The sequence below is a fragment of the Numida meleagris genome, chromosome 1 (genome assembly GCF_002078875.1).
Source record: "Numida meleagris isolate 19003 breed g44 Domestic line chromosome 1, NumMel1.0, whole genome shotgun sequence".
NCBI classification, from domain to species: Eukaryota; Metazoa; Chordata; class Aves; order Galliformes; family Numididae; genus Numida; species Numida meleagris.
Genome location: NC_034409.1, coordinates 103,173,114 through 103,315,449, shown reverse-complemented (window position 1 = coordinate 103,315,449; position 142,336 = coordinate 103,173,114). Strand labels below are relative to the sequence as shown.

Sequence of the window (142,336 nt, the reverse complement as noted above, 5' to 3'; positions counted from 1 at the left end):
GTGGTATCCAGAAGGAAGCTCGGCGAGCCAATGACGCCGCGTAGGCAAAAGCAGTGGGATCACATCTGTGAGCAATTCGGAGAAGATATCAGGAAATTAAACAAAAGAATCGACAGCTTCAATTTAGTTGTTCCTATTCTGAGCAGGCAGATGGTGCACTTCAGTGCAGACAAGGAAATCGTCCGAGCACAGAAGGCTTACGAAGCTTCAGTGGAAAACACAGAGGCTTCTGGTTCAGACGCAAAGGAAAATGAAAGGGAAGATGTGAGAAGGTTTGGGTGGAAGTCTTCTCTACTGAAGTGGTTAAATCCTACATTGAAATAGGATCGTATTAGCTCACCACCTGCCTTGTCAAGTTTTTGAATGCACTTTGTAACTCAGCCTGTAGCGTTAGAGAAATTTCAGATTCACTGAAAATGTAAAATCCACCCGGCTGTTAGACCAGGTGAGAGGAACTGGGGTGGCTGATGTTCACTTGAGGGTAATTAATTGACTTCTTTGTGAATGCTGCTAAGGAACAAGTGAATTCAGTCACCCTATTTCAGCTCATTTTCCTTCTGCTTAAATCAAGATTCACGCTTAACTTCTCGGTGTATAATTTAATTGTTTCTACAGCGCTGTTATCTCTTTGTAACATGAAACTGATGCGTAAGTAAAACACTGTAAGGACAAAGTGGAAGTAAAAGTCTGGCTGCGCCCTTTAGTTTGACCTTTATCCCTCCTTGTTTAAATGTCCTTTGGCACAGTAGCCTGAAAAAGATCAGATTTTAATTCTCACTACGTTGCACAGGAATTGGATCTGAATTGCTGTTCAAACGAATCCAGTGACCGATGCAAAAAGCATTAATTGTAAGTTGGATTTGTTGCACGAGCGTAAATAGAAGCCAGATTCCAATAAGTCCGGCTCGGATGGAATCCATTTTGGCTCACCATGAAGAGGAGTGTCAGCAGTTTAAATACTGAAGTTGCCGTAATGGATGAGTCAGCATACGGAATGACTTTTGTGTTCCTTTTAAAGCGACTTGGTTTTAAATGGAGTAGAAGAGACCTGATTCTCGGCACTTAAAGTCAGCCTTGTGCTGGGAGCATGTAAAGCTGCCAGGTGGAAAAGCCACTCTTTCCACAATTATTACAATGATGATTAAAAAAAAACCCAACAGTGGTAATTAAAATTTTTATTTGCACTAGATGTGGGATGGAGCAATTCAGTTGCAATGAACACAGCAACTGCTGTGTTTTGCCTTCATCTCTCTAAAAGCCGGCTGTCCACCCTGTTGTGCCAGGCAGATTTTAGGAGAAGTTTGTTCTGAGGGTTGCTTTTAAGTTTGTGCCTAGGGTGCCGGTGCCGCCTCTTTCAGCAGAGAAGTCAGTACGGGAAGTAAGCGACGCGAAGAGCGCCGAGCCCTGCGCACAGGGGAGCAGAGCCGGAGAGGGCGGGGCCGCCCCCGCCCGGGGATACAGAGGGGGCGGGGCTTCGCTCGTGTGGGCAGCGGCCTCGTCCAATCGCGGCGCTCCTTCCTCGCCCGGCCTTTGGTGACGTGCGGTGCCGGCTTCCCATTGGCGGAGGACCGCGTCGCTCGCCGATCTGCCCGGGCTTCTGCCCTCCCCCCCGGCAGGCGGAAGAGTCTCGCGCAGGACGGGGGTACGTGCGGTCGCCGTTTCCCGCTCGCGCCGCGGTAGGGGGTGATGGGCTGTGGGGCGGGAGGGCCGCGTGGGGCGGGGGCGGCTCGTGCGTTACGTTGCGGCGCTCCGCTCAGCGGCTCCCGTTCGGCGGCTCCCGCTTCCCGCCGCGTCTCCTCACCGTCCCCTCTCGCTGCCGGGGTGAGCTCGGGCCGGCGCCGTTCGTCCCGGCCGGGGCAGCGCGCAGCGGCTCCGTGCTTCTCGTGCTCCGGAGCCCGGCCGTTCTGCCCGCCCCGGGGCCGTGACCTTTTGGCGGAGTCACGGGCCTGGCTCGGGGCGGGGAGGTGGAGGTCCGTAGGCCGCCCTCGGCGCAGCGGCCGCTGTCAGGGCTTGGGTCGCCGCTGTGGGGGGCTTGAGCCCGGTGGGGAAACAGAACGGTCACGGCGCCTTGGAGCCGGGTGTCGTGCTGAGCGGCGTGGGAGGCCGCTGCCCGTCCCATGTCTTGGCCGCACAGCCGTAGGCTTGGTAATCCAAAAGTTCCTGTCCTTTCTGCCGTACCTGAAAGGCAGACAATACAGGACTGCGTGTGGGAAACTGAAAGTGAAACTGCACGTGGTGACAAAAATGGGAGAGTGGTCCAGCACGGACCACTGGCACAGAGCGGGGTGGAAGTGTTGCTGTAAGTTCCTTGCAGTGACTGCCGAATATCTTCTAATAGCTTTTGTGTATTGCAAGTATGTGGTTTAAAGCATATTCTAACCGACCGCTTGTTGAAAGTGCTTTCTTCTTCCTTGAAGAAAGAAGGAATACAGTTTTCTTCATGGCTTTCAATGGCTCTTCCTCTAGCCTGTCCTTTGCTTTCTGCTTTGGAAACAGGAGGCCCTGTTCTTTGAAACCTGGTGGCATTGCAGCCTGAGACAGTTCTCCCTCTGCAACATTTTGTGCTTTCTTGTCACTGCTTTTACATGTTATTCATGTGGAACCAGTCCCTTTGGGACAGAGAATCTAACTTGATGAAGAAACATTTATGCTCCAGCCCTAGTGTGGTATGTTGTCATTTTGCCTCATTTGCCTCAGTGATATCCTAGATATTTTAACCCCGATGCTGGCACCTACTGAGTGTTATTTCTGCAGCAGGTATAACTGTCCCTTCTATTTTTCAGTCCCAGTTTGTTCTTGCTTGGTCGGGGACAGTGTTGTCCTCTCACGGACAGGAATGTTTGTGCGGTAGGCATGGAGCGAAGTAACGCTCCATCATGCAGGAAGGGATAGCACATAACCACCTTTGGTTGTGTGGCTGTGAAGTCTCTACACATGCAGACCTATAGAAATATGAAGAGAAATGTTTGTTTATTTTTACTCTCAAGTGTGGCTCTTCTGAGGTAATTGTATGAAAGACTCCTTTACAGAATTCCACATGGCATCAGTTAATGTGTACATTGTACTAGGAAAAAGGGCAGCGGCATTAGCTCCTTTATCCCCATTAATGCCAGCAGCCTGCTCTAGCACTAGATTTTCTTTGTGAAATCAAAGCTGGTTTCTAGCATTAGACACACGTAGAAATAATTCCAAACTTTTTGCCTGTGTTGTGTTGCAAATGCATTGCTCCGTGTTTCCCCACATCTGCCATTCCAGTAAAACAGGAAAACTGTTCGGTCAATTACGAGTCTTTGCTGTTGAAAGACTGCCAGCAGATAGTGCTTATCTCATCTCTTCGCATCATCGAGGTGCCTCTCTTCTCAGCACAAAGATGAGGTTAAAGCAAAGTGTAAACTGGTGAGCCAGTATTTCTGGTAAAATTTGCAGAAGGCTGCTCTGTGTCTTAGAATGTATATTAAAAAAATATTTTAAAAAAAAACAATGTAGCACTAGTTTCCCTTCCTTCACTCATTTGCCATTAATGCAGTTGTGAAGATTCCAGTTGATATTCAAGACAACAGAGGTTTTGTCACAGATTTTTCAAGTGAGCAAAATGCCTCTGTTTTGTTTTTAAACTTAGTGCTTAAAGGTGCTTGGTAATTAGGAGAGGTTTGTACCACCTGTTATCTGTAAAATTTATCGTGACTGACTTGGTAGAGTTGAAGGGAAGGGATCTTACTATGTCATGTATGTACAGTGTACATACATATATTAGTACTATGTACTAAATGCCAGCTGTTCTTTGATTTGGAAGTTGGTTTAATTAAATTGGCTGGTAAAACAAACCATTTATCACCTTTAAATACATCAGTACTTTTTAATAGTATGTTTCTTTTGGATTTTTTTGCTGTAAATACAGATTTGAAAAAATAGGTCTTCAAAAAATACAGAATCATCGAATCATTAAGGCTGGAAAAGACCTCTAAGATCACCCAGTCCAACTGTCAGCCCACCTCACCATGCCCACTGACCATGTCCCTCAGTGCCACATCCACACGGCTCTTGAACACCTCCAGGGACGGTGACTCCACCACCTCCCTGGGCAGCCTGTGCCACTGCCTCACTGCTCTTTTCGAGAAGAAATTGGTCCTAATACTCAACCTGAACCTCCCCTGGCACAACTTGAGGCCGTTCCTTCTTGTCCTATCAGTGTTACCTGGGAGAAGAGGCCGATCCCCACCTCACCACAGCCTCCTCTCAGGTGGTTGCAGAGAGTGATGAGGTCTTCCCTGAACCTCCTCTTCTCCAGACTGAACAACCCCAGCTCCCTCAGCCACTCCTTCTGTGAGAGTATTAGCAGGCAAGATAATAAATTTGGTGGGTTTGACATAAGCTCCATTGTGTTCGGTAGAGGAACATAAAAACATGGTGTATTGCTTGCTCCTGCTTGTGGCCAGCTGTACTGCAGGGCACGATCTGTATAGTCCACAGTGAAGACGGTGACAGGAACCATGAGTTGTATTCTGTTGTGGGTGACCAAGGGGGTATGAGGGAAAGATTCTGGCAGGAAGAGTAGCCATCACTGTGTGAGGAAGATAACAGTTTCAGGGACTGAAGAGGAACAAATGAAGTACATTTGGAACCATTTTGAGAGTGCAAAACAAGGAAGGGCCACGGGAACACTGATGAACTTTGCTTTTGTCTTCCTCTGTATAAAGATCTGTGACTGATCATCCGTCTGCAAAGCAGGACGTCCCTTACCCTTGGTATTAGTTGTTCCACTGAGGTGATCTCTTTCCTACTGTGATAGAAAGACGCTATATTCTCTTTTTTGTGTGTAGACTGGAGATTGGGATCTGTTATCCAAGATTCCTTAGTCAGGCTCAAAGGCCGGGTTCTGCTCTGCGTGTGAAGTCCTGTTGTATGCATCTTACTCTTTTTATTGACTTCTGATGACAGGATTATGGCTCAATGGTGAAACTTAGGTTGAAATATTTTTTTGCTTTTTTGGCTCCTGCTTTTGTGTTTGTACACGTTACAAATAAATAGGCAATATACTTACGTTTCAGATATGATGTGTTGAGTGCAGTGCTTGTGTGCTGATTTTCTATTGTAATTCTGTTTGTGAGGTAGGCTGCTCTATTTAATGTAGCTCAATAGAGCAGCTATAGAGTGAGTGGAGTGCTTCTGCAAAAATACACATTTTAAAGACTGCTCGTGACAGTTTGTCAGACATCTTGAGGTTTCTACTGTTTTGTGCTAAATACATTTTTGGCTGTGTTTCAGGTACTTAGAACACTGCTGTTAATGGAAGAATTCATGTGTAAGTACAAAACAAGAAAGGCAATCTAATCTGTGAGGAAATGGCAGGATTCTTGGACAACTTCCGGTGGCCGGAATGTGAGTGTATTGACTGGAGTGAAAGAAGAAATGCCATTGCTTCGATAGTTGCAGGTGTATTGGTAAGTTATGAATACGTGAGTGTTTGCCCCTCTTTGAGAGGAGCTGAGTCATAACTGTGTTGACCAATTTGGAAATACAACAAACAGTTATTTTTTAAAATTTTGGGGAGTTTTGCTGTTAACTGCACCTTGATCCAGTACATTTCTTGATTTTTTTTCCAAGTATAACTGGTAGCCATCTTTCTTTATGGATCACATAAATTTGCATTTTATCTAATAATAACGTACTGGTCCTGCTATCTCTTAATTAAAAAAAGATTGGAATTCCTAGCAGAGTTTTGGATCTCGGATCCTTGTTCTTAAAGCAGCACAGAGAACTCGCCCATAGTCTGAGATATAATTTTGAATAGAAACAGAACCAATTCTCCAGGGCTTCTATGAAAACATCCACATTAAGGTGTACGCAGAACTCGCTTATCAAACGTTTAGTCTGACTTGAAGCTCGTAACTTTCTGTCTATATTTGATAAAGGAAAATTAAATGATGTACGTGAACATTCGGTATGTTTTGTCTGTCTGCTTCTGTGCCCTTCCTGCCTCATAGTACTGGTGTTATTTATTTCTAGTTTTTCACAGGTTGGTGGATAATGATAGATGCTGCGGTAGTTTACCCTAAGCCAGAACAAATGAACCACGCGTTCCATACCTGTGGAGTGTTTTCAACGCTAGCTTTTTTCATGTAAGTGTATATAGAAGGGAGCTCTTTATTTATATAGTAAATATGAGCTGTTAAACACCGTTTTTACCAGGCCATATACATATGGTAGAATTTGGAATCACTTTGTTATAAATTACTTATCAGTAATCTTGTATCTGTGGTGAAGATGTAAACGTGACAGGCTTGAGAGAGAAGTAATAGGCTTTATTGAAAAGCAAATCGTTTTTTATTGGAGAGAAAAAAGGATACTTTTGGACATTCAAAACTTTCTTCTTATTTGGTATTTTGAAGTTTGTTTTTCTTCCTCAGCAGCGTAATTTGTTTTAAGAAAATAAATTGCCCCTCCTTACAGGACATGTCCCGCTTGAATATTTGTGCTATTCATTGCAAAGGAGAGGCATCAGAACGCACCTTATAATCATGAGACCACGGCGTTACTGGCTGCTATTGTTCCTGAAAAGTGACTTTAGATTTACTAAAAACTTAAACAGATGGCCAAAAAATGACCAGGAATGTTTCAATCAATTTAAAAAAAAAAGGCGATTCTGATCTTTCAGCTTACAGGTCTGCTAATGTAAACATTTAAGTAAAACTTCAGCAGGAATATAGGGTTTGCTTGAACTCCAGTTGGAGTCCTTCCATTAAGGGAGATGTAGTAATGTGTGACTGTACAGAATGTCAGTAATTTTTCCAGAATTTTTTACACCTTAAAAAAACAAAACCAAAAAACTTTAGGATTTTTAATTGATTCTCTGTTAATCTGAAACGTACACACTTTTTTGTTACTAGGATAAATGCTGTATCAAATGCACAGGTGAGAGGAGACAGCTACAGTGACGGATGCTTAGGAAGAACAGGTAAATTAAAATTACGCTGGGTTGAAAGACTGACATTTTAAGGATCCTTTTTGTTTGTTTTTATGCAGTGGTTAACTAATAATCAGAAGCTAAGAAGTAGGACAAAGGTTCTGTTAATTTCTTTACAAAATTAACACTTGGAGGTAAGTACTGTCATTGTTAAAAGGCAAACTTGGGAAAACTTGATTTCTTTATAGTTTGAACACCTAAAGTTTTCTCTGCTTGTCCTGTATAGCTGTTCAGAGAAATACATTTCTGCCTCGTAGTAAGCGATGGAGCTGAGTTCCTTATGAATCTGTTACTTCAGAGTGCATTGTAAACATTGTTTCCTCTGTATGTCACCCACTGTGCAGTGTCTGTAGGCCTCCTGTCCTCTCTCTTCTTTCATTCACAATTCCCTTGCTATTTCCCATGTGGCTCCCAGCATCGGTTTTCATGTGATTTGCCTCATGGGAAATCTGGTAGGATTTACTCATTTTTGAACGAGACTATGTTGCTTTCCTGTGTTTCATTCTCAAGTCTGCTGGAGTAAATTTTTGGACGTAAAGATTTTTCCTTTATCATGAGTGAGCAGGTTGGTTGCTTACGATGGCATCAGCCTCCTTTTTGAGCAGGCAGTGTCTCACAGTGCAGGATCTCCAGCATTTCAATTAATTATCTACCCTGACCTTTACTTGAGGAGGATGGCATGTAAGAGAAAGAGACCTCTTGGGTCACTGAGTAAATCAGGAGATTTCACCTATCTGAACATATCTTTCTGAAGTAAACACAGGAAGGGTTTGTTTTATGTACCTTATTGGAATGCCACTCTTACCTCAGAAAAACCAGAGCTTTGGCAGTGTACCTCTTAAGTAGTGCACTCCATGTAATGTTAAACGACGTTACAGGCATTCCCTTCAGGTGAGGAGAAATTTCTGCTAACTGTTTGCAATTATCCAGCTCCTATCTGCTTTATTAAAGAAGACAATTTTTGGATGATCTTACCATTTATACAGGGTTTAACCCTTTCCATTTGAACCTTCCATGATAGAAGTGTCTGATCATATGTCACTATGAATAGTACACGATGTGGTTCTCAGAGGTTTTAATATTTCCTGCAGGTGCTCGTGTCTGGCTCTTCATAGGCTTTATGCTGATGTTTGGTTCACTAATTGCTTCAATGTGGATTCTTTTTGGAGCATATGTTACACAGAGTAAGTTTCTTTCTTGATTAGTTTTAGAACTGGGCTTTGCTGCTTTCTGGAAGTATCAAGTCTGATGTGAAGCATTCTGCTTCAGCTTGGTATATATCTTGTGATATGATGGTTTGCTTATGAGCGTTTTTCTCCTAAAAATTGTGAATGTGAAAATCTGATCTGTTGAACCCTTCACAATCCCTTACTGTATGGATTTGAGCACTGCTTGATGAACTTGAAGTTAGGAACAACCACATTTTAAACAGTCCAGATAAACAAGTATTCAATATAAAATACAGATACTGGTAGCTGTGACTGTAGTTCAGGAACTGCTAACAAGTACTGTTTTAAGAACAAATAAAGCAAAACCGAAAAGCAATCAAACAAAACACCCAAACTCTCAATTAAAATCTAAAATTGTTTTAAAAATTATAGGTTGTCTTCTGGCATTGAAGTTTATTTTCAGGTACAGGAAATACTTTTGCTGAAAAGCAGAAAGTCCAGAAGAGTGGAAGTGTGCTTTGTCCTTGCTAGAGCAATGCCACCTAGTTTTGTTGTTGGTGATGAGTGTTTTAGATACACTTTTCTGTACAAAAAATCTTAGTATTTCCTTTTTTACTTACTTTGCAGACATTAATGTTTACCCTGGATTAGCAGTGTTTTTCCAGAATGCATTGATATTTTTCAGGTAAGACACCTGGGTTAATTTCCTTCCTTTTAAAGGAGTATCGCACGCACCTGCTTCCATCCACATAGATACCTCTGGAAAGTTAATTCTAACCAAAGCTGACACCAGAGTTGATTTTCCACATTGTGGAGCTCTGCTCACAGCTCAGAACCCCCATATTTCAATTCATTACCCACCCTGGCCTTTGCTTGAGGAGTGGTGCATGTAAGACAGAGATCCCTTGGGTCACAGTGTAAACGGCCACTCTACAGAGAACTGATATCAATCATTTTATAAACAGATTGAATTATTATTTTTCTTACTTTGCTACTGCTTACTGCCTTGTTTGTTCCAGTGCTTAGGAGCAGTGCTTTTGACGTACTTCTTCTCAGAGATAGAGTGCTGTTCAGAGAGGCTCTTCATTGCCTTCATATTCTTGTTCATAAAGTCATAGAATGGCTTAGGTTAGAGAAGACTCAAGGATCATCTGATTCCAACCCCCCTGCCATGGGCAGGGCTGCCCCCCATCAGCTCAGGCTGCCCAGCATCCCGTCCAGCCTGGCCTCAAGCACCTCCAGGGATGAGGCACCACAGCTTCTCTGGCCAACTTGTTCCAGTGCCTCAGCACCCTCTAAGTAAAAAGAATTTCTTCCTAACATCTAATCGAAATCTCCCATCTTTTAACTTAAAGCCATTCCCCTTTGTCCTATCACTATCAGACCATGTAAAAAGTCAGTCTCCCCTCCAGCTCGTAAGCTCCCTTCAAGTCTCCCTGGAACCTTCTCATTTCCAAGCTAAACAAGCCCAACTCCCTCAACCTTTCTTTACAGGAGAGGTGCTCCAGCCCTCTGATCATCTTCATGGTCCTCCTCTAGACCCTCTCCTACAGCTCTGCTTATTCCTGTACTGGGGACTCCAGGCTTGGACGTGGTACTCCAGACGGGACCTCACAAGCACAGGGTAGAGGGGGACCATCACCTCCCTCTCCTTGCTGGCCACTTCTCTTTTGCTGCCATCCAACCAGTTCTTCATCCACCTAACAGTCCAGCCTTGTTAGTCCAGTTGTTTCTAGTCTCACTGAGTTTACCACTTTAGAATATGGATGCCTAAGTGATGACAGTATTCTGGGTGAAACATTCAGTGTCTATGACGTAATGGATAATGGCAATATCACCTCTGTACAACAAATACTTTGGCATCTGTCCTACTAGCAATAGGTGAGACATCCTATTGCCTTTTTCTCAACTATTTCATAACAATGGCTAGCTTATCTGATACCTGATACGCCTAGGTTTGTTTCTGCTGGGTGAACTTTCAGTTATGAAGAGTGATAACTAATTTTTCTAAGAGGATAGTGGTGCATTCTGTAATATTAGATCTATTTGTTTTACTTCTCTTAAGTTGCATATAAGGCACATAATGACATTTGAAATGATGTGAATCTATACTAATTCTTTTTATATGCATTCTGCAAACTATGAATTTTATTAGATTAATGCATGACAACGAGAGCATTAGATAGTCTAAGCTCCAAGATCGGTCACTGAAAAGTTCCCAGAACGTTCTCTGACTTTATGAACTTCCTCTTTTGGAAGTTCTTATCCACCTAAGTAAATGTGCTGTTTTGCTTCTAGTACCATGTTAAATGCTTGGCAGTGATCCTGATTGACTGACCCTTCTGTGGCTTTGTTTGGGAAACCAGTTATGTTCTTGTGGAAAAATAGCAGTTCCTAAATCTGTTCTGTAGTCTTGCGTGACTAAAGTGGGATACTGATGGAGGTAGGCTTCTGAGAGTAGTTTCATCTCACTTGAAGTCTTCAGTCTAATTTCAGTAGTTTGATCAACTTATTTCTGAATTTTTGTTGTTGTTGTTTCTGAAAGCATTTTTCCCTAGTTCGTATTGCATTCTGTGTGTAACGCATTTCAGGTTTATTTCTTCTCTTTAGTCTTTGAAAAATTGTTTTCTGGGTATAAATTGTGAGACAAATTAATTCATGGTTTTTATTTTCTTCTGGAGTCTGGTTTTTATGGCGCTAATTAGTTTAAACAGTAACACATGAGATTCTTGTCACTGTAGATTGTCTTCCTTGGACCAGAACTGAGTCAATCACCAATGCTCTTCTCAATGTCCATATCCCAAACTTCTGTTTTGATTGAAACTCTCTTCCATCGGTGCTGTCTCCTAATACCCATATTCCTTAAACTCTCTCTTTCCTTCAAGACTTGTGCTTCATCTCTGATTGTTACTTCCAGTAGTTTTTAACTTAGTATTACTAGTTCTCTTCTCTAGTTAATTGTCCATCTGTCAGGTTTGTTTTACCTATCGTTGCTTCTCATTGTTGTAACATTTCCCATTTCCCTCACTAGTTATTTTCTTATGATTTAGTATGACCGTGCCCTTCTTTGTAAGAAAAAAAAATTAAAGGTACAAGGAACAGGAAGGAAATAATGTTTGGTTTTGTTCCTTTTTGTTCCTTTTTTTTATTCATGACATTGTGTCCAACCTTATAAAAGGAATTTTACTGCGAGCCTGACTATTATTTTGCTGAGCAGTTGCTTCAGCTGGATCTCATGGTTTTAGTAATGTATATTAACTGAAATAGAACCAGAAAAATAGATGCTAACTTGAGTAAGAGTTAAGATTGCTGGAAGGACATTGGTTTTTGTGGTGTAAACAGTGTAAGATTGTATGTTCGCTCTTAAAATGCCCTTTTCCACTTTGTATGTGGCCTGATTTTTTTTTTTTTTCCTTTTTCCTTTCAGCACTCTGATCTACAAGTTTGGAAGAACGGAGGAGTTATGGGGATGAGAGATCACATACAGCATTGTCTATTCCATAGTTGCTATGTTGTACTCTGTATGTAGATATTTACATTTATTTGTTCTCGTTTTGCTTTCTAAATTGTATGAACTGAGACAAACTACAATTTCTGTAATAAGCTCCCTCTTTTCATAGGACAGATTTGTGAATATGTACATATGACTGTATATATCTTAAAAAGGGAAAGTCAGGCTTTCTGAAATCTTCAGGCATATTTCTTCAAATACATGAGTTTCCGTTGAATGTTACGATTCGATCTTCCAAACCTTCACACGTGTGAGAGACTTCAGCTGAACTACAAGTGAATAAGCAGGATGGATGGGGCTGGTATCTTTATGCATGGGTGAGCTATTGCTGATTATTAAGAGCTGGCAGCAAGGGCTGCTTGGATACCTGGAGGGGGGTGGTAGCTCATGGAAGTGACCCTTTATTTCCTGAGGGTAAATGCTACTGTACGCTGAGTTAAGGGTTGAGTTTTGTATTGTTCTGAACAGTTATATCCAATTAAGTAGCGATTTCTTTTGTAAAAGGTTATGAGTTTTTAAACAAGGCCCTATTTGAAGTAGGTTCCGCACAACCAATCCAACTGTACTTGATTGCCGTTGCACAAATGAAATTTGGTAGCAGCATAGAATTTATTTCTTGCTGTTCAGTGTAATAGATGCCAATCAACATTTATTGTATCTTCTGGTATTAGAATTTCAAAACCCCTGAAACTGATGTGAATTGTAGTTAGGGAATATAAAGAATAAGTGAGAATCAGACTGACAGCTTTAAGCCAGAAGAGATTTTTTTGCGGGGGGGTGGGGGGGGAAGCTTAGTGTTGAGAAATGAGCGGTTGTGCTGCCACCTATTTATTGCCTTAGGTATTAGAACAGGTGAGCATTTCAAATGGGAATGCAGCAGATTTCATGATTGCTAAGGGTCTTAGTTGAAATAATTGCTGGTTTTAGGACTGTCGCTTGCCCCATTTAAAATGTATTTATATCCCAAATTTCACAGGTATTTTATAGGGTGTTTTATAGGAATGCGTTCATTATCGAAATCCATTTTCTTCTAGCTGGTGTATACAGAAAGGGAGAACAGCGATGTTTTATGGCTTTGGACTGATATTGTATATCCATCTTGCTGTTGGTGACTTCCTTGTAAGTTCTATGTGTTTTTAAAGCATTTGAATCTACCTTGTGTCTGAAAGCTTTTATAACTCTCCATGTATCAAGATTGCTGACCAAACGGCATTAAACTCCAGAATGTAACTTACGTGCATGGTTACTGCATCCCGTTAGTCATCTAATTGCTCCCTTGTGGGAATCTTTCCAGTGGACAGAATATGAAGCAAATACTGCAGCTGAAATTGTGCTACTGGCTAGACTAACTTCCATCCTGATTTTGTCATCCTGCAGTGAGTTACCATATATTCCCCGGTGTTAATCACAGCTTTGTACATATGTTGTCTGGTTGGTTGTAATTCCAGAAAACTGCAATAAAATTTATCTTAGATTCTCCAAATAACAAACGTCAGAAGATGATTGTATCATAGTAGTCTGCTAAACAGCTGAAGTGGGACGGACTTGTAAGCAAGTGTTGCAATACCTAATAATTAAAACCAAGGCTTTTGTTTTCAGGTCTCCCAGTTTCTCATACAGGGGCTCGGGAATGGTTGTTGGCTTTCTGTGAGAAACAAAGGTAGCCTCCAACTAATCCCAGGCGCTGTCTGACATCTGACGCTTGAAAAGCACAAGCTCAGGTAAATGCTTTACTCTGGAAGAACTCTTCCAGTGTGCCTTACTGTAAGTTTCCAGTTGAGAAACTTTTCTTAAGAGTACCCAGCTGGCAAAGAGCTTCTTTCTGAGGTTACCTCTGTTTTCTGCTGTCTGTGTAGCTGCTGATAAAGGAGACAGCGTGGAAGCTGCATCTCTTCCAGCATCCCAAGCTCAGAATGCGTTTGGTGCAAAAACCGTGCAGACATTATTCAGAGTAACCCTAGGTCTTTTACACCACAGAATGTTCCAGCAGAGTCCCAAGAGGAACAGGAGGAGTTACATGTTCTAGGTTATGCCTTAGCCTGCTACGGTTGGCAATAATGGAGCTAATGAGTTCCCCCAACAGTTTTTGTTTCACTGGCCTATTTGTACAGCTAAGAAATACTAAATAACCCTCTCTAGCAGAAGTCTAGTACACAGTCTCTACAGTAAAGCTTACTTAGCAAGTCATATGCTGTACTGCCAGATACTCACCTGAGACGCTTAAACAGCTTTTTATTTATGTCCTGTGTTACACGCGTAGGCTGTTCCTGTGGGGAGCCTGTGGTTATTTGTTTACAGTACCACATGTAAAAATACAGATGAAGGGAAGGAGCAGATACTCCGTAGCTTGTGGCTGATTTGCAAGATCTTAATCAGGCTTGAAGCTGACTAAAGTCTTCAGGTAACTCCACTGTCTTGGCATGGTGCGTGATCTAAGGGATTAGATTACTTCTACTAGGACACAGACTGAAGAAGCTTTTGGAAAATATTGTCACTAGTCTTGTGTATTCCCAGAAGGGAGGGAAGGGCAGGAGCTGAGATAACTTAAGAGCTGTGGCAGTGACTGATAACCTGCATCTGTGGCAGCGGCAGACTCCATTAACAGGTCTAAGTATCTGAGCAAGCCACTTGCAAATAACCAAGCATATTTATTTTTTAAAACTTGTATGAAACATGAGAAAAAGTCACCGTTGTTGTGATAAAACCTATCTATCTTTTTACTATAGAAGCGGTTACTTTTATGTTATTAGACACCTTCCAGCTCCCACAGGATTATTATGTAAAGCTTAATTTGTGATCTGCTGCTTCTGCTTCGAGGTACTGAAACCACAGCCTGCAGTCAGCCTGGCACTTGCAGAACTGGGGTGCTAGTGAACAAGAGAATGTTAGTGTCTGATCACTATCAAGACATCTTATTTTGCTCAGAAGTTATATAAATTTTATTGCTGTGAAGAATGACTGTCTCACTGCAGGCATGGATTAATGCTTTTTATGACGGTATGAAGACGCACAGATCCAAGGAGGATAGAATTAACTGCCCCTTGCCTTTCTTGGAGTAGTTCTTTGTATGTATTCATGAGGAGGAGGAGGAAGTACAATGGTGTGTCTTCCTAGACCGCCATTTTTGTCTGAAGCAGCAGTCATGGAAGACAAATTTAAAACTAGTTGGGAAAGCATACCGGATTGGCTATAATACACTTTAAGTAAGTAAGTAAGTAGTAACACAGATTTCACAAATAAAGTAACAAAAGGAAAGCCGCTATAAAATTATTTTAAAAATTCCTCGTTATACTTGATCCTACAATAAAGTGCCGTTATTTCTCAAAGCTGGGCTTCGGGGGGAGGAGTAGGGAATATGATGATGATACAGTCATTTGTACCCAGCTGTCTGTCTTAAGGCAATTTAGTGTTCATTTCGCCTTCAAATTCCACCTTTCAAGTCTGTGGCAGAAAGAATATTGTTGCTGCTGTAGCATAGCAGAAACTCCTTTACAAAAGGCTCAGGTTCCACATCACTGTCAGGAAGCAAAGTCTTGCTCAGGATTTCTTAGTGGCTGCTTTTTGTCCAGAGCTCGTTGTCTGTCCTGGTGGGAGCTGAGCAGCACTGCTTGCAGGCAGGAGCTTCTGCAAAAAACTGGATACAGGTGTTCTCACAAAGGCGCCCCTTAAGTCACATCACGTCCACTGGAGCTGCTGCGTGAACAAGTGTTGCCATCCAACATGTCCCCATATGCGCTGCTTCCTTCTCCGATAGACACAATGATTATAGAATCTCGGGGATCTTCTTCGTGGGTCTCCAGCATCTCTAAATGAGGCATGCTCGGGTCTCTCAAATACTGGAAGACGGCAGAAACAACAGTTTAGATACCGATCCACAGAACAGGCATCTTAGAAGTTACAGAGACAGAGCAAGCACTACTGGCTATAGGCAAGTTGTTTCAGAACAATTCAAAAGCTGCTAAATGTATATTTATTTTAGTCTGGATTTCCTTGAAAGAAATAAGGAGGATTGAATAAGGAAAAGGTTAAAAATGCATCACTTCTCTTTCCATAGAAATAAGGTAGACGGCCACTTAAGCGAGTTAAAAGCATCCCACCGTTACATATTGTTGATAAGCTTATCTTTGGACAACGCTCATGTCAGTTCAAAGCCCTACAAAAGAATAAACCACAGAAGACTTCTTTTTTCCTATTACACTGCTGGGGCCATGCCCTATACCTGCAGGAATCTGGCAACTAATGGTTTGTCAGAACGCCAGCAGGGCAAGGGAAAGAGAAGGTTCTGCCTTGTTCAGTGCGAGATAAATCAGCACCACACCTCTGACTGTCACCAGAAAACTCTACAGTGTCGTTCTTCTCTTATAGTTACTGTTTGCCTTGACATTCCCTTTGCCTCCTTTCCTCCAAAATTATCAGTGTTTTACACTGAATCTGTGAAACTTTTAATCGCAGAAAGGAAGATTAGAAAAAAATAAAAAAAGAAGCCAGATGAAAGGTTTTGTTCCTCCTATGAACTCTCCTTACTAAACGGAGCCCATGTTTCAGGGGAACTAGAACCACCTACCACATCAAATTGAGGCAGAATTCTGCCACTGAACAGTTTTTGCCTGGTTAAAAAATATTTAAAACAACCTTCACATTGTTAAAAGATCGATGCGTGATTTAGTTTTACTCAAAAGCTTGTTCCTTATTGTAGGAGGTTCTGTAATCTGGCTGAGATGGAACTGCAGCTCAGATCAGCTCTGTAATAGGACAAAATTAACCCTAGTTTCAATGAGGGCACCATTTTCTCTGTAACCATAGCAAGGGTGATGAACAAGAGGACCGTCAAATGTTTTGCATGGGAACCTCCAAAACAAACCTTTCAGCAAATTCAAGATAGAAACCTCAGTTTGGCTTTGCCGTGTACAATAGTTTTTGCAGCACAACTGCTCCCTGCAGCTCAGATTCTGAAAACTCAGATGATACTGCTGTAAAAGCTGCGTGCATGTGATTTTTCTGAGAAGACGACGTATGAAACTGCCTTTCCAGAAATTAGGGTTTTGTACCAAAGGAAGAAATTCACCTCAGAGGATGGCGAGCAAATACAAACATTTAGGAATACAGAATACATGCTGAATGAGAATTTTTAAATCAAGAACTGTGCTTAAAGACTGCTTCCTGTTTAAAAAGAGGAAGATCAACAGGACCGAGACAACACTGCTTAGTACAGATATGTGTCACCTGGAAGGAGAAAAAGTCCCAGGATTCACTCCAAGATCACCACGGTCTTTTGCAAAAGGAGGTGTGGGAGGGGGAAGAGAAATAAGATGTCTACACGTACCTCTTCAAAGTGTGATGGGATTCTTAAAGGTGGCCGGGACAAATATTTAATTGCTTTCTGGTGTCTCCATAGACAAAAGAAACCAACTATTATGAAAATTAAAAGCAGATCGACGGATATAAATATGAGTACAATATATCCAGCTTTGGCTGCCTCTGAAAAAGAACACACGGTAGATTCATATTTGTATAGCTCATGTAAAGCAACATACAACAAGCTGACATTTGCTGTCTGTGGTGATCAACCTTCTGAGGTTACGCTCACAACCCTACCACAGATGCACTCTAAACACCTGTTCTGAAAAGTAGCTTGGTTGTGATTCCACACGGAAATCACCAGCTCTGTCCCCCCGCCCACACTGCCTAATGCAAGCTTCAACCCGACATGCTAGCAGGACAAATGGAGCTGGAGGAGTCACTGCTGGCGGGCAGAAGGCAGGCAGGGATTGCAATCTGCCCTTCTTCCACCTTCAGTTTATCAGCAAAATGCCATTAATGCCAGGGGCATTGGAACATGTGATTCGCTTCAGTAAAAGAAGCACCACTGACTCCGGCATCACATCTTGGGGGCTCGTGACCATGCATTTCAACTAGGTCAGAACTAGCAGGGAGGTCAGCTCCTGGGGGCAGCAGAAACTGCAGTGACTAAGGACAAGGTAACACAGGCCACAAACGACTGCCTCAAACATTACTTACTAATTCATAATTGTCATTAGTGGCAAATTAATATCTGTGGTACCTTCTTAATACTCCTGACAAATAGGGGCACGTAACCAGTTACACCACCTAATGTCCTACCCCCATCCCATCATGTAAGAAAAAGAACAAAAACAGATCTGTACCGCTGATCGTTGTTCTGTAACACACCGGGGCTCTTTGCAGTCCAAGCAAACCGGAATCTGAATATGTTATCAATTCTACTTGAATTGTAAAACAGTAAAGTGTCCATTGCTTTAGATTTTTAATTTTGAATAGTGTATTGCTCGTCTTTATCTCCTGTTCAAAAGGAAAAGAAAAAAGAACATAAGCGTTACTGCAAGAATCAGAGCCTGTCTTCAGTGCAGTTCTCCTCCCCGTATTTAAGTTGCTCATTCAAAAAAGGACAGCTTTCTTAACTCAGCTTTCCCTAACGTGTCAAGAGAAACTGTGAAACGTGGTAAAGTAAGAATGCTGAAATGTATTTGAAATCTCTTTGTTTTTAAATGAAATAAGCCCAAAGTCACCTACAAGGGTATGGGCAGCAAGGTCTCGCTTTAACCACAACAGCTGCCAGACACTTTCACACGGCTGCCGTAACTCTGGCGGTTAATGCAAGGCAAGAAGGGGGAAGGAAAAGCGAGCCATGAGAAACATCTCCACCATCAGAGGAGGCTGACAGAGGCACACCGAAGTGCAGTGCTTCCGCTATTTTTCTGCCGAGGGGAAAAACAGCTGATGGGCAGCACAAAACCTCCGTGCTCCTACCAAGACCGATCTTTAGTGAATTTTTAAACATGCCAGGGCTTCAGGGAAGCCTAAATAAGCCTCCAAGAGCGGCATCTTATTTCACTCTCAAATGTTCAATCCGCATCAAAAACACATGTTTGCTTAAGGGAGGAAGGAAGTGGAGGCGTTTCAGATTTAGCAAGGCCTCTGAAACAGAAGGCTTGAAATGATTTTTTTTCTGCTTCTGTCTTTAAGCAATCGGCTTGAAAATGACGTTCTTTTGATTCTTCCTCCTTTTTCATTTTTACATTTCTGAAAGGCAGCAGCACAGGCCCACCACTGAGTCTCACTGAGAACAGGGACGGCTCTTCCTGGCTGCATCCAACGTGTTTCAAAGAACTCCAGCCTTTCTCTGCCCTGGAAACACAGGCATCAGCGGGCCACAGCAGCCTGTCTCTGAAGCTGCCAGCACAAACATTCCCCAAAAGGAGGAAGCACATCCCAGAATTTCCTAATTGCAAAAACAAACTTTGGAATCTGAATCTCATTTTAAAGCCACCTTTGACACTCCGCGGATTCTCTCCTTTGAGCTGCAGCGTGATTTAACCTTGACTTCATTCAAGAGGAAAGAAACCCGTGTTTCTGAAAGTTTTGCAATACATGCAGTACTCGTGCCAGCACCAGACTTTTTTTTCAAGCCACCAAACGATGACCTCTGCTGTCAAAAAGGCATTCATTTTCTTCCTCCATAACTGCTGTTTTGCCAAGAAATGCTCACTCATCTCTTAGTCGCAGAGGCATTAGGAACAAAACAAATCAGACGGAATTCTTACTTTTTTAGTAGTAATCGTTGAGTTCTCCCAGTAGGACACATGATACTGGAAAGGGTAATCTCCAGGTTCAGGTTGAAAAGGGGGTGTGACATTAACGAGAAGGGAGTCAGAGCTTACAATCACACTCACTTCAGGAGGCCCTATGGTAGCTGAAAAGAAACAAAGAGCAGTGAACCTCTGGGATGCTGAACAGCTCATCGTATTACACCCAGCTCTATTTAGATACTCTTACGGTACTCGGCAAACACTGAACGTCAACATTTCTTTTCTTCAAGAAAGGGAACACAACATTTTCTCATCTGCTTAATGCTTTCCTAACCCCACAAAGGATCCCGCTCTCCCCCTGCACAAACAATCTTGCATCACAAGCTACGGATACATCAGCTGTAATCTTCAGTTCAGGACTCAGGCAATTCCTTACCCCTGCACTCTTTACTACCAGGGAAAATACACTCTTCCCAATATGGAGCACCATTACTCATCATAAAGTACAGGAGAAAGTGAACTAAAGACTTTGTAAACCCATTCTTCTGCTTCTCTTCTATTTTGGAGGCTTTTCTAAAACTCAACATTTATCTTTTCCAAATCCTGAGACCAATCACAGCAAGGAAGAAGGCAGATCTCACAAAGAACATCAATACGCTTGTCCACACGTCTAAGAAGATTTAAAGACTGCCCTTCACCCTTCTGCTCCATAGCTAGGGCAGGACAGCTCAAGTTTGTTAGAAAAGAGCTGTGTTCAACAGAAACAGGTAGTTCATACTGAAACTGCTGCAAACCACGCGGGTGCATGTGACATAGGCTGTAGTTCTTACAAGGCTTGACCATCCAAGGAAATTCATCAGTAACATGTTTCTATTTCAATACCTGTTGAAGGAATGGGCTGCTAACGCTGCTGCAGAGGAATTGGTGTGTATCAAATTCCTAGTGATACATGGCAACCTTGCAGTCTTTGCTAACCAAGCATGTGCAGATCTCTCACTTAGCTCTTTCACAGAACAGAGTAAAAAAATCCTAGAACACTTAATACATTTTTTCAAAGAAGCCTCCTTTGAGAGACATACTGACATCACAAATAACACTTACTGTTTTTCTCTGCCACAAACTTGTCCGTTTCCACCCAGGATGAAGTCCTGTGCCCCATTTCAGCCCTCACACGCAGAACAACGGTCCAGCGACGTGTCTTTGCCAACGGGAGGAAACTGCACTCAGTCTGGGCGATACGGGTGCAGTTTATCTCACTCCACTCGTTGGAGGCACCTCTGCAACACAAACCAAAGGCTAAATAAAGCATCAGCGGAACAGTCAACTATCAAAGCTCTGAAATACAATCCCTCCTACCTGGAGGGTTTTTTTTTTTTTTAAGAAAAGGGTATGCAACAAAACCACCGCTTTCACAAGCATTTACTCCACAGCCCTTTCAGTGCCTGCATCTCTTCAGCACTGAAAAAAAAAAAAAAAAAGAGCGAGGGAGAATTCAGCAAGATGAGAATTACACGGGAAACTGTGCAACATTTCTGGGTGCTCTTTGGGTCTTCAACCTTTAGTCAATGCAGGGGAAATATGAGAAGCTCAGAGAATCTCTGTCTTCAGAAGATGCTTTTGGATATACATAAAAATATCTGTAATAAGCAGCTCATTCTTTCATTTCCATGCTTTTTCATTTTTAGTATTTTTTAAAACCAACTTCATTACTGGATTAAAGCAAAATCAGTTTGGTTGCTTCTCAAACTACTTGCTTACGTTTTAAGCTGGACTGTGTAGGACACAGAGCCTCCGTCCACTTCAACAGGAGACCACCTCAGGGAATTACAAAAGTTAAAGGAATAAACTGTTACATTCTTCGGTGCTGGTAGATGTAGAGAAGATTCTAAAATAAGAAGAGAAGTAAAAACAATTACTAAAACATTCAAGCACACTGCTACCTTTCAGAAGAGGCATAAGGGCAGGATCTTAACGTCCCTCATGCACAGGAAGGAAACCGCAGAAAAAAACCCCTTGCATTAAGCCCTAAGTCCCAAATACAAAACAACTAGTTAAGTTCCTCAAGTTTTAATTAGGTATTCCACTAGTCTCTTAGCCTCAGCTTCTGTGTAGCGCTCTTAAATAAACACACATCGCATTACACCGCAGAGGGACCATTCCGCTTTGTAAACAGAGAGTCTTCACAGTTACAAATGCTAGGTAAGCTATTAATCTCTGTTGTCTTCTAAAGGTTACTTAGAAACTTTCATTTGAGAAAAAGTTTTCACTTTCTAGTCACTTCTGGCAACCTCCCCACTGGTCTGGCGTGTGGCAGGGTATCTCACACCATCAGCAATCAGTGCAGTCTGACACCCCATACAAACTAATTGTACAAAACTCATGGCTGCCATGACAAAACACCAGAAGCAGCTGCGGCATTCTTTAATCCCTTAAAAAAAAAAAAAAAGTGATGAAGGATGAGGGAAGCTGGTTCATATTCAGGACCACATGCTCATTATTTTGCCTTACATCAGCATGTGGACACAGATGATTTCCCCTACCAGCTTCTAAAACCATTGAAAAAAAGTCTCAGACCTATGGCTCCGTAGCTGAACATCAAGCTGCCACGTGCCACAACACACTTACTGCTGCGCTGAGAAGAGGCTCTGCAGCACAGTGTGCATTTGAATTAGCTACCAGGAATGTTGCTTACGTTCCAGAAAGCACAAATTGAAGTTCATAACGGCCACCAGTTTATAATAATGAGGATAACAAAACGCGCAGTTCAGCACAGAGGACTGACCTAGCATAGATGCTAGACACACATCACAGGGCTCCCAACATCACACTATCTCACCCAGGGGAAGGCATTGTTGTCCCTGTCCTTCTACCCGGCTCAGATGCAGTCTTGCTGAACTGCTCACCACCCTCAGGCTCTTCCCTCCTGATGCGGACACTTGCTGGCTCATCAGGCCGCAAGTCATTGCTTTGAGGTCGCAAAGTGTGAAGCCACAAGCTACAGTGAGGAACACCAAGCCTGGCTGGCCTAGCCACGGGTTTCAGTGCCACGCTTGCTGGGACACACGCTGAAGACTCACCCTCACCCCTGAGCACAGGCTCTACCTGGACGGCAAAAGCTCACCATGCTAGCTAAGCCAAGCAGGGCTACCGGCGCACAACCCTCCCGTGCTGCACAGCCGGTCGGCCTTTCAGCTTAAAATAAACGGCAAAGCATTCCCGCTCTAAATCCGACCCAACACCAAGGCGGAGCGGCAGATCGGGTGTCACACCACGAGCGCAAGGAAGGCGGCGAGGGAAGACAGCGGCCCGCACCAGCCCCGCCGCGCTGAGGCAGCCCCGGGGGGACCCCGCCGCGCTCGCACCGCCCCTCCCGGCCTGAGCCCTCGGCCCCGCGCCGCCCGGGCCGCCCCGCCGCACGCACCTGCGCCCGAGGCCCGGCCCGGGTCGAGGAGGAAGATGCCGAGGAGGAGGAAGAGGAGCACCGCCCGCCACGACATGGCCCGGCCGGCAGCGCCCCGCCGCCCGGCCCCGCCCGCCTGCCGAGGCCGCGGGGCGACTGCCGGTGCCCGAGGAGCGGGGCCGGCGGCGGGCGGGCGGGCCTGGGGGGCCCGGCTCACACCCGCAATCCGCCTGCGGCCGCCGGAGGGAAGCCGGACGTGACCGGAGGCCCGCGCAGGGGCGGCAGCTGCGGCCCAGTCCGCCCCCGCCCAGCCCGCGCTCCTCCTCCCCTGCGAGGCAGAGCCCGCCCCTCGGCACCGCCTGCGGCCGCACAGCAGCGGGCTCTACGGGGCGTGGTACCGCAGCTCGACCGCAGGTCGTGCGTGCGCGTTGTGCAGGCGCGGCCCTGCGCCGCTCTCGGCCGCGTGCGGTTGACGTGAGAAAATCTCTCACGGAGCGGTCGGAGCCCTCTGTTCGCTTTCTCCGTCTGTGCGCAGCGCTGACACGAGGGTAGGCCTAACCGCAGCCCGTAGCTGGTGCTGGTGGCTGCGCAGACTGAGTCGAAGTTCTCTTCTTTAAAGAGAGGGGAGGAACGCAGAACTAGTGCCAGCAGGAGGCCAACAAAGGAAGTCTCGCAGAGTGGGGATAGTGAACACTTCCTGCCTCTACAAAGTGGCATTTGGCCACCTGAAGGCTCCTTCAGCAAGGGCTGAGGATCCACAGCCATCTGATCTCCAGCAAAAGGCCCTGGAGCAAGTCCAGAGAAGGGCACCAGAGCTGTGAGGGGTCTGGAGCACAAGTCTGATGGGGAGCTGCTGAGGGAGCTGGGTTGTTCAGTCTGGAGAAGAGGAGGCTCAGGGGAGACCTCACTGCTCTCTACAGCCACCTGAGAGGAGGCTATAGCAAGGTGGGGTTGGCCTCTTCTCCCAGGTAACAGTCATCAGACGAAAGGGAGTGGCCTCAAGTTGCGCCAGGGGAGGTTCGGGTTGGGTATTAGGAACCATTTATTCTCAGAAAGAGCAGTGATGCAGTGGCACAGGCTGCCCAGGGAGGTGGTGGAGTCACCGTCCCTGGAGGTGTTCAAGAGCCCTGTGGATGTGGCACTGAGGGACATGGTCAGTGGTTACGGTGGGGGTGGGCTGAAGGTTGGACTGGGTGATTCTGTTGATCTTTTCAAAACATAACGATTCTATGAAAAGAAAACCAGCCAAGAACAGCACAAGCATCTTGTATCTGTAGCACTAGATAAGGCTGGGCAGCTCTTGGTTTACAGCTAACATTGGATGAAGCACTTCATTCCGCTTTAGTTCAGTTCTTCTTCAGTCGAAAGGGAGATTCCTTCCTTTATCTTATCCATGCATGGCCTGCTGATATCCACAGTGGGTTTTCCAGGCAAAGGTCTTTGTCTCTAAGGGTAATAAAATAGGTTGGGATCTCAGCTGATGGCTTTCAGCACTGACAGGTGTGCTGATAGCTGGAAACAATTATAAACAAAGGGAAAAATCAGAGCGAAGGCTGAAAGCAGACTGGCTGATTGATTGGTTGTGAAAATAGAACAAGTTAGATAGGGATGGCAGAAATTAAAGTCATTCAGTTGCAGGTTCAGACATTTTTTTTCTGCAGTGAACTCACCTGACCTGTTTTTCAACCGTTCTGGGAAGAGTGACTCATCTCTCAGTTGACTGCTGCGGTTCTACTAAAACTCTCTGCTCCACAAGCTTCACCATAGGATTTCCCCAGTGACAGGCCCATGCTGAGACACAGATCCTTGATTAATGGTTCTGAAGGATTTTTGGTCACACAGCATTAGCATGACTCACGGTTTTTTCCCGGTGACCCGGTGCCAAGTGGGTAGCTGAGAAGGCCACGAGCAGTTTATTACTCTGAAACACACATAGCAAAATGGGCAAAGCATATCCAGAAGACACACTGATTTTGGTGACGTCTCTAATTCATGCATTAAAAAGATTCAGAGAGGCACTCAAGTATGTTGAAGAGCAATTCAATACACCAATTCTGAAGCTGGGTTTCATCTACTCTTGCATGGAAACATGTATTTACTGTAAGTGTTGGAGGAATCTCATAACCAGTAATGACATCTGTTTTCTCTTTGCCAAGCCAGACAGGAAACTTTGAAGGCTTTTGGTTTTGTTCCATCTTTCTCCTGCCTTGAACTTCCTTGTAAGTGAAAGCCCAAGGAAATTACTCTCCTGCAGTCTAAATGGCTGGTTGGAAAGGAATCACAAGGACTGGTTGTGTGTGACAAGGTTCACCAAACAGGTGGCTTTCACCGCTGTTGTGCTGAGGGTGGCTTCATAATGCTGGTAGCTTAAGAAGAGCTGAGCACGGAGAGGAGTGAATTGAGAACAAAGATGGAGAAAAGAGAGAACTAATCAACACGATGTCTGATCCTTTCAATGAGCTCCAAAAGAAAAAAAATACAAGTAAAGCCAAGAAAACTGTAGAACTTACAAGAGTTCAGAGATAATTATGCATATTGCTTTCTTTTCTTTGACTTTAGGGAGCAAAAAACAAAGTGTCAAATCAGAAAGCAAGGCATAAATTCATTTTTCTTGCTGGTCTTTTTTCAACAAAGCGTGAGAAAGCGAAGGTAGCAAGCGAACGTAGAAGGAAATACATTTTAGAGGAGAAATGGCTCCATCCATCACTCCAAATTAAAGGCTCTGAAAGGAACAATCACTGAAAATACTTCTATGTAGAAAAAAAATCACTGTGGCACATAACAGCAATAATAAGTGTGTATTTCATTTATCGTATATCATAGTAAGTGTGTATTTCACCTTTGTGAGCAGTTTTCTGCTCTAAAATCCCAATCTTGCTGGTTTGTTATGTGTGGGTCACCAATAAAGATAGCAAAGCAACATCAAGGCAATTACTTTGCTGCACACAAATTACCAGCACAGAATCTTGAAAAAATAAGATCCACGAAAGATAAGACATTTCCCCCAAATTTCACTTTTACATTTGAGATACAGAGGTGAAACACTTCAGTTCAAATATCCAAGTACACCAAGATCCGAGGAAAAGTAATTGAGTTGTTTGATATCGTCCTAACATTAAAACAAACCACAGAATTGCAGACTCTCCCCAGTTGGAAGGGACCCATAAGGATCACTGAGTCTGACTCCTGGCTCCACACAGGACCACCCAAAAATCAGACCATTGCCAACTTTAAAAGTGAAGAACAGTTGAGAAAAATGCTTATATTTTGATATTGGAGATAAAGGTTGTGTTGCATCTTCACGTGGTGTTCATATTCAGACATCCCATACGCATCACCCCACCCTCTAAGTGTCCAAAATGCACGGGGAGAGGTGATTAGGGCTGGTGCTATGGAGCTGATGAACATCACTCCCTCTCATGACTTAACGCAACTGGCTAAGTTCTAAGTACAAGTCTTCACCCCGCAAGGAGACACAAACACCCACCAGCTACAAGCAGTGCCCGGACTCTGCTCAGACCTCAGGACAACTTAGAAATCCCTGAGTCTGCATGCGACTGTGCAAGTGTGGTATTCCGGTGATGTTAGCAGTGGGGTGCCAATGTGGACCATGATGAGATATGCACATGAGTGCAGGTTTCCAAAGGCAGTGACTCTCTTCTGAACCTGATGTTCTTTACCACCTCTTAGAAATCAGCCATTCTGTCAGCAGGGCAGATGCACGCTGGTTTGAGAATCCACCCACCACTGAGAAAGGCTCTGCCTTTGACTGGAAGGAATTCCCATGGTGATATGCAAGAACACCTGAGTCATGCAAAATGAGGTTTTAAAGACCATTAAGGAACGTTGGCTTAGTGTGTTCAATACATTTCTCCAAGCTGCTTTGAAATAAGTTTAAAGTAAAAAATAGGTCTGCAGCAATTATATCACACCAGGAAAGAGATTTGTTTCTTATCTTAGCTAGTTTTTGAATTTTAATTGTAGACTTGGCTCTGGCATACTTTGCATTTTGATTTTATAGCACACGAATGTCTTGTTTTTAATTAGCAAGTACTACACAGGCATAAGGGAAAAAGAAGTGGAGGAGATCAGGAGGAAAGAGAGAAACACCTCTTGCCCTTGATCTGGTTTATATATTCTGAATTAGAGCACTGTTTAGTACATTTACTGGAATTGAGCAACTAGAACAGACTTCCCTACAAGGTAATATATTTGAGCCCATTTAAGGTATGTGTGTATTTCAGCTCAGTGTAGTGCTTAAATTAGGAAAAAAAAAAAAAAAAGGCCTTAGTGATTCATTTACAGTAATTTTCTGATGAAATGTAACCTCCTAGAAACAGAGAGGAAGTATAATCAGTCCTGGCATGCTTACTTAAAGCTGCTTTCGTAACCAGCAAAAACAGGAGTGGTTGTATAGATAGATAAAAAACCTATGTGTGCTATGGATAATTTGTCTACCGGACTATTATTTTTAAGACAGGGCATGTCTTTGTATCTGGGAAGTGACCATTAAGGTAAGAAGATGCTTAATGTCTCATTGATGCTAACTAGTTACATTTGCAAAAAGATCACAGGGGCAGAGAAACAAAAACCAACTTCCTCAAATATTGACATTCAGATACAGCATTGCTTGGACGACAGAGTTTCTGGTGGGGGAATTTCCAAGGGTCAGGAGTAGGAAGTTAAAACAGATGAATTCCGTAAGCCGTTCTTTTTTGAAGAGGGGACCCAGAAGCACATTATTAAGCATTATTTCTGCTGGTGGAAGGCACGCACTGCTGGGAGATGACCTTAAAAGCATTTCTAGAAAACATGGGCATCCCACAACAGTTGTATGTAAATAGCTCCTTTTTTTACTTGGAGCCCTCCCCCCTTACTGTGGGCACTTAGAGGCCGTGACCACATTAAAAGAACTGGGTGAGAATCTCTGGCTTCCCCCCTGACCAGAGGTGGTGCTGCCCTGGCTCGCTGCACAGCTGCAACCCGCTGATCCAACTGACCTGGCACAACACTATTCAAGGTTAACTGAACCAATTCACCCTCATGGCGATTAATTACTAGATCCAGCACAAGGGATTGGGGAAGGAGTCGGATGCTGAAGGCTTGATGGTGGTGTTGAAGAGAAGCAACGCTCATCAGTCCAAACAGCTGTAAAATCAGCTCTTCTATAAAGCCAGATCACAGGACCCTCTTACCCTCAGCAACCTCATCCATTCTTTGATGCCTACTGTAGGTGTCACGCTTACTGAAAAGCACGAGTGGAGCTTTAGGACACAGCCTTGACTCTCACCTACCTCGAAGGGGTGTTTCCTGCACCACTCAGGCTCTCGATGAACAAAATCCTAATTAGACTCTGTCTTGGCTCCTCAAAAGCATTTCTTTTAAGCAGCTTTCCACTGAGACTCCCTTCTCTGGGCACACATGAGGATGGCTAAATCACCTTGTCTTGTTGCTGTGATAAAGCATGCCAGAAGTTAGAGAAGGATCAAAAGCAGAGCTTTCATGCTGGCAAGCATTCAGAAGAAAACACACAGATCCACTCAAACTGGATGGCTACAGCCCAGCACCACTTCAGGATCCATTTGAAATTTGATCTCAGATAATTAGTTGTTTAAAAAAAAAAAAAAAAAAGGAAGAAAATTAAAATAAAAGACTAACAGGACCTGGATATCTCCCACCCAATTAGCAGAATTAACTACTGCTATGAAGGTGGGCATCATAAATAAATAAAAGTGGAAACCAACTGCTCAAAGCATTTCCTCTTGCAGGATGATTAATGCCCTATGGCGTCTGGCTGCAATTACATTGTTTTTCCTCCCTTACGATTTTGAGCTTCTTAGGCCTTGTATTAAGCAACAGGAAGCTATTTGCTTTTGTCAAGTGTTTTTCCTGTCAGTTTGCTGAGCCGTAAGGGCTCTGATGAAGCACACTGGCACAGGAGAAAGGGGGAAACCTCCTTCCAGGGAACAGGCAGCAAGTGGATTGCCTTCTAGTGCCATAAAACCACCAGCCGTCTTTAATTCTACTGAGAAAGCGTGTCCTTCGCTGCGAGAGTCTCGATAGCTCAGTCTGTGAGCGTCGACTGTTTTGCTTTGTAGGTTTTTCTGAGGAAGGACAATTGAATGATTGCATGTGTCTAAGCCTTCCTGCATTCAAGTTTTGAGGTACAAGATAAGGTGCTTTTCTTCCTGGAGAGGAGAAGGCTCCAGGAAGACCTGAGAGCAGTCTTTCAGTATCTGAAAGGGGATAATAAGAAAGAAGGGGACTGACACTTTAGCAAGATCTGTTGGGATAGGACAAGGGGAAATGGTTCTCCCCTCAAAGGGGGGAGATTTAGACTGGATATAAGGAAGAAATTTTTTTTTTTACCATAAGGGTGGTGAGGCACTGGCACAGGTTTCCCAGAGAGAGTCAGTGGATGCCCCATCCCTGGAGACACTCAAGGTCAGGCTGGACGGGGCTCTGAGCACCTAATGGAGCTGTGGGTGTGCCTGCTCACTGCAGGGGGTTGGACCAGATGGCCTTTAAGGGTCTCTTCCTATTCGAAGGATTCTATGCAAGCAAATAATTTTGCCTAGCAAACTGACAAAGGATTTGGATGCAAAGGCAGAGACACAGTTTTTCATCTGGACAGCCTTATGAGATCTCAGTACCAAAATGGTGGGTCCTTACGGGGGCCAGCAGAGCCCACTCATGCCCTACTTTCACCTTACCAGATGACGAAAGACTTGGAGAGAGTTCATATCTTGGCTTTTCTGAATCAGAATGACTGAACTCAGGAAGAGACCAGTTCTGAAGAAAAACATTTCAGTTTTGACTTCTGAGGCAAAGATCTTGATCCTCAGTTGCGTATAGCTGTGAAATATGCTTTAAAATAAACATTTTCTGAATGCACAGTTTTACAGGTAAAAAATTCCCGACGAAGTCCATCAATGGAAGATGAAACTCAGTCTCTGAGTGCTAAACAGACCAAAAGTTTGACTTCTGCTACACTGTTGCGCACGGTTAAGTGATCAAACTCCACCTAGCTGTGTAATACAGTGATACTATGTACTGTTCCCTGAATACTATGTCCTGTGATACAAAGAAGAAAGCTCTAACTGCAGGCACACTACTAGGAATGGAACAGCCTTGCGCACAGAGTTCAAGCCTCAGTCTTGCAGGGCGTATTCCCAGAGAGACAAAGAAGCTGCATGGCTGGCACACTGAGGAGTGGCAGGGGACTGCAGCAGAGTCCAGGACTTTCAGGATAACACTGAGTTTATCATACTCTGAGATGTGAAATCTTTACGATCCAGTCAACCCATTCATCTGTTTCCCTTTTGCCTGAAATGAGCACTGTGACTCCAGTCCCAAAGACTTTGTGCGAGTGGAAGCGAGTCTGAGTTAGGGATGGTTTGGGACCACTGTAAAGCAAAGATACTTCTGACACAAGACCTAGAGATGATGTCAAAATATACATCTTTTAAAGAAATAGCCAGGAAATAGCGACTGTTGCCTCTCTTCCTCTGAATCTGAATCAGTCACCCTCAGACTTTCGTATTTTGAAAATCTCCTCCATCAGGACATTCAGCAAGGTCCCTCAAAAAGAAATAGGCAGGATGTGTTTAGAATTGGTAATGCTTTAAGTTAGTTTTAAAACTAAAGGCCATCTATTTGTTCAACGTTTTAGTCTGCCAAGTGCAATTAGGTATTTACTGCAACATCCTTTGGGGATGGCAACTTTGGGGGCCCTGGGGGGAAACAGGTAAATAGAGTTGGGAACCTTTATTGATTTGTGTTTTTCAGGTTACTCTTGGAAGTTCTTTAGAGTCAAGGGCTGCCGTGCCAATATGGTAGAACTTTGATGCGTTAACAAAAACTCGTTAAATCTCAGAGGCCTCTGCCTGAGGAAGATCTTGCAAATGACAAGATGCACAGTATGGGCAGAAATGGGCATCGTTTTCCTCCTAGGGGCAGGATGTGTTCCAGGAAAACTTTGGTTGAACAAAGTGCTTCATTCCAAGTGCTAGATACTTCTTTTTTATGCAAACAGGAAGTCCTCTGCACTTAAAAATTTATGGCAGAGAACATTCCTGAAGTGCAACTGTTACGGCAGCTGATCTAGAAGGCAAGCAGAAGGCACCAGGGGAAAACAGCTTTCTTCTGAGGATGCATCCAGACCTCTAGTATCTGATTTAGACTTTGCACAGTTTCTCTGCAATGTGAGCAGACTGATCCTACACTTAAAGAAAGGGCACTGCTGTATGCATGGGCAATGGCATCCCCTTGTGGCCTTTGCCATGCAGGCACAAGGAGAGTTACTGTAGCCAGGAGGAGATGGGAAGTCACTGCTCTGAATCAACACAAACCAGGTATCTGATAACCATCTCCTGAAGTCACTGCAGGCAGAGAGAAAACAGGGTCAAGGTGAGGGAGAATCAGAGATCTCATGCTGCCACTACCAGCAACGCGTCTACAGGCAGCCAAATTTTCTGATCAGTGTAGCACAGAAGAATCAGTATGAAGAGTGAGTGGGGGACGAGGGAAAATTGGTCATACCAGAGAAGTGAATAAGTGCTTAGGAGCTTAAATGAAGGAAGAAAAGGACGGACGGATGGAAGGACGGACCAACAGCGCAGTTTGATAGGAAGGCAAGGGTGGAAATTTGCTATGACTCAGCCAAAAAAAAAAAAAAAAAATCAGCAGAACTGAGAGGGAAAGGCTTGCTGCTCCCTTCATAAACACATCAGTGTGGACAGTAAAGGCAGAAACAGCCAGGGTTAAAAGTAGTCTAGCCAGTATAGCATGCTACACCAATACATATATGCATGTACCGGGAGAAGCTGATGTAGAGAAATCTTTTTGAGCCTCTCATGGAAATATGTAAGTATATATATAAAAAACAAGGTGTCATCAGTCCCACAGGGCAAAAGACATAAAATTCTGCTAACATCTTTTATGTTTTTCTGCTTCCCAGCAATGATCTTTCTTGTATGTGTGTTTTACTTCAGTGCAGAGATAGAACAAACTGTATATGTTCAGTCTGATCTTTGTCATATGTAGGAAGGAAAAGATGCAATGCTATAGCTTTGTAGCTGTAGAGCTACAAAATCACCCCTATTCATTTTTTCCTCCTTCAGGCCTTTACTATACTTACAAAGTTGTGTGAGTGCACAGAGCTGAGGACACAAAGATTTCATAGCATCACAGAATCATTTGAGTTGGAAGGGACCCTTAAAGGCCATCTGGTCCAATCCCCCTGCAGTGAGCAGGGACACCTACAGCTCCATCAGGTGCTCAGAGCCCCGTGCAGCCTGACCTTAAGGGTCTCCAGGGACAGGGCATCCACCACCTCTCTGAGCAACCTGTTCCACTGCCTCACCACCCTTACGATAAAAAACTTCTTCCCTATATCCAATCGAAATGTCCCCTCTTTTAGTTTGAAACCATTTCCCCTGTCCTATCACAACAGGCCCTCCTAAAGGACAGCAGGGATGGCTGGAGGGTATCACCTTAAATTCCACTGGGATGCAAACAAGAATAGTTCACCTACCATCAAATTTTCTGGCCAGTTTTTGCATACATTTTACATCCAGTATAAAAGACATTCTGGCTTAAAAGTGCCCACAGGCACCTCTCTTGGGATTTAAGGCAGAATCCCATGGCTAGATCTTCTCCAATATGCATATATCACAATCCCACTCAAACGTCTATAGTCTTAGTATATGTCCATTTTGTATATTATGAAATAATAATCACAGAACAGCTTGGGTTGGAAGGAAGCTCAAAGCCCACGCAGCCCCAACCCCTGCTGTGGGCAGGGCTGCCCCCCAGCAGCTCAGGCTGCCCAGGGCTCCATCCAACCTGGCCTTGAGCACCTCCAGGGATGGGGCACCACAGCTTCTCTGTAAGTCCCTTCCAGCCCCTACGATTCTGTGATTCTGCACTGTGAGATAAACGTCTGCATCTCCCTGCTCTGGCTGTGCTCAGCTTTGCTATGGGGTGGAGCTGCAAACAGGAAAGTGGCAGCCACATTCCTAAAACAGGGCACACATAGGGCTGGGTTGGGACCCGGGTGGGCAGAGGAGTGCCCCCTCTTGTGCCCCCTCAGCTCTTGGGAGAAGAGTTTTAATTCGCTGCCGTAAGACCAGCAGAGGGAGCACAAATGATTAGGTGCCAACACTGCTCGCAGAGAAATGCTAGAAAAAAATATCACTTCCTCGTAGTTGGGTGATAAAACCTGGCAGGTTTAGTAATTAAATAACACTCAACGAAAGGGAATACAATTACTAGAACTTAAGCAGAGATGACAGTGACATCATTTTCTTTCTGAGCATGCTTTGCCTTTGCTGTCTTAGGAAAAAGCAGGAAGGATGAGCAAGGCAGCAATTACATCTGGAACTAATTATGAGATTCTTTTCAGGATGCCAGAAACTGCACAACAAACAAAATTAGTTAAAAGCATTGGATTTTCCTTTCTTTCTTTTTTTTTTTTTTTGGTGTCTCCATGGAAAAACATTGATACATGGTCAAGCGTGAGTTGATTTTATATCATTTCCTGTAGGATTAACTAGCTCAAATGTGTTGCTTGTATGGTGGTAGCTTCCACCAGTACAGTTTCACAGATACTGACAGATGCTTTGATGGCCACGTTAGCACTGTCAATTCAACATCACAAAATAGTCACAGTCTGTACATACCTAGATGAAAAATAATTTTCTAGTATTAGCTGACTCCTCTGCAAAGAAAAAAAGACAACAGTTGTTGTTTGGCAATACCATCAAACTTTGGATTCTCTTGTGAAATCGAGATCCTTTGACAATACAAGTTAGCTAGGTATACAGTTTGTTAAACTAATTCCCAAGAAGTTAAATAAAATTGTTTGTTCTGACAGCACACAATGCCATATTTGTTTTCTTAAACTGGATATTGGTTAAACTGATTTCTAATATTTTTTCCCAGCCGTAATAGGAAAGAAGATACTTGTCAAATATTCATCGTGTTGATGAAGGAGAGCCTTCTGAGCTTCCTCTTCCCTAGGCTGAACAGTCCCAGCTCTCTGCACAGCCTTCCCTTATAGGAGAGATGCTCCAGTGCCAGCAGCACTGCACAGGTAATTGTCATTCAGTGAAGCATCTCTGCAAAGATGACCCAGTATCCCCAGATGATCATAGAATCACAGAATATCCAGAGTGGAAGGGACCCATAAGGATCACTGAGTCCAACTCCAGGCTCCACACAGCACCATCTGAAATTCAAACCCTATGTCTGAGAGCGGTGTCCAAATGCTCCTTGAACTCCAGCACTCGGGGCCATGCCCGCTGCCCTGGGCAGCCTGTTCCATGCCCACCGCCCTCTGGTGCAGACCCTTTCCCTAACCCCCAGCTGCCCCTCCCCTGACACAGTTCCATGCCGTTCCCTCGGGCCCTGTCGCTGTTACAGAGAGCAGAGCTCAGCGCTGCCCCTGTGCTCCCTGTGAGGAGCTGCAGCTGCCATGAGGCCTCCCCTCAGCTCCTCTGCTCTGGGCTGGACACACCGAGGGGCCTGAGCCGCTCATCATACACCTTGCCTTCTAAACCCTAAGATACCACTAAAGGAATTGTCTACTGACTATATTTTTAGCTTACAACATCAAGCATTTGATTCTGAAATCAGATTTAAGAAAACCTTAACAAACAACAAAATCCATTCCAGAAGCAGAAACCATGGGAAAGTCACAGTATACATGACCCAGCATGCAAAAATGGTTTTGCATCAGACTCATTTCCTTCCAACTAAAAATCCCATGAGAGAAAGCTTCTGCTGCATTGTCCATCCTCACTCCAGATTATACTCCAAGTAAAGCAGACTATATTCCAAGTATTCCCCAGGGTCAGCATTGGCTAAATCCTTCCTGCTGAACCTGCTCACTTGAACATGCTTTACCATCAGTACTGACAAATCCTTCTCTACACAGTCTAGATAAAGTATTTGGCTATTTACAGGGCTGTATCCGATCCCACTGAATAATTCCAGTGGAAGTGGTCAAATTAGTTCCTCTTCAGATTTCTTTCAGACTAAATCGCTAATACTAGTTTTCTCTTGTTGGAAACATTTTGAACAAGACGACAAAACACTGAAAGTGCCTTATTCTTTAGAAAGACTTTGGAAACTGGAAAAAACAAACAACCCATTTGAACACAGTTCCTCTATGCATTTGTGATCAACTCATCTTAGAACTGCAGAAGTTCCACCAACCTATTTTCCCAATATTTCTGGATACACCTGAAACAACAAGAATGGGAATGTGCCAAATATGTAAGAACTTAATTTTTCCTGCTTATTAGATATTGTATAAACAGAACAAGCATTTCCATAATAAGGTTTTGTTTTTACTGCTTCTGGAAACATTAAAAAGAACCGATGCATCTTAGAAGTAAGCTTTCCTTATAAATATGTGTACATATGCACGTATCTACATATACATACATATTCATTATAGTTCATTTTCTTCCATATTTTCACAAAAAAAAAGTGTGGATTACTTCAGATAGGAATTCTGCCTATTTTGATTAACATTCGCTGTAAACTTCTTTACCATTGGTTGAGGTCTGACAGCAATATTCCTTCCTATGAAATTGCTGTTTTCCAAAGCACCAAAACGTGGGGAGGCAAACGTCTTCACTGGAAGTAGCTGTAGTAGTTGTATCAAAACAATGTTCTGCAGTCAGCTGCTGAAATACCAGAGGAAGCCTTTTCCCTAGATAGACAGGAAAAGAACAAAAACAACAACAAGAAACCACCAGAAAACAAATACACCCCAGCCTTACTTCAGAAAAATGTTTAGAATAGCTTTGCTTTTGAAAAATCCCCAAAATGAAAATACATCCCCAAGCCGTACTGTAGAAGTAGGTCACAATTAAGAATAACAGTCTGAACTTCAAGTTGTTCAGAGGAGAAAAAAAAAAATCCAAGAAGCCCCACTGGAACATAAAGCACTAGGAGGAAGAGTTGCACAAACAAGTTGCGTTCTCACAGTGGAACAGCAACTTTTCTTTGAAGCAAAATTACTTTGAATAGACTGCACAAAGAGCCAACTTGATACTGTCTTTCATCTGCTATCTCACAGCCATTCACAGAGCGAAGCTTCTTACCAAAGGCCGCTACGGGTGGGATGCTGACATTCCCATTTGTCAGTTTGAGCTCTGATTGCCTAAATGATGTGACGTTCCCACGTAAGCTCTAATTAAGTTTATGTGTTCTTCAGGCAGTGTTTTCCAGGAAGGACAATAACAGAGAATCATGGGAATTTCCAAGTATGTGCTACAGCTTCAATGCCACGATTTTGGAAACAGATCAAACCGAGAAAGGGTTAAAGAAGTAAATGTGCAAAATTTATTAAGTTCTTCAATGAACACTGGAACACAAAATGTATAAAATTAGATCACATTTTTGAAATAAAAAAAACAGAAATACTTAAACACCAGCAGTTGCTTGCTGTAATACACAATGGCCCACATGTAACTCAAACCTAGTTTATTCTAAGTCAATTCTGTCATTAAAAATAATCTATTAAAAAATACTTTGAAAGAAGAGAGTGGTATGCAAACAAATACAACTGCAGCATCTTTACAATTGTACAAAGAGCTGGCTGTTGGCAAGACGAGGCTGAGCTGGAAAAGCTTTGAAGGACAGTGTCCTTGCTGTGCTGTTAAAAGGCATTTTCTAAATACAACTTGGATACTTCTAAACACAGAATGAAATTTCACATTTGCAAATCCCATTCAATTACAAGAGCTCTAAACTTCCAGTTGCGTAGTCATGAGAGAGGGAAAAAAAGAACAGGATATTCCTCTTAATACACTGTATCATCAAAGTAATTTTTAAAGTATTTTTCAAAGTATTATTCCATTATTTTATGTATTCATTGGCTGCCATTCTAAATGCAGCACAATACAATTTCACCATACCTCTATTTACAAAGCACTTCCACTGTGAAACTTTTGTCCACAGTGGAGTAAGCCTCCTTCCTGCCTTCTTCCCGCCTGGTATGTGCCAACATTACTTCGTGCTGTGGGAGAAGAGCACCCCAACACACAGCTTGACACACATGGAAGTGGGCATCGGGAGCACCTGGCAGCCACGGCCGTAAGGAATTTTACGAGGATGCTGGGAGGAGTTGCCTCATTGAGGCTGCTGTCTTCATTGCATACTTTGCTCTGATCTGCTGACTCAAAAAACACTATCCCTGAGGGCACTGGAAGATGCCAGAGAAGTACTTGAAATGGTACCTGGCATCAATTTTCTTCTGCCTGTGTAAACATAATCTAAGGACTCTGTCAGAGTACACACTGGCACTCAAAATAAGCCTGTAAGAAAGAAACCCTTCTTGGACAACACAGTAGGCTTTCACCAAGGTTATCGGATTCAAGTATATGAAGCATACAGATCTCTTCTCCGTATTCAGATAGTACTCCTTTTATCATCAGATGACTATTCAGACAAAATGGTGTAAGCTACCACAGCTCCAGTGTGCTTTAACTTCAGTCAGCTTGCAGCAGAGCAGGTATGTAATTTTCCACTAACAAAGTGCAGATCTGGAAACTTCGGAACGAGGATTCCAAAGTCATACAGTCTTCATTAGCCCGAGACTTATGTCATAATAAAAAAAAGTTCAAGTGTTTATTATACTACAAGTCCCATTTTTAACTTTTATTTTCATAAAAGTTATAGCAGGTCCTCTTCTAGTATTTCTTCTGACCCTTTGCTCTCAGAGATATTATCGGAAGAATAATTTCCCGAATCTCGACTGCTCTCTTTAGAATGTCTGTCATCTTTAAGATCAATTTGATTTACTTCTGTGATGCTATTCTCAATTATGTAACAAATTTCTACTGGTTCTTCTGCAGCAGGTACATATGGACTGCTAAAGAGCTGTCCTCCAAAGCCCTGCAAAAACAGAAGCACAAAGAAAGATGAACATTCATATATAACACCTAAATAATAACTCCACTCAACACGACAGCCATACAACTCCAGTTCATTGTATTCAATGGTATCATGAATTTTTCTACCTATAACATGCAACCTACTCTCTTAAGCTCAGGAATGAAAAGTTGTGAAGTTTAGCTGCGTTCATACGTTACTCTAGCAATTTAACCTCAACTCTTCTTCTATGTTTGCAGCTGTCAATCACCTATATAATCACAATACTTCATTGATTATAGCCTAGAGACCACTCAAGAAATAAAAGGAATGAATGAAGCAAGCTGCTACAGCATGACACCAAGTCTTATATAGCTCTCAAGAGTGCTGCTTGCTGTTCTACATGCTTCAAATCTATTCTCTGAAGTGGCTGTTTACATCAAACCCATGAGGTAAATAAATTCTCAGTTAAATATACACAGTATCAATTATGTTATCAATATTCTACTGAACAAAAGAGCTAAAATGCTGCCTTACAAATTAAGTTCAGATTAGCCCTTGTAAACTATGAGATTTGTGTTAAATTACAGCTGTATTCAGAAAGCTCTGTACACTACATATCATAAGAGTCTCATCGAGAAGGAGATAGGTTAGGAAGGCCACACACACCACTAAAGTCAATGATCTGAGAAACACTGAAGAAAGCTGCGTGAGGACTAGTTCTGGATATGCTTCAAAACATAAAATCACGATTCTATGATATACCCACATTCCAAAATGTACCCACATTTATGTGAGGCTCTGGTTATTCTAGAATGAGATCACTACTAAGTACTATGCCAAGGAAACTGCACAGTCACCCTTTTTGAGACGTGAACCATAAGGTCATTATGTCAAGAGATGACAGACATTTGCTACATCAAAATTTCCTCCAAAGATTGGACTTGCAATTTTATCTCCTTTGAGTTTTAAAGGACAGCCAATAATGGCAGTTCTTTGATCACACAGCCTCTCAGATGATACAAACACACGGAAGATGCCTCAGAAATGTAATATGACTTTCACAGAATACACAAAGCTGGAAGAACACTCCCAGCGTCCAACTCTTGCCAGCTTCCTGAGACAGATACGGTTTCTGTTTATTTTAGTAATGTTTCATGCAGTTCTTTTCCATGAACATGTCCTTGATCCAAATAACCTCTCTTGTATCCATAAAGTCTTACGGCCAAGAGATCTGTAGGTCCCCCTGCTTGAAGACGCTTTTGTTTTGAACCTGGCTGTTAATAAAACCATTCAATTCGCTCTAATTCTAATAATGATAGAGCCAGAAAATGGTCTATCAACTCCTATTCATAGAATCACAAAATAGTTTTGGTTGGATTTTTGAAGATTATCTAGTTCCACCCCCTCTGCAGGCAAGGACTGTAAGAAGTTGCTCGAAGTCCCAGCCAACCTGATTTTGAATGCTTCCATGGAGGCATCCACAACTTCCCTGGGCACACTGTTCCAGTGCATCACCACGCTCATCACAAAAATTTCTCCTCATATCCAATGCGAATTTATCCCCTTTCAGTTTAAAAGAACTGTCCCCATTCTACCACTACAGGCCCCAGTGTAAAAAAAAATAATAATAATAACAGAAAATAAAAAGCATAAAGTGAGCTTATACAATAGGTCACAAATTCAGAGCCTTCTCTATGCTAAACAACCCCAGCTCTCAGCATTTCTTCATAGGAGAGGTGCTCCAGCCCTCTGACCATCTTTGTGGCCCTCCTCTAGAGGTGCTCCAACAGATCCATGGCCCTCTTGCATTGGGAGCCCCACGCTTGAATGCAGTACTGCAGGTAGCGCCTCCTTTTCTACTCACGAGGCTATCACCTCCCTCGACCTGCCAAGTAGGCCTCTTTTGAGGCAGTCCAGGATAAGACAGGCTTTCTGGGCAGCAAACGCATACCACGAGCTTATATCCACCACCATTATCCCCAAGTCCTTCGTTGCAGAGGTGCTCTCAGTCAATTCCCCTCTCCAAGATACTCACGATTTCCTTCCAAAGAAACCTTTGGAGAAACTAGTGAGGTGTAATGCAACAAGGGAGAAACAAACTAGAAGCAATAACAATCAAATTCTATGCAGCAAAAAAATAATGCCAAGCTGGTAAATGAAAGGAAGTGAGTAAGATACAGTACCCATTCTGTGTTATGTGGAATTCTAAAAATGGATACTACCCAATTTTTCCCTTGGACATTCCTGCATTTTGTTAAAAAGCGTACAATTAATCATTAAGACTACAAGATAACAGAATCACTCTTTTTTTTTCCATAATATTTGCTTCTCATTTTTCTAAAAGTACTTCTGCTTAATGAAAAAGAAAAATAAATTTCATCTTACCTCTATGTTCAGAGGAGTCTGGCATGATGGAAAGAACATGTATTTGATTTTATTATAGGCTTGATACATGAAAAAAATAACCAGTGATGCCACAATCAAGACAACAATCAGGGCAGCTACAAATGTTGCTAAAACGATCAGAGGTAAGCTTTTATCTAAAGAGGCAAAAAAAAAAAACAACAGCCAAATATTTAGTCAAGGTATTTATGAACTACCAAGATTAAAACAGGCATTCTTCAAATCTGCCACAGTGCTTATCATAAAATTTCACATTCCTACACCGCTATAGCCAGGCACGATGATCATTATGAAAATGATGTCATTCTAATACTTCAAGTAATTTTATTAAAATCACATCACGTGAGATTTATCAAATAAGAGAACACAGGCATCTGCATACAGGATCAGAACCAAGATCCAATGATTCCCTCACTACTTGACAGCAGGACAGAAAGGCTGCACACAGTTATCACGAAGCACGTGATGTATGTAAATCTGTTCCTCTGCTGGCTCTAGCCCCAAGCAATATCATATGAAACTAATGGAAATACAGGAGTAAAAATTTCCACATTACAGAAATTTTGGGTTACGGAAGGAGAACGGGCAGTTAAAACAGTGAAGTTGGCTGATGGTTTTTTGCCAGGAAATGATTAGACTGGCCAGATTTGAAGGACCTCTGGGAGCACAAATGAGTTTCTTTGACAGGAAAAGAACTCCAATTCTAAGCTTCAGATGACCACAGCCCAGTCAATAGGGAGAAAACAGATCTTCTAGCAAGTAACTTATCTATTCTTTTTAGATGAGTATCTAGGAATAAATCAATCCCAAGGATGTTCCAACTATTTCCTACACTGGTAATCTAGACACCAGCTCAACTTTTTACACTGTCAGTGTAGAAACCTCTTCAAGTATAGAAAGATGAGATGAATTTCACTTCAGTGCTCAAAGACGATCCTGTATTCCTGTTTCAACTCAAGAACCATAGAAAGGCTTCTAACAGGCAAGGCTCAGTTCTAAGACTTAAATCAAAAGCTGAACCCAGCTTTTGACAGCAAAATATTGTCATCAAAGAAACCCTTCAACTGAATAGTCATAAGGTGTTCAATGATCAAGAGTTTTTCAAGCTTCCTTTTTACCTCCTCTATTCTACTTTGCAACATACTCTCTGGCTCTATCAAACAAACCAACCGAAGGGAGATTGAACACACTAAAATAACAGGAGATGCTTTACAAATAACCTAGAAGAGACAATCAGGCCTTTTTAATCTCTATTTCCAGTTAGTACAGATGATCAAAGAACAAAAGCATTCCACACTGCGATATAAAATGTTTGGGAAGTACAGGGCGCCATCTGTGTGACTTTCTATCTCAATATGGAGGCTGGCATGTACTGCTTGGTCTTGAATAGGTTAAGTATAACAGGGTGATATGGGGAAACCTAATCTTTAACCAGGAAAATAGTTAAAGAATTTCTCTTATGAAACTAAAAAAAGGTAACATAACTATTTCTAGGCTTTATAAAGACAAGAAGTGAGGGCTACATATATCAATAAGTCACAGAAGCTTATTATGTGAGGAAGTAATAGTACGATTATTAAATTTTCTTAGCCTTAAGTCAGTTTGGGTAATTTTTTAACTTTTTCTAGCATTAAAAGCTCTTGCTCTAAGATAACCAGCCAAATTAAATTCAACAGGTTAACACGCCCTGACACTGATTATAATCCATCCTCAAACCAATTCTCATTTTGCACAGAAAGCGCAAATGTGTCCGTAATGAGTCCAAGTGTCTTCATCTATAATTTCTCCCCTAAGGTGTCCCCTCACACTTTAGAAATAGGAGGTTTTTTAAAATTTAGTTAATTCACAATATAATTAAGGGAACTTAAGAATAAAATATTCTTGAAAACGTAGTACCTAGCGATTCCCTGCACCCTCCTAACTATATTTAGGAAGTAATGGAAATTGAAGTGTGCTACCAACAAGTTGGAACTAAGTTTAATTCATAATCATTACAGTGACTATTCTGAGACAATTTCTAAACTCTGGTGTATTGTGGAATAACCACAATGCAGTTCTATTCAGGTCAGAACAGAAGCTGTATCAGTACAGCAACATGACAGAACACAGCAGCAGTGACAGACTGCTGATATGACCTCTGCCCACATGGGTACTGACTTGGTAAGGCTGTTATGTCATGCTGTAAATACTTCCTAACTAGTGAGGACTGCAAAGGCCTATGAAGTGTTAACAGTTTCGATTCCACAGGTGTAACAAGTCCCAGGTTCATCCTACCTCCAGGTGTTCCGATGCATTCCTCTTTGCTGAAATCACTGCTTTTATTGTAAGCTTTTGAGAGTGCTTGTACTTTCACGCAGTACAAAGTCGAGGGAGTTAGATCAGAGATTGTCGCTATTGTCTGTTTTGTTTCTTTCATTTTCACTTCCTGCTGAAAAAGAAAAGTAAGGTGCACATAAACATTACAAGTATCACTCAACCAACCAAGAGTTTCAGCCTCTGCTGAAGAAGTAATTCTGTAAGTAACTGGACACCATTCTGCACTTGGATTGAATAAAACAGAAGAACCACATAACTCTAAAGCAAGCACATGCAGAAAACATTCATTGTCAAGAACATACCATCTTCACCATACCAAAGTTTTATAATTCAAAACTGATGTACTCCATGCAAAATGAAACTCCTTCCAGTAGCCATTTTCCTTCTTCCACAAGTTTACATATACACATTTGCTGATTATGATAAAAGTATTTTGCTCTAGGAAGCATTTAAAGACTATGGAGAGATGTTATTAAAACATGAACTGGAAACATTAAAGACTTCATTATTTTTACAGTACATGTAGGTATAAAACTGCAAATACAGAAATAAGTATTTGAGGGGCAGGAATCTCCATTAGGAAAACAGTCTTACAGAGAGACTGTAAGAAAGAAACCTCTATTCAAAAGCAAGCCATTTGGCAGCTTTACGAAACTCAGAGTGCAGTTCTACAAAATCATTACAGGGCTATCTGAATGAAAAAAGATCAATACGTCCTCAAGTTGTGATGCTAGACTTTTTAAAATAATATTTCAAAAAAACAGGCAAACAAACTGGCAGCATGACTGACGCACCATGTATGTGGCTCTTCTGAAAATAAGTTTCTTCAGGAGAACTTCAATGTAGTATTTATGTCATAGCAAATTTCATATACTGTTTTAAGTACTTGATTACTTCATACCTCATTATCTGATGAATTCTTCCAATACAGAATCTGGTAAGATAAATCGTAAAAGTCCCTCATGTTTTCACTCTCAGCTCCTCCTGGAGAAGAAATCTGGATATGGAGCAAAACATCACTGATGTCCACCTTTACATCAGGAGGGCCAATTTCATCTTCAAACATTAAAAAAAAAAATAGAATGATTAAAAATAAGACAGAGTAGGAATAACAATACTGAATAAAATACTGCCATTTAAATCTATGAAAATTTTTAAAAATGCTTATTTAAAATCCTGAGTTGACTAGTAGCTTTACCTGTATGTATCTGCATGTATCTGTATATACAAGTGCAGCTCCGAAAGTAATGCTTCCTATTTTATTATGTTGGCCCAAGACATCAGAGGCGGATGTTGGTGGTTTGACAGTAGAGGCCGAACCTTCCCACCCATATCCCATTACATTTTGTTGCTGTGTGACAGACGGCAGCAGAGGGGCAGCCTGACACAATGGTGTCTGACACGGAAGGGCGTATGAAGCAAAGGTGTGTCACCAAATTCCTCCATGTGGAAAAAAAAGGCACCCACTGACATTCACTGACATTTGCTAAATGCTTTTGGAAACCAAAGAGTGGATGTGAGCACAGTGAGGCGGTTGGTGGTGCGTTTCAGCAGCGGCAACATAAAGACAAGCCACGTTCTGGATGGCCATACACAGCTGTCACACTACAAAGTGAAGCGTGTCTCAATCAGCTCATCCATCATCACTATCTATAGGGGAGCTACAGGAAAGAAGGGGACAGACTCTTTAGCAGGGCCTGTGGTGATGGGACAAGGGAAAATGGCTTCAAGCTCAAAGAGAGTAGATTTAGGTTGGATATAAGGAAAAGATCTTTTACAGTGAGGGAGGTGAGGCACTGGAACAGGTTGCCCAGAGATGTGGTCGATGCCCAATCCCTGGAGACTTTCAAGGTGAGGCTGGATAAAGCCCTGGGCAACTTTATCTCTTCAGGCCACTGAAGGATGGACCGCATGGGCAACATTTTCCTAGCAACGATACCATCATAGCAGCTGTGAAACAGTGGGTCACATTAGCCACCTCCACTGCTGCAGATGTTTACAAACACAGCATGCAGGCTCTTGTTCATCACTAATAGAAACATATAGCTAACAGTGGTGACTATGTTGAAAAATATTGTTTTGTAGCTGAGAATTTGCTCTATCAGATAGCGTTACTCTTGTCTTTTTAATCTGTGGTAGTTTCCATGGAATTAAATAGGAGGCATTACATTCAGAGCAACCCACAAAGCATTAAACAAAAAAAAAAAAGTTGGCTGAGAAATGAAAAAAAATTTAAGAAAGAATATCTCCTTACTTGTTACCAGAGGATCTACTTTTACGTCTTTAGAGAAACATGATTTATTGTATTCATTCATGGCCTGCACACGGAAATAATGAAATGCTGAAGTAGGGTTGATGACAGATGACAAATTGCATTTCATGTTAGTGATGCCTTCACATCCACGTACATTTTGCCACTTTGAGGAGTAATCATCATACAGGCTCTTTAGGAACCCACTGCAAGAGATATTTTAATGTTTTTTATGATGTTGGGCTGACAAATTTTAACAAACAAACAAAAACATTCACATGTGCTATGTAGTATTCTAAATAAGAAAATTTTAAGACTTTATCTTAAAAAAAAATCAAGAAAACTATTTTTCTATTTATAACTGGAACAATGAAGTCAATTAAATCTGGAAGTACAAACGAGTGCCTTACTCAATCCTCACTAGAAAAATTACATATCTGCTCTTAATGTTTTTACAATTCAAATTCAGATTTTTCAAAAATAACTTCATAGAACTCGTTATGTCACTTCAAAGGAATTCCAAAATAATGCTGCTCTTTATGAGCTCTCTCCCACCATTTTGATGCCGGTTACGGTATTTGTTCTACATACGACTAGACATTAAAATGCAAGCATATAGACGTGACATCTTTTTTTCAAATGTTGGAGATCTGACCAGAAGTAATCAAATATGTTGACAATTGAAACCTTGAATAACAGCATTTTGCTCATGACTTCTAGTCATCTAGTTCCTTCATATTTAAAAAGATACAAGGGAATGCAAACTTCGTATCTTGTAAAAAATGCTACTTAGAATATATAGAGAAGTCAATTTCATCAAGTATTCAGCACTCCTAAGACAAGTCTAGCATTCAGAAGTTCTACAATATGTTACATGCAATCTTTTTAAAAGCCACTGAATGTACCCAATGTTTCACAGAATATGTTAAACTATGTTTACGAAGTATTTAACTTCTAGCAAGCATTTGTAAAAGACAGTGTATGACATTTAGAACTACTCTACAGGTTTATACAGAGATAAGGAAATTGCTTAACTCACATGAGATACTGTACGGTATAGTTCACATGTTCTTTATAGTGATTATTCCAAAGCAGATAAAACTTCATGTTCAAAGCAAAAACTCTCACATTTGTTGGGCAAAGAAGGTCATTTACTGCTCAAAATAAAAAGCAGAAGTTACTGGGTAGTAATAAGATTTATGTTACACACAACAATTTCTCACACAAATGGTCATGGCACACATTCAGGAACTTTACAGAATAGCGAAAAAAAATCAAAATTGTGTTTTAATTATAAAGAGGGCAAATTGATATGCTGTATATACAACAGAATGCAAGCCTTCAGCAATAAAAGCTTTAGTTAAATTCACTACAGTTAAAATTAAGGACAGATGCATGGAAAATCATAGAAGTAAACTGGTCCAGCAATGACTTGGCTAGAAAACTATGTAAAATATACACAAATAAACACAACGTAGTTTTGAGGTACCATCCACTCAATCTAGTGTTTAACCTTCTACATTCCCACACTGTAATTTTTCCTGAAATAATCATTTAGGAATACTTAAAGACACTTGAACAGCACACAAAAAAAATGTAAAAGTAGACTTGCAAAACAAGCTGCACAAAGCACTTCTCCAGGATCTGCAAGAATAAAGTCCAAAAGGCTCGCATAAAAGACATTTTTGTAAGCCTGGCTCGACTTTATATGCTTTAATTTACTGCCAAACAGACAAAAGTATTTTATTTTGTCAACACACACTTCCCTTTCCTCTTGATTCAAAGTCACAAATCCAAAAAATACCTAGTTTTCCAATACAGAGAAAGTAGTTTTTACAATCCAAATAACGGACAGAATTTGCCTCCAAGTGAAAACCTCTGTGTACTATAAAAACCTCTAATACCAACAGGCAACATTTTGTATTGATTTAAAATAGAAAATTCTAAATAACCGTGATGATTGCTGCTCAACCAAAGTAAGTAGGAACTAGTTCTAAAAGCAACAGAAATGCATGGAAGTACTAATCTACTTTCCAGCAGTTTAAATTTGAGTAATTAAAGTAAGATGATTTAATGCTTTACCTTTACGGGTGGTTTTTATGCAATGAATTGGACTGAATAGGCCTTCTTGGTAGTCCAGAGGAACAGTTGCTTGAACTTTCAAACAATAGGTGGTCTCTGGCGCAAGACCATCTATTACATCAATAGGTAAAATATTTTGATTTCTGACCTGTAAGAGAGAATTGTGAAGAGCATGTGAAGATAACTGCTCTTCCAGATGAGCTGTTTTGTTGTTGTTGTTGTCTTTTTAAGTATCTTTTTTCCCCCTGTTTACATAATATCACAGAATCATAGAATGGTTTGAGTTGGAAGGGATGTTTAAGATCACCTAGTTCCAACCCCCTGCTGTAGGCAGGGATACCTCCCTCTAGACCAGGTTGCTCAAAGCCCCATCCAGCCTGGCCTTGAATGCTTCCAGGGAGGGGGCATCCACAACCTCTCCGGGCAGCCTGTTCCAGTGTCTCACCACCCTCACAGTAAAGAATTTCTTCCTCATATCTAGTCTAAATCTACCCTCTTCCAGTTTATTCCAGTTTAAAACCATTTCCCATTGTCCTTTCGCTACCTGCCCTTACAAAAAGCCCCTCCCCAGCTTTCCCTAGCAGTGCTAAAGCAGGGAACAAAGGAGAATGAGCGTAGCTGAATCACCGCCGATAGGAAGTTTCTAACTTTGCTCCTTTAAACATGAAACTACATTTCATTTTGAAACTTCAGCTTTAGGATCACAGCACAGCTCTGTGTGGAAACATAACTTACTGCACAGTCAGACATATTCTGAATATAAACAGTGCACCTGAATTCCTCAATTCATTGAACAAACATTTCCTCCTCTCCCTACTTGGCCGACCCGACTTGTCAGACACACAGCTAGTACTGCAGTTATAAGGTCTCTGGAAGATCAGTTTAGCCTCTTATCTCGCCCTTTCCCCTCCCTTGTCTGTATCCTGCAGTAAATATGTCTTCCCATTGCCTTGAACTTTCTTCCCTTTCCCTGTTCCTGCTGGATGACAGTGGCTCCTGCTCCAGCTCATGTGAGATGGTTTCACTTCACTTCTCATGCACTAAAAACTGGCTCTGGGATTTAAGAGAAATACACCACTTCTCATAAGATATCTAACACAGTCCTCTAGAAAAACAAACAAACAGCAAATTAAAAAAACAACTTTTCAGCCACATAGCAACAGTTATACACTTGCATAAACAAACAAGCTACATAATTAAACAATTCAAATTTAGAGCATTAAGCAACTACAGTAAAGCTCCAGCAGTTAAGGTCAAAAAAAAAAAATCAGAATGTAATCATACCTCCCCTACATTTGATGAATTTTCCCAGATAACTACATTATATTTAAAACGCAGAGGATTTAGCCACATTTTTCGGTCCTGATTTGCTTCTGGAGGAGAAACCTTAATTTTAATGGCTCCATTTATGGACTGCAGCGCTATTTCAGGAGGACCAATCTCAGCTGCAAATATGAAAAAGTCGAGCGTGATGAACGTTTAAAGGAAAACAAGCCAAAATTTAAGTTACATTAATAATATGCAGCTACTGTGATTTAGTATCTTACTTTCAACTCTTTCGAGGCTGTAACAAAACTACAAGAATTGCCCAGAGGATCTTAGTTTTAATTCTCAGGCAGTAACTCACAGAAATCTAATCTAAAAAAAATACGACAATGTTGCCTGGTTCTGAAAACAATGAAATTCAAATGCAGTATTACTAATGAACGTTTTCCAGAAAGGAATGAAAAAGCAGGACAGTATTTTAAAATAAGCAAGGCAAGCAACAGCTCAAACAAATCAATCCAGTAGTATTGCACAGAAGCCTTCCCTCACTATTCTATAAAGAAAAGTCAAAAGGTCAGCAGAAGACCTCCAGGAAAGTCCATTTCAGGGAGGCTTTATGGAATCTAGAAAGACAGAGTGACAGCAAGATCGGTCAGAAGAACAGCATCACCATCAGTATTTTTCCCTTTCCAGAAATCTTTAAGGCTGAGAAAGTCACTAGTTCATGCTGTTGTAAGCAATAGAAACCACATAAAAGCCACAATAAAGTGCAGAAGGACATCTAACTAGAAATGTTGCAGCATGTAAGGAGCTCATACCTATTTCATATGGAATCATTTCAAAAACATCAGACCACGGAGACTTGTCTTCCCTTCTTTCAGCCCTTACGCGCAACTGATGCATATCATAGTATGCAGTCAGTGCTGAAGAAAAGTCACATTCCGTGTGACTGACATTTTGACAACCAGATAATTCCCTCCATTCTGGTTTATTTGTCTGAAGATCATCAAAGCTGCGAAAAGAGAATAACCAGAAAATAAAAACCAAAGCAATCTAAATCCTTAGTTTTCTTCACTTTCTTCTAAATGCTAGGAAGTGTTAGTTTGCCTAGCATTTAACATCAACTACACTGGTGCTAGTGATACCTACTTCCTCAGCCTCGAGTTGATATCACCATTTAATTCATTACTTTAATCTATCACTTCATTAATTTAACCTTTTTACCCAAGGGTATCAGTCTTTGTAGACTGGTAGTTAAACACTTGGTTTATTCAATGTGTGAACACAGTGTCTGAGAACAGCAACAAAGAACTGTCACACTCCAGAATTATATCCTCTCACAAATTTAGTTTGTGTGTGTTGACACAGCCTAGCTCAAAAAAGCAAACAAGCCCAGAAAACAAAGAAGAATCAATAAATTTAAAAACTCCATTTCCAAGTGTACCACTTTATTGCCCAGTATCGAGAATTACTACTAAGTGTGCTCTGTATTTATAACACATCCCTATCAGTAACAATCTAACTTTACACATAAACCAGAAATATGAAAGACAACTCCAGGATTCTACATCAAGAAATATCTTCCTAGAAGCTTTACGTGGCAGCACCGAGAAGAATAAATCAATCAGCAAACCAATTTGCTCTTCTACACAAATAAGGGTCTGATATCTCTGGCTCAGAATGAAGCTACTACTTACCACCGGTATTGAGCTGAAAATGTCACATTGGTACCATCCCCAGTGTAGTTCCACCTCAGAGTGAAATTTGTATTTACAGCATAAACCTGAATATCCTGAGGACTCTTCAGATTAGTCTCTCCTATAGAAAAAGTAATATCAAGCTATATAAGGATTGGGATAACTAATTTTGACATAATTGAAGGAGAAACTACTTGTGTTAATAAGAGCGATTGTGAAATAAATATCCCCCTACCTCCCCTTTAAAAGCGCATACTGTTGTAACATTCAGCACCCGTAGTTAACTGCCATGGGCGATTATAAGCAATCTGAATGCATTTATGCCACATTTTATTGGTTGGATCCAACATCTGGATCTCAGCTGCAAACTGCTCGGGATTGACCTAATGCTCTCATTTCACAGCTGTGGAACAGACAGCGTGTCAGACTTTGTGCCACACACTACTGCCACAAAGTCAATGCATCGCCTTGAACGTAAATCCCATTCAGTGAGGTTTCCTCACACAGCAGGGCTTCTACCTCACTTAAAGTCATCCTATGTTTTCTTTTGCCCAAGGAACAGCACAGAAAATGACATATGGAGGGCAAGAGTTAAGTCTGAGGACAGCTATAAGCATGATCAAAACGTGAAGGGAAAGAGCAGTCCACGAGAGGAGAACTAACTTCTGACAGGGAGACTGCCAACAGGAGGCAATTTAGATATAAATTAAAGTGCTCAAATTAAAATCAGGAAGCTTTGTGAAATATAGATTTCAGTTCAATCATTAAAATGAATGTTTCAGAAGGGTTTTCTAGGGGTTTTTAGGGAACACAGTAGAGGAAAGAAGAGAACATTTGCTGTCAACTTGCTTTTTCAATAGGGGTCACGCCTGCACATTGCTTTCATATAAATCTAAGCAGTATAGAATCACAGAATTGTTTGAGCTGGAAGGAGCCTTTTAAAGGCCATCTGGTCCAACCACCTGCAACGAACAGGGACACCTACAGCTCCATCAGGTGCTCAGAGCCCCATCCAGCCTGACCTTGAGGGTCTCCAGGGACGGGGCATTCAGCACCTCTCTGGGCAGCCTGTTCCAGTGCCTCACCACCCTAAAGGTAAAAAACTTCTTCTTTATATTTGATCTAGATCTCCCCTCTTTTAGTCTGAAACCATTTTCCCCTTGTTTAGCAGGCCCTGCTAAAGTGTCAGTCTCCTACTCTCTTGTAGCCCCTATACCACAGGAAATGCTTTTACCCTATCTAAAAGCAGAATATAAGAGCACCAAATATGTTCAATAGTTTTGCAGAAGCTCACCATCTTCTTCCACTGTCAGTTGGACAAAATAAGTATCAAAATAATCTCCTCCAAAAGCAGCAGGATGGGTGAGGAAGCTCACTGGGATGAGGACATTAGCTTACCTACACAGCTTCCTCCCTCCTTGCCCCCATTTGTTTTATTGTAAGAGAAAGAGTTCAAAAGCTTTTCCAACCATAACACAGGCAGTGAAGGCTGGTATGATGTGGCATGGGGATAGCATGTAGTGTTTTGGCAAATGGACTGAAGACTATCACAAAAAGTGCCAAGCAATACTTCCTCACAGGAATTGTTGTGTTTTGAGGCCTATCTGAACAAGTAAGTTCACAGCCAATGGCAGGAGCCATTCTGGTGTAAGTTCTCCAAATCCAGAAGAGAAGCAAATCACTCCAAACTCTGTCACAAGCCTTTCTGATTGTTGGATAGTGAATTTGGAACGAAGAGCTTTAGTAACAGGCCTGAAGGCAGATTGTCATGAGCCTCAGGTTTGATTGCCTCTTTTCTCTGTGAAGTTCCTCATGCAAGCTGGAACAATGTTGACCCCAGCTTGACACTGTTTCTTTTGTAATTAATCCTCAAAAATTGTTGCAACCAAGCACTAAGAGCTGCTTTCAGTGGCCAAGAAGCATCAAAACAAGCAGCTCTGCACAAACAAACAAATGAAACTGCTGCTTCATCGAGCACTTTGTCTGTGGGACTTCCTCCCTTAGGACCGCACATGCTCAACTCATGCCTGATTTGTGAAATGAGTCAAATACACAACCTCAGTGCTACAAGCTGCTGTCCCACTAAGCTGCAGGTATCACTATGTATTTGCTGCTCTTTTCTTTCCTGTTCCACTGCCAGCCGCTGCTGTAGACCAACATTGAACCAGATGGCCTTCTGGCTTCAACTGATGCAAAACATAAATAGAGAAACAAAACACCTAGAACCCCATAGCACTCACTGTAGACATACCCTGAATGTGATTAGGCACCTTTCTCCGTGCCCTGGTTCGAAAAACCATTATTGCTTTATAAAGCTCTCCTGATCCTCAGAGACAACCCTGGCAACTCAGTCTAACACCTTCATGAGGAAATCAAATTTCTTACACAAGCTTAAATAACTATTTATTGAAGGTTCCAAGTCTCAATTATCCCGTTTTCAACTGCTCACTCCATCTCCTGTTTTCATTTTCCCTCGTAAGTCAAACTTGCTAGTTTTCTGAATAATGGTCATTCTTCTCTTCTGCATTCTCTCCAAACAAACTCTCTTGGAAGAATGTAATTCACCAATCACAGTGCTGTAGCTGAGATCTAAAAATGAAGTCCAGCCTTACAGAAAACATGACCCAACCTTCTCATTCTAATTAGCACTGAAATAGCCCAGCACTTTTTGGGTTTTCTCCAGTATTTCAAGTCAACTTAACATTGTTCTCAATAACACAGATGTGCACAGGTGATCCACGCCCATCCTTTCACACAATAATCCCTACTTCCAGAGTTTTGTGTTTGTTTCCTTAAATCAATCTCCTAAATCCCAATAAACAACAACCATGGAGTCAAGAAGTAAACCCAGCAATACTTAATTCTCAGAGAAGCTTCATAATTTAGCTAGAAACCCCACATGCAAAGTAATATTTATTCCAAAGGCTCTGCTTCCTTTGGTTGATTCAATGCCAAAGACAAAAAGAATGCATCTCTCCCCATACCTCCAGCTCCTTCACTATCATAGAATCATAGAATTAGCTAGGTTGGAAAAGACCTACAAGATCACCTAGTCCAACCATCCACCTACCACCACCACCACCACTAAACCATGTCTCCCAACGCTATATCTAAACGTTTCTTGAACATCTCCAGGGACGGTGACTCCACCACCTCCCTGGGCAGCCCGTTCCAGCGTCTGACCACTCTTTCAGAAAAGTAGTATTTCCTAACATCCAGCCTAAATCTCCCCTGGCGCAACTTGAAGCCATTCCCCCTCATCCTGTCACTAGTTACAAGAGAGAAGAGGCTGACCCCCAGCTTGGTACAAATCAGTTTAACTTAAATTCCTATCTCAAGGAGAACAAATCAACCAAAAAACACCCTTTAAAAGTCATCACAGAATCACAGAATTGTTTGCATTGGAAGGGACCCTTACAAGCCATCTGGCTCAACCCCATGCAGTGAGCAGGGACACCTACAGCTCCATCAGGGGCTCAGAGCCCCTTCCAGCCTGACCTTGAGTGTCTCCAGGGATGGGGCATCCACCACCTCTCTGGGCAACCTGCTCCACTGCCTCACCACTCTTACTGTAAAAAATGTCTTCCTTATATCCGATCTAAGTCTCCCTTCTTTTAGTTTGAAATCATTTCCCCTTGTCCTATCACAACAGACCCCGCTAAAGAGTCTGTCCCTTTCTTTCTTACAGACTCCCTTTAGACGCTGAAAATCCACTCATCAGTTTTCCACATATTTCAGTTCCCCAGTGTTTGCTACAAATCGTCTGTCTGAATATAAGAAATAATACCTTCTAGCTGGCGGTGACACAGATGAAGAAACAGAGTTTGTTGAAGATGATAAGACTCACAACGCACTGCTGCGACTTACAGATATGCCCATGGAGGGATTCATCACATCAACTATGTATATATATATACATAGTATATATATATATGTATATATATATGTGTATGTATAATTTAATATAATATGTATGTATAATTTAGGTTTTGCTGCCTTAGAAAAAGCATCTATCTTATAAACTTGCTGTGAACCTTTAAACATTGTTCTTAAACAAATGGTCAGACCAAAAGTTGAGATAATACATAATTCCTCTCAAAACGGAAACACTCTAACGCAAATTATTTCTTTTTTTTGTCTCCTATCTGAATTACAAAGGGAAGTACAGCGCAAAAGTATACAATTACATGTCTGACTCCATGACTGCTGCAATGCTGCCTGCTAGCAGCCATAAGGAGCCCAGCAACAGCTTACTGCTTATCATGTGTGGGTTACCAGCATAGAAACTCTATTTCAGACTTTCAGCACCAGGTCTGTTACATGTGGATACGGAACACAGAAAGAAAGCCACAACCACACACAGCAAAGACAGCCCACCTGCAGCTGACTCCACGTGGAGAAAGGTGCTCTAAGGCAGCAGGGTTACTGCCAGGGCTTCTGGATGGGCACAGAAGAGGAACTGCTGGTTTTGACAGGGCAGAAGGTGACAGGCCACTGCAACTGAGCAACCACTTCTACACACAGAAGCAGCGCACGGCATGTCAATTATTTTCTGCAATCTGTGCGAGTTAACTGAAGCAGCTGCAGGTAGCACAGGGCTGACAGCTCTGGGTTGGAACTCGGAATGCATGCACAAATCAAAAGGGTGGAAAGGGAAAGAGAAAAGGTCCCAGAGCTGCTTTTCTGCCCCAGCTCTACCACACAGGCACAGCGCAGACCCCAGAAAGCAGCCTGCGGTCTTCTGCCACCTTACAGCCCATGAGATCACACCCTGAAATCCAGCAGCGTTGTTCCCCTCGGTTCCCTACTCGCACTTCAAGCTCCGAAGTGCTTTCGCAACAAGTTAACGGGACACCATAAGCCCGTTTCCCACACCCAACCGCAGCCACACGACCTACTCGCAGCACGCAGACATGACGCGGGCAGACAACCTCTCTCCCAGACGCCCCCCGAAAAGCCCGGCGACGGCAACCGGACAGTCCCGGAGCGAGGGGCTCCACGGCCGCGCCGCCCCCGCCTCGCCCCGGGCACGGCTCCAGCCCCCCGCCGCCGCGCTGCACCGTACTCACCTGCACAGCGCGGGGACACCGCGACCAGGAGGCAGAGCAGCACGGCCACCAGCCGCAGCACGGCACCCGCTGTCCCAGCCATCGCCCCGCGCCTCGCTCACCCCTACCGGAAGCATCTAGCGACTGCGCATGCGGCGTGCCGCGGCTGTAAAAATGGCGGCGGGTGTGGGTGGGGCTGTGGGGCTACGCACGTCGCTGAGGGCCGTTCTCGTAGCTCACGCGAAAAGGGGCTCTTGAGACAGGGTGTCTGCTACTGCTTTATGAAATTCAGGGAACCTCAAGATTCATTGTGTCACAGAGAGGGAAACCAATCCCTTGTTCAGCAGGGCTGTTGTTTCACATAATCATTAATGTTGGAAAAGACCATTAGGATCACCTAGTCCAGCTGTCAGCCCACCCCCACCATGCCCACTGACCACGTCCATCAGTGCCACATCCACACGGCTCTTGAACATCTCCAGGGACAGTGACTCCACCACCTCCCTGGGCAGCCTGTGCCACTGCCTCACCGCTCATTCAGAGAAGAAATGGTTCCTAACATCCAACCTGAACCTCCCCTGGCACAACTTGAGGCCATTCCCCCTCGTCCTATCACTAGTTACATGAGAGAAGAGGCTGATCCCCAGCTCACTACAACCTCCCTTCAGGTAGTTAAAGAGAGCAATAAGGTCTCCCCTGAGCCTCCTCTTCTCCAGACCGAAAAATCCCAGCTCCCTCAGCCACTCCCCATCAGACCTGTGCTCCAGACCCCACACAGCTTCACTGCCCTTCTCTGGACACACTCCAGGGCCTCAATGTCTTTCTTGCAGTGAGGGGCCCAAAAATGAACACAGCACTCGAGGTGCAGCCTCACCAGAGCCGAGTGCAGAGGGACAATAACATCTCTGGTCGTGCTGGCTGCACCGTTTCTGATACAAGCCAGGATGTCAAGCCTGTCCCAGTCCTTGGGCACTTGGATGTGACAGTGAGTCTCATGTAAGAGGAGCTTGGACCCAGCTCACTCCTGTTGCAGGCAAAAGTTCAAGTTCCATGACTAAAGAGCTCATCTTCTCTTTCTCCATTTTATGTTTTACATAAGATCACCCCACTGCAGTGCATGGGAGGGTAGAAGTGGGATTTTACTTGCACTTGCCCTCACAGCCACAGATGCTGTGGTCTGTGTCACAATCACAGGCAGTCACATCATTGTATTTAATGATGAGGATTTGAAACTCCGGTAAGAAAAGTTCTATGTCCTCTCCATCTTAGGTGCTTTAAGCATTAAATTATTTGTTGCTTAAGCAGATGACAGTGCTTCCAGCCAGACCTGTGGATAAAAGTGTTCCTAGTTGCTCTTGATGCATCTTCTGCTATGGGATGCTACATATACTCAGAGCATACCTAATAAGCCTAAGCTTCCAATGCCATGGAAGAAACCATCCTACAGTCATGAAGTGGCTTGAGTTGGAAGGGAGCTCAAAGCCCACTCAGCCCCAACCCCTGCCATGGGCAGGGCTGCCCCCCAGCAGCTCAGGCTGCCCAGGGCCCCATCCAACCTGGCCTTGAGCACCTCCAGGGATGAGGCACCACAGCTTCTCTGGGCAGCTTGTGCCATCTGTGCATAAATGTAGCTTTGTTCTGTTTGGCCTGTGGCTTTTAAGAAATGCTTATTGTTAAATGATTGTCAAATGATTGTTAAAGGGGAAGATACAAAAATCAACAAAATTTACTTGAACTAGATGATCTTTAAGGTCCCTTCCTACCCAAGCCATCCCATTCTACTTCTTGTGGGGGTATAAGTGCAGGGAACCTTCTCAGGTCCTGGAGGCAATTGAATCACTAGTACCATCTGAGATAGAAATATTTGATTCAGATTATCATATTCTTTTATGTAATAAACTTTCCATAATTTGCTTTTCCAAACTGGTGAGCAACAAGTAACCACAATGCCAGTTTTGCTCGTTCATCTGCCACTACTGATGTTATTTAACTGACATTAAGAATTCTTCTTTTTTAAAATTACAGTACAAGTGCTCTTAAATGCAGATGTGAACAATAGGGACCAAGAAACATTAGTAGGCACCCTTCTGATCGTTTACTGAAGACATAAACCAGTGACACAACTCCAGAAGATGTATGTGCCAGTGTAGTGCCACCTGGAAGACAGTCATTAAACATACTGCAGAGAGATGCCTGTATCTCAGTCATTTTCTAAGTGTTGCCAAAAAGATGAATGAAGGTGAGATACTGTGAAATCAGTATTGTCAGAAATATCAAAACTAGATTAATAATGAAAAGCCAGTACCATTTTTGTCTAACTGTGCTTATGAAATCCAGATGGTATTGATCCCTGTAAATCATAGAATCATAGAATGGCTTGAGTTGGAAGGGCCCTTAAAGATCATCCAGTTCCAACTGCCTGCCATGGGCAAGGTTGCCATCCACTAGCTCACTGAAGAAATGTACAGCATTAGCCAGCTTGAGCATGTAAAAGCTGCAAACCTGAACTATCAAAAAGATTGATAATTAAGAGGAGGTTGATACAATTACAGTGAGGATTTATGAGATGTTGTGAATAACCATGTTGTTTGAAACACACAGTGTCTAATGTCATCTGGTGTGCTACATTTGCCTGTACCTAGCTCAATTTCTTGAAAGAGCGGTGGAGTTGTTAAAAAATCAATGTATGCTTAATTTCAGCTTTCCTCTATTAATTTATTTTGATTGATAAATATGCAATGCAACAAGCATATAAAGCAGAAGTGTATTTATTGGGTAGCAGAACTGGGTGAATAACAGAATTGTTAGGCTGTTAAGTACCACTCAGTGGAAGCCATCACAGTCATCATATAGTGGACAGGTAATCAGTGAGGAGAAGCAGTGTTGTAATGAAACTAACAGGGTAGGACATGATCTATCAAATATCATTGGCTTCACCACAACTTCCTGTGTAATTTTGTGTAAACAGGTGTTCTTTCAGACAAGGGCTATTTATCCTTTTCATGTAGCTGTAGAAGAAGAAATCAGTGGAAGACAGCTACCATCTGATGGTGTCAAACTAAGCCTGTACCAGACAGCTCCTCCCTGTCATGAGGTGGGTGTTACTGCATATCAACAACAGACTTGACCACAAGGGTTGCTCAACTCTTTCCCAAGAGTGCTGATGTTGGTGTATGTGAACAGATCATTTGTAAAACATGGGCACACGAGGCTCAATGTTTAGTGAAAGTGCCATCTTTTCTGACACACATGCACTTATGGAAAGAGTTATACAGACACCTCTGTTTTTCTTTTGTGCCTACCGCCTGTTGCTGCTCAGATCTGAGCAGCACCTGCAGGCGGCTGCTGTCAGAATGGTTCATGCAGCCTCTTGCAGCTTCCTGCACACCCAAACACTCTTGAAACCAATGTAGGCGGCGGGCTATGGGCTCTGGTGGCTGATGTGAGAGAGGCTTTGGACAAAGGAACATTTTGGTGACTGAGAGAATGTGACTGCCAGCTCTTCACTAGTGCAGTCACAAAGTGCTAATGCTAGCAGAAATACTTGGTACTTTTTTTTTGTCTCAGTCTTGGAGGAAATTTGTGTCTTTAAAGTTATGAGTTGTCTGCAAGAATTATGCGAGGCATGTTCTTGCAGGATGTAGAGCATTCCAATACTAAAATGATGAGGCTGGTTAAAAACATAAAGCAGAACTATTTAAGTCTGCTCAGCTGTGGAAGCCCTACCAGAAAAAAAAATCTGCTTCTGCAATCAACAGTGGGCAGCTACTGAGATAAGTGACAGGTTATGTTCTAGCCTGTAGGAGATAAGTGCATGGATATCACATGTTTCTTAGGATAATATATTGTTTGCAGATCATTTCTGACCTTGACCCAAATTTATCCTTTTGACAATTTATCTTGTGTGAAGACAGCTTATAGGAAAATGTTTTTATGTCACCTTACTTATGTAAGTCACATTTCACAGTAACCATCTTGCAGTCAAAGATCATGAAATGAATTACAGCAAGCTCACTAGTTTCTTACTGTCTGAAATATTCAGTAATCTAATATAAAAGCCACAACGTTTACAGTTTATGTTCTGATGAGTTTGAATGCAACTTTCTCACAGGTGTCATAGAAGAAGGAAACATAAACTGATGTTGATAAAATCTTTTCTATGAGAAGCTCTATCTCCAGTACACAGGCAGCCAAACAGAAGGGAAGACAATGTGTGCTCCTGTGGTCATGAATGTCAGTCCTAAAACACGTGTGCTATGGAGGAAACCGAGCCAGGCAGGCTCCACTCAATTTATTTCTGTTGGCTGACAGACAAAGGAGAAATCATTCCCTTGTCTCTTCTCATGTCAGCTCTGGAACAGGATAAAAGAATCCAATACAGCATTTCATCTTGCTTGAAAAGTGTAGAAACATGAGATCAGGAAGGAAAGACCCTAGGAAGCTAGCTGCATGTTGTACAACCTCAGGGCAGGCTCAATTGTATCTATCCCCTTCTCAATGCACTTTCGCTTTTAGGGCGAGGTTTTCTGCCACTTCACAGGCAGTATCTCCCATACCTTTTCTGTTCTCATCGTTAGAAATCTTTTCCTCTTTTCTGTCTTGTTTTGGTCTTGTAACTGCTTTCATGTCTTTCATGGACATAGGGAAGAGATTACTCATTTCCTGTTTTCAAAAGTCTCTCACATATTTGAAGACTGTCATCAGTCTTCTTTTTGTAAGACCACATTGTGCTGGCTGTTTTCACCCTCCTTCACAGAGCATTTTTTTTTTGTCTTCCTGAATTCTCCCAGCTCTGAATATAGCTCTCCAGCTCTTACTGGTGCTAGATAGTGGGGAAGATTGTCTCACACATTACGTGTACTATTCTGTGGTCTGTACATTCTTTGTGGCATTTACCTCTTTCACAACAGTGAAATGTTGACTCATTTATAGCCTGACCGAATATAAACTCTGCTTTTGTCTCCTTTCACCTAAACTAATTTTCCTTGTCTGTGACAGCATCTTGTAAGACATGGAAAATCTTACTGAAGTCAGAATATAACCTTCCACTTCTGCCTTTGCAAAAGTTTGCTGATGTTCACTGAAAGGGATTAAATCATTTTCTTTTTGTTAGTGCACTGATATTCTGCAGCTGAATGCTAGTTTCTCTACATCATTTTGGAAACTAAAAACATTATGAGTGAAGTACACACTCAAAAAGCCTGCCTGCTCTCTTCCCAGCGCAGCGCTTGCACATTTGGGCCCTATTTCTACATTTCTTGAAGAAAGTGTGGTTGGAGTGCTGTGCTTGCATTAAACCCTTGATTATGCCCCATAAAAGTAGACTTATTACCCCCTTGCAAACAGTGGTATGAATTATAGCAAGGCTATAGTTAAGAAATTTTTCACAAGTAAACTTTTCACAAGTTTTATCTATGTGATGCAAGTTCTTCCGTCACATGTTACCAGCAACTTGCTTTTAGACTTTGCTGTCATTGAGACCAGTGTATTTCACATCAGGAAAAGCTATATATAAAGCAGTTCAAACTTACCAAAATATTTCCATGTCCCTTCACACTCACGAAGTTGCAGAAAAACTCTTAGGTTCAGCTCTTGTCCTTCTCTTCTGACCCTCCTCACACACTGAGATCTACAAGGAGAAAGTTGGTTTTGGGGCAGGTGTAATTTTGTGTATCAAAAGTGCTGAATATTTTAAGCACATGAGAAAGCTCAGGTAAATAAAACAAGGGTATCTGATCAGAAGAGTGCATTAGGCTTTGAAGGGCAGAGGGGTCATAATTTACAACAACCAGCCTCCAGAATGTGAGAAGTCTGCTGTCAACCTGTTTTTTTACAGTATTTGAGGACCTACCACATGTCTTCACAACACCTAGCAATAATATATCTACAACTTCCTTCTTTATAGATAACATTTCATAATGATAGGTGTGTGATTAGGGTGAGATTCAGAGCCTCATTATATCAACTGTTTCATCAGCATGTGTGAAAATCTAACCTATGTGCAGAGCTCCAGCTCTGAGTTACATGGTGTTTGTAGCTATGTTACCCAAACAGATCTATAAAAAAGTCCCTGTTCGGAGAATTGGCAGTCTAGTTTTACAAAGTGCAATGTAAACAACAGGAGCTGGAAGAAGGGAGTAGAAATGAGAGATGATGTGACACAATGTCTGTCAATGGGAAGATGGAAGGGCTGACCTATTAAACATTCTTTGTTCTGGTGCTTTCACCACGGCGCAGTCCTAGAACCAGTGAATGCACATCAATGCTGCTGGAGACAGGACTTCCTCTGTAAGGCTTCCCCAGCGTTATCTCATTTTTCTTTCTGATATCCTTATCTTTCTGTACCTTCAGCCTTTTACAGTAATTACTTGAAAGCATCGATATTAACTTAAGGGAATACTAGGGAAAAATAGGAAAAGGTTCTTGTATTAGGAGTACAACTGAATAACTTCCAGTATGCTGCATGCAGACAGGCCTGTTGATCTTTCAGAGTGCTTGCTGTACAACAGAAATAGTTATTTTCATTTTTTGCTCATGATAGTGCAATATCAAGGGAAGGAGCCTTGGTTTGCACAGTTATTCCATACTACTTACTCAATTGCATGATTAACGGAAAGCTAAATATGCTTAGTAACATTATTTCCCATACTGCCTCAGAAAAAATATTAACTTTGTACCACAAATTCTTATACTTGATTTCTTGTTAAGAGGCTATTTAAAAGCTTTTCCCGGTGGATGTAGAGTTAAAGCTTTTGAAAACTCTTCCAGCAATACTGTTCAGCAGGAGTCTCTCTGGTCAGGCAGCACATGTGAATTTGCACTCCCCAGCCAGCCTGCCTTTGCTGGTGCCTGAGGAACCTGCGTGGCGGGAAGGTGCTGAGGCTACCAACACAGAGAGGGAAAATGAGCAATGGCTTATCTCATCACTCGTCCCTTGGATGGTATGGGTTGGGCTCTGCTGTTCCCTTTTTCCTTGTTGCTCTTTTCTGTGTTCAGTCTTGTTCACCACAAGCTCACCCTCTGTTTTCCCCACTTCTTTGTTCTTTAGTCATCCCGCTCTTCCTATTTTTTTAATTATTTCCATTTCTCCAAAGTAGTCTGCTGTACTCAGATTACTTTGTCAAAATCGTGGCAGACTTAACAGCAAGCCCCTTACCTTGCAGTTTAAATAAAAAACACCTAAATTAGAAATTCTGCTATTTTATTGATTCACTTTCATCATACTTTCCACGCTAAGCTCACTTAAATTGTTGGTCTCTGAAGAGGCACTGAGTACTCTTCCAGAGAAGGATCCTGTACTATTGCCTTTCAAAGAAGCTACTGATGTGGGGGAACTTGAACGTTGGCCTTATGAGACAAGGACCAGAGTTTCCAAATACATCATACCTTGTCACTTTGTCCTTTAGTCTAACTGTGACTGATTTATTGGGCCTTAGCTGCAACAGCCTGCCACCCCCCGGAAAAGCTGCTTAGGAAAGTATGAGTGAAAGCTAAAGGCGTGAATAGCTTAGCTTGGCTTTAGCCGGGATAATTACAAATGAGGTGAACAAACATGTCGGAGGTGAGAAGTCAGAAGTAAAAAATGAGCCAGGCTTTCCCTTTTTGTAGTGCTGTGGATTCTTCACATCCTGGTTGCACAGCTCTGTATTTGTCCTTTATATTGTATGGCTGAAATTTAACAAAAATGTTCTTCGATGTACACAGGAAGAATGTGGTTTGTCCCCGGCAGATTCCTTGACCTATTATCTGTGATATCTGCTGGAGCTGCACTTGTGGACATCCTACCTTTACCGCAGGTGAGTTCTCAATGAGCACTGTGTGTGGGAGCTCATTTTGGAAGTACCAATTATCACAGCCTTTTTAGCCATAAACCCCGGTACGGTGTTAGAAGAGTCAAACTTAGCAAAGGAACTAGAAGTCATCCAAGGACTTTCTGGAAACCTCTGTGACCCACGGAGATGTAGAGATGAGGAATTCATTCCTATTGAATGCTAGCCAGAGTGCAGCTGGACTATGAACATCCTTTTCACTTTGGAGTTAATCACATAAAGGATTTTGATGGTGAAACAGACAGCGAGTGAAAGACAGCCCCACGGGAACTTAAAGGAGCTGTTTCTTTGAGGACAGGGCACTCCATATCAAAGAAAAGTTAACCAAGGTTATCAAGACAAATGCTTCCTTTCTCCACTCTGAATTTGTTGAAAGAGGAACAATCCCTCTCCTCTCATGTGATAGTTGTTATAGATAGTAGAACAACTGGTGTCAGCAGAGACATGAGGGGAAGCAATTCCTCTTTTTAAATGGGAAAGCCAAACTCTCAAGATTTCAGAGACAATGTTCTTGAACAGACTCTTCCTGCCTTAATCTAAGAAGACTGTATCTCTGAACAGCCATGGTTTTTATTTTTAAATTGGGCTTGCCAATGAATCTGTGATAAAGCAGCAGAGCACAGCAGACTGTACCTTATCTGTGCCCTCATCATAACCGGTTGCTTTCAGCCACCTCTGATAGACAGGAACTTTGTGTTCTTCCATGAAAATCAGTAGTCAGAGAGAGAAAGGGCGTTCCTTAACAGCCCGAGCAAAGGGCAGGGAAATTTCATCCTTCCTCTGACATCAGCTGGCCAACCCACTACTGGCATGAGCTTCGGTCACTATCCTATGTCATTTTTGCTTTTGAGAAAGCCAAAAAAAAAAAAAACAAAAAAAACAAACAAACAACCCAGCAACGTACAGAAGTTGAAGAAGTTGTTAATATGGAAGGAGGAATAATGCATTTTTATGGTGGAGAGGTGCACCAGGTATGCCATACAAAATGTCTGAAAAAACACAGTGAAAATGCTTTCTCATATTTCCATATCCCAAATGGTTCATTAAAACCAAAGATGATGAAAATTAGGAAGTACAGAAAAAACTAGTCCAAACTACATGTAACTGCTCCGTACAAGAAATCAGCGCCTGTTCTCGTGGTTCCTCCTGCAACAATTCCGGCAATGCATGCTAACAAACCGCAAAACTATAGCCCCAAATGTTGTAATTCCCACCTGAAGTTACACAATTTCATTTGTAGCAAGTCACTTCTGCTGACTGCATTTTCCATTGTCATTTTAATGCAAAAAATACATACGCCAAAACATTGCATCACTCGAAGGGTTAAAGCACAGTGCAAAGGTCATACTTGACAATGCCGCGATGGCGGTGTGGACATAACCTTCATACAAATGAACAGGTCAGTAAATGCGAGATAGCATGTCACAACCAACCGGTTATAATTTTTTTTTTTTTTAATTGAGCTTATGTATCAGAAGATAAATAAAATAAACTTTTAAATCTCACTTTAACTGTAAAGTTTTCCATAGAGTACAGTTGACTCTGGATGAGGTAGGCAAACTTCAGTAGGCCATGGAAACTGCAGGGGACTGAGCAACACCTGAACACAGAGAACTGCCTGGCAGTGCTGACATTATCCTTAGCAAGGATGTATGACTAAGACCTTGCAATGCAAATCACACTGAATATTCACGCTTGGTTTATTATGATGGTACATAACTCGCTGTGAATAACTCCACAGTTTTGCACCAGGTTAAAAAAAGAACAAAAACAGTAAAAAGATTACTTTGCTGTTGATATCTTAAATATACACAATTTCTCATTAGAAAAATAAGTCTGGTTGGCTCTTTCTTTGCAAAATGTAATCTTCCCGTAAAAATCTTATACAGCATGCCATTATGACACTTTTTGCAATAAATAGTTCATCCAAGTTAAATTAGCTAGTATCACATTTCTGATATTTGCTTTCTAAATTAATGGCATAATATAGCCTGAATATAGCTACAACTTGAGAGCGAGCCACTAAAAACAGTGGCAAAAAATTACATATAATTTAGTTCCAGAGCCATTATCAAATGTCTCGGACTTTAAAAAACAACATCAGAAGTCTGTGCTCAGAGTTTCAAGTATGAATTTCCCTAAGAATGCAGCAATAAGAGAAACTTAACAGCCTTTGCTTTTCTTTCAACCTGACTGAAGTCTGAGGAGTGTTTAGTCCCTTTCCAAAGGTGGTGGTATTTCTGAATCAGAAACTTGTTGTTCAGAGTCCTGATGGCGTTCTGTTGTTTCTCTGGCTTCTTCCACAGTCTCATCACTTTGACTTTTAGGTTCTTCTGAAATGACAGTGAGCCAGTCATGAAAATGATGCTCTTCTTGTGGAACTGGCGAAAAAAACTGCGAACCACTAGGAGGCTTGCTCAAAAACTGTGAAGGAAAGAGGAAACAGGTAAGCTGCACCAGCCATCCCATCCTGCTTGCTTAGAAATATGTTTTATATTGTTTTCCATACATGAGCTGGCTTTCTCAGTCCTTAGAAGTCCTTTAGAGTGCTGACAACAGAGTAACCTCTTTCCCCCTTGCAAACCAAAATTGCCTTTATTTGTAAGAATGCACCCGAGGGCAAACAACTTCTATGGAACATAAACTTACTTTCTCTAAAAAAAAAAAAAAAACAACAACCCCCTAAGTTTTGTTTGGGAAGATAAACAACAATGACTTGGTTGTAGATGAAGGAGTCCACAGAGAGATTTGTAGAATAGCTTCGAGAGATGGGAATCATCCAAACCACCTCAGAGAGATGTTAGCTTGATACATTGAATAGTGCTGTTTTAAATGTCAACATAAAACATAACTATTGTGTAAAGGATAGGGAGAGACATCTACAGAGCTATGCCTTCACAGCAGTTGAGCTCCAGGTTCAGCAACTGCTGAGTGCTGAGCATATGCTTAACTTAAAGTACAAGGTGATTGCTAAGCCAGCTGCAAAGCTTCAGAGTGCTAAATCCTGAAGGAGGCAAAATGGAAGGCTGAAACCACAGGAAATTTAGAGCAGTGTAAGTCAGCAACTTTAGCACATATAACATTTTGCATAACCTTGTTCCTTAGAAGAGATTCTGATATAGAGTAATTGATTTAAAGTTGCTGCATGGGTAACAAGGTCAGTGCAATTCCCCAGAAGCAATGACTTACTTTATCCCGAGTCTTCAGATTTCACTAAGTTATTTGCTTAAGTTGAGTTTTAGTATATTTGTGTAAGAGCCACTTCAGAACAGGTGTACAATCTGAAGTATGAGATAGTGGAGACAGATCTCAGCTGCTTGCCATATTAAAAGAGGAACCATGGGTTAACACCTGCTATTCTCTGATGTCAAAATGGAAGACAACATCCTGTTTCTAAGCCATAGGAAGCTTCATATTACAAATTATGTAAACGCTTTAGGAATTAAATTCTATACCGAATTTTTAAATTGTCCAACTTTCAAGTATTTTGGACTATTCAAGTATTTTGGACTATTTCAAGTATTTTGAACTGTTGCAAAACAGTTCAAAATTATGGTATTTTAAAGTTGACTGTACACCAGTATTCTTCAAAAGGAAGTCTGACTTCAACACTGTGCTTATAGCTATGCAGAACTCAATGAAGAAAATGAGGTAAAATTTCTGAAAAATTTATAACCTTACAATGTCTGAAACTAAACATTAAATGAACCAATTTCCACCTCCGTGCTCCCACTGAAAAGTACCTTCTTTTGTCAGCTTTTTCCACCAAAGTTCACAACTTCATCACTTACACTTAGTTGAATAAATTGTCTTTAGATCATGTATAGCAGAAGAGCAAGCGCTACCAAACACAATAGATAGTTAGTAGCAGATAATAGAATGGGTTCTTCAGAGCACCTACCAATAACCAGCACTGCCCTTTATCACCTACAAGCCCCCGAGATGGCTAACAACCAGGAGCAAAGGCAGAATGCAAAACCAAATGAAAAGGTTTGGCTGCAGAGACGCTTTGAGAAGCAGACAGTTCTACCGAAAAGGCTGATTTTAATTGTGTTAGGGAGGGAACAAACCTCTTTCAAGTGTTGTGGGAAAATATATGAAGGGCAGAAAACATGCTTGGTGAATCGGTATAGATACCAAAAGGAAAAGAAACAAACAGGAACAGATATTATAACAGCCAGCATCGATCCTAGAAGAACAGTCACAACTATCCACACAGGAGTTACACCTGTAAAGAGACAAAGAAAAATATAATAAAACTCAGATTATGAATTCTATACATACTCTTCAAATTGTCACTTTCCCAACGAAATTATAAAAAAAAGCAAGCTGTCAGGATTACAGAACCGTAACTGCAAGCACGAGTCTTTATTCCAGACGTAAAATACACCTTAGCTCTTACATTTTCAGTCTTAATAGGCTGAGAAGGTTCTCAATAAAGTGAATATAAAAACGATTAGATTTAGAAATTTACAGTTACATTGCTACATGATTTAGGAGGAAGTTTTTCACTCAGAGGGTGGTGACACAGTGGAACAGGTTGCCCAAGGAGGTTGTGGATGCCCCATCCCTGGAGGCATTCAAGGCCAGGCTGCATGTGGCTCTGGGCATCCTGCTCTAGTGGTTGGCGACCCTGCACTCAGCAGGGGCATTGAAACTCAATGATCTTTGAGGTCCTTTTCAACCCAGGCCATTCTATGATTCTATGATTCTACATGCAACACTAACCAAAAGAGGAATGCACTCACCAACAAGACGATATCCAAAAAGAAAGCTCTTGTATACATTTTTTGCTGTTTCTGGAGTGTACGAGTTGATACATGACACTGCCAGAGTATATGGTTTCATTTTTCTCTTAAGGATACATATAACAATGGCAGCAAAGTAAAGAAAAGGGACAAAAGTCTCTCAGCTTCCAAAATACTGAGACTTTGAGAAAATGTGTGTCCATTTGTGGATTTCACAACAGGTGATGGGAACAATGATGTAGCCATGCAACACTGAAAATATTTTACATCATGATTGCTAAGCTCTGTTCTAGCCACAGATTAACAAGCAATACCACCACCTAAACCCATCTGCAATTCAACTGCATTGCATGCAGATAACATACAGACAGGAAAAATATTTAGGAAATTCTTAAGAGGAAAGCCATGAGGAACAGGTTAGCTTCCAAAGATGGATTCCTCTCCTCATTTACTTGTGTCTCTCTCCCTCTGATTTTCTGTAAGTTATCTGAGGGTGTAAGTTACCTGAAGTACACATTATGCCTACGAAAAAGACATTGTGTAGTGCTCCATCCTCTCTTTTAACTGATCATTTATCCTAAAGCTCCCTGCTGAGATGACAGGGTCCAACAATGTGGACTCCATGGGCAGCAGCTAAGGAGGCACAGCTGGAAATGAAAGTGGTTTTGTTGCCTAACTGCCTTAAAAATGAAAAACAAACTGTTTTTATCATCAACCAATAACTGCCATGTTTTACACAGAAAAAAAGCAGTGCGGCCTCATGGAAGACACTGGCAACAGCATCACAAATGCAGCAGACTCCAGTGTGGAGTCCAATTCCTTTCTCCGTTATACGGAACAGAAGCTTTTGTACAACAGTTAATATAGCTAACAGTAACAGGAATTCAGAAACACTGAATTCAGTGGTGATCAGTGAAGAGCCTGTGCTTCATTTAACTCTTCTTTCCAAAGTCTGAGCAATGCAAAGGCCTCTGCAGTGAAGTGATTGTGATCAGAGGCATACTGGTGGCTGCTTTCATTTAGTTTCTAACCCCTCAGTTCCACAGGTGCACGTGTCACCAAACAATACTAAAATAATCATTAAAACATTAATTTTTGGAAGGTTTACACGTTGCATTGATTTTCGCTTTGGATGCCTTTTGATATTTCCTAATTGAATGCCACGTTTATAGCATTCTGATGCTCCAGATCTTACCATTGTGGGTGGTCTGCTCACAAAGCTCTTCACTCAGTTCTCCTGTTTTGTTCCACTCAGGAATAACTGCTTGCACTTGAATACAATATATCGTCCACGGCTCCAACTGAGATAATATTTCCGAGTTATGCTTAGTATCTATGTGAATTACCTAACAAAAGAGAAGGATACAAAATAAACCCAAAGCATGAGTCCAGTGAATGGACAAAGTAATTAAAACGGCAGTAGGACAAATCCCAGCAGTTACAGGTGCAAGGTGAATCAGGCTTTCAAAGGCAGAATGAAACGCCTTACCAGTGTCAAATAACTGGTAACTCTCGCTGATTTCGTCTCTGGTTGGAGCGTGAGATCACTCATACCACTGCCTCTGTCTGCTTCTAGCTGCATTAGCGAAGCTGTGGCCTAAAGAGCCCTATAGAGACGTGACTAATGGGATGCTTGCAGAAAGAAAGAATTGCCTTGCCAGATGAGATCACCTGAGAATGCTGTTACAGACAAACATCACTTAGTTCCAGACAGAGCCAGTAGGGTGGAAGATCTAGACAAAATTTAAAAGAGAGAGAAATAAAAAGGATTGTTGAAGCTACTAGATGATGGACAACGATGCAATTTGCTCTTTACAGGCATGGTTGGCTACATTTCTTTAGTCACCTATATGGTCCCTGAAAAATACAGCAACTCTTACGACTTGGCTCATTGTGTAATAAACACAGACTCTTAGGGCTGAGAAGACTTTCTGGCAAGTTTTCAAGATTTCGAGCAAGCCTCCTCGTTGGAAAAACAGTCCGTGAAATTACACAGTCTACCCTTTTGCCTCTTTGATCCTTGTGGGAAATTTCTCAGACTGAACATTGAAGTGTTACAAGCACAGGTTCTAAGTGCAGTTCCCACCTTCTCTAGTAAATGGCCTTAGTTTGCAGCCCATACGCAAAACCACCTTTGCTTCTTGTAATTGGAGAACTGAAAAGCAGTATATTCTTTGGGAACTAATGATCCTTCATTTTCTGGAATTGAATGCCAAGGAGTTTTGCAGAGTAACAAACACAGATTAGAATTATATGTAATGGAGTCCTATTAGATGAAAACAGCAGCAATGTACAAAGCCCTTCCAGTAAAGCACTTCCTTCCTTTCCAGTAATGGAATTTATGGCCCTAAATAATGAATACATCATTTATGATCTTTCCCCAGGCATTCTCTAAGGAGAGGCCTTTTGAGCTGAGTGACACATCTGCCTGTGAAAAGGCTGTCCATCAAAGAAAGCAGGCAAATAGAAAGCAATGAGGTAAAAAGGTGATCACAGGAATAGAAGGCCCCAGCCGTGGTGTTATTGAAAGCTCAGCATTCCACAAAAAGCACAAACGCTAGAACGACACAAGATTTGAATCTAAGTCAGCTTATCGCCGCATTCATAGATACCACCGATGTCACAGCTTCTAAGTTAACCCTTGCCCATGTGTGTGAAATACACATACTGGGTGGGAAGACCGCACCACAAATCAATGCATCATTTCCTGAGGGAATAAAGTCTCATAATGTAGCAGTTATTCCTAATTAAAAAAGGAGCAAATTGTCTCCACACTTCTGTTAAGCGATACAGCCATCTGCCATTTTGCTCTGAATACCAGCTATACTCACTAGGCTTTATTCACTAATTAGTAGTGATATATTTTTATTCCAGTACTGTTATTTTGTTGAAACTTCTTATCAACGCAGCATTTTACCATGAAAACCCTATACCAAAGTCATGGAGCCACAACATCCTGGAGGCAGAAATTACCTTTTTATTGCTGCCTTTCTTCCAGTACAGTATTCGGTAATTCCATGAGCCGTAATATTGCTTTAGAGACCACTTGTCATGCTCATGGTCAGCAACTGGGCCCGTGAAGTCCACGTGCAGAGTCCCCGACTCAGACTTCACGTTCACATTGGGTGGCCCAATGATCGCTTACACAGGAGAGACAAAAGAGCAGAATTCAGTTTTATGTTGTTTTCATTTTGAATTTTTACATAACCTGTGACAATTCAAGCTTTAAATCATTTTCCGTATTAGAAGGAAGTAATGTCCTGTTCTGGGTCAGGCATAAATAAACCCTTTCTTAATAGGAAGGCTCTTCAAAGGGATTTGTTTTTGCAGATCCTATACTCAATTCACTCAGTTCTCTTTTTCCAGCTGTGGGTACCGCTTGGGGAGGAAGGACTATTTCCATGGGTTATTACTCCTCCTCCTGAGCCGCACTGTTGCAACATCTGCGTTTTCTGCAGAGACCTTCCAGTGAAGCATTTCAAATTTCTTTCACTGTGATGGTTTTGACAAACTGAAATATTTTTCTTACTTCTGTGCGTCTTGATGATTGAGCTCCTTAGGTTAAATATTGTACTTCTGTGTTTTGAAAATGGCTTCTCTTTATCACGTTTTTGAGCCACCATCTAATGTAGCTTACTTGTCAACTGCACTGTGTGCTGTGAGCTCTCCATTAAAGCCTCCTCTAATTCCAGCAGCACAGTCCTGCCTTAGCTGCCTGTAATAAAGTTTGACTTGCCTACAGTCACACTATAAAGTGTCTAGGAAAGGAAAAGCTCAATATACAGATAATTTTGCATTGAGAGATACGTTTTTAATCAAAACAAAACACTTTCTTATCTGAACCACAGATTCATGTAACACTCATTAATTTGCTTTTGAACTTGTGAAAAAATAACACGAGGAAAGTCTCAGTAACTCTTGTTTTCTTAAGCTGTTCCTACAGTGAAGCGTGGAATTTCTTTAAGAACAAAATAAAATATACACCACCAGAAAAGGTAACACAGAGAGGCATATCTGGTATTTTTATCACCATGCCTTGCTCTGACCAGCTCTGACCTCTTTAAAAATCTCCATGTGTTCTGCAGAGATGTGCCCAATTGGCCTGTACTCTAGGTAGTACTCCCAGCTCCTACTTTCCAGGTGGTTTGATACCCAGATTTTCTCAGTTCAGGAATAAGCTGCCCTTCTAAAGCCAAGCCTGCTCTGAAGACTACGTTCTCTTTCAAACATACGTCGAACTACAACTTTGTTAATGCTTTACAGGTTTGCTCTCTGCTCTGATAACCCATTTATACTTTTTATGTTACATTTTCTTTTGGCTGTAATTATACATGCCCAACCTGCTAGTTTTATGGTTTTGTTGCCCTCTTACTTTTATGTTTATATATAAGTTTATAAAAAGAAGTTGTTACTTATATACATTATCTGTATGATATATTTTATATGCGGCCCAAGACAATTCCTCTTCACTCAGCGCAGCCCTGGCAAGCTAAAAGGTTGGACACCCACATTAATTTGCAATGCTGTATTTTGTTTATTGTGCTATGTTCCAGCACTTCTGCTCTAGGCAGATTAAATTACACCAACATTACGCTTTTGGGGAGATAACTAATACAAATGTTTAGAAAAACAAGGCTGTAAGATTACTCTGAAATCCAAGGAAGAGAATGCTGAAATTCAAGGAAGTGAAGAGTAAGAAAGAACGGATTTTAAGAAGTATTTCTGAAAGATGAGATTTGGTATTAGCAGCTGTGAGGTAAAAATGTCTTGGGTAACATTAATTACATGGCCTAAAATAAGTTGATTTTGCTTATGAGCGGAGAAAGAACATAAAAAAATAAAGGATTCTCACTGGTAAAAAATCACTCCCCCATTCCATTGCTCAGATGAGAGTGTCATAATTACAGCTGGACTAGATGACCTTAGAGGTCTCCTCCAACCTTAATGATTCTATGATGAAAACCTCTGCTGTACACTGTCACATAAGTCAATACCTCTTACTAAGGGCAGTAAAGCTTCACTAACACAATGACAGTATTGTACAATTTAGATTATTTCTTGACGAAAAATTAAACTTCTGCTGTGAACGTCCCCTTTTAAAAATAAAATGGAATAAGATAAAACCTCCCCAAAAGAGGTTTTGAGTCCCAGTATTAACATTTAGGTAAAATAGTGAATCTTCAACCTTTTCTGAGAGCAAATTCTCTCTTCAAAAAACGAAAGCGTTACAACTAACATTTTACAGTTCAACATAATTACATTTAAAATGAATTTCTATACTGTAGCTTTTCTTCTAGGGCCGAATTGTATAGGTGCGTCAACAGCAGACAATGTTTTCATGGCAGGTTAGAGGAAGGCTTACTGTCAGCCATTGGCTTGAATCTGACGACTGCCCAGTTCGAGCGCTCATCTTCCCACTCTGCCCTGACCCTTAGCACATAGGTTCCGTAAACAGACAGAGAAGAGACGTCGCACTCTGTGACACTCAAGTTGGTTGTCACATCGTTGAAGTTCTGTTTAGGGAAAATGCTATATGGAAGAAGGAGAAAAAAAAAAAAAGTAAATTAAGAGTAAATTATAAAATGGACAAAATATCTTTCCTCTCAGTGACCTGGGACAGTAGCACACCTGCTTCTTAATAGACCCAGTTATGACTCATGGACAAGGAAAGGGAGATCAAGTTAGACTATTTCTAGTGTGTACACACACATTATGCACTTTATATGTACATATACATTCATGATAGACTTGGAGATTAAAATTATGAGTCAGAAAACAGATGCCCTTTTCTTGGCAGTGGTTACAAAAATGCGATTCAACAGACACTAGGTATTAGACCAGACTGCAAATATTGGACAATACCTCTGTGTGTGTCTTTGCTGTCTAACTGACTTTGCAAGATCCCTCAGACATGCGTCTAAGGGAGAGCTGGGGAAACAGAGCCCGAGAGCTGACTGGGGACCGTTTAATAAAAGATTGTGCTGCTGGGGGTGAGAGCAGAGAACGTCCTAATGCTCAGCAGGTTTACAGCTGTCGAACAACAGGTGATGGCTACGCAGGCAGTGAAGAACATACTCGTGACTCATAACAGCCAACATTAAAATGTGTTTCCAGTTCCGAAAAAGTACATGCGAAACTGATTTGGGTGTGAAATGCATAGAAAAAACCTCAGCCTCGTTATTCAGCTCAGAAGACAAGCCTCTCACAAGCTAAAAGAAAAGGAGAGCTACCAATTTCCCTATAAAAATGGAAAGAAATCAAACATGCACAGCTGTAAAATGTGGGTTTCTGAGACAGCTACCAATAAGTACTTAAAAAAACAACAACAAAAAAACACCACCAAAAAAAAAACAAAACCCCACAACTCTGCCAGACTTACCTTCTGGACTGGACAGTGTAAGTTATATTGCCTTTGTGAACCCCAGGTGGGTCCCACAGTAAAATGCTTCGAAAATTTACTGAATTTATCCTTGCGTTTTGGGGCTTGGGCACTATTCCAGACACTGTGGGAGCAATCAACAACAAACATTTTAGTGTGTGTTCCTCCACTGACTTTCCAGTCATCCATAACATAAACACAGCCCTCCCTTCCAATCTCAGCCTTTAGCATGTTTTTTTTTTTTCAAACAGCCTTTAGCATGTTTTTTTCAAACAGCCTTGAGCATGCGCTAGCCACATTCCAACAACTAATCAACCCCTGATACCTATCATTCGTCTCAAGATTGCACAACAAAGACAAATCAGCTGGCATCAGTGACTTCCAGTAAGTACTGCTTTCACAATAACGTCACTTCTGAGCAATGACTGCTCCTGCTTATGACTTGTTGCCTATGAAGCTGCCCACACAACCTTTCACTGAGATTGCCAACACAACGTGTTTCTCAGCAACGCTCCTGTAGTACTACGGCAAAACATGGATGTGCAGATGAATTTTCTTTTTGCTGAAGGGGACCACAAATCACAGATTCAGAAGGGTTTGGGTTGGAAGGGATCTGAAAGCCCACCCAGCCCCAACCTGCTGCCATGGGCAGGGCTGCCCCCACCAGCTCAGGCTGCCCAGGGCCCCATCCAACCTGGCCTTGAACGAAGAATCTCTCTGCACAGAACTGGGCACAGGACTAAATGAATGAAACAGAAACCCTACAGATGTCATCACTGCGTGAATTAGTTCTGACATTTAAAATGCTTTGTTCATCCTTTTTAATGGTCGCTCTCCGGAGAAAGGGAGATAAATGAGAAGTAGCTTCGAAGACAAGAGATCTGTGAAGTATGCCATACTGATAAACGTTATTAATCGGCATTCTTCCTAAGTGATGAGAGCAAGACTGAAATTAAGTCAAGGAAGTCCTCAAACAGCACCGGCCATAGTCCATTACTACTATGATTTAATCATTTTAAAACAACCGCTGATACTGAAACGAAATTGAAAAGACCTTGCCCCACGCAGCAGCACACCTGAGCCGCGTAAACAGGCCCCACCCGGCCGCTGCTCTGTGCACCGCAGGAGCGGAGCCCAATACCACCCTGCCCCCTCGGGTTTCGCGCATCCCGTTCCCGCACCGCAGCGGCCCGGCCCGACCCGGCCCGGGGAGCGCCACCTCCGAGAGCCCCGCTGAGACTCTTCCCCGCCCGCCGCACTCACCGCACAGCAGCAGGCAGCCCCAGAGGGCGCCCCGCAGGGCCGCTGCCATGGCGGCTCCCTTCTTCCGTCAGCCGCCGCCTCACGGAGCCGGGCGCTGCCCCAGCAGCGGGGCTGTCCCCCAGCCCTTCCGCACTGCCGCGGCCTGGCGAAGCGGGGCGGGGCGGCGCGGCGCGGCCCGGGGAAGGCGGAACTGCTCTCCCGAGGGAAATTCCCTCACAGGGAGGCCCAGATACTCGGGGAGAAACCCAAGCAGCCCCTGACGTCTCCTTGTTGTTGCTGTTTGGGGGGGGCAAGTTGGATGTGTAAATCTCCAAATAATTAACTTGTTCAGATCCAAGCTGACAAGTAATTGTACCTGCTTAGCTCTGATTTGAAGAAGTAAATGCACAATATAGTTTAGTAGCTGTTGAATTGTTGTATTATGTGATTAGTTCTTGATTGCAAAACTGCAATAGCTAGTCTTTTTCTAGTCTATGGACTAGAAATCACGATGTAAGGCTATTGTGTTTTAACAAAAGACCTTCAGCAAAAGAAACACAATAATGAAAAGAGGTGAGAAAGCTATCAAACATCAAGAGGAGCCAGAGCCTCTCCACACAAGGCCAAATTGTCTCACTCTGAGAGTAGATTGGAATGCAACAGGCAGATGTCAAGATACTCCCCTCTATCCTCCTCATTTTCCCACACCGCAGTATATGTATCATTAAGGTTGCCAAACTTATCTCTATCCAAAGACGAGCAGATGTTCAGAAATAACGGCTGAATGTTATGAATTTGGTACCTATAAATTACTTATAATAGGCGTTCTCCTACTGAGCATGCGTCAATGAAGAAAGTTCATCTGGAAGGCGAGCGAGGAAGACCACTGGATGAAGTAAAAGGCTGTCGGTTGGACTGTCATGCTGCTAAAAGGACACTAGACGGTAGAAGAGACCATGGAATAGAAGACTGGAAATGTCACCAATCACTACTTGAGATAAGCGTGTGTATGTTAATTATCTCGTGGGTAATTGATGAATATGTACTATCTGTGGAAATATAACGAACTCCAAATCATGTCATCTTTGCAGCACTTACGGTAGCAATATCCTCACTGCTTCCCAGCGCCGCTAATACAGAATTCCTGACTTAACAGTAACAAAACTTGCCTGTTAAGTTTCTATGCATCAATTTCTTAGTAGTACAGCAGCACAATGTGGTACAGCACCGTAGAAATTACTCTCAGCTACCCCAGTCCAAAGAATGACTGCCAGACACACCACCAGCCAGAAACCGCTGAGAAGTGCTGAGCGGATCAGCAGAAAGCGAGAAGAGCTGCTTATGTGGCAAAGTGACACCTAAGAACCTTCCCCCACAAGGAGTCAACCTGTAGCAGGCTAACCAGTGTAAATTATCAAATACACGAAGGAACCACAGTAAAAACCCACAGACGGAAGCATGAAAAAATTTCTTTTTATCAAGTGTTGGAAGTACAACTTCACACTCCAGTAATTTTTAAATGTCATATAAACGTTAAAAAGTAGTATGTAAATACACAAAATTGTATCAAAAAGGTATAGATTTAATGTCTCCATTCACAGTAAGAACTCTCGAGTATTTTTACCCTCTCTTTTTACCTCTCCTCCCCGCACCTCCACAATTTCATTTGATCAGCTTTCTCTGCACAAGTTTAGAAATCAGTTCACTGACTCGAGCGCAGCATTACCCTTATGGCTGTGATCCATCCAGCAAAACAGGTTTCAGAGTAACCCATCAACAGAGCTAAAGAAGAGTAGCAGAGCCCTTTCAAACTAAGGTCAGGTTAACAGGCTGACCACTCACATCTCCCTGTTCTATAAACTAACTCCTCACTTGAGTTTATAGAAAATATTTACTATGTTCCAGCTGAAATGTAGTTCCAGTATTTAACTGTAAAACAAAATGACGACTCCCTTTTTCCGCTACATCCTAAGAGTCCTTTTCATTCTTCAGCAGGTAACATAACCTGAATCATACCCGGAAAGGTCACAGAAATATTTGTACTTAGGAATATGCTTTCAGAATGTTACAAAAAATAAAAAAGAAAAAAAGATCAGACCTGTATGTTCAGTCCAGAAACAGCTAAGATAGACAATATCTATTTGCATGCTACAAATTAATAGTGGTTCTCAGTTATTTATCTTCTTATGTATCCACTTTGTGGATCCATATCTGAATCTGATGAGTCACTTTCACTGGAAGAACTAGACGAATTTTGCCACGCGTCAGAGGTGTTAAGATGATGTGGTTTCTGTGCGCTTTCTGTGTCGCCAAGGAGTTTTGATTCAACAGCATGTGCACATTGCCAGTCAACAGCATCTTCTTGGGAAGAGAGAAGAGCTGCAGAACTATCTGTGGTCTCTTCAGAGATTCCCAGAAGCACAGATTTTAAGTTTATGGTAAAGCAAACATTGCTCCTTGACCTAAGAGAATAGGGACAATTTACCTCAGACAAAGGATTGAGTAACTCACTGTCCGCATCTTTCTCTTCTTCAACATCCATCTCGTTTTCTTCAAAGACTTCTGGGTCATCATCTGGATTTTGACTCACTTGGCCACTACTGTCATCACGTGTACTACTTGTAGAGAGCTGCACAAATACGTGTGACGTGTCAGAGGACTGAGGTGCTCTATGTACGATATCACGCCTTGCGTAGTCATGATTACTTGTGGCATCGCTTTCACTCTCATCGCTGTCATCGCCGTCACTGACAGCCCCAATGGATCCTTCTGTTTTTTTTTTAACCTCTTTATAAATGATCTCCACAGAAGATATTTCTTCAGATTCAAATGTAGAAGGTAAATAGGTAAACCTCTTCATGAATACCTAAAAGAACAAAGTGAACCAAAAAACAACAGACTATAAGCCAAACTGGTACACTCGCACAGAAAAGCCTGAAAAAATGCCCCAGCCATGAGGCTGTCAAACAAGTGATTATCTTTGGGCCACACTGTCAGCTTTTCTTCAGAGGTCGAGGTATCTAGGACTTTTCTCTCTTCTCCATTCCTGTAAATTGACAGCCCTCACTGCAAGTCAAGGCACACAGCATTGGACAGTACCCTGCCTTAAGTACGGTTTTATGCAAAACCCTATAACTGACTGAGCTGACTGAGAACAGCTCGGCATTTGGAGGTGATGCAGGTACTGCTTACTTTGTGTCTGCCCAAACCTCCTCCTTGAGTAAGCTTTCTTCCAGATCTAGACAGCTCCCCTTTTTTTTTTATTTGGTGTAACTGTCCTGGCTCAGTTATACTGCAAGAAATTTGCATGCTCCAGGAAGGATTTACATACACTAGATAATTTTCAAAGGGCAGAAAATTTTCCTATGGGGGGTGCTCTGCTGTGGAATCTAGCCTGCTTCTGTGCACCATGAAGAGTTTGTTTAAGTGTGCGTGTGATTTTGTAGCCCATAGGCTATCTTTGATACAAACAAACTGCAAATTTAAATGCTATGTGGACATACATTACTTGTACCTAATACACATACTTAGAAATTTGACATGGCAAGCTTCCTGCTCCCAACTAGGAATGTTAAATATGAAAACTACATACCAAGGTATCTGGAAGTGATTTCTTTTGAAGAATATAACCTCCTACATGCATACATTTCAGGATGACAGCTAAAATAATTGAAAAACATACAGCACCTGCAATTGCAATGGCATGATAATCTGCAAGTGAAAAAAAAAACCACGCATGAATGAAGTTTTCAATTATCACATTTCATATTTCACATTCAGAACAGCTACTCAGAATCTCAGAATAATTTTGCATAGAAGGGACACCTTCTATATAATTTTGCATAGAAGGTCAAGATAAGAGCAAATTTCAAGTTAGAATCAAAAATTAAAGAAAGAAATTACACCATCTTTGATAACTTTAGCAATAGATTTGTAGCCCCCAAATGGATGAGTTTTTATATTTCACTTATGAATCCCCACGTTTATCACTTTGCAGTTACTTTCTCTCTCAGTATTTTTAAAATCAACTTGTAAATCTTCTTAAGTACAAAGAAAACACTGGTACCTAATCAAATCAGAGAATAATATCTGCATCACAGCATAGTTACCTTTTTTAGCTACAGAGTCTGTAGTTATGCATTTCCAGGCTGATGGGATGGAATTTTTATTTAGAGATGCAGTGACCATAACAGACACACAGTAATTTCTATTCGGATACAATTCTTCAATGACAGTACTAAAAGGCTCTTCAGTGATTGTCCTGTGTGACCTCTGCCATGAAAGAGTGTTTTAAAGTTAACTATTCACCCAAAAAGAGAGAACATGGCCTTTCAGAGAAATACCGCTGTGGCACGTGAAACTGGAAAAACTGATACAGTAACTCAGTGATTTACCTAGGCAATTGCTTCATCTCTTGTTCAAGTTGTCAAGATGCTTGCTTTACACCTAACAAATTTCCAGTGCAGGCATCAGCTCTCTGGCTAGCCAACTTACTCCAGTGCTGTGCCAGCCCCACTGCTAATGTCTCCCTTTTTAACCTAAGGCCTGCACAAGTGTCAATTTCAGCTCGCTATTTTTGGTTACGTGGAATGGATTATTCCCTCTGTTTCTACAGCAAATTTACACAATCAGAGACTGTGGCCCCTAAATGTGTTTTGCTTGCATACACTAAGCCATCCCCCATTATTCCAGCATTTCCTTATGGGTCATAGCTAAGCCCCCCCCCCCTTTCAAGTAAGGATACAGCACAACTAGTATTCCTTTCTAGCCTGCTACTCAGCAGTATAAGGAAGTCATTATGTTTTCTTCTAAGTATTTTCTGTTCACTTGTGTGAATCTGCCGACCATTAGAACCATTTTATTTCTTGTCTAAAGAAAGAAATAGAAATAAAAGTTCTTTACCTTATGTTCTTCATCAAGTGTTTTCAGTGTTATTTCATAATCAAGGTATTTATATATATCAAATAAAGACAGCAGCTTTCCATTTTTTCTGAAGTGAGTGGATGGCAGCTTTATGGTGATATTTATGCAGTGTAGACAGGAACTGATATTAAATTCTGGTGGTCCCAAGAATGCTGTTGAAAAATAGAAAGAAGAAAAAGAAAACATGGAAGAAATATACACTATGTACTTAGTAGCAATACTATTTCAGTTTAAAAAAAAATGGTTTGTAATGCCATATTGTAAAGCTAGCAGAACATTTACACCTCACTGGAATAAAAACGAAAATGAACTTACTATCATAGAGTGGTGAAAAACGAAGTGAAGAGGAATTGAATACTTCAGTTCCTACAAAGCTCTGAACGAATGCAAAATATTCACCCGAAACAACTTCAAAATCATCTGTCAGGTTACAGAAGTGCTGTGCAATTCGTGAACACTGTTTTGCAATCTTCCATTTACTGTAAATCAAAATAAAGAGTAACTAACAATCCAAAATAATCTGTTTGGATCCTCTGTTATACGAAGGCATCTTTGTGGAGTGGAAAAACAATGAAAAAAGAAATAACAAGGCCGAGTGTTTTGAACTGATAAGCATAAAAAGAAAAAATTGTGTCTTATGTGAAGTAAGACTTGCCTGTGGTTATTGTACAGTACACGATAGTATGTTGGCTCAGTTGTTTGACCGCTTTGTGTTTGCCAGGATAAAATGTGCTGAAAGTTGTTAGATGTCATACGTAGATTAACACGTGGCCCTCTCAGAATCTCTTCTAGAAAGGGAAGGGAAAAAAAAGAAAAAAAAAGAAGAAAAGAAAACACACAACAGCCCATCATCATCATCAATATGAATGACAAACAAATTTGAGATTGCAACAATTCCAATCAATTCTAATTCTAATTCTAAACCTGATTAGAGAAGACCGATATTAGTCCCCAAATAAAGCAACCATAAAACAGAACTATGAGTTCAGCACAACAACAACAACGCGAAGGACTGTCTTCCTGTATTTCATTTAAGTTCTTTCCTCAAGAAGCATGAAGTTGTAAAATGCTGCTTGGTGAGAACATGCAAGTCTTTTGATCTGTATTAGGAAAAGTGAAAGACAATAGAAGCCTCTTACCAGGCAAGCTGCTGCAACAAGCTGCACACAGAATGCTGACGAACACTGGAAAATTAAACTGTGTATTAGTGGACTTGCATGTCTACAATATCTAATTATTAGTTTACTATTGGCAATATTAATCTGCAACAGTCAGAGACAATACTAAGTGTTCTCTCAGTGGAAGTGCTTCTGCAGCCCTTTGACTCAACTTTGTATGTTACCGAGTTGTCTGTTTACAACTTCCTCTGCCTGCTTTTCTCTGTGTTTGCTTCCTTCCTTTCTTCTATCAGAGTACAGGATGTCACCTTCTCCAACCATTGTCATTAATTCAAATAATTCATGGTTCCTAGGAGCCAGGTTTTTTTTAACTAGCTGTGGTTCATGCTCCTGTTGATCCTCACCAGAAGAGATTCAAGACTCAGTTCAAATAAACCTACTTAAGATGTTCTTATCAAATGCTGTCTTTAAGGATTCTAGCAATAGTTTAAGGTCAATCTGTCTATTAAATACCATAATAAGTCAGAATCTTAAAACTCTTCTGAAATAAGATGAAGAAGAACATTATTGAATCATCTTCAGTAATGAAAGGACAGATGTCCTTTGCTAAACGTGGGGAATCCTCAAGGCTGTAAATACAGCTTTGGTGTTAGATGTCTGTTTTCAGTCACCTAACTCATGTAACTCCCTCTCTAGTTCAGTGGCCTCTCCTTCCCAATGCTTGTGTCCTGTTTCTATAACACTGCTCTGTGATTCTATCTGTTTCTATATCATTCTGTTCTCTGCCTGCAAAAGAAAATAAAAACCACAAAAAAACCCCCCAACAACCAGCAAATGCTGCAAAATTTTTTCTTCTGTCACAAGGCATGGTTAAAACCACATTCAGTCACTCAGCCAGGCCTACTGTCTGAGCAATCTTCTGAACCCAGTCTTCTTGCAGACTCTGACATTCCAGGTTGCCACATCCTCTCGTATAAGCTCTGCAAGAGGCCATCCTCTAATCTAGATTCTCAAAATATCACAGTATTCCCAAAATATCACTAGCCTGATACTTCAGTTGAACTGTGTTAACTAATACTTCAACACGTTCTCTTATTGTCCTCATCTTGGTTACAGTGGTAACTTCCGTAGCACGCAGAATGGTTTTTTGAATTACATTTTTATGGCGACTAGCAAAGTAGCACTCTGGGGTGAGATGGAGGTTCTCAGGTGTCACACTATGACAAGTAACAGAATTGCTTCACGAGTCAACAAGTTGCGCCACAGAAAGGAGCACCCAAAAAAAGACAAAAGAAAATGGAACATACTTTATGAAAAATAAAGCAATCCGCTGTACCGGAATACATCTCCTAGGTAAATTTGCAGGTATTTAGAATAGCAGCGTGCCAGATGTTAAAAGCAAGGCATCTTGGGAACTGTTCTGTCCCAGAAACACTGTGAGGATGTCCTAATGCACGGGTGTCCAACCTTTTAGCTTGTCTGGGCAGGTAATGTATTTATGACAATTGAAAATGGCGTCACAAACGTAAACTGATGATTTTGTCAATCTTGAAACCTACTCTCAAATTCCTTTATCAAAACAGAGAGCACAGCTGCCTATTTTTTGCTGTTCTCAGGGCTGCGTTTAGCCAATTTACCAAACTGCATGCAGTTATTTGCCATCACTAGAGTTAGCATTGCCCTGCGCCCTCTCCGTGCCCTGGCTTCAGCACAGGCAGTGCTGATCTCACATCCAAGAGTGAATTAGGGTAGGTAAGGGTAAATTAGGTTGGGTAAGGTTATATAAATTCCAGGGAAGGTAAATTAGGGTAGGAAAGGTTATACGACCTGTCTCATTGACATGTCTGTAGCAGGATGGGGCCCGAGGGGAGCTCCAAAAGCTGCCTTCCAGCACGCTGATTTATTCCTTTTTTACATGTGGTTTGCCTTGATAAGCAAGGGGGGGCAAATTCTTACAAGGTATGCAAACTATGATATAAGCAGGGGTATGAAAAACATGTGACTTTACAGAATAGCAGAGAACTCTGTTGGTTTCTTAAGACCTCATTTTCAGTTCCCAAAAATGTGACGGATTGTTTATATGTTAATTATCACAGTTTTACGGCCTCCAGGTTTTTGCCAAAGGTGGCATTTTCTCTCTTCCTTGAGAACTTGCAGTCATAGCTCAGGCCCTTGACATGAGTACCAGGCCACATGCTGTTAGGCACAGAGTAGGTTAGGGAAGTGACAGAAGCATAGCCATCTGGCCTGCACAGCCTACACGACCAGAGGACGGCTACCAGACCTACATCCCACCCTCTCCAGCTTTGCATGACCTCTCCTCTTCTTCTGCCAGAGGCATCCTGGCTTGTATCAGAAATAGTGTTGCCAGCAGGAGTGGGGAAGTAATTGTCCCTCTGTACTCAGCACTGGTGAGGCTGCACCTCGAGTACTGTGTCCAGTTTTGGGCCCCTCACTGCAAGAAAGACATCAAGGCCCTGGACCATGTTCAGAGAGGGGCAGCGAAGCTGTGCGGGGTCTGGAGCACAGGTCTGATGGGGGGCGGCTGAGGGAGCTGGGATTGTTCAGTCTGGAGAAGAGGAGGCTCAGGGGAGACCTCATCGCTCTCTATAACTACCTGAAGGGAGGTTGTAGTGAGCTGGGGGTCGGCCTCTTCTCTTGTGTAACTAGTAACAGGAGGAGAGGGAATGGCCTCAAGTTGCGCCAGGGGAGATTCAGGCTGGACATTAGGAAATACTACTTTTCAGAAAGAGTGGTCAGGCGCTGGCATGGGCTGCCCAGGGAGGTGGTTGAGTCACCAACTGCGGAGGTGTTCAAGCAATGTTTAGATGTTGTGTTGAGGGACATGGTTTAGTGAGAACTACTGGTGATAGGCAGACAGTTGGACTGGATGATCTTGTTGGTCTTTTCCAACCTTGGTGATTCTATGATTCTATGATTCAGCAGGCTACACTTGGGCCATACTCCATGCATGCCTGTTCTAACACATCAGTTATTTTATGATCCTTGCCTATGTTTGCAGGCAGTACTGGGAGAGAAAAAGGAAAAATCTACTAAATTAGTTAGAATCTTTATGGTTCTGGAAAAGTGCCTTAAAAATCACCTTTTAAGGAGCAGTGGGCATACAAAGCAGCTGTACTTTGGCACCAATTCAGTTGACATCATTTAGGTCGGATGCTTAGCCAAGCATCCCTTGCAAATCTGGCTTTTAGGGTGTTAGTCTTACAAGTATTAAACTGCATTCCCAGCATTCATTCTGAAATTAGATGCAAAAAGATTAAGCCACTCATGTGAATTGCATGTGTAAAAAGTGTGTATTTCCAGAGGAGATAAAAGTGCTCTCTCTAGTTTCATTTTGCCATGCAAACCACAAGCATCCTCTCTCGTGCGTCTTCCTTTTGCATGTGTTCTTCTACATCATTACTGAATAATAAACATCCCCTTAGAGATGTGCACTTAAAACTAGAACAATTCATTTCTAGGAATCTAGCAACAAATTGCCCATCTGTAAAAAAACAACCCGTGGATATGAATAATTAAGCAATACTTTAATGGTTGTTATTTGTTACCTGAACACAAGCTCAGATTTGTAATCACACAGCCTTTAGCACACCGAGGACACAGCATCAGTACACAGGCTCTAGTAATGAGACACTTCCACTGAGTATGCTCTTTGGATTAGGAAAGGCAAACACTCATTTGCCTTCCTTTCTTATCCCAGACACCTCACGTGTCAGCTGTCTTGCTGAAGGAACTCCTGTTGACACAGATGTTTTTCTTTTCTCTCTGTATTTGTGATTTTTAAATACCTCACCCCTTTCAAAACAAATCCAGTTCTCCTGGAATTCAAATTGCTTCAGTAACTTTGTTTCAACAAACACCATTAACAAAGGTAGTTGGAAACCCCCATCATTTAGTATGTTGCTTCCTTACAGAAGGGATACAAACAGGAAAACATAATTATCAGAACGCTTTCCCACTCCCATCACAGCCCAGCCAACAAACTATGTCATGCTTGCCACGTCAGCAACCTTACAAGGAGTCCTTATAAAAAATAAGGACAAGAAATGAAAAACATTGTAACCAATAAAAGCTCACTGGATAGCTAGAGGAGTATACTGTTTCAAAGCAGTATTTTTCTAATGGAAAAATCTGGTTTATTTATAGGACGATATATATGAAATATAATACACTAGACATTTGATTCTGTGAATTATTCTAGAGAGAGCTCCATCACATTATCTTAATTCAGTAACTCAGGAGGAGTCATAATGAAAAGCCAGCTACCTCTCTTCCAATGTAAAAGTACAAGCAACTTACCAAGCTGATAGAAACGCAGTGGTCCACCCATCAGTGTTTCCATAGTGATAAAAAAACACATCCTTCTGACTGTAAAATGAACATTTTGCTCCCGTACCTGCAAATATATTAACAACAATCACACTCAGCAGATAGTACAGGTGAATGACTTGTAAGTAAAATGAGGTCCATGTACAAAGGATTATTTTAACCCCTTCAGCGCACTGGAGGAAGAGGCACTGGCACTGAAACAGTCTCTGCTATCATCCTGGGTTGTGCTCTTTAGAAGAGACAATCCATTTTTGTTCCCCTCCCCTCCTCACATGGAAAGGGCTCTAACAATTTCAAATAAAATAAATACCTCCAGCGCTGTATGACTACTGTGCAAAACAGATAGTTTTGTAGAATAGTTAGAATTTAAAATTGTGACAAAGCATATTATGCTCAAACTCAACACACTATTTTAAAGGATTTTTTGTTTTTCTTTTTTAAATTCACCCATCTGAGGTGCAGTCCTTCCTCTGCTCAAAGCTTTAGTGTGATTACAGGAAGTCACTGGTTAAGTGTTAAGAACCTGTATCTCTGCAACTGATGATCATAACTAGAAAATAATGAACTCTTCCACAGGTGAAGAGAAAGCTCTTTTTCATTTCAGCTTGGTTCATTTTATTAATTCACTGAAGCTTGAGTAATATTTTGGAGATTTAAAATGCCCGCTTCCCCCTTTTCAATCAAAATTAGAAGTGATGGATAAGAAGATACGATTTACTGGTTACACAGTCACAGAAACATAGAGGTTGGAAGGGACCTCTAGAGATCATCTAGTTGAACCCCAGTTTTAAAGTTTGCCATTGATATCTGCAAGCTGGAAAAAAATTAATTGCCATTGTCCAGCAAGTCTGTTTAGTTTTGGCACTAGTGGACGATACAGAAAAAAAATAATTTGTCTTTCCCACTCAGGTCAAGCTTACAGATTTCAGAAGTAGAAAAAATACCTTTCTGCTTTCAACAAACTAACCAGCTTTGTCCAGAAGATACACAGAAAACAATGTTACTTTCACAGTGACTTGGAGGTATTATGCAATAGATGTACTAGTCCACCATAGACCCTTGCAGTATATGCCATCACGAATGTCATGGTTTTGTGATTTTCGGTTATTGGTATTCCACATCATAACATCATGTAGTGGATATACCTGGTTCTCAGAAGAGAAGGACTACTACAGTCCCCACGGTACTTTTCTCCTCTGTTACCATTTCCAGCCGGAGGGAAAAGATAAAAGCTCACAGTATAAAAACTTGCAGATCACGAGACCTCATCCCTTTTTCCGCCCGTCTCTCATCTTGGCAGCACCTCGCTCTCCAGCCGTCTTATCGTCGGTAGTAGAGTAAGGCCTACCTTGATTTTGGGACATTGTCTCTCTCTGTATTGGATTTACCAGCTTAAATTGAAATTATATTGTATTATAGTGCACCAGCTTCTGGTAAAATTGAACGATACAATGGATTGTTAAAAACCATGTTGAAAGCAATGGGTGGCGGAACATTTAAGCATTGGGAGAAGCATTTGGCAGAAGCCACCGGGTTGGTCAATACTAGAGGATCAATCAATCATGATGGTCCTGCTCAATCCAGCTCTCTACATAATGTAGAGGGAGATAAGGTCCCTGTAGTACATGTAAAGAGCATGCTGGGAAAAGCAGTTTGGGTCTTTCCAGCTTCTGGAAAGGGCAAACCTCTCCGTGGCACTGTTTTTGCCCAGGGACCTGGGTCCACTTGGTGGGTGATGCGTGTTGTTTTGCATTCTGATATTTTATTTAGTAAATTAGTTTGTTTCTCCTCAGATTGTTGCCGCTGTTCTTTGCTCTCAGGGCCATCTCCTTACCCTTTTTCCCTTTTCCCTTTTCACGGTGTGTGGACCCGTGGATCCCCCGTTCCCTTCGTCATGGAACCGGGCCGAACGCCCGTAAACCGTTGACAACGAATAACCATCTTGAACATTTCTTACATATTCTAAGGTTCAGCACCTCAGAATACATAAGAAAAATGTTTCCAAACAGGTTGCTCTTTGAGTCTGCACAGCTGCTTAAATCTGTATGTCCTCTGCAAACTTATCGATAGCAGTGGAAATTCAAAGGGAAAACCATTTCTGTCAGAGCTGCTACTAACTTTTGTCACTCCTTAGAGCCTCAGCAACCCTGAGAGAGAAGCCACGGAAATACCTGTGAGTCCAGCCCCAACTCACCTCACCAGCGAGCTCCAACACAGTAACTGGGTTGGGTACTCCCAGGTGCTGCTTGAAGCCTCCAGCACTTTCCAAACTCAGCTTCACAGTTCCACCTCATTTGCAGAGGCAGCTCATCTTTAACTTGAGTTCGGGCCAGGCTGTTTTGGATTGTCTGCTTCCAATCAAGAAAAAAAATAAAAATAATGATAGCAGTTTCTGAAGTTTTGAAATTCACTGGCTTCCATTTCAGAAATGTTTCATTCAATGGAATCAGAAAATATGCCATATTCTTTGAAACAAGCAGATTGCATGCTTATTTATATAAACCAACGAATTTGAATACTGAGAGGGACAGATGGACACGGAAGAGACACCTCATGTATGGAAGTCAGCAAAGGAACATTCTAATCCTACACAGGAAGTATGATATATGAAACAACTTTTTTACAGAAATCATGTGAGTGAGAGAACCGTTCAGTCTGGAAAAGAGGAGGATGAAGGGAGACCTCATTGCTCTCTACAACCATGTGAAAGGAGGTTGTGGTGAGTTGGAGGTTGGTGTCTTCTCCCAGGTAACAGTGCCAGGATGAGTGGTAATGGCCTCAAGTTGCAGCAGGAGAGGTTCAGGTTGGGTATTTGGAAAAAATTCCTCTCAGGGAGAGTGGTGAGGCACTGGCACAGGCTGCCCAGGGAAGTTGTGGACTGGAGGTTCCTGAAGGTGTTCAAGAGCCATGTGGATGTGGCGCTGAAGGATGTGGTTAGTGGGCATGGTGGGGATGGGCTGACAGTTGGACTGGATGATCTTAGTGGTCTTTTCCAACCTTAATGATTCTATGCTCTACACTGTGCAGGTGTGGCTTCAACTCAAGAAGTGTATGCAATTTGGGGCACTACAGTACAAAAAGGACACACAAAACTATTAGAGACTGTCCGAGGGAGGGCTACAAAGATGGTGAGTGGTCTGGAGGGGATAAGAGTGGCTGAGGCCCCTCGATGTTTCCAGCCCAGAGCAGAGGAGCTGAGGGGAGGCCTCATGGCGGCTGCAGCTCCTCACAGGGAGCAAAGGGGCAGCGCTGAGCTCTGCTCTCTGTGACAGCGACAGGGCCCGAGGGAACGGCATGGAGCTGTGTCAGGGGAGGGGCAGCTGGGGGTTAGGGAAAGGGTCTGCACCAGAGGGCGGTGGGCATGGCCCCGAGTGTTGGAGTTCTGGAAGCGTTTGGATAACAGTGTCAGATATAGGATTTGTCTGCTGGTGATGCTGCGCGGAGCCCGGAGTCGGGCTTGGTGATCCTGAACGCACGGCCTGCCCCTGCACCGAGCTGCTCGGATTCACCCCGAACGCGCTGCTGGGGACGCGAATCTCGATCAACAGAAAGAAAACAGAAAGAAGCGGCCTTTCCAGGAAATCCCCCCCGCTCCCGCGGAAGCTCACCGCACACGGCCGAGCGGGCCCCGCTGACACCGCTCCCCAAGGCGGGGGATGGGACGGGACACCCTACGCGCTGCCCCTGCGGCCGCCCCAGTGCCCGTGCTGCTGGGGACCTCCCCTCCCTCCAACGGCGCCGCTCCGACGCCCAGGCCAGAGCCAGCCGCGGCCGTACCTCGCAGCGGGAGTCATCCTCACGGTCTACGAGAACGGCGCCCAGCAGCTCCCTGCCGGGCCCAGCCAGAGCCCCACGGACGAAACGGTAGACGTTGCGCCCTGGAACAGGGAGCGCAGCCGAGCCTACCCCGCAGGAGCGACGCCTCGGGGGCGGGACGCACAGCGTGCTGCTGCCGGGCTACTCGCTGCTGCTGGCCGGAGCCCCGCCCCCCAACCCGGTAGGCTCTTGGGTTCGGCCTTGAAGTACGTTCCCGCAGTGCTTTCCGGTTCGGCTCGTTTCGTTTTCTTCCTACAAACAGCTCAGCCGACTCCCCCAACCCGGTAGGCTCTTGGCTTCGGCCTTGAAGTACGTTCCCGCAGTGCTTTCCGGTTCGGCTCGTTTCGTTTTCTTCGCACAAACAGCTCAGCCGGCTCTTTGCTTTCTGTGTTTATTTATTTGTTAATCATGGGGGAAGTGTTCGCTGTGAACTGCCAAAGCCCTTGCTGGTGCTCTCCTCGTTCGTGGCCTCTTTGGCCTCAGTGCAGGGCTGTGTGCTGCTGTGCCCATCCTTTTAACGGCAGATGGGTGAGGTGTCCTCTGGGCAAGTGCATCCTGACAGCCAAGCGTATTAAATATAACCCTTATCAAGTGTTGTGAGAGTTATTCATGAGGAGATCTTTGTACTTAGGAGTAAATCCTTTCCTCAGAGGGCAGTGAGGTGCTGGCACAGGCTGCCCAGAGAAGCTGTGATGTCCCATCCCTGGAGGCACTCAGGGCCAGGTTGGATGGGGCCCTGGGCAGCCTGAGCTGGTGGGGGGCAGCCCTGCCCATGGCAGCATGAATTTGTCTCATGGGACAAGTGTTATATATGGCATGATTACTTGTTTTTGGGTTTCCACTTTTGAAGGGCTCTTGGCATTGTCCAAGTATTCAAAGTTGAAAAATTCCAGTTCCAAACTGACTTCTGAGAGGCAGGAGGTGACCTGGAAGCAGCCTCAGGAAAGAAAGCTAAAGGACAATATGAATCTTAGCAGTCAGTCCTTCTGGGTGGTTCACTCAGATCATACCTCTGCAAACACAGAGGTCTTGTAACTCACAATTTTTATTTTCTTCTTGTCTCACTTATCCTAAGCACGGATTTCTTTAAGGCTGTTTTTTACATGTGATGGGAAGGGATGCCATCCAGATGGACCTCGACAGACTCGAAAGGTAGGCCCATGTGTACCTAATGAGGTTCAACATAGCAAAGTGCAAGGTTTTGCACTTGGGATGGAGTAACCCCAGATACGTATACAGACTGGGAGGAGAACTCCTTGAGAGTAGCCCTGCTGAGAAGGACCTGGGGGTCCCAGTGGATGAAAAACTGAACATGAGCCAGCAGTGTGCTCTTGCAGCTCAGAAGGCCAATGGTTTCCTAGCCCCCATCAGAAGAGGGGTGGCCTGCAGGGACAGGGAGGTGACTGTCCCCCTCTAATCTCCCCTTGTGAGGTGCCATCTGGAGTACTGCATCCAGAACTAGGGCTCCCAATACAGGAAAGATGCGGAGCTGTTGGAGAGGGTCCAGAGGAGGGCATGAAGATGATCAGAAGGCTGGAGTACCTCTCCTATGAAGATAGGCTGAGGTGAGGGAGCTGGGCTTGTTGAGCCTGGAAAAGAGAAGGCTGCGAGGAGACCTCACTGCAGCCTTCCAGTGTTTAAAAGGGGACTATAAAAAGGAGGGGAATCAACTTTTTACAAGGGTAGGCAGTGATAGGGCAAGGGAGAATGGTTTTAAGCTCACGGAGGGAAGGTTTAGACTGGTAGTCAGGGAGAAGTTCTGCACAGAGAGAGTGGTGAGGTGCTGGAACAGGCTGCTCAGAGAGGCTGTGGACAGTCCGTTCCTGGAAGTGTTCAAGACCTGGTTGGATCGGGCCCTGGGCAACGTGGTCTAGTACCAGATCTGGAGGTTGGTGGCCCTACCTGTGGCAGGGGGGTTGCAGCTCAATGATCCTTGGTGTCCTTTCCAACTCAAGCCATTCTATGATTCTATGATTTTTTATTTCTTTGTTAACTGCTTTATCAGCACAATTTTTAGTGAACCCTCTTTCTAATTTCCTGCCGTCTTTGCAGAAGCTTCCTGAACCTGCTGCTCTTTCCTGCACAAAACATGAAATTACTGTATGGGTCTCTTGGTCTCTGAGCATTTTGTGCTGAAATTTCTGAAATTCATCTGCACTTTTTTCCTCTATTTATTCCCTTCTCCCTTTTTTTTTTCCTGACCATTTCTTGTCTCTCCTCTTCTTTTGACTATAAATATAGTTTATAATTCTTTAAACTATAAATATAAATATAATTCAAACTATAATCCATAAATACATTTTAAAGATAATTCTTCATGTTTCACACTAGCTTTCCTCATTGTCTCCAGTGATATTCCTTGGTCATCCAGTAAGTCTTCTGTCTGGCCTCGGTACAGGATGGATGAATGCTGGATAAAAGCAGCTTTCCCTGGTTATTTACCTCTGATACGCCTATTTATATTGTTATATTTCCATTTTTGCTATTTTTATTTTGTTCTGAGCCCAACTGTTCAGACTGTTCTGAAACCTTGGTGAATCCAAAATTAGGAAATATAACTCCTTAAAAAAAACTGTGTACAGTTCAGTAAAAAAAATTTGTATATTCACATATAGAATCAGAAAGATGCAAAAAACATGCAAGGTTTGAGAAGTAATTTTTAAGACTTTCTTGACTAAACAAATTGGAATGCAGTCTTTTTTGGCCTGAAGGTGATGCTATTTCTCTAGGAAAAAGCATTCGAAAAGATAACGGAGTACTTTAGAAGTGCTTCAGGAAGTGCTTCCACTAAAGTTAGATATAGACCTATTTAGGTTCTTGTACTTCATATTAATAAGGTTCTAGAGATGTGTTTCATGAGCCGTTTGGAAGGTTGAGACTTCTCTTAGCAGAACTCAAATGTTTCATTAAACCTTCCAACATATGATGGACAAACACACTTAAAATAAGAGACTTTTCCTCCTCTTTTTCCTCTTTCCTCTTTCCTCTTTCCTCTTTCCTCTTTCCTCTTTCCTCTTTCCTCTTTCCTCTTTCCTCTTTCCTCTTTCCTCTTTCCTCTTTCCTCTCTCTTTCCCTTTGTTAGATCCAATGTATTTTCATTTATACGGGGAAATACACTGTTTCATGTTTGCAGATGATGAGTTATTCATCTGACTTTCTTTTGCCTATGCCTCTATGCCTGTGTTGTGTAGGTTCTTGCTGTCTCTAGAATCACAGAATCATAGAATTGTTTAATTTGGAAGGGACTCTTAAAGATCACTTAGTCCAACCCCCCTGCAATGAACAGGGACACCTACAGTGACATCAGGTTCCTCCATGCAGCCCCGTGCAGCCTAACCTTGAATGTTTCCAGGGACAGGGCATCCACCAACTGTCTTCTGGGCAACCCGTTCCAGTGCTTCACCGTACAGGTTCTCCTTTCTCTGCCTTATGTGCCTTGCATTGTATCCTGCTTGCAGTGCATGGTGAGTCATTGAGGTAATGAGCTCTCTTTTTGGAAAAGGAAGCTGTCATTGCACATATGGATTTAAAAGGGGATTCCCACTGATTTCTGATTCTTAGCTGGGATTTCTAGATACTTCTGTAGCAGAGATGACATAGACTACCTCTCAACATTGTTTATTCCAGAGAACCTGAAACTTTTCTTTTGAAAGTGCTACCTGAAACAACCTTGATCGTTGTCTCAAGAGGATACGCAGGTGCCAGATTGAATCTTTAGTTAAATCTCACCATTTATTACATGGAGAATCACAAGTGGGAACATGATGTCATTCCTTGGAAAGGGGGATGCTGAAGAGGAATGGTGACTCCCTGCTCTCTAGTCAATACCTTTCACCTCAGTGTCTGTTTGTTACACTTTGTCTCTAAGAAAAGGAAGAACTAAAGATTGGAAGCACTTGCTCAGCTTTATAGGAAGTTGAATGTGTTTTCTAAAATGTGGCTTGTGTTTGAAAACAGAGAATTTTCATTTGTGGCTGGCTAATCAGTATGGGAAGCTCAACAAAAGTGTGGTTAAATGTCTGTGTAACTTTATGAGACAGATAAGAAAGCAGTGCTAGGCAGTTATTTCACATCACCCCATGCTTTGGCTATAGGCTTCTGCTGTGTTAAATGAGATGAGAGGAGACCCTTTGAAGAGGAATTGTGGTAGAAGCCAGCACAGAAAGGAAGCAGTAGGAAGGAAAACTGAGGCATTCAGTAGTTATAAATAAAATAAAACAAAAAATAGGTCATTTACGGAATATTTTCTTATGCTTAGAGTGATATCTACAATGGGCTCTCCCAGCACCTAAAGACAATTCTGTATCATCACACAACAACATTGAATATAATGAAATTAGTCATGGGAACTTTCATACAAAACTCCAGTGAAACATCCATTTCCAGCCACAGAGTAAGCCATGGAAGAAATTCCGGTACAGTTTGCATATAAAATATATGTGGCAAATTGCATTTCAACGCATGTGAATTGCAAGATAGTTTGCTGAGGATTTGTTTTCCTGGCAAATATTACTAACAAAATGTCTCCTTTATTAGAACAGTTGTGACAGGCTTTGATGCCATGGCATATCACACAACTGAGTCAGGATATGCTTTGGCATTGCGCTAACAGCCAGATTTGTACCTGGCCTGTAGCCTTCACTGCCTGCAGTGCAGTAACTAAGGCGATATAGGTAGAGCTGGTTCAGCCACGTTCTGCGTGAAATCATGCCACCTCTGCGAAGTCAATGAACCCAGTAGGGTCTGCAGTAGGGCAGTGCAGAACTCAGTCTCTGGTGATTGATATTCATTAAAAATTTGAAGTGTATTTCTGAATAAATAGCACTGAACTAGAAAATGTCCAATGCTTTTTGAGGCTGCTGATCTCTCAGAAACTGTATGATTTTTTTTTCAAAATACTCAGTTTTGAAAGAGCTTTAATCTTTGATTAGAACCTGGTAGGGTCAGTGAGCTGCAGAAACTGCACACTCCAGGAGCATATGATAACACATTATTCCCAGCATGGGAACATTACTTTCACAGTTTTCTCAGATAAATACAAACATAGAAACATGTAATGAGTGTTACTCAAAGCAGAGCATGTATCAGCTGGGATTTCACCGTCTGCAGGTTTAAATTCAGCAGTGTCCCCAGAGGTTAATCAACATTGATGGCAATTATTCTTGGCCCACACACCAAACGAAATGAATGTTTATCTTTTTCCTGTTTTGCTTCATCTCTTGGCTAAGTAACATGGAAATATCAAAATAATACAAAGATTCTGTTGGGGCTGCAGCAGGCTGACAGAGTAGTTACATTCTATGATTCTGTAACTCTATGACTTGTTTGGTGTCAGCAACCGTCTCCACTGCCTTAATCCTAAGGGAGAAGGAGGTTATATAGCAGCTCTCCTTGCTGCGAAAGAATGAAGATTCACTACAACCTTGATTTGAGGATGTCATGGTTTTGTGATTTTTGGTTATTGGTATTCCACATCATAACATCATGTAGTGGATGTACCTGGTTCTCAGAAGAGAAGGACTACTACAGTCCCCACGGCACTTTGCTCCTTTGTTACCATTTTCCAGCCAGAAGGAAAAGATAAAAGCTCACAGTATAAAAACTTGCAGATCACGAGACCTCGTCCTTTTTTCTGCCCGTCTCTCGTCTTGGCAGCACCTCGCTCTCCAGCCGTCTTATCGTCGGTAGTAGAGTAAGGCCTACCTTGATTTTGGGACATTCTCTCTCTCTGTATTGGATTTATCAGCTTAAATTGTAATTATATTGTATTATAGTGTGTTTTTTTGCATTCCGATATTTTATTTAGTAAATTAGTTTGTTTCTCCTCAGATTGTTGCCGCTGTTCTTTGCTCTCAGGGCCATCTCCTTACCCTTTTCCCCTTTTCCCTTTTCCTGGGGCGTGGACCCGTGGATCCCCCGTCCCCTTCGTCACAGAACCGGGCTGGATGCCTGTAAACTGTTGACAGAGGAACAGTTCAGACTGTATCTTGGGGTTTTATTCCTGTTTTCCCTTTGGTAAACTTCAGCCTCTGGTGTGCCTGGGGCTTAGATCCCTGGGTCTTTTGTGGTAGGTGCTGCATCCAGCATGTGATGCACACAAAGCACTGTGTAGTTGCCAAATAGGGGCAATTAAATGTAGAAGTTCCTGTAGCCATCCAGGCATTGACATCCATCCTTGGTCTTTCTTACACAAATTAGCTGAATGAAATAAAGGACATTATTAAATAGTTACACATGTGCACGTGAGTAAAGAGCCTTAAAACAGTGGGAAAAAAGTGTTAAGTTTTCCACTGCCCAGTTGTAGGTTTCTCAGCACACACATTCTGTCAGAATCTGGACATTTTATTTGCAAATACTTGGCCCACCTGTTAGTGTGGTGCAGAGATTTTCTCTCTTCCCCCAGTTTTTGAATCAGATGAATGCTCACTTTTGCCTCGTGAAGGTGTCTGAGTAGATAAGAAGAGAGAAAGTGGATGGAGGCAGAAATTGCAGAGCTATGAGGGTCTGTAGTCCCCTGCTCTGTGCACTTGGGTGGATGTGGGAAGTGGGCTTCACAGATGTGGGCTGAGGATTCTGCTTCTGCGGTGTCTTCTTCCTGAGAGAGCTGTGGTCTCAGGCATTCAGCCTCACTGCTTTGCAGTTTCTCTTCCCTCAACACTTTCCTTCTTGTAAGTAATCACTTAGTGGCACGGCAGAGCCCAAGAAGATCACTGTTAATATTATAATAACTCTGATCAGTATTCTTTAGTTTGGGGAAATAATATGTAGTTTTACCAGATCTACAGTTGGAATTGGAAACACGTCAAGCTCCGATCATTTCATTTTACAGTTTGGAACACCCTGTATTCCAGGTACTGGGTTTGTAGTGAGGATGTGTTGTTAATTATCATTAGACCTCTGCTTTTGATTAATGCTGCTAATTAGTTTCTGTCCTCGACTTTTTCCAATTAAGGAGTAGATGCCTTGGTGCTAAACACCTGGGCATATTGTCTAATTATATCAAAGAAACACGTATTCTCTCTGTAGGTAATTATTTTAACTTTCAGTGGTAGTTTTGTACTAAACAGAGGTGGCTCTGACTCTCTGAGCAATGGCACAGGAAGCTTCAAGACACCAGGAAAATGCTGCAGAGTGAGCAGTGTTCTGGGTATGAGCTGCTTCCTGCTGGGTATTTTCTTGACATGTGCATGAGAGAAAGAATCACCTTTCTAATTCTTGCAGATGTAGGGCTCTGAAAGGAGGAAATATAGAAATATAGAAAATAGAAACAAAAGGAAGGAAATATAATACTGCAACCCTGTTCGTTAAATTAGGTCAGGGGCAAAAAACTTGCATTGCATTCAGAAGTGGCTGCCTGAATACATCCAAAGGCCTGACACATTCTGGCTGATGTATCCTTCTGATGGAGGGTTAGAAGAAGCAGACCCATGTGCAATGGGCTCCAGGGAGACCTCAGGGGAAGAAAAAGGTTTGACTTTGAGGAAACAGCCTGCTGTTCCTCAGTCTCCTTCCTGAATGAGCTGCTCAAACCCGCCTGAATATGACAGCAATGTCACCTGGAAGACCTGGCTCTATTGTGTGGATCTGGCTGATACTATGATGGACGCCACAACCCTATATGGGTCTGGCTCCCTCACTCCCCTCTGGGATGAGCTGCATGCAGTTCCTGCCACTCTTTTACTTGCAGCTGTGGCTGGAGGTGCTGCTCTTACTCTACAGAAACAAAGGAGCTCCTTTTCAGAAGAGAGGACTCCTAAACCAGAGGTTTGACTCTCTTGTTAGCATCATAAGGCACATCATGGCCGAGGCTGAGCCTGTATGGTGCAGGTAGTGTGAAAAGCAGATGCATCCCACAGCCTGCATCTCTAAGTCAGCTCCCACCCCACTTCGTGCAAACAAACAAGATACAGCTTCAGACCCAAAGAGTTTATTTTCTAAATTGAAAAGATAGGGACTGCCATATTGGAGCTAAAGGAGCATGGGTTATCCTTACTTTGATTTTAGGAAAAACAAAACAAACCACCAACGACCAAAACCAGAACTGGGAACTGAGCTTCGCTTGTGTTGTTGGGGACAGAGAAGGGACTCACAGATGTCAGTGAGAGACGGGTGGGGAAGTGGCGAGAGGACTGTAGCACAAGGAGCCAGAAAGAGATTGAGAATAATGGAGAGCATTAATATTGGCATGTCACATTTCTGGGACCAAAGAGTTTACTGGTGTACAGGAGGGAAGGTAGAGGATTATAATGTGTGCTGAGGTGAGATTTTTCTGCTGTGTGACTTCTGAAGCAGCAGAAGCAGGGTAGGCAATGGGGCCAAGACAAGGGGAAATCAGTCTTGCCACTCAGAGCCATGACATCCTTAACATCTTTTGTCTCAGGGGTAAGGTTCTTCTTAAACTGTCTCAGGCTTTCAGGACTGAGGATGTAAATTTCTTTTGTATTTTTTATTGCAATTTTCCCTGCTGCCCCTTCCCCTTATGCGTATAGTGTATGTGAAGATGTTAGAGGGCACTCAGGTCCCAGAGGAAGCAGATGGGAGTCTGGTATGAGGCAAGTAACAGTTAAGATTAACTATGTTCGAAAGTTTCCTGTCCTGGTCTTCTCTTCTTTTCTGAAATATACAATGGGGGGGAGGGATCGCTACATAAGCATTGCTGACAATGTTTTGCTGTTTCCTCCCCAAGTAAATGATAACTACTGTCCCACAAAGACAACACAGTAAAGCCACAGCCAGCAACTTGCTGAGAGAGTAGAAACAATAGTGGTCTGCAGGGTAACCAAGGTGCCCCTGTGCAGCCTGCCTACAGCCACCTACTCAGGAAATGCACTTTCACAGAATCATGTCGTCTCAGGGGTTGGAAGGGAGCTCAAGAAGTCATCGAGTCCAACCTCCCAGATACCCTACAACAGGTCACACAGATAGGTGTGCAAATGGGTCTTGAATATCTCAAGGCGCAGAGTTCCCCAACTATAAGGCAGTTCTGTGGAGAACAAAAACACCCGGTATTTCTTCATTCATATTTTCCTAGTTGATTTGGCAATATAAATTTGAATGGCAAAAGCAGCATCTCTTTCAAAGAACTTCAAATTCCTTGTATGGAAGCCACTATAAAAGTGCAAAGTATTCTCATGCTAATAATGCAATGTAGTGGCATGTCATGATTCTGCATATAAAATCAGAAAACTATCATTTTCCTTGTATGCATAAACAACTCGTGTTACACTTGTAAACAATGGATGGAAATCCAGAGAGGATTAACGTAAATAAAGGAGTAGATATTTTTCAAAGGCTAAAGCTTCACAATTCCTGGAATTACAAAAGAATGGCACATTTATTAAACTTTATTTTAGAGAAACCTTAGCATCTATTTACTTTGAAAATATTTTTTACCACAATCTGCATTCACACTTGCAAACGTGATGCCAAATCCCATAAAGCAGCCAGTTCCGATAATCCCTTTGTAAAGCCGTCCAAAGTATCTTTGTGTACCACTTGATGAAAATATGAAGTTATAAAGGAGTTCCCAGAAGTTCCATAGACAACTAATGCGTTTATTTGGTATTGGATTTTGGACAGCAGTGATTAGCCCAGTGTTATGTCCTTTGGCTTGGGAGACTGTCTATTCCTCTTAACTTGCTTGCTGGTCTGTGCTTACGTGGGTTTTGGTTTTGTCCTCTGTGACATGAAAATAATTTTCAAAAAGCAGATTCCTTTCATTGACTGTTTGGTCCCACTTACAAATTCCTAAAATTATCTCCTACACAAACAAGTGAAAAAAGTTAGTCTGTTTAACATCTATTCTGTCTGGTGAGATCTACCCTAAAGTGTAAAATTTGGTAGAAGTTACTTAGCACCGCTAGAACTTCTTTGGGATAAAAATACTTCTCAGTGCCTACTGAGAATGAGCTACCATATAAGTCTCATAAGTATGTATTCATAATTAACCCATTTGTTTTATCATCTGTTTCCTTTTATTCCTCTCTGCATCCATGATGTGTGTAGCTGGTGCACATAAGTGTGGCCCCTTGCGTTGCTCAAAACAAAGAAACTTTGTCTCATGTTATTTAGTAGCTTTTCAGTCACTGAAAATGCTGGCACTTATTGTGAAAAAGTAGTTTCAGAACAATGCCCATCACTTTTTTTTTTTTTTTTTTTGAGAAAATCAGTGTGGTTCTAGAGTTTTGTTGTCAGGTGGAAATTAAATGTTGTTTTCCTTCTCTGTGGTACAAATCATTTGATTAAAACTATACAGTTTTTTTTTTTTCTCAAAGATTACCACATTTCATTTTTTGGGCTATTTGCTTGGTCTGTACATTTCTCTGTGGCATAGAAAATAGGTGGCATTGGATTTTGTTCCTCGCCAGCTCTGAGATGGAATAAAATCCTTTCATTGTGTGTTATGGATCACTGATGAGAAAACTCCAGTGTGTTTAATTCAGAACAGATCTTCAGTGAGTCCTCTCTAAAAGCAGGGTCAAAAGAAATGTTCTATGAGCTCCACACAGTCTGTCTCCACACACTGGCCCCAGGCACACATGAGTGTTGCTACAAGCTTTTGCAAGCACCCTTAGTGCTGAGAAGCCAGGAAAACCCAAAGCATTTGGTGGCTTGTGCTCCAGCTCTCAAGTGTGATGATAACAGCTACAGTGGTGAATTAGAGAGAACTGATGATCACATGGCTGGGAAAATGGTTGTTGGTTGCAGGGTGACTCAACAAGTGTGATGTGATCTGCCCCAGATTTGGTGCAACCTAGGGGTTTGGAAGAGCACTGAATCGACCTGCCGTTTTCCTGTTGGTTTAGGTGGTTAGTGCTGACAGCCTCAGCTGGTGTGAGAGACTGTGAGAGAGTCTGTGAATGCACAAGTGAGGGAAAATCCTGGTGGCCTTTGTTTAGGACATCTAAATGTGTCCCCTTAGAATTCATAGAAATCCAGGAATGACCGGCTCGTGGAGTGGACTCAAGGAAAAAGTTTAAAAACAAAGACCTACAAAGCTAGAAAGAGTCTGAGTCCATCTATTTTAAACTTGCTGCCTGACAAAAGAGGAAGTTTAACAACTGTATTGATAACTATTCCAATGTTTTTTATGTTCCAGTAACAATGACTGAGCTTTATCTACCCTCCGATCTTGTTATGCCACGTGTGATTTCATGGGCTTGTATATCAGGCAGTAACAGCACTGAAGAGAGGTGATTTCAATTAGCCCAGCTGTCCCTGAAGTTGGAGCAAGTAGATGAAACACTGCTGCTCCATTGCTGACAAGGGTCGCAGTGCCTGGACTTCACAGTGCTAGCAAATTTGCACAGTGCCTTCAGGATGCCTACAATACGGCTTAGGATGAGCAGATTTCTGATGTGCTGTTCCCTGTGCTTCTGAAAAGTCCTTTCCATACCTGGTACATTTGCTGCTATTGCAAGGGCTCTTTGGATGGAAATTCCCACCAATACGTGTATCTTGGATCTGTTGCACAAGCGATGCACAGTCCTCAAGGTTTTTCTTGGCTACCAGGCAAACAACTGCACTGTCACTGTATGTGACATTTTTGTAGTCTACAACGCATTATTCCAGCTGGGTTATCTCTCTTCTACTACTTCACCTGCTCAGGAATGCTCCAGCTGCAGATAGAATTTCACCTTTGTCCTATCAAATGAAGCCAATTGACTGCTCGATCAATAACTGACAATGACATAAAAAACATGTTCTATTACGTTTTCTGGGCTACCATCCATGGAAATGTTAGCACACTGCACTCTCATTACCATACACGAGGGAATTCAATGTATATTTCCAAGCAGGGGTAAGCAGAAGTTTGTGCACAAATCCCCATGAACAATGCCGTGGGATTTGTGCAGACTTCTGAACCATCCCCCTTGGTGTATGTGAGAGCATTAACTAGTCATGGATGAATGTGTTATTGACTCTGAGTAAACAGCTCTTTCTAAAGACTCTACAAAGTGTTATAGGTCAGTAATACACAGTAAATAGATGGAGAATTACACTGTGACGGTTTAAACAAAAGAGAGAAAGAGAGGGGTGCAGATAATGAATCATTAATAATCCTGAGTTTTTGTGTTGCTCTTTAAAGGTTGTCTGACGGAGGGAAGCGACAGGGCTCCAACTCCACCATGTGATATGGACATCAGGCTAAAATATAATTTTTTTTCCATCAAAATGTGGCTCCACTCTGGTGTTACCAGACCCAGAGTGATCTGCCCAGGGCTTCCAACCACAGTTGTTTGCTATGAACTTGGCTGAAATGCAAGGCTAGTAGCAGAGATCTGAGGAGAAGAAAGGGTCTCGGAGATAATACAGATTTTCTTTTCATGGATTTTTTTTTTTTTTTTGTAATATTTTGGCTGATAACAACCTACCAGAATGTGTTTGGCCTACAAATACTGAGCTTGTCTTGCTTAGACAAAGAGTATCTTTGCACTGCCCTGCTGTCTGTTCCTACATAATGGAAAATAGAGCTCTGATCAGCTGTATATAACAGAGGAGGGAATATTCTTGGCCTTTAAAATGATATGAAAAAGTAGGAGCAGATTAACTTTTACTCAGCACAGTAACAATTTCCTGATTTGCTTCAATAGAAAACCCCAGACATTCAGAGACTGCTGATACCTTCTCAAATGAGAAAGGTAGCTCATAACCCAATAGCATGATTTTTTTAGAAAAAAGAAGTGTTCAACTAACTGACTGCCATTAAGAACTTTGCTCAGTTATGACTATAGCTGAGCCATCCATGAGAAACATATATTCTGAAATGATGTATGTTCATGCATTGCACAGGTGAATCCAGTAACCGCAGAAATTAGTTTTGTTCTGGCTGTGCGGATGCAAGCTTTTCATATTGCTAAGCAGAGTCTATAGGAGAAGATGCACTTTGACAATTATTGTTTGGGGAACAAAGGCTTCCTGCTGCTCCTGAAGGTGCCATGTCAAATGGGATGTGCCCCGTTAAATGGGACGAGACGTGGCAGGGAGAAACAGCCTCCGCTGAGATGGGCATATGGCCCTGGTGGGACAGCGACACCTGGTAGGGTGAGGATACAGAACTGAACTTGCAGTCTAAACTGGGTGCAGGTTAACTTCTGTACGGCCCTGAGCTGCATGGTCAGTACTTCACTGGATGAATATAAAGGATAACCAAAGCCTAATCTGCAACGCTTGTTTGACAATTTTTAAAAAACTTTTTAAAAATGGGGGAAGAAGCACAAGGAAAAGTGGGATCCTCAAACTCTGTATGTCTTTGAGTCTATATAGCTAGACAGATGTGGGTACTTGTCTTATATGTGAACCAGTGCTGATTCTTTCTTTGAGCCACATTAGCTCTTGAGGATTCAGCAAAAGCTGTGTAGCACTCAGCAGGTTCCATACATATGTTTAACTGTTTACAATTTCACTATGAATGCAGCTCTAAAATTTTGAATCTAACTGGCTCGAGTGCTATGTGCCATTGTTTCAAGGAAAAAAATACACCACTTTTCTTGTCTGTGAATTCAAATGTGTAGGGAATGTTTTTTTTTTCAGGCTCTCCTCAAAACAATTTAGTTTTTAAGTTGAGAAAAAGAATAAGGTTGAGAAAAAGATTAACAGTGTGAATGTGTGAGTCTGAAAGCTAGCAGGTGTGCAGTCTGAAATAGAGGCACGTCTTCAGCCATATAGAACAGTTTGAGTCAGAAGGGGCCATTAGAACTCATCTGGTCCAACCCCCCTGCAGTGAACAGGGACACCTACAGCTCCATCAGGTGCTCAGAGGCCCGTCCAGCCTGACCTTGAGTGTCTCCAGGGACAGGGCATCCACCACCTCTCTGGGCAACCTGTGCCAGTGCCTCACCACCCTTATTGTAAAACACTTCTTCCCTATACACAGTTTGAATCTCCTCTCCAGTTGAGGGAATCACCCCACCAGGTTTCGGTGAGGGCAACTATGTCACGGTTTTTTAGTAACGTGGTGGCATCCAGCTGCTCCTGTTTGTTTCCCAAACTGAGTGTGTTGATGTAGAGGCACTTCAGCTGGGCGGCTGGCCTTGTCACCTTCTTGGAAGGTAACTCCTTAATTCCTTTGAAGTGCTTTCCTTGAGTTTCCCTGTTGACTTCTCCTATTGCCTCAACATATACTCGATAACCAGAAACATTTACTATTATGAATGGGGCACACAGGGACTCACTAATGGTTTTTAGCCAGGTGGGAAGAGCTGCTATGGAGGAATCATGTATGGATTGGAAAATGATGAGAAAATTGTTAATTGGTCAAGCGAGAAAGCATCAAGAATACAACCCCTTTTCATTCATTCCCTTTACCTCTCCCCATCTGCCTTTGAGTGCTCCTGAATTAACTTTGCAGCTCTTAACTTCTGATAAAACTGCAAAAATAGATGGCACAAGGCCCCGTGGGTGACCTCGTCTGAGCAGCTGAGAATGGGCCATCTTGCTGGCAGACGTTCTGGGCTGGTGTGTGGGGTCCAGGCAGCAGCATGCCACATCCCCTCCGCATCCTGAGCAGGAACGTCCTTGGCCTTTGGGGTCGCCGCCTCGCCTCCCAAATGCCAGCCCCAGGCTGTGGTGTCAGCAGTGTGATGCAGAGGAGCAGTGGGGAGAGCAAAGGACAAGTGACATCTTTGGCTCAACTGCTCCCTCGGAGCTGCTGTGCTGAGTCCAGGGCTTTTCCTGGCTCTGTGCTTGGCTGCCTGCAATATTGCTGCATGCCACTCCAGCGAGGCCTCGGCACCGCGCCTCAGCCTGTGGCTGTTGAGTTGTTGTGTTGGTTAATTAAGGCTGGCTGCCTAGGAAGGCCCATCTGTTCCCAGGTAAACTGTGCTGCTATTTTTCCCTTTGGCAGGCATACAAAAAGCTCCCATCAGTTTGTCCAAAGGATGGACGGGTAGTCTTGTGTGCCAGAGCCTGCATTCCTTCTCTGCTTGCCTGGAGTCACAACAGCCAACGCGGAGTCACACTGAGATTGCCATGTGGTAATATAAAAGACAGGGCAACACCCTCCCCTACAGTGCGTGCTAAATGCTTGCAAAACATCCGCTCCTCTTGCTCCACTACTGGCAGCTCCTGTGTCCTTTGCTTTCTCTGATGTTTCCTCTGGCTGTGGCTATATGGACGCCTCCTCACCACAACTCCACTCTCTGATCTGCTACAGGTCTCTGATCATCCTCAGCTCAGAGCTCCAGAGAGCCACCCAGGATGGGAAATGTTTATCTGGTCCACAAGTGTAACTGTGAGCTTGGCACATCACGGCTATTCACACACGGGTCACGGTTGCTGCAAGAACAATTTCTCTTACCAGCTTCCACCCTGGCATGTAAGGAGCTGAAGTTTCCTCCATTTCAGAGGCCAGATACTATAAAGGGAGATAAACAACTTGCCCTAAATCTGTGCTGTGTTTTTCTGAAGCCTAGAAAAACACCTGGATTCTCACCTGCCTTTGCTCACAGGATGGGGACATTGTAGGAGATGTTAACCATCATGGACAGGGCACCTTCAGCTGCCCTTCAGGAGAACTGCTACAAGGTCACAATGAGCCCGTGTTTTCTCTCTTCGATCCCTTCTCCCATCCCAATCATGACTGCTATTATCAGCAGAAACTACTGAAGTAGAGAGAGTTTGTGGAGGAACAGCTTGGGGATTTGGTGATACTCAAGAATGACTTCAGTGCAAAAATCATTATTTAAAATTTGACTTGATGCATACATGGACACTAGGGCCTGTTATCAAACCAAAATAATAAAGGGGAACTAAGAAGACCAATCTAAGTCATATAAAAGTTGTTTAGGGAGGAGGGACTGGCTGCATTTTTCTCCTCTGGTGCAAGGAGGGAGTTCTGAAATAGGATGGCTGCAGCACAGCTGTCATGTGCCAGCTTCTGACTTCCTTTGTCTGCTCTTCCTGTGAATTCAGCTGTGTTAGCTTAAAACGTGGCTTATGAACAACCTGGTAAAAACTGTGCAATGGGGAGCAGCTTGGACAGGTGTAGGAACGTGTTAAATCTGACTTGAGCCCAGCACTGGCCCCTTGCCTCATGGGAGCACTGGGAGTTGTCTGAGCTGACACTTTTGCTTGCAGCTGGGACCAGCTAAGCATTTGCACACCGAGGATGAGGAATTTGGTTGGGCTGACTGGTGGTAGCTGCAGAAGCCTCCATAAGATGTCCCCATCCGACCATGTGCCATATTTCTTTTAGAAAGACATGGGTATTCCTTCTCCTGGGCACTGTGTCTCAGGTCCACAGTGTCACAACACAATTCATGTAAAATGAGGTGGAGAGCTTAGGCTAATGAAGAAAGATCAACAAGATAATGCACCTGTGTAATATGAAAATGCACAAACCCCAAGCCCTGATATACTGCCTTCCTGAGATGCTGGGATGTAGTTCTCCCCATAAGTTTGGTGGCAGCTCCTTTGTGATCTTGCTGCATGGATGATGAGGTGGTTGATACTTAGACAGGAGTAGCTAAGTTGGTGCTGCGAAGGCAGTCAGCAAAATAGCTGGGTGTCACGGTGTACTCTTTGTAAGGGATGCATTGCTTTTGCAAGCTGCATCCATAGTCTCAGTGTTCTCACCTTTCTCCTGGAGAGCTAGTCACAGGCTTGGGTTTTGCAGATTCCTTGTCTTTTCTCTGCCATGAAAAATACAACACTTTAACTGAAAAGTCCCCCGTCTACTATACAGCATGTCAACAGGTAATGAGCAAATCAGGTATTAAACTGTGATGGGAGGCTAATAAAGTAAAAAAAAAAAAAAGTCAATCTGTTTAGGGAAATATCCGAGTCTGAGATGCACTTGCTCTAAAATGAAACAAGAGATATTTTATTTTTTTTAAATAAAAGAGTCTCTGGGGGAGCACAGCTTTGGGGCTAATTTAGATGACCATTTTCTGTGCCTGGTTTCCTTCTCCCTGTGAACAGGTTGGAAATGAAGATAACAATTCTGTCAGAGGTGCTCAGATCACACTGGCAACAATCAGCACATGTTTTGAATGAATAAAATGAGGACATTCTTGCCAAGTAGTTTCACAAATGTTCAAATATAGTCAAACAAAGACTTAATCTAGGCTCAAAGACACGTATCTCAACAGATGTGTGTAAACTAAATCAAATCCCCTGGGAACAGTACTTAGGAGTTATTCTTAGGCACTGGAAGGACAAGGATGGTCCATCTGTGAATTTATTACAGGAGATGAGAAGCATCATATGAAAGTCATTTCTGGACTGGAGGACAGCATGGTCGATTTTTCAGGGAGTTTAGAGGTCATTCCTAAAATCGATATTTAAATGAAATAGAATCCCTAAAAATTAGAACTGAAAATAACATGTGAAGACATTAATTTACCAAGGTGAGTCTGGTTAGGAGGAAGACAGGTAATTTTGCTGCTCCATTCAGTGGGGCGAGGATTTTGCAAAGTGTTCGGAGTGATATACAAATTTTTTTACCTGCTCTTGTGACATTTTCTCATTTGTCAGAGTAAATCTCTTGCATTTCAGGAGCATAAATATTTAAGAAATTTCTGATTTAAAATAGCATGAGAGATTTCTGGTGGAAAGGTGCACATTCTGTGGCAGATTATTACAGTTACGCACCACTAAGAAAGCCAAACAGATACAGTGAGTTCTTAAACCACATAATGCAGCCCTTTAGCTTAAACCTCCAGAAGAATGTCTCTCCATTATGCTTCTGCTCCTCTCTCCTCTCTGCTGAGCGTATCAAAATAGATTAGCTCTGCTACATGCAGAATTCTGAGCTGTAGGATTAGTCTTGGGAGCAGGCACCAAAGTTTGTAATTTCCTAGTAGTAGCTCCAATGTAAATGATGTAGGGGAGTCAGACTAGATGATCTCTAAAGCTTCCTTCCAACTCAAACGATTCTGTGATTCTATGATTGCAGCTGGATCAGCATAGCTCAGGTATGGCATACTGTCCATCACAGAGGAATATCGCAATCCATGGAAGGTCTCACAGACCAAACACTATGCCTTAATTTTAATCTGAGTGCTCAGCTGTTGGCAGATACAAATCTGAAGGCATTAGGATCAGTTCTGTAGAAATCTATCCTGTCCTGCAAACAAGCCTTTACTTCAATAAGCAAGCGAGTTTCATTCTGGGTGTAGGAAGAAAATATGAAATAGTTTACACACATCAGAGAAGTTCTGCACATCACATAAATGTAAAATGTAACATAATTTTAATCTGAAAGAGAAAGTGAAAATAGTCTTGCTGATACAATTTCAGCATGTTCCTTCTGGAGGCTAAACCCATGCTAACCATTCACCTACAGATATGTTCGAAGAAATGAAAACAAAAGTTCCATCCTAAGCAAACCAGACAGACAATCATTGCCACCCAGAGATATGAGCAAATGAACTGCAACTTGCTAACTAAAGGAAGTCAGGAAGGCTGCAGAGAAATTCAGTGTGATTGGTCTGATTAAAAAATGTCGAGAGGAATGCAGTATGAGGTCAGAAGTCATTTGGTGTGTGAAAGTCAGACTCATAGGAAGCTTTGCATGCTGCAAAAGCATGTTGCAAACAGTTGCGCAAGCTGCAGAGAGGCACTCTGAGTTGATGGCAAGGGGCTGGACGTGTCAGCAGAGCACATGCAACAGCTCCTAAAGCACAGGTGGATTGTCCACTGGAAGGATGAATGACACAATGGCTGGGGATGAATGAATTGGCAGCCTGAATAAACAGGGTCAGCTGGACTTTGGTGCCCAGGTATTCACTGGTGTGAATGAATGAAATCTGGCTTCTGCAAGTGAGCTCATCCTCACAAAGAGCGTGCACGAACCAACTGTAAACAGCCAAGACAAAGAGTAACCGTGCTCAGCCTGAACAGAAGATCCATTTGCAGGTTAGGCAGAAAGGAAGCACTGAAATTGATTTGTGTAGAAATTGTTGGCTGTCACCTCCAAATTACTGAGATAATTTCTGAGACACGTTCATCTGTGTATTTGCTTCTAGGAAATATGTCCATGGATTATTTCCAATTACTCTGTTTCCATCCTCAAAATGCACTATGTTTCTTCACTCCTTAATTGCTAAAGAGCAACGATTTCCAGAAATTCCCACTTCTGCATGCACTCATCCAGCTTGAAGTTTCTTTGCTATATGTGGAATTTGGATTTGAAAACAAGTAGTAGTGGATACTGAGAGCAGAGATGGTGAGAGGGAAGCAGGATGTTGCTGTCACTCTCTGCCAATGTGCTGTGTTTGAGATCTCGTCCTCGGAATTGCCAAAGTTGAGCCTTATCTCTCCATCTGGAAGCTGTGGCTGGTTTCAGGAGAACATAATCAACCTTCTCAGTAACATCTGATGTCTCCTCCCAGTGTATACCACTGTGTAACTTCTGTGCAAAAATTAGGAGTGGATGACTTCAGGAGCTGATAAATGTTTTAGAAGTTGTAAATGTTTTTCCTACCCCTATTCATAAGGGAATAAAGTCTATTTACACCACTCAGGCATCTGTCCCCTCTAGGAGACTTCTAAATGACACTTTGCAGTAATCACACAAAGAATAAAATCAAAGCCTTCAACAAAACTTTCAACTGTGTTTTATTATGATAAACACAGACATCAGAAAAAAAAAGCCAAGATACATTTTTTTTCTCTCAGAAGTACTTGTTCATGGTGAAAGTGTTAATATGTGTAGCTTGTTTTCTTCTTCACAAGATCTCTTGGCAAAACTGGTGACTGTACTTGCCACTCTCATCAAAGTGTCAATAGGCCAGAGACCAGACTGAGTAGAGATTGTCAGTCTGTGTCACCTGAAGACTTGGACACCAGTTGCTTCCATAAGCTCCCAGAAGCGCATCTTAGGTGATCAAGGTGCCTAACCATGGAGCTGCCTAAATGCCTGCTTATAAATGTGTCTAGCACTGCTCTGATCCTGATGATGCTGTGCCAAAATGTCTGTGCTCAGTGTGATGTGACAGTCAGTCATTCCCTACTAGCCTTGCATCCTAACAATTGTACACCCAGCTTCCACAAAACACAGCTACTATTTTACTCGCAAATGCTTTTTCTATAGTAGCCAGCAGTTTGGTTTATCTTCCACTTGTGCCCAAGGGAATTTGAACCTGTGTCTTCCATCACCGTGATGAATGCTCTCAGGACTATTCTGTACGGCCTTCCAGGCTTCCATGTCTGGGGCTGGATGTGCAAAATGAAAAGTGGGTGGTAATGTATTTTGTTAAGGAGAAGGCTGGTAACTGCTTAAATGTGTATTCAGGCAGAAATAAATATCTGAATGCTTAATTCTGTGACAAATACTCAGTGTTTGAATGTCCTGAATATGGCCCTGTAAAAATAATAAGTATCGAGGAACCCTGGGGTTCCAGGGCTCATCCTTAATGTACATCCTTTGTGTGTCCTACTGACTGACTTCAGAGAAGCAAACAGGGTTCCTTGTCACAACTCTGTACACAATGTGTTTAAAGCTATTTAGATCCTTGTCAGCTGTTTGCATTCACATAGACAACCTCCTTAATTGCTTCTCCAGTGCAGGAGTGGTAGCATTCACCTGAAACACCTCTTATGCTGAAGTCTTGAGGGAAATAATTTTCTGCTTTTTTTTTTGTTTTGTTTCCATTCAGGTAAAAACAGTCCTGATTACTGCTTGGAAACTCTGCTGAAGGCAAGATTTTTCTCTGCCCAAGGATTACTCCTGTCTGTGCTCCTATCTTCAGAGGATGAACTGGACGCGGTGTGCCATAGCTGCAAGAAGCAGGAGGGTGCACGAAGTATGAAGTGTATGAGATGTTATGGCTCTATTTTCTTGGCAGATGGAAAGAAGCCTGGGCCTGACTCCACAAATTCTTCTTGTGGAGATGTAAGTCGGGATAGGGCCCGTTCTTCTCCCCTCTAGAGACGTGGAGAGGAGGCAGCGGTTGCCATGAAGCCGCCTTGCCCTCTGCTATCGGGTATTTCTGTGCTGTTGTGTGCATATACCTGCTGCACAGCAAGCTGCCCTCAAGGAAACAGCGCTAGCTGTCCCCACTTGCAGGCTGAGCAGCTGTTCATCTGATTTGATTCAGACTAGGCAGTTACAGAGCAGCACAGGTGACATTTATTTAATAAAATGAGGCTTTCCGTTCAGTACCCTTCAATACCAGAGCCTCTCTCCCTTCTCCTTGTTTTCCAGCAAGGAGATTTCAGCCTGGCTCCCCCCGTGGGGAGAGGCCACTCACCATGGGAACTCACCAGCTCTGTTTTGCCCTCTCCCTGACTCCCTGAGGCACGGGGTGCCCTGTGGTGCTGCCACTAGCACACATCGACGTCTGAAGGCCCGCAACAGTGCACAGGGCTGGGGCTGGGCCTGGCTGCGGCCCGGCCAGCAGGCTGCGAGGGGCCTGGAGTAAACAGAGGCAGCTGGTGACTCAGCATGGTGTGGCGGGCCCACGAAGCATGGCAGATGCAGCTTCAGCTGTTACCGGGTGCCCAGCACCGGCCCCCGAGCCTGGGTCAGATGAAGGAGCCGCCGTGATGGTGACAGGGTGGTGTCAAACTGCCACTCTCCGCCTGAAGGCTGCCACGGCTCTGCGGCAGCACAGCCCCCGGTCTGCAGGCCAGGGGACAAAAAGATCACGTTTGTCAAGGATTGTGCTTTTACACTGAGCTCGGCAGTTGCGGCAGAGTTCTGCTTTTGGAGTTCAGGATTTTGCTCAGAGCTGCAACTGAAATAAAATTAAAAAACCCACCGCTAAGTTACCACACGTAAAGTATAGCTTCTCCTTACCGACAGGAGCTTTGGGGTACAAGAGGAATGAGAGCAAACTGATGCTCTCAGCATTCCATCCTCTTGTCATTCATCACCAGTTTATTCTCCTCTTGAGAGGTGGCATGCTGCAAGGCTGTCAAACCGCCTCACAGAGAGCAGTGAGCGATCAGGAAAAAGTGCCACAAGCTTGGGCTATCCCAAACCATTCCCTTCCATTCCCCCATGGCATTGCAGTGGCTTGAAGAAGTTAAAACACTCTGTGGCTGTCTGCATTATAGTGTGACACTGAGATTTGCTGTGAAACACGGATTATTTCTCCTTTTGTGACACCCAGAACATATTGATTACCCACGTAGATTTTTCTAGTTGAACATTCCTGTGTATGAACACAACACTGTGAAGCATTACACTTTTTAGGAAAATATTGGAATCAGAAAAATGGACTTCTGACTTTCCCATTTAAAAACTTTCTCCCATGGAAGTTAATTGAGAGGCTTAAAAACACCCAAGTGTTGTCTTTCTGGCTCTGCACGTGCACCAGCATGTACACTGCGAGTACATCCTTCAGGCACAAAATGATACATCCATCCCTCTACCAAATATATATATATAAATATATATATAGTTCTAAAAATAAATTATCTTTCTTTTCCTTTGTCAGGATAATCTTTAGCTGAGTAAACAAAACCACAAAAATAAAATAAGGAGAAATCCTTGGCAAGGCATCAAAAAAAAAGAAAAAGAAAAAGAAAAAGCATTGTGATGGGCCAGCTTTAGTTCTGCAACTTAAAAGGCATCGTCTTTAGATCTCTTTTATTCAGGTTCTGTTTGCTGAGGGATCAGCCCTAGGCGTTTGTGGATCAGTATGAACTGAAGCCTGAGGCAGCATTGCTTCATTGCTGGTACGGGTGTCTATAGAAACAGATGTAAAAAGATAAGGGGAAAAAGGCAAATATAGTACGATGATCAAAGACTCTCTGGGAAGGTTCTCACTCAGTCCAGACCTTTGCTGAAAACCTGGGCTTCTGTGAGTTGGGGAAGCTCACACTGCAACTGTACAACAGGGTCTGCCGCAAGGACTCATTGCTTCTTAATCCTAGATGCACAAAATTAAGCAGTGTATTTGTATATATTTTAAAGCCTAAATAAAAGCTGATTTTTGAGTATGAGAGATGCTTATGTAAAGCTATATTTTAGCTTAGCACATTTGGAAACCAGGTGAGTGCTTTGTATTACCAGGACAACTCATTCTTATTTAGCTGCTGCTTTAAGAGTCCGTAACAACTGGAGCTGTGATTTAAGAGCATCTCCCTTCTATATGATCATATTCTCAGCTGTTATTGTTTCATGTATTGTTTTATTCCTTGATAATTTTCTAAGAAGTGTGCTTGTTTGTTGGTAAAGAGAGCCATCTGAACTGATTTTTAAAATTTATCTGCATTTTCCATTGCAATAGAAAAAGACAAGAAGTAAAATCTGTGCGAAAGCTCAAGCACTATTCCTAAGATCCCTTGGCATTTTTTCTCTTGACATGTTTCCACTCAGCTGGTTGCATAGACTGCATGATGCAATCATGGAAAAAGACCCACTCTGCTGGGAGGGATTCATCCTGTCAGAAGGCAGGGGCTTGAGATGCATGTGGCCGTTCTTGTTCTGGTGGTGCTTACAACACTGCAGGCTTCCAGTTGTTCCCATAAAGGGCAACAGAACTGGTGACTTCAGTGCAGACCTCCTTCCCCACTTGCTCAAACACTGGTACTTGAGGGCTACAGCACTGATATCACCCAACACCTTGCTAAGGGAGATAGTGGCTATGGCATTGGTTATTCCTGGAATCTTATTCATACAGTGACCACAGCACTGTCTCAAACTGGTTGCTGGAGAAATGGATGGATAGACATCTTGCTCAGTGGCTGAGGACTGAATGAGCATATGCCACTAAGGTACAGCCAGAATGTCAATATGATTATAAGTCAACCATCTTATCCCATAAATAGTGAGCAGCACAAGAGCCTGAGCGCATTTGTGTACGACAGTGAGCTGCACAAGATCTCCCATCGAGCAGAGATGCCTCTAGGGGCTACACCTGAACAGAGATCCCTCATGCCTTGATGTCAAGAGACTCCTAGCTGTCACTTGCTTTGTAAGCTTCACTAAGATTATATCTTAGATTGACTGTGCACATACAGTCCCTTAGACAAAAACCATTGATCAAGTCTGGGACTAGGAGTGAATTCAGCCCATCTGTGCTCCTTACCAATGTGGTTCAAGGAGTTTGGAAAGCCAGGGGGTCCACTCTGTGCCTCATAACTCAATGGGAGGATCTCATGGATGAGAGTGTTTAACCCTATCCTCTGTATAATACACAACCAAAAGTACCTTGCCATCTCAAATCTTGTCAAGTCACTGTCTTATTTAGGGTTAAGCTTTGCTAAATCACTGTTTTATATTAATAAATATATTACTGCTTTTCTTTTACGAGTGAACTGTATACTCCATCCTTGAGAAGCAGTGCCAGAAGTGGGTCATGGCCAGGCAAAAAGCCCCTGCTCAAGGTAGCTTTTTGCCCTGAATCCTCCACTGAATATCAAATACATAAGGTCAGCCTGGCTTGTAACACCCTGTGTGGGTTTTTCAGAGGGTAGTTTAGGCTGGAAGGGCCTCAGGAGATCTCTGGCCCAAACTCTTGCCCAAAGCAGGGCCAGCTCTGGGATCACACCAAGCTGTTCAGGGCTTTGCTCAGGGAGGTCCTGAAAATCAAGAAAGGACCCTGCACAACCTCTGAGGTCAGTGGCTTAGCCCTGCAAAAAGTAGCCAAAGGCAGAAAGAAAGGAGTGGTGGAGGGTGTATGGAAAGCACAGAACGCTGTGGGCGGTGCCTGGAGGCAGTCTGAAGCGGGGAGCAGTGGCTTAAGAGAAACAGTCTGAAGGAGGAAATTGTCTTGTAGGGCATGCTAATGTGGGAAGGTTATTCCCAAGGCAGCATTTGTCTCACCGTTGCTTCAGCACCCACTCTGAAGGAGAATTCCTCTGTTTTCAATGCTGCAGAGTCTTCATGGAGAATTCTGGACCAGGATCTAGAGAAAACCCTGCACCTGTGCATGCAGTGGAGGGAAAATGATTCCAGTAGGTGAAGGGGGTATTAGATAGTTCTGATTTCAGAGCATTCAGCACTGATTTCAAGGACTGATACAGTGCAGCAACAGTGTTGACCAAAGGATAAATCAGATTTTTGTGTCATCGAAGTATTCTGTCTGGCATGTACAGAGCTAGCTCAGAAGTAGCCTATTTTTTACAATCTCTGTGTGGTTTTTAAAAAAGACAAATTGCAGGATGCATTCACAGTATATCTGGAAATATGTTACCTGCTGTTAATGGAAAATTATTTTACAATGACAGATAACAAAGTACTGTGCACAGAAAAACTCATGAATCTTGTCCTGTTTTTCTCTTTGGCATTATTTACGGATGTAATTTATCTGTGTTTTTAAGACTATTGTAATTTACTACCAACTCTTTTAAAATCACAACTCCTCAGGCCAGAGAACTGTTTTGCCATGTGGGCAGCCAATATGGTTACGAGGTTTGTGGAAACCAGGGGTTTCCCACTGATACCATCAGATCCCCAAGATTAAAGACTGCATTTGCTGACAACAAAACACCCAGCAGCAGCAGTTCATGCATAAATGCTGGAGATGTCAAGAACATAGTAGGTCAATTTGTCCCATCCCCATCACAGCCCCATCCCTCTGGGATGCATTTCTTCTCCTGCTTTGTCCTGTCTACTCTGAACAAGTGATGGGACTTCTGCTGTGGGATTTACGCTTCAGATTAATGAGCTGCAAAACTTCACATATGTTTAAATGATTGTACTCGATCCCCCCTGTTTATATCTCTGTTGTCAATAAGGTGGCAGAGAGGCCAGCACGAATCCATTCATCAATCCACCTCGCCTGCGAGACGTGGCCGGGTGTAGCACCTGACACCATAATAAGCATCAAAGCTTTCGCACCTGATGTTAGCGCAAGGTGCCTTTCCTCCCCAAACATCTGGTCCCCTGGTAAATTGTTACACTCACCGCGCCACTGCTCCCCAGGTTATTGCCGAGCCTGGGCTGGTGCGTGCTGCTCGGGGTCTGTTCTCAAGTTGTTGCGATACGCCGGCCGTATGATGACAATTAGAGGCAGTTAGTGCGCAGATGAGGCTCGCGAGTGGCAGGTGGCGGGAATGGGGCTCAATTAACTAACATGCACAAAATCCTTTGCTAATGAGGCTGGGCCACCCCAGACGAGCAGGAAAGCATGTGTCGCTGACAGCAACAGAGGATTTGAAACTGAGAGAGAGAAACTGGTCAACAGGTATCATCAGTGGGCAAATAATGCTTTCTATCTCTCCACATGTGGATTAAGGTGCAGGTTTAAGCTTGCATGCTGAAAGCCAGTGGCTAAGGCTGTTTACTGGAGAGCTGGGAAGAATTTATTTTCCCCATCTTTAAATCTGCTGCTGTCTTCTCTTTTCCCTGTGTCTCCCCATTAACCTGCTCTTTTGTGAGAGCTGGGCAGCAATTACAGTGCAATGCGAAATTAAACATCATCCCTTTGTATTGTGCAAAGACTGGTATGCAAGGCAACAGAGGCCAGAAACATAGTTAATTTTCTTGGCTTTCAATGTAGGTCATGTTAAAACAATGCAAAGGCTGTTTGAGATGAGTTACTTAAGCCATTTTACATTGTGCAATGTATTACTCTTTGTCCCTCTGTGTTAAATGGTAGTTTGCAGTTAGAAGTCACAGATAACCCACCAAAGGAAGCGTGGTCTGCAGGTGGAGGGAGGTGGTCCTGTCCGTCTACTCTGCACTGGTGAGGCCTCACGTGAAGTACTGTGTCCAGATGTGGAGTCCTCAGTACAGGAGAGTCATAGACCTATTGGACTGTGTCCAGAGGAGGGCCACAAAAATGAACCCAGGGATGGAACACCTCTCCTATAAGGACAGGCTGAGAGAGCTGGGGCTGTTCAGCCTGGAGAAGAGAAGGCTCTGGGGAGACCTGGGAGTGGCCTTTCAGTATCTAAAGGGCAGTTGTGAGGAAGAAAAGGACAGACTCTTTAGAAGGGTCTGTGGTGATAGGACAAGGGGAAATATTTCTGACTTAAAGAAGGTAAATTTAGGTTGGATATAAGGAAAAAAGTCTTTTACAGTGAGGGTGATGAGGCAGTGGAACAGGTTGCACAGTGAGGTGGTGGATGCCCCATCCCTGGAGACATCCAAGGTCAGGCTGGATGGGGCTCTGAGCACCTGATGGAGCTGTAGGTGTCCCTGCTCATTGCAGGGGAGTTGGACCAGATGACGTTTAAAGGTCCCTTCCAACTCTAAGGATTCTATGATTTTATAATAACCCATGAAGGATTTTAATTACTGTAAAACTATTTCAGTGATAATTCACATTTAGAAGGGAAAGAATAGCTTATTAACTACTATATCAGAAACAAATCATTTCATTGTATCTCTCACCCAAACCCGATCTTTAAAATCCTGTTCCCAAATTAAGAAAATTGTGAACAAAAGTGATTGAATCACAGAATCATTAAGATTAGAAAAGATCTCTACAATCACCTGGTCCAACCATCAGCCCACCTCCACCATGCCCACTGACCATGTCCCTCAGTGCCACATCCACACGGCTCTTGAACACCTCCAGGGATGGTGACTCCACCACCTCCTTGGGCAGCCTGTGCCACTGCCTCACCGCTCTTTCGGAGAAGAAATTGTTCCTAACATCCAATCTGTACCTCCACTGGTGCAACTCAAGGACATTCCCTCTCATCACTAGTTACTACAAAGCACTCAAATCAATGTTGTGTCACCCCCCACCTCTGTGCACTTTGCACCCAGAAGTAATGAGGTGACAATCCACAGGGATGTCCCTGTAGTCCTGCTGAGGCTCTTGATAATATTCCTCTACACAGAGGGCTGGATCATTTTTCTAACTGTATGTTTTCAAATTGCACAGCATGATTAGGTCTGAAGAAAGGAGAAATCTCCTTAAGCTGTCTCACTGCAGCAACTTAAGAAGGAAAAATGCCCTCCTCTGCTTGAAGCTGTAACAAGATTTTACACATTTCAAACAATCTCAGTTCCATCAGAAGGGCAGGCTGGTTTTAGCTGCACATCGGTACCTTGGTACTCCATGCTCCAGTTTTACTTGAGTGCATTTTGCCTTCTTTGTAAGGCATTCTTTGCATTAAATAAGTTCTAAATAGCACCCACTTAATCCCTAACAGGAAATTATGGTTAGAACTTGTTTGTCCCTGGGTTAATGACCAGGGGAGAATCCTCTGTTCCTCTTTACACAGCATGCCATGAAATTATTCTGTATGGTGAGCTACTGCAGTGTAGAAATAAGTATTTCCTCATTACTTCAGGTGATTCTGGAAAAGCTCAGGCTCAAAAAGCCCCTAAATGCTTGTGTGAAGGCTTCACAGGGACATTAACCTGAGTGTCCTGAACAGGCTTTAAAGTAAATAATTTGCCCTTGGAAATGGAAGTGGGGGAGCAGATTGATGGGGTGAAGTTTTCACCTCCTGCCCCAAAGCCGTGTTTGTTGTTACTGTGGGTTTCAGACATCTGCTGCCTTCTGCTGTATGAGACCTACTTCTGTACACGGTGAGGTGCTCGATTGTGTTCGTATCTAAACATGTGCCCAGTTAAAACAATGTGCTGGAGATCCCGTAAGCATTAAGCAACGTCCAAGTACACAGCTCGAGTAAATTGTAACTTACCGTGAGGAAACAAAAGATGAAGAAATACACTTAATACACTTTTTATGTTTTCAGCAAAAAAAAGTGATGTGCCATTTTCTGACCCACCTGTAGGACATGCTGTGAAAAGACCATCAGAAACTTTGGTGTTGTTTTTTTTCCGAAAAAAGAAATGACAGAAAATGGTTTGAAATACAAACCCTGGTTAAGTCTTCTAAGTTTTAGATATTCCCATTGTGAAGTAATGGCTTGGACCCTATCTCTAGGAAAAAAATGGTACTGCTCAATCAACATGTTGTAGCACACTTTCCATGTAAGGAGAAAAAAGGGAATGTTTTGGTTAAGTATAAAATGAAGATAAAGAAACTGTGGGAAAAGATTTGAGGACAGGCGCTGCTGACCACTGCTTTTGAGAAGCAGAGGGAAAATCCTCAAAAGGATAAGAGAAATCTTCCCCCCATGGAGAAGCTATCAGACCGTCATCTTTGGTGTGGCAGCCACCTGCTGCGTAGGCCCACCCATAACAGGGATAGGGATGGAAGGCTTTTGTCTGCCTCCAAAAAAAGCTTGTTCAGCCAACAGAAAAAGGGGTGTTTCGTGTATACAGCACTGGGCCCAGGGAGAGTGCTGCCCAGACGTAGGTGGTCCCAAAGCCCGGGGTTCGGGAAGTAGTAATATCATATGCCAGTGCTGTAAAGGAGTCCTCTCAAAGGAAGTGAGTAATAGAGAGCAGATGATTGCAATATATCACAATATAACACACCATACCCTATACTGAAGTGTTTAAGTGCGTACTTAATTTAATCCCAAGCACTTCAGGGTTTGCAAATCACCCTGTGAGGGTGGTTGCACACCTCCCATTTGCACAAACAGAAGTATCTGTCCCTTAGATGGCTTTGCAGTTTTCAGGCCCTTGATATCCTACAGTACAACCAAGGGAGACAAAACAAGAATAGTCAGAAGTTTGCCCCCGCCTCTGTTGGATGGAATCTGTTCCTATTTTGATGTCTTAAGCTTGAACTACGGAACCTTTTCTAGAAGTGGGCATCTTCTTTGCAATACAGATTCAATGTCCTTAGTGGGTGGCATAAGTGCAATGGGCCATGAGAAATGGTCACAGCATTGAGATTAAAACAACCTCTCAGGTGGAGATTACTCACCCATTCCCCATTCCACTTTCATTTCTATTCTTCCTCCAACACATTCTACTGGATAGAGTATTAAACAGAATAAGGCCACACACAACTTAAGGAGAAAAAGCAGAGGTTCAGTTATAACCACTTTTTGGAGGGAAATGGAGATTGTTCTTTCTTCTGTAGAGATGTTTGCGCCTATATGTGCTTAATGTTTTAGGAAAGGAGAGGGAAGATCCGTGTACAGTCTGTAGGAGATAAAATGATGTGCACAAATACAGATTGAAATAGTAAAAGATGAGAGCTTAACCATCCCTTCCTTGCCACATTCTTTACTTTAGAGAGTTGAATGCCACCTCAGGAAACCAGTGACGGTAAAGCCTTCACTTTTGGAGACCTTGACTGTAAACAAGTAAGAAAAGGGAGGTACTTGCAAGATAGTCACACATAGCATGCTTTTAAAAAAAAAAAAAAGAATAAAAGAAGTATATGTTTACTTCTATACAATGAAAAATTAATTCACAGAAAGTTTAGGCTCAACTGCACTTCCTGCCTGAGAAAGTGCTGTCAAATTATCTTAGTTGCAAGCTGCGCTGAGGTATTGTCCTTAATTGCTCTGATAATGCTCCGTTTTGACAGATACAATACCTGGTTCAACATGGCTGCTAACAGAAAAGTCAACCATTAAGTATGTTTTCTTAAACAGTGACTGATAAGTTGTTATCTTTCAGCATCTCCAGCTAATTAGATATCACGAGTCAAAGTTAATTTGGTGGAAAACATTTCTCGACTTAATGACATTTATGGGCAATTAGGCACGTTGCAGAAAGGAACACACATTTACATTTCAGCCTATTTCCAGTGCTTAACAAGAACCCGCCTCATCCTCCACTAGAGACTTCTGGTTCTCTGAGGAATATACTCAGTGCAGACACCACAGGTCCTCTTGTTTTTCTGGAAACCAGCAACTGTTAGCACGAAATGAGCTATCACCCAGTAATGAGGCACAGACAGAGATACAATTAAGCACAATAAAAGCTTTTATGCTCTTTAGACTCCTGTCTCGTCACAGCAAGAATTGTGCCTAACTCTAGAGTAACAGTGACTGAGAGATGTAAAATGAGCTCAAGTATGACATTTCCTCTGTCCACTACTTCTGAGAGGTGTTTGTTAAAGTCTTTACATGAAGTTTGGCAGAGAATTTGGAAAAGCAATACATGACTTAAAACCTGTCCCCAGAGTTAATATTTTCTTGCCAAAATCCTTTTTTCCTTAGGCAAGCTTCACTTTGCAGATGCTAAGTGATGCCTTTCCCCTATGTTCTTATGCTTTATGCCACAGTTTTTGAAGAAGTCAAATTAGTTTACTTTAAATTGCTGTGAACTGAGGGAGCTGGAGAGAAAAGTAACTGATCACTGTTAATTACAGGTGGGTGAGTGTGGGTGAGTGTGCCCCATTCTGTTTGGGAATGGATGTGGTAGAATTTCGGAGGCTCCACAGAAGGCACTCTATTGAGATTGTCACCTGCTTCTGATTTTCACAAAACTTACAAGAATGTGGTGTCCACTAGTAGTGCTGGTGTTGCATAAAGCAGAAATTGGTCAGTGACTCCAAAGCCTGTTTATGGCATCCTCTTTCCTTAGGATCTATAGACTAAAAGTGTAGCAAATGAAAGGTATGCTGACTACACATCCTTCTGTTTTGCACTGCCTGCACAGACTGTTTGCTCTGGATGCAGCTCTGGCAAGTCTGAGAGCTGAGGCCACATCCATAGCATAAGCAAAGTCTAAAATATTTGTATTTGATTACCAGGAGCAGGAAGCATCGATATGGGCAGATACAGGTCAACGCACATCCTTCTAAGTGCTCTTTGCAATTTCAGACAAATGACTTCTGCAGGGAAAAACTGAGGCTTTCTGAGGGCTCGGGTGTGGGCCAGATTTTGTTCTTAGCACAAACCACACTGCTTTTAGAGTGCACATCAACCCAGCAAGAAGCAACTAGCTAACTTGGTGGCATTACTTGGAAAACAAATTTATTTCAAACTGCTGTATGTAGCAGTACAAATATTTACCTGCTACGGCAAGGAATTACCATGCCAGGTTTTTCAATAGAACCACAGAATCATGGAACTGTTTGAGATGGGAGGGACCATTAAAAGTCATCTAGTCCAACTCCCCAAATATTTTTATCACTTTTATCTCAGTCTTATTAGATAGGTGGTGTCTTTATTCTTTCCTATGTGTAGCTTTTTCCCCCTGCAAAGTAACATGTACCAAATCTACGCTGGCACTTAAGAAACACCCAGCAACACCAATGAGCGTCCTGCATTAAGGGAAGTAATAGCCTGCCAAGTTGCATGGGTGCCTGGTGCTGGCAATAAGGGGCAGATCCCACCTGGGCACTGGGGGTCTGGTTCAGCCCTGAAAGCAGAGAACACCCCCCTCGGGAGCAGAGGAGGACATCTGCGGTCTTGACCGTCCTGATCTATTTGCTCAGCTCACTCTACAATTCAATGTATGTAAATAAGTAGCCTGGCATTTGTTACACATGAAAGTGTTACACTTTATAGGGGCAGGCTTTATTTACAGGAGCTCTGTATTAAAATTGTAAATGCCACCCACAATTACTGTTGCAACGACTCAGCCCCTCAACATTATCCCTTCAGGACACGGAATAATTTCTCTTTCCAATTAACACGGATGTGACAAACTCCTGCTCCAGCGGAACGCGGAATACATCTGTGTCCCTTCGCCCTTGCCGGGGTGGCCGCTCTCAGGGGGCCTTGAAGCTCCGCATTTTCTCTCATGTCCCCTCATTTTCTCTCACTTCCCTCATCTCCCGGCCCGCCGTGTGAGGCGGTGCCGGCCGCAGGGCCCAGCAGGCGGCGCTGCCGCTCTCTAGCAGTCCCTGTGCATTGTGCTCCCCTGGCCCTGCGGTGCGTGCCCCGCTCACCGGGCATTGCCCGCCATGTTCGAGGTAACCCTGCCTCAGGGGGAGCCAGTCGCTGACAAATGTGGACAGACTTTAGCAGGGCCTGCTGTGATAGGACAAGGGGAAATGGTTTCAAACTAAAAGAGGGAAGATTTAGACTGGATAGGAGGAAAAAGTTTTTTACGATAAGAGTGGTGAGGCAGTGGAACAGGTTGCCCAGGGAGGCGGTGGATGTCCGTCCCTGGAGACACTCAAGGTCAGGCTGGACGGGGCTCTGAGCACCTGATGGAGCTGTAGGTGTCCCTGCTCACTGCAGGGGGTTAGACTAGGTGACATTTAAGGATCCCTTCCAACTCTAAGGATTCTGTGACTCTGTGATTCTATGAAAAAGCAGGGCAGGACTGGGCCCTCCAGCCAACCCGTCCTGGCCTGCCACTCCCATGCGTCTCTGGCTGTCTGATGCCAGCACTGAGAGAGAGAAGCCATGGAGAAAGAGTTTATATGTGTCCTTGTGCTGTTTGTACCCCAAGGATCAGTCTACTTGAGTTCAAAGGGGATATATACAACACCTTATTGCTTGAGACCAAAACAAAGAACTTGTTGCCTGGTGCTGCCTTCTCTGCACAGTATCAGGAAAGAAGAGGGGAAGAAGCCCTTCCATGCCAGTGCCTTTTTAATGGGTCACAGCTCAAATAAGAGAAATAGTTATTATAGACAAAGCATTGGACAGATGTTCACAACTGTGCATCAAATTTTGGCTCTGCCACAGCCTTGCTACCTGAACTTGGGTGAGGCATTGAATTCTGCACTCTTTTGTCTGTGAAAAGGAAACACAAGTGCTGCTTTCACACGGTTGGTGTAAACATCATTTATATTGAGTTTGAACGCTGTCTGTATCTGCCTGGAACAAGACTTGGATATCGCTATGGGTATAGTCCATATTTGTTGACTCCATGTGATTTTGTGTGAGAAGCTTGTGTTCCAAAGCTGGGTAGCTTTGAAAAGACCCAGGCATGGGAACTGCATCTCTGGCTTTATGTCTGGAGGGCAAGGAGAGTTCTCACCAAATCCACAGCCACAGCGCGATTAATGCTGGGAAAGCAAGCTGGACAAAGAGAAGGTAGAAATTTGTTCCTGGGGTAGTTCTGGTTTGTCACTGGCAGTGAAAAAGTTAAAACTCATAGGGTTATTCATGAATTCCGCTTTTTAAAAACATGTCCCATTAAAATGCAGATTTAGTCTTCCATTTGCAAAGAACATAGTTATTTCAAATTCTGTATGGGAATCCTTTTTGTATTTGTATCTTTTGGGTAGAAAGTCCAGCTGCCTCTTGTGAGATTGCACATATCTCTTCAGATGTCAACAAATCATTGAAAAGTGTCAGAAAGGGGGAAATGAAAGATAATTATTCAAACCATGGAGAGCTACTTTGAAAGTGAATAGAATCTGTCAGATAGTCTTTTGAGAACAGCAGTTGGCTGCTTGTATTGGATATATTAAATGGACATATCTAGGGGCAAGTAATGCTGTTTTAGATTCGGATCAGTTTAAGTTGGATTATTTTTTTTTGGTGGAGGTAGCTGAATCCACCAGAAATCATTGAGGGAAATTAGTTGGGGAGGAGCTACATGGAGCTACTGTGACATGCTAAAGGAAACAGAAGGCTCTGTAAATAAAATGCCTGCTCTTTCAGGGAAAGAAATAGAAGCACTACATATTTGTCAATTACATTTTCACACTGCAGTGGGATTAAAGACAGGAAGAATTTGACTAAAATGGAAATAAATAAATGGGTGGCAGTGTAAAATGGCATACTCTTGAAAGAAACGCATCACAGGGAAATTGGTTAAGTCTCCATTACATCTGAATATTAGAGTATGATTGAGAATTTGCTTAGACCAACGCTCTGAGCACAGCCAGGAGAACAGCCTGGTGATGCTAGCTCCTGAAGCTGCCAGACTTCAAGACTTAAGACTGTCCCCGCCATGACTCTTTGCATGTCCATTGGGATCTCCCACATCTGAAGTCTACGATCAGACCAGAAATTTGCCTTTTCCAAGAGAAACTGAGATCGGTGATATTTTGTAAGGCACAGCCCAGTAAAAAGCCATAAATGCTTAGTCCTGTATCTCCCAGGACAGTTGTTCATGGTTTTACTGTAACAATGCAGAAGTGATGGGCATCTCACAAGTTTTCTGGACTATCATTGAGTGCAGTGGTGCAGGCTAATGAATGAGAGGCCATTTGCAGGAGCTCTAAGATTTAACTGCGTTGATCTTTAGAGCAAATAACAAGCAGAAAGGGTACTGAAGTGAGAAATACATACAGGTGGGAAGCTGCAGCCATCACCTCAAATGTTCAATTCTTTCAAGGTGTGTTTTTTTTTTTTTTTTTAAATCTCCTTTTTTTTTCCTGAAGCTGTCTGCATTGTGCTTTTCCTGACCCTGTATCAGCTGCTGCTAGGTTGTATGTAAACAGGAGAAAACCCACAGCTGCATTAATTTACCACTGCTTTTGCAGCACTTAATCCTCTGGAGAGGAAGACAGAATGTGAAGCTGGAGTGGGGCTCTGGGCTCGAGATGGCTGGTGTTCCTGGTTTTGTTTCTTTTCCAGCTGTTCTTCCTTCTCTCATATGGTACAGAATGAGATCTCATCTAAAGTTTTCTTGAGCTGCCTTTGTTCAAAATTAATCTTCTAAAGTGTCCAGCCAGAACAGATTGAAAGGCTAAAAGATACAATCAGCACATCCTCTTCCAAAAAGAACAGATAAAAGCATGTTTCTTCAGTACCTGTGCCCTTTACAGATATGCTCTAGCAAAAGGCTGAGATCCAGCTCTCACCTCCTCCAAAAGCCAGGAAAGACCGTTAACGGGGGCTGGGTTCATGTCACTGCAGATGCTAAGAGTAGCCCTTGGAGAACCTGAAAACTACCTTACACCTTGAATGCAAGCAGATAGAAAATTTTGGTTTATGTCCTTCTCCTTTAATACTTACATTTTTCTGACTCACACACCTAAAATTGAATTTAGCTTCCAGCTTCCAGTACACACCACCAAGTACCCACAGACCTAGCGTAGTTTTTTCAATAGGAATATTTTGGCTGAGTTGCAGTCACCCTCCTTCAGTGTTGTACAGTTACTATTTTTAGTGAAGGAACTTTGCAAAGAAGAAGAAATAGACCCCAGAGTCCTCAGTATCATCTTTGTTTTCATCTTCCCCTTACCTGCAGGAAGAATGGGAGATCAGAGGGCCAAACTACTCCTTTATTTGCCTTGCAGGGGAAAAAAAACACAAACCAAAACAAATCACTTTGTGTACAAGTGGACAAAATGTTCAAGTAGTGACCTACAAAGTGCCTCCAGTGCCCAATGTTTCTCTCTGTTTCCTTCATTTTGTCCATAGGATGAGACTTCTGTGACCCCACTATTGCTCCTTCACACCAGCCTCTGCCCACTCCAGGCTCTGCAGAAACCTGTGTGGCCAACTCCAGCCCCTTGGTATTGGTGAACTGCAGAAAAATGGGAGCAACTTGGATATGCTTTTGCTTGGATTCCTACTGCGACCAGAAGATCTAGATAACTACAGCAACTTCTCAGAACAGCCTTTTTAGAGAAGAAAGCAAGCTTGGGGAGACCTAAGTGTGTTTTTGTGCAGATGAATCCCCATCACTCCCTTCCCTGGGCTGGGGCTGAGTGCCTGAATCTCAACCACCTCCCTTCTGTTTCCTTCCCAGAGGAGCCTGAGGGGCAATGATACTCATGGAGAGCAGAGAATGTCTTCGTAAGGTACTGCTCTCCCCCAGCCTGTTGTGGGGTGAGATAAATCTTCTGAATCTGCTTTTTCCTCTCTTCAGTGACTGAGGTAGCTGTAGTGAGTTTGGGTACCCAGCTCCTAGATACCTGAAGCCATGTGTGATGAATCCCACTGCTTTTAACTCATAACACAGAATGGCTGAAATTGCAATTGGGATGAGAGGTAGCTCCTTCCCACCTACTCATCATTTTAAGGGAAAGACAAATTTTACCCTGCTCCTGTCTGTACTTTGTCAGTTATGCAGATGGCATGCTGACAGCTGGCTAAAGCTGCCCATAGTGCATGTCTTCCCCAGGGCTGGAGGGCCACTGCCTCTTTTGCCCCTCTCTGCAGCAAGAAGCCTGTGGCAGTAAGCATGGGAAAGGAGACAGCTCTTCACTTTTTTCTTTTTTTTTTTTTTTCTCCGGGATTTTCTTCCTTTTTCTATTCCGTTGTATAAAAAACATAATTGAACTTGACTGCAAAGTCATGGCTGGTTTTCTGTTTAGGTTATCTCACTATTATTCCACCACGATAAGGGGAGTTACTGCAGATTTAGGCTAATTTACAGGAGAGTAGAATCGGGGCTCGATTCAATCCAGTGTTTCTGTTCAAAGGGATTAAAATGAGAGAGTTAAGAAAGAAAAGGAAGAGCTGAACTGAAAGAAGTTTGAGAAACAAAAAAATGTTGTCACTGGGGAGCTATACACTTTCTCCAGGGAGTTTTGCTACCAGATAATCTTTAAGATGGTGAACAAGGTATTTAAATTTCTGCTAAATCCGGGGAAAGGAAAAAGAAGGTAAAGAGCCAGCAAAAGGAAAAGGTGCCTTTTTTTTTTCTTTTTCCTGGCAAAACAATCTACCTCTTATGTAAAAAAAAAAAAAAATGCTGCCGGATCCTATTGATAATTACGCCCTCAGCAAAAGGACTTTTAAATTCAAATGTATTTTTCTGCTGAGAAGACAGGACTTGGCCTCTTTTTCTTTCAACCTGACAACACCAGTGGGTTTTTTTTTGTGCATGTAAATATATATATTTAAAATTAGCATGGCTGGGATTTACGTGCATGTTTGCTTTTCAGTGGGAACTGTGTCCTTGCTTGTCTAGGTCAATGGGCCAACACCAGGAAGGCACTGGTGAGAGCTCCCTGCTGTTCCTGAATGGGTGGCACTGGCACCATGCCCTGGGGCTGGGGCTTCTGCAGTATTTCTCGGGGTGCTCATTCAGGCCTCCGGGAAGTTTGCGGGATTTTTTTATGCCAGGTGTTGTGTGGCTGAGAGGCCCGGGTCTGGAAGCCTACGTGGGTAACAGAAGGACCATGCCAAAAATGCGGCAACGTTTAATGATTTGTGTTGGGGAAGTTTAATCCTTTGGGTGCAAGGTTTATAATTCCACAGCGGATTAGCGGCTCTGGCCATTGAGAACTCGAGGCTGGGGACCGATTTTTTTATCTAACCTGGATTTGGGCCTGCAAACCATATTTTCATATGAAAAGATAGAGTTCAGACATTCAGGTGTTCAAGCTAAGCATGCTAATATAGAGACATTTTATGCCTAAAAAAAAATAATAACGTGGGTCAAAAGGATTTCAGCTGAGTTGAAAGCAGAGTTTTAAACTGATCCTGAATTCAATTCCGAATGTCTAAAACTGGGCAAGATGATTTGCTTACCGATTATTATTTTTCAGTTTGCCGTAATTATAATTCTGACGCTATGAAGTCGTCGTGGAAAAAAACCAAACACCTAAACCAGATTAACCTGTGGAAGGAGGGCGTGGAAATGGCAAATTCATCAAAGTTTTTACAAGGTAATTCTCCGGCAAAGGCCCCTCTTCATTTCTCTCCCTAATGCCTGTGAACCTGTGGGTGTGATGCTGCTCTGGGGACAGGAGTAACGGCCAGCGTCTGCACGGCGCGGAGGGGACATGCATGCATGCTCGCACGCATCGCTACAATGATACCCTTCAGGCCGCCTGCCCGTCAAAGCGCCTCCCGGGCAAGCAGACATTCAGCTGAATGAAACGGGAGCTAGGCTGGTGTTAGTCATTCAGGTTACCACGAAGCATTCCCACAAAGTCTGTAAATATTCACACATGGGTAGCATTGTCTCTTTAAAAGGATTAGTCTCTTTAATTAGATCTATCATTCCCTTTGACCAAGGTTTCTTTAAAAGATACAGTAGTACGAGCACTGTACCAGCAAAGATAAATTGCCTCCTTTGAGAGAGTGACATTTCCCCCATTGAGATGGGCCCTTTTCTGGGGTTGTTGTTTTGCCCCATGAAGCGGCCATTCAGGTAGCGCGGCGCTGAGAGCGCCTTGTTAGAGCTCAGAAACTATTTGTGCGGCCGCGGCAGACTTGGACTTTCCAACTGGCACCGAGGAGAAAGAGCCGCTTGTTTCCCCGCTATCGGGAAAAAAGGGCTGGTGCAGGTGGTGCTCCATCAGTAAGACGCTGTTGGAAGAAAAGCTTGCAGGTGCTGGCGCTGCGAATGGGCGCGCACTTCCTGGGTCCAGCGCGAGCTAAAGAGGACTGCCAACCCCACACAGAACCGCACTGTTGCCTTACGAGTGAATAAAAAAAGATGTTTCAATGCTGTCGTCGGATCTGGGTGGTTTGCCACCGAGGACAAAAAGTCTCCTGTAAAATTTCATTTAAATAGTCCTATCTCACTTGCGCTCTGGGTGACCAGATTCAATTGTGCTGGTGTCCCCTGTGCAGTATGATATCATAGCTTCAGAGGAAGGCTTTATTTGGAGGTCACATTAGTTTGTCCTGTGGATGTAATCATTTTTTGTGCCACGGACAATGTTTTACTGTGGAGATATGGGCCAGATGGCTCAGCCACTTGCAGTCCAGCGTTAAACAGGCTCTTTATTGTCAGTGAATAAACAGAACCTATTGTCTGTCGCTCACGAAACTCTAGTGTCCATCACTGTTTAAAGATGAAGTATTAAATTTTCATGGCTTAGGGAAGAATATGTAAAACAACAAGCAGAAGGGGTGTGGGCTTCCAAAACATATCCTCATTGTCCGTCTTTTTTTTTCTCTTTGCAAATACCCAGGAGGTGTTTCCATGCGTTGCCATTGTTTGACGTTGCTAAGCGCTCGGGTCCCGCTCGCCTTCTCCCCTCGGCACTGGGAGCATCGTCCATGGGGTGCCCCTGCCATGGGGCTGGGAGCATCCCCAGGGTTCTGCGGCCAGCTCCGTGCAGGGGTGTGGAGCCTGGGCGGGCAGCACATTTCCAAGCCTGTCGCTGGCTATTTGCTGCTTTACATCCCTGGGACTCTCCAGTGAGCTGCTAATACTCAGAGGTTGGTCAGCAAGCGAGTACGGAAAAATAGATCTCCCTCAAGACTAAAGAGATCAAATTCATCTTTTCCCCCCAGGTTTTTCTCCTGGACCCAGCATCGTGAATCATTTTTTATTTTCTTAGAAAAAACAAGCGTCTTCTGTTTAAACTCATCCCATCCTATATTGCAATGTCAGAAGTATTTCTTTCCTCTCTCTAATTGCAACCAAAGCCAACCTTGACTGGCAAGGAGAAAGTCCCTGACAGGTTTGGGTTCAGTCCAGACCTTCTCAGAGAGTCTGTCAGCCAACTGTTTGACAGTATGCAAATGTATGCAAATAGAGGGACACTGGATGAACACCTGCAGAAAGTGTCCATCCCCACTCCTGCTATGCTTTACCTCCTCTGCACGTGGGGCTTTGAAATGCTGCCTCTTCTCCCTCTGTCAGTTTATTATGCGTTTGTCAGCAGAACGTGGGGCTGGTTGAAACTGCACTCTTTGTCCTGACGGGCGACAGAGCCCCATGTGGACTGGCGAGTGCCAGGAATGGCGTGATGGCTTCCGTCCAGCCCTTGTGAATCCTTCTTTCTGTCTTTAGGACCTTCGCTTCAGTATCCGAACCCTTTCGGGGTTGCCCGTGTCAAGGAAGGCCTTCTGTTTTCCTGGGAGTAAAGACATCATATTGGTGGAGTCTCAGCAGAACAAAAAGGCTCTTTCTCGCCAGCAGCTGGAGCACAGGGCTGCGAGGGGTTGTGCATGCACGGCATGAAAACCTGCCTCTGACTCGTGCCGGTTGGGGAGGAAGGAAGGAGAGGCACCTTGAATAAAGCAAAGCATCGGGTGCCTGAGAGATGGGCTGGCTGCCACAGTTACCAGGGGTAGCGTGGGCCTGTGGGCCATGGAGCAGGTCTGGAGCATTGCAGGGCCCCTGAGGTGTTCCCCAGGCAGAGTGGGCAGCTGTTGGGCCCCTACACCGATGGGTTTTAAATAGAAGTTCGAGAAAGTTCTGGACTTTCAGCATTGCCCCCACTCCAGTCAAAGGCTGGGCTCACTGCAGTCATGATTTGAGTCTTGGCTGCCTTGGGCAGATGGGGTAGGGGCCTGAATCTCAGCCCTGAATATTAGAATTGCTGAATTTAGCAGATCTCATGCCAACACGTAGTTAAAGGGAGGGGGGTGAGCACTGCCAGTTGGTGTGGGGCAGCTTTAGATTTACACTGCTAAACATCTGAGCCAGTGGTGAGTGGGATGTCTTTCCCAGTGGGGCCTGAGGGCTGCATGGGTGCATGGTCTCCAGCTCCCACATTGCTCATTGCTGGGCATCAACCACAACCCCAAGCAGCTCCAACTGCTGTAGGGGCTGCTTTCAGACTGACTTACAGATGTTGTGCCCTAATCTATGGTCTCAGTTAAAAATGATTTGCCTGATGCCAGTGCTCAGCCTCCCCTGTATATCTCATTTCACCAAATGCAACCACATATCTGCAAAGTTATAACCCACAGGTGATGCCATGTGTAAGGCTGTGGCTAAGCAACACATTGCACAGCACAAGCCTAATGCTACACAACAGCAATTGTTCATTCAGAGTCCCTGGGGCTGCTGACTGGGCAGGTAGAGATAAGACTTACGTATGGCTTGGTCTTTTGCTCTAGGAATAGCCAACTCATGCTGGCCTTGACGTGCAGCGAAATGCAAGTGGATAGAACAAGAGGCAGCACAGAGCCACCACAGCCAGGACTGATGCTCAGCTTCGAGGGTCTTTGGACTGCCAAAATACAAGGGTTTTGTATTTGATGATTTGGATATTCAGATTTGTGATATCAGTGACCTTAGAAATGCAGGCAGCAGGCTCCTGCAGCAAGCTTGCACTGCACGGGTGTTCCTTAAACCCAGCAGCTGGTCACTTTTCCTAGGGCTTTTTCTTTGGCTGGGGATAGGAAGTGGGCTCTTCTGCATGAGCAGTGAGCATAGTGACCACCAGAGCTCCCCTGGCACCAGGTTTTACAACTGGCTTCCTGAGACAGGATGCTCAGAGAGACCTGTCTACACTTCCCACCACACTGTATTGAAATTAGTCTGCGCTTTCTATGTAGAGGGAAAATAAGTGCTCCTGCTTTCTGGCTCTTTTTTCTTCTTACACTTTGGAGCCCAAGGTAGCTGCATTTAGCAGCTTTAATATCCTTTCATTGCTGCTGCTTGCAGGGTTGTGGTCACTCAGGCAGCAGTAACTTTGAAAAAATGACCCGTCTACACCCAAACAATAACAGAATCCCCCTTTTTATGTTGGCAACGCCCCCTGCTTTCTGTTCGCTCCGGGACTCCCCACGTAGACGCAACTGTTTGACCAGCCTTCTTCAGAACAACTTAATTAAGCAAAAGAAAAAGTGTCAGTTTCTGCCAACCCTGCAGAAACAGAACCGTGGGGGTAAAAAGGGTATGTGGCATTAACCCGCATTCCTGAGCGGACTAACGAAGGCAGCCCCTTGCGGCTCTGCTGGGCACGTCCCATTGGGGCTGCCGGGATCAGAGCGTTGCTTACCCATATCCCACAGGTGCTGTCGTCCCCTCAAACTGCAGGGCATTTTTCTGAGGATCCAAGCAGATTTTGGAACAGCATGGAAACGGGAGCCCCTTTCTTCCCTGTCAGAGAGGGATGTGGGTTCAGCAGGCCAAATTGCTTGCCCTCTTGCCACAGCCTTCCTCCTTCTCCCCTGTGCTGAAAGCCTGTTGTGCACATAGCCTTCCACTCCTGCGAAACCTCTCCTCCCCAAACTAACAAAATTCTGGGAGAGGGTAGCACAAATTAGACTCAGTGATCCTTATGAGTCCCTTCCAACTCATGATATTCTATGGTTCTGTGATTCTATGAATTTCTTTTGCTTCAGAGACTGGATCTGCTCCACGAGCATCAGAGCATCCTCTTCTTAGGCTGGCAGAATGCCCCCTGCCCAGCCAGCTGCTCTCTGTCCAAGGAAAGGGATGAGGCTTTCACCACAAGTGCTTCAAGGGCCTGAGTTTTCATTATGGGCTCCAAGGGAAAGAAGTTGCTCTTAGTTGAGGAGGGGACTATGGAACAGAACTGTCTCCCTGAGTTATGTTCTCCCCTTCTGTCTTTGTCTCCATTAAAAGAGCATAAATTCATTTTAGGCTACAGTTTGGCAAAGGTCGGAGGCTGATTTGACTTTGCACAGTGTGCCTACTGCCTTCGAGATCAATGAGCCGGCTGTTCACCCCGCACAAACAGAGCACGCAAGTGGGTCTTTGAAGGACCATGGCTTTATTCGGAAGAGAGTTAGGATTGCATTGTTTCTTTTTCAGATAAACACTGCATGTTGCTTGTGTGCTGCCCTATGCTCTCCTACCCCAACCACCTCTTTTCTGCAGTGGTAGATGGTAGGCAGGAGACTGTGTGCTTCTGAGCAGCCATCTTGTCCTCAAAACAAACCAGGAATTTTTTAAATAATAAAAATTATCAAAGGAAATCAGGTATCCAAACCCTTAAATGCTTTAATATATTTTCATGGACTCTTACAGTCCTGATACCTTGTCATTTAAGTAGAAAGGAAGCCAGCTGTTGGAAGTCAAATTCTTAAAGCAGTGTGATCTCTTGTGAGGGAGGTGTTTTTACCCTTTTTTGACTTTCTGAGATCTGAACATGTACAGCAAGTGCTGGGGTTGGCTCTCCAGGGTCAGACCAGAACCATGAGGGCGAGGCACTGCTGCAGACGGATGGCCACAACCGCACAGGCCCTAGGTGCTGAGGCATCCCATGGCAAATAAAACTGAATTTAGGGTGCAAGTGAACTCTTTTTTTTTTTACTTAATTACACTACAGTGAATTGCAGTGGGAGCTTTCCTGTGAGCAGAGCTGGCTTTTTGCAGTTTTGCAAGGTTGAAGTGAAGGGACAGTGGCTATCCAGCCTCAAATCTGCTGCAAACACAAAACAACAGCATATTACGGGGCAAGAAATGAAAAACCTTTCCTGCCACCTCCGACTATTCCATTCTTTCCACACAGCGGCACAAGGCCCGCAGCCTTTATGGTGATTAATATCTGGGAAGCTTCTTAACAAGGCCCGGCTTGATAGGTGGCTCTTGTTGGGCTAAATTTATGGCCTGGTACTTCCTCAGGAAGACTTCCCACGTTGAATTGTTGAACATTACTGACCCTGATGCCCAACACGAGGGGGTGGGGATTTACACAGATGTCTGGTAACTGTGGAAGGTGCAAAAATCCAGAAGAACAACCTGCATTACATCCATGGGAGGCGGCTGGTTAGCAGAGGTCAGGGGGAGGCCCAAGCCAGTGTGTGAGCCGCAGTGTTTTGGTGCAGTTTGTTTTTTGATTAGTGCAGTTCATGACCGGGCCATCCCACCTGAATAACAATCAGCGTGATTCACAGCAGGCCGGGAGAGGGCAGGGACGCCCGCCGCGCCGCGCATATGGAGCCAAGCCCTGGGAAGCGCAGAACCTCCCCAAACCCAGATGGTTCGGGTTGACGGCTCTGGCGAGGCACCAGGAATAACCCATTATGATATGAAATCATCAAGACCTCGACCCCCCCGCCAGCTCCCTGGCCCCCTCCTGCCTCCCTCGGACTGTATTTACAGAAACAAAGCCATATGGGGAAGTGAGCGCGGCCGCGGATTAATGAACATGCATGAAATGGAGATTCGTGCTGCTTAATGATGCAGTCATTAAAAACTAGTGTCTGTGTGCTCTTTTTTTTTTTTTTTTCTGTTGGATTTTTCTGTTTTGTTTTGCCTTTATCTGACACTGTATTTGCCTTTTCTTCATAAAGAAAAAGGCGTTGGCCTCCTGTCACCGCGAGCAGATGGGAGGGCATGGCTGGGCCATCGGTGACAGGAGGTGGTGATCACCCATCCTCCCGTGCGGGTGGAGGTAAAACATTTAGGCAGCAGCACGAGGAGCTGGGCCCCAATTCCTCATTGCTGCCATTGCTGCTTGCCACAGAAAATCTCCACCCTGGATGACGGAGGGGCACGGATGGTGCCTCTGGGGTCCCCGCTGTCAGGAGGTGCTGAATCCTTGGGCCAGGAGTGCCTTCACAGAGCCTACAGAGAGGATTTGGTTTGCTGCCAGCAGTCACAGAGATCCAGCAGAGGGGGGACAGAGAGAAGGCTCTTGGCCAGGCAGTTTCAGAAAGATGTGTAGTCCTGGAAGCAGGAGGGCTGCAGTTTAATAAGATAATGGCTCCAAGAAAGGGGTAAGATTTAGCTGCAGGGACGAAATGGGAGGACAGGAAGAGCTGCTGAGATCAAGATTGGAGAGGCACCAGCCCAAACCCCACTTCTGCCATCCCTTCCTGAAGAGCACCGGTCACTTCCCTCCTCATCATTCTGCACTTGTGTTGACTATCACTGTCTCCTATGGTAAAGTGTAACATAGAAGGGACGGGATGCATCATTATTTTTAAAATAATTGCTCCCCCCTGACACAATCAAATTTGTAATCCCACATTTCCAGACATGCAAGAGGAGGGACTCTGGGCCAAAAAATTAGAAGAAATCATTTATACAGATATCTTGTACAGTGTCCTTTGAACACCGTGCTCTCAATCTTTTGAGTTTCATGAGTATTCATCATGTTTCTCAAATAATTTGAAAGCGATTTCTTAATGAAGGCTAAAATATCCCTTTTAAACTTCTAAGTGCCGTTGTTTTTCTTTGATCACATCCATACACTCCCTATTTCAGAGCCCTTCTCTCTGCTGCATATTCATGTTCTTGGGATAATTTAAAGGCATACTTGCATGTTTGACAGTGATAAATAAAACTCATCCATCATATAGCAGAACCTCTAGGGAAAATTAAATATCCCCAGTTTCAGTACCGTTACAGTTTGCATGATTATGAACCTGATCCAGAGCTCAGTGAACCAGTGGAAATGCTTAATGAACTGGCAGAATATTTATTCTTGGTTTAAAAGAGAGAAAACCCATACAACTTGGTTTTGGCAGTTACAGTGTGTTTTAGAGACTATTTTCTATCTGCCTTCTGTGTCCTAGAAGCTGTGATGGTACCAATCCTTGCCAGAATTCTCTGACTCACCAAAGCAGCATCACGTTCGTATTACCGAGGGAGAAATGAGGATGCCTGTCAGGTTTTGTGTCCTTGTGGCCAAGAATGCCAGTGGTTTCTCAGAGTGCATCAAAAAGAGCGTGGCCACCAGGTGAAGGGAGGTGATCCTCTCCCTCTACTCTGCCCTGGTGAGGCCACTTCTGGAATGCTGTGTCCAGTTCTGAGCTCCCCAGTTCAAGAAAGACAGGCAACTTCTGGAAAGAGTCCAGTGGAAGGCTACAAAGATGACGATGGCCTTGAAGCATCTCCCTTATGAGGAACGGTTGAAAGACCCGGGACAAGACTGTCAATTTTTGGACAGTTAAAAACAGGTGTGATGACTCTCCAACCTTCACTATCATCTGGGGGAAGATGATATATGGGAAGGAGCCTTGGTGGCTGCACAGTGAAGGACTGACACAGTGACAACGGGCCAGCACTGTATGACGGTAATGCAATTAACTGCACATTTCCAAGCCATAAGTTGGAGGGCAGGTACCAGCGTAGGTATAAATCACAACAAAATATAAATCACAGCCGAGGCAACCAGGAAATTTACAGCTGACCAGTGAAAAATGGAACAGCCTGACCTTTCACTTGGGGCCACAATGGCTGTGCTGCCAATGGCCCCGCTGCCCTTCAGGCTGCTGGAGAGCCAGTTGCTATAGCTGTGACATTCCCCCCGCAGTTGCCTGAGAAACGTGCCCAAGCCCCTCACCGACACCTCTTGCTTTCAGCATCCCCCTCCGGCACTTGAGATGCTTTATGTGCCGATCCCAGTGTCCGAAGGCGCAGGCAGAGGTTAAGACCTTGTCCCGTATTCTGTACTGCTTAGCAGGATCCCTCTTCAATGCTCTCAACCCGAGCAGGAGATGCTCATGTTTAGTGACCTGTCACACGAGTACTTCAGGCTTTTGTTCTGGGAAATTGGCCTTCCTCTGTTTGATGTGAGAGGATTTGGGCTGCGTCATTAAAGCCATCAGCCTGCCAAGGTTAAGGGAGTGAGGAGGGGAAGCTGTTTCTCCGTAAGCAACAATGGGTCTGAAACATATCACCTCCTTTGGAACAGAGGTTCCCATCCTGGCAGCACTGAGGCAGGCAACTGTGCTGGGCCATGGGTGCCTGGGGAGGAGACAGCCTGCGCCTTGATCTCCTTCGTGAACACATGGCAAATCTGATGCTAGCAGGGATCAGCCACCAAGTGAGCTGTAGCATCTCAAGGAATCTGATGCTTGCCTCAGCCTTCCCTGCTGTCCCAATAAGACAGGGTGCAAAGCTAGGCTTGACCGTGGCTAATGGGTCTTTGCCCATCCATGTCACTAATGCTGCTGGAATCTGAAGCAGCTCTGCTTTGCCCAGTAAGAACTTGGGATCCAGCTGGGATGGGACTGCAGTATGGAGTGAAAGGATGTACAGATGGAAGAGGTTTTCTCCATTACATTCTTGACATCCATTGTTGGGGAGTTGGACTAGATGAACTTTAAAGGTCCTTCCAACTCAAATGACTCTATAATTCTATGGTATATCTTCAAGAGAGGAAAGCTCCAAGCATGGGTAGCAAGTGAGCACAGCACAGTGGGTTCTCTAACTGGTTTTGGGACAGAGCTGGACTCTGTACTGTAAGGATGGGCTCACAGGGAGGAAGGTGTCATGCTTGGACCTGCCGTGAGTGACAACTCTGTGGGCAGACGCAAACCAGTAGGTCAGGACGGCAGCTTTCTGTTGCTGTCTGGTTGCAGCCTTTCTGTTCTTGTTGACCCTTTGCAGTGGGTTTTTTGTTGTTGTTGTTGTTGTCTCTCTCTCTCTCTTTTTTTTTTTTTACTTGAAATGATTAAAATACAGCTTCCATGAATAAATATAACTCTTAGCTCCATCTTATTAACCAAAAGCAATTTAGGGATAAATACAGTGAATGTTAACAAAAAGCAAAGAATAGAAAATTGTTTAAGTGGCCAAAGAAACTTTATCCCATTGTGATGCAAGCCAAGCTATGCCAGCTATATGTAAATGTATGCAGTAGTCTCTGTGCATGTGTCCACTTTGAAGTTGCCATCTGAATTTAATTCTGCCTTTGTGATTAAATCAGGCCATTACGTTTAATCTCACTTAATAGTAAGAAACGTTCTTTGTTGTTTTCTATAGGCAACATATTCTGCCCCTAACATATACAGCTTGGCATTCACACTTTACTATTAATCCCCGATGGCTGATAATTGCTTCATCTCCAAGTTCTCTGTCCAATTCACAAGGGAACTGATTGCAACTATTCTTCCCCTATACATTAATGCACTGTTTTGGTCTTACTTCTTTGGCTCAGTGAACCCTATCAAGCTGTCCACATTTTCTGGGCATGTGGGCGTATTGTAAGTTGTTAAATTAAATTCTGCGCTGACCCCCTAAACACCAGAATCTATTAGCGCTGCAAGTTAGCTGATTGACAAGTGGAGCTACTTTTCCTCTCAAAAACCTGACATGAAAAAAACAGGCTAAATAAGGATGAATATTTTGTTTCAAGTGAAAGCTGGAGATCTTCTGCCTGCTGTCTTTCTACTTACAATTTCATTACTGCGGCAGGATCAATTGTGTTATTACCGCAGTATTGTTTCATTGATCTTACAAATGTCAGTTGTGAAATTTCTCTGGAAAAAGACCAAGTATCTGGGACACGTCTTCAGTTTGCTTGAAGCAGGAAGTCTGCATGGATATGTAAGTATTTTGAGTACGTTTAATTCAGAGAGCTGGTTCTTTTTCCTTCCCAGAAGATGGTCCTAATTTGTAATCACTGAATTAGGCTCAAGGAGCTCCAGACTGTCACTATTTTGCCAGAAATGTAAAAAAATTTGTGGATTCCTGCAGGGACAGCAATTGAAAGAGACACTCCAGCTCCCCAAAGACAAATATCAGTGGTTTTGAAATGTGTTAATTCAACACTGTTTATTTCTCCTTTCCTTTCCTTTCATCTCCTTCTCCTCTGTGCCAAGATACACTTTTTAGATTGCCTGCACCAGTGCCCATCCAAAAGAATAGATACATGCAGAAGATACTCTGCCAGCAGTTCTCTGCAAAAATTGCCTCAAGAGGTTGACCCAGGGCACTGTTGTAATTGTGTATTGTATTTATTGTAGAACTACTGAGAAAAAAATAGAAGGTTATTTCTATCATATTAACATTCACGTCACGGAAAAGAACACCAGTCTGGGTCTGAGACAACCAGAAGTCAGAGGCTATTACACAAATACATCATGCTTTGAGAGCTATCTGGGGTTAAAAACCTGCTCACACTGATTTGTGATCTCTCTGTAATCAGTTCCTAATGGAGATGGTGTAACAAAACCCCAGGAAACTCTATGGCTTAAACAACACATTACTCAATGTAACAGTATTGTAATATCCTTTGGTAAGTCCGAAACTCCTGAGTTCAGAAGATACTCTGAGCCTCACTTTTTATTTTTATTTTTAAGTGGGAGCACACACGTGCTGTGGGGCCGAACAATTTCTTCGGTGTGAAACTTCCCAGTGATTTCCAATTGTTCACTCCAAATCAGCATCTCCAAAACATTGCACAGACGCTCCTTAGTTGTGTCCTAACCCAGCCACCTCTTTTGCTAGCTTCCCCTGACTCAGGGGAGACCTCATCGCTCTGTACAGCCACCCGAAACGACGTTGTGGCGAGGTGGGAGTCGGCGACTTCCCCCCCAGCTTCCCCCCCATTACCTCAGGCCAGACAGATGCGAGCTGCGGTCCCTTTAAACCCGGCGCGCCCGCCGTGCTCCAGCGCTGACCAATGGGAGCGCAGGCGCGGCGGGGAGAGAGCTCCCATTGGCTGCGGCGCTTTGGGAGCGGCTGGCGTGGCTGCGGGACTCGCGCCGCTGTGGGGCCCAGCAGACTGGGCGCTTCCCGGCGGGTCCGCGCTCGGCCCCTCACGCCTGCAGCCCGGCTGCTGGCACGCTCACAGGCATGGCACGCAGCCCTTGCTCTCGGCACAGCCTTGGCAGGCCTGCTGCAGGCCGGCCCGGGCTATTGTTTTGTAGTCACCTTTTTGGTGACAGCCAGAAGAGGCGTTTTGGTGGGTGGCTGAATGGGCCACCCTGCGAGGCGGGAGGGATGAGGCAGAGAATCCGTGCTGCTCTGACAGTGCCCCCGCCCCTGGGCCTCTGGGGATGGGGAGGTAGTGAAAAACGTGAGAAAAGGATAGAAGAGAATCATACAATCACAGAATCATTAAGATTGGAAAAGACTTCTAAGACCATCCAGTTCATCTGACCACCTACCACCAATATTGCTCACTAACTATGTCCCTCAGTGCCACATCCACACGGCTCTTGAACACCCCCAGGGACGGTGACTCCACCACCTCCCTGGGCAGCCTGTGCCACTGCCTCACCACAGAAGCATGGGTATGTCACCCAGCCATGGTTATGCTGTGTTAGCACAAGGTGCCTCAGTGCTAAATGCACGGCTACCAACAGCTCTATCTTCCTGACAATAAATGAGAAAACAAAAATGAGAGGCTTTTTTCTTTGTCAGCGATCAAATGCTCACTATAATCCTCACTGTGTTACATGCCAGAAGATGCATGGAAAATAATATCTGCTCTTTCACAGAACCGAGCACTTGCAGTGAGCTGTGAAATCACACGTGCTGCTGTGAGAAACCCACCCAAAGCCTTGGCTTCCTCACAAGGGAGATATTCCCGGAGCCTCTCTTGAGTCAGCAGCCCAAGCCAAGCGCTATAGAGGCTTACACTGCTGCGCTAAAAAAGGACAATTTGCTTGGAAGTCTGTGGCTAATTTACCGCACAATGCCCGATGTCATGGTCAGCTTTGTTGTAGAAAGTTGGCAGTCCTGCACTGCATCTCTGCTGGCCCCAAAAGGGGTGAGTGTTTCTGGCTGGGGCCGCTCCGCCTGTTGGATGTCCTGAGTCCTTTCACGGTGACACACGGCCAAGAGCGGGCACAGAAATGAGGGGAGAAACAAAAGTGGCTCTGAAGTCATTTCCCTGCGCTGGATCCAGCCATCCGGTTGCGCTCCTTCCCCATTGAAGGGGCAGAAAGCGGCCGGAAGAGCGGGGCTGGGAGAGAACAAACCGGCTGGGACGGGGCGGCCCTCGCCAGGCTGCCATTCTCCAGGCTAAGAAAGGGATGAATGGTTAATTATAGGGGGCCAGAGGGTGACGGAGGCGGCGGGATGGTGCCCAGCGCTGCGAGCACCTGCACAAGTGGGGGACAAAGTCACTCTGGGCCGCACAGAAGGGCACTGTTCCTGCCTCACCTGGCTGGCTTTCCGCGCCTTTGTGTAGGAAGCAAAACCCCCAGGATGGAAGGAAAGGGAAGGGAGGGGTGAGGGATCCCATCCCCGGACCAGAGGGTGCCAATGGAAGGGGATGCCAGCCCTATCTGACACACAGGCGCTGGCAGTAGGATTTCAGAGCAGCCCTGTAGGGATCCACAGGTAAATGGAGGCCAGTGTTGGGCTCCCTTTGGTTTGTCTCCATTGGGTGCCCTTGGAAATCCAAGGTTCCTCCAAATGCAAGAAGGTGCAAAAGGGCCTGCAGGACCTCAGTCAAGCTGAGTGAAGGTCTGGCCATGCTTTGGCACTGCTGAATCCCTGACACCCTGTGCCTCACCGCCTTCACCCCGAGCACCAGAGGGACCACCGCCAGCCGTACTGCCATGGGCTGGTGTCTGTGGGTGGGGGGCCCAAGCCCCCTTACTGTGCTGCCAGGCCAGTGGATCCTCCTGGATCTCACTCTCCAGCAGCTGGTCTCGGCAGCATTTTCCTCAGAGGGTTGGGTGCCTGAAGGCAGGCATAGCTGGAAGACACTTCGTTAGGGAAGATTTGGCTGTCTGAGTTGCTGAGGTGCCACATGTGCCCACCCGCAGTCATTTGATGTGTGGGCCCACCATAGCTGCCATGGGGCAGCGGTGTGAGGAAGCAGGCCAGGCCCCTGAGCCTCAGAAAATAGGTAGCAAAACCTCAGCCACACGCTGGTTGGAGCAGCGCGGGTGCGTTGGCCGCTCGCTTATTCCAGATGGTTGAGGCGCACGGCAAACAATAGCGGGACGGCCTGGCAGAGGCCTCCCCCTGCATACAGAGCAGTGGCGGGCCGCCCTGCTCGGGGCTGCGGCCCTCTCATCGGGATGAATTGCCGCCCTGTTGCTCAGGGGATGCTCAGCCAGCGGGACGGTCCCGGGACAGGAGGCGGCGGGGATTAGCTCACGCAGGCCTTTGTGAGGACAAACAGACCGGTTTTGTTTTCTTCGGCAGCAAACCTGGAAGAAGTGTGTTTGGGCCTTTTGATGGAGGTGTCTGGAGAATTAGGCATTCTGGGTGTGCATGTGAGTGTGTGTGTGTGAGCAGAGAACAAAACCACAAATGAAAAGCCTCCAACTTTTCATCTGCTGCCTTTTCGCGCTGGCACACGTGCACCCAAGGGCGGCTATTTGCAGCAGCCCAGCACCAGGGTCACCGATGGAAAATTGTGATGGAGGACGAGGAGGAAAGCTTTGCTGGCTGGCCAGGTTGGGGAGCCCAGGGAGTTTCTCATCCTTCTGACCATTCCACCAGAGGCAAAAGGGAGGACATGGACAGCAAATCCTAGGTGATGAAAACCTGTGTCCTCCAGGCACTACAGCAGTGCCCATCCCAGTGTGGAAGTGCCCAGGGGTCCTGTCTCCGAAAAAGAGGGACTCTAAGAAAAAAGGGGACAGACTCCTTAGCAGGGTCTGTTGTGATAGGGGGAAAGGGTTTTAAACTAAAAGAGGGGAGATTTAGAGTGGATATAAGGAAAAAGTTTTTTATGTTAAGAGCGATGAAGCACTGGAACAGGTTGCCCAGAGAGGCTGTTGATGCCCTATCCATGGAGACATTCCAGGTCAGGCTGGATGGGGCTCTGAGCACCTGATGGAGCTGTAGGTGTCCCTGCTCATTGCAGGGGGAGTGGACCAGATGGTCTTTAAGGGTCTCTTCCAACTCAAACGATTCTATGATTCTATGATAAAGTGTGGGTCCTCACCTGGGACCTCGGGAACTTCTGCATCCCTGCTTGGGAAAGATGAGCTGTGTGTGTGGGGGGAGATCTATGTTTCATCTAGAATGTTCAGAGTGCTGTATCTTTTATCCTCTTTAAAATAACTCTGAGGTGTGAGGAGCTAGATCTAACAGTAAAACTCTAAGTCCTTCCACGACTCCTTTGAACAAATGTGATGCTTTTAGGACAGTTGCTGCCAGCAGGGTTTTCTCCCCATTTCACTGCCCAGCAGTCCTGGGACAACATGAAACCACATTTCCAAGAAAGCCGCACGTGTGGGGCTTGTTTCTCCCTGCTGTAGGTGTTGCATCTGGACTGTGGGTGGGTAAACAGATCGTGAAATCCCACCATTACCATACCTGGTTTCCCCACGTTCAGTTATTTGTATGCTGGGAGGGGGTGGCATGCCTGCCCTCACCTCTCCATTGCTGGCACCTGTCTTGCCTAGGAGGGCTGGGAACAAAACGGAGCCACAGAAAGTGGAGCTGCAGAGGCACTTGGAGGCAGACACAGGGCCAGGCAGCCCCGCGGCACTGCTGAGGGGCTTCAGCATAGATCTGCTGTCTGTGAGCTGTGCGTGAAGGCAAAGGCTAATTTTCCTGCAGCATTGGCATCTGCAGATCTC

General features: G+C 43.4%; 6 protein-coding genes and 1 long non-coding RNA gene across 15 annotated transcripts in view; 3 read left to right on the top strand and 4 right to left on the bottom strand.

Annotated features, from left to right (window-relative positions):
- Window positions 1-1,187, top strand: part of DNAJC28 (DnaJ heat shock protein family (Hsp40) member C28) — a 4,273-nt gene extending 3,086 nt beyond the window's left edge. For 2 of the 3 annotated variants that reach the window (XM_021404573.1, XM_021404576.1), the window contains exon 2: window positions 1-715. This exon is cut by the window's left edge and continues 851 nt beyond it. In XM_021404573.1, coding sequence (XP_021260248.1) covers window positions 1-324 — 324 coding nt within the window. In that variant the 3' untranslated portion in view covers window positions 325-715. The other variant, XM_021404587.1, reaches the window with a different exon arrangement.
- Window positions 1,516-11,644, top strand: TMEM50B (transmembrane protein 50B). Of its 4 annotated transcripts, none has more exons than XM_021404623.1 (7): window positions 1,516-1,642; window positions 5,266-5,441; window positions 6,007-6,119; window positions 6,888-6,955; window positions 8,056-8,148; window positions 8,761-8,818; window positions 11,561-11,644. In XM_021404623.1, exons 2-7 carry the CDS (start codon window positions 5,343-5,345, stop codon window positions 11,604-11,606), a joined length of 477 nt encoding a protein of 158 aa, XP_021260298.1. In that variant the 5' UTR covers window positions 1,516-1,642; window positions 5,266-5,342; the 3' UTR covers window positions 11,607-11,644. The 4 variants fall into 4 exon arrangements, with proteins under 4 accessions (XP_021260298.1, XP_021260311.1, XP_021260307.1 ...); XM_021404636.1 differs by lacking the exon at window positions 1,516-1,642 and adding an exon at window positions 1,654-1,676; XM_021404632.1 differs by lacking the exon at window positions 1,516-1,642 and adding an exon at window positions 1,709-1,821.
- IFNGR2 (interferon gamma receptor 2) lies at window positions 14,273-22,788 on the bottom strand. Its single transcript, XM_021404598.1, has 7 exons — window positions 22,631-22,788; window positions 20,968-21,094; window positions 20,311-20,486; window positions 19,225-19,373; window positions 17,809-17,962; window positions 16,968-17,122; window positions 14,273-15,480 (listed from the first exon to the last, which is right to left on the bottom strand). The coding sequence occupies exons 1-7, from the start codon at window positions 22,704-22,706 to the stop codon at window positions 15,310-15,312; spliced, it is 1,008 nt and encodes a 335-aa protein (XP_021260273.1). The 5' UTR covers window positions 22,707-22,788; the 3' UTR covers window positions 14,273-15,309.
- Window positions 35,943-54,728, bottom strand: IFNAR1 (interferon alpha and beta receptor subunit 1). 2 transcript variants are annotated; one of them, XM_021404554.1, is made up of 11 exons: window positions 54,583-54,728; window positions 49,514-49,634; window positions 48,635-48,828; window positions 47,835-47,995; window positions 46,551-46,698; window positions 45,508-45,622; window positions 44,472-44,674; window positions 43,119-43,273; window positions 42,176-42,329; window positions 39,884-40,038; window positions 35,943-37,519 (listed from the first exon to the last, which is right to left on the bottom strand). In XM_021404554.1, the coding sequence occupies exons 1-11, from the start codon at window positions 54,662-54,664 to the stop codon at window positions 37,298-37,300; spliced, it is 1,710 nt and encodes a 569-aa protein (XP_021260229.1). In that variant the 5' UTR covers window positions 54,665-54,728; the 3' UTR covers window positions 35,943-37,297. The 2 variants fall into 2 exon arrangements, with proteins under 2 accessions (XP_021260229.1, XP_021260239.1); XM_021404564.1 differs by having other exon boundaries at window positions 42,176-42,326.
- On the bottom strand, window positions 63,765-74,951 carry IL10RB (interleukin 10 receptor subunit beta). Its single transcript, XM_021404530.1, has 7 exons — window positions 74,781-74,951; window positions 73,518-73,641; window positions 72,501-72,667; window positions 70,112-70,278; window positions 68,334-68,484; window positions 66,461-66,618; window positions 63,765-64,814 (listed from the first exon to the last, which is right to left on the bottom strand). Exons 1-7 carry the CDS (start codon window positions 74,827-74,829, stop codon window positions 64,602-64,604), a joined length of 1,029 nt encoding a protein of 342 aa, XP_021260205.1. The 5' UTR covers window positions 74,830-74,951; the 3' UTR covers window positions 63,765-64,601.
- IFNAR2 (interferon alpha and beta receptor subunit 2) lies at window positions 76,213-89,108 on the bottom strand. 2 transcript variants are annotated; one of them, XM_021404519.1, is made up of 10 exons: window positions 88,928-89,108; window positions 87,345-87,501; window positions 85,121-85,217; window positions 80,822-80,866; window positions 80,338-80,470; window positions 79,998-80,161; window positions 79,662-79,834; window positions 78,869-79,031; window positions 78,352-78,470; window positions 76,213-77,625 (listed from the first exon to the last, which is right to left on the bottom strand). In XM_021404519.1, the coding sequence occupies exons 3-10, from the start codon at window positions 85,179-85,181 to the stop codon at window positions 76,936-76,938; spliced, it is 1,548 nt and encodes a 515-aa protein (XP_021260194.1). In that variant the 5' UTR covers window positions 85,182-85,217; window positions 87,345-87,501; window positions 88,928-89,108; the 3' UTR covers window positions 76,213-76,935. The 2 variants fall into 2 exon arrangements, with proteins under 2 accessions (XP_021260194.1, XP_021260187.1); XM_021404512.1 differs by having other exon boundaries at window positions 87,345-87,498.
- Window positions 89,138-113,168, top strand: LOC110402448. 2 transcript variants are annotated; one of them, XR_002441088.1, is made up of 2 exons: window positions 89,138-89,250; window positions 109,567-113,168. It is a non-coding gene; the product is annotated as an uncharacterized LOC110402448 (long non-coding RNA). The 2 variants fall into 2 exon arrangements; XR_002441092.1 differs by having other exon boundaries at window positions 89,145-89,275.

Bases quoted from the DNA above. Each gene is read 5' to 3' on its own strand.
- TMEM50B (XM_021404613.1), top strand. From the start codon at position 2,586: ATGTTATTCATGTGGAACCAGTCCCTTTGGGACAGAGAATCTAACTTG. The intron at 8,149-8,760 runs GTAAGTTTCTTT...CTTACTTTGCAG, and splicing joins TGGAGCATATGTTACACAGA to ACATTAATGTTTACCCTGGA. The intron at 8,819-11,560 runs GTAAGACACCTG...TTTTCCTTTCAG, and splicing joins AATGCATTGATATTTTTCAG to CACTCTGATCTACAAGTTTG.
- IFNGR2 (XM_021404598.1), bottom strand. From the start codon at position 22,706: ATGTCGTGGCGGGCGGTGCTCCTCTTCCTCCTCCTCGGCATCTTCCTC. The intron at 17,963-19,224 runs GTAAGAATTCCG...CCTTTTGAACAG, and splicing joins CAACGATTACTACTAAAAAA to GAGATAAAGACGAGCAATAC. The intron at 15,481-16,967 runs GTACGTGTAGAC...GCCGTCTTCCAG, and splicing joins TCCCATCACACTTTGAAGAG to TATTTGAGAGACCCGAGCAT.
- IFNAR1 (XM_021404554.1), bottom strand. From the start codon at position 54,664: ATGGCTGGGACAGCGGGTGCCGTGCTGCGGCTGGTGGCCGTGCTGCTC. The intron at 48,829-49,513 runs GTAAGTAGTAGC...CTCTTTTCGCAG, and splicing joins TTTTCAGCTCAATACCGGTG to CTTTGATGATCTTCAGACAA. The intron at 44,675-45,507 runs GTGAGTTAAGCA...TATCTCTTGCAG, and splicing joins TATACCGTACAGTATCTCAT to TGGGTTCCTAAAGAGCCTGT.
- IL10RB (XM_021404530.1), bottom strand. From the start codon at position 74,829: ATGGCAGCGGCCCTGCGGGGCGCCCTCTGGGGCTGCCTGCTGCTGTGC. The intron at 73,642-74,780 runs GTGAGTGCGGCG...TTGCTCCCACAG, and splicing joins GGGCTGCCTGCTGCTGTGCG to TGTCTGGAATAGTGCCCAAG. The intron at 70,279-72,500 runs GTAAGCCTTCCT...CTCCTGTGTAAG, and splicing joins ATTCAAGCCAATGGCTGACA to CGATCATTGGGCCACCCAAT.
- IFNAR2 (XM_021404519.1), bottom strand. From the start codon at position 85,181: ATGTGTTTTTTTATCACTATGGAAACACTGATGGGTGGACCACTGCGT. The intron at 80,162-80,337 runs GCAAGTCTTACT...TTTGATTTACAG, and splicing joins GTACTGTACAATAACCACAG to TAAATGGAAGATTGCAAAAC. The intron at 78,471-78,868 runs GTAACTATGCTG...TTTCACTTGCAG, and splicing joins AGACTCTGTAGCTAAAAAAG to ATTATCATGCCATTGCAATT.